This window comes from Pelobates fuscus, chromosome 3 (assembly GCF_036172605.1).
Source record: "Pelobates fuscus isolate aPelFus1 chromosome 3, aPelFus1.pri, whole genome shotgun sequence".
In the NCBI taxonomy this organism is placed as follows: domain Eukaryota; kingdom Metazoa; phylum Chordata; class Amphibia; order Anura; family Pelobatidae; genus Pelobates; species Pelobates fuscus.
The window spans coordinates 262,702,621-262,846,799 of record NC_086319.1 but is presented as its reverse complement, the minus strand read 5'-3'; the positions used below and the strand labels follow the sequence as shown (position 1 = coordinate 262,846,799).

At 46.6% G+C, this 144,179-nt stretch overlaps 1 protein-coding gene across 2 annotated transcripts; it reads right to left on the bottom strand.

Moving 5' to 3' along the window:
• Nucleotides 1-66,879: 66,879 nt before the first annotated feature.
• On the bottom strand, nt 66,880-116,022 carry LOC134602952 (tumor necrosis factor receptor superfamily member 10A-like). Of its 2 annotated transcripts, none has more exons than XM_063448459.1 (9): nt 115,790-116,022; nt 90,765-90,876; nt 78,964-79,092; nt 76,483-76,597; nt 74,238-74,326; nt 70,890-70,958; nt 68,257-68,276; nt 67,624-67,699; nt 66,880-67,287 (listed from the first exon to the last, which is right to left on the bottom strand). In XM_063448459.1, exons 1-9 carry the CDS (start codon nt 115,871-115,873, stop codon nt 66,995-66,997), a joined length of 987 nt encoding a protein of 328 aa, XP_063304529.1. In that variant the 5' UTR covers nt 115,874-116,022; the 3' UTR covers nt 66,880-66,994. The 2 variants fall into 2 exon arrangements, with proteins under 2 accessions (XP_063304529.1, XP_063304528.1); XM_063448458.1 differs by having other exon boundaries at nt 66,881-67,287; nt 67,624-67,732; nt 115,790-116,021.
• Between the last annotated feature and the right edge of the window lie 28,157 nt (nt 116,023-144,179).

Below are 144,179 nucleotides of genomic sequence, written 5' to 3'. Positions count from 1 at the left end.
TCTGTCCTTTAAAAAACAGTATATAATATGTGTCGGTGCAATAAATGAGAGAGATGCAAATTGCAGTTGAACGCAAACAGCAAGAAAATGCAAAAATTGCTTGTGTCATTAAGCGTAAGTCAAGCTTCTGAAGCTCTGTCCTTAAGGGGTTAAGGGGTTAATGGTGTCTTTCCTTTAGTCAAGACATAAATAATTTGCTCTCTGTCTGTTGGGAAAAAAAACAATACATAGGGGATGGTCGTCTGTATTGATTTACGGTAAGCAAAGCTATTAGAGTCACATTACTGTGAGTCACTCCATTCACATGACACACACACACCCACCTCCTCCCCCCTACACTCTGAGCCAAAAATGTCTCACTTCAGCTGATGCAATTTTCAACAGGTTTTGCAAAACACAGCTGTAATCAAAATGATTCTACCCTCATTGAAAATCAGTTTGTTGTAAAAATGTAAAGACTTTCAGCTGTTTGTATTGAACAAATCAAACAAAAGCAATTGAAATAGCTGAACACAATGAATTTGTAAAGTGGTTTCCCTAAATTCAAATGAAAATGCAACTTATAAGGACTTCTCCAGCCTCTATATTTTCCAACCCCTTCAGGGCAAGAATTTGTAATACTCCTGACCGGTGTATAGTCGCCATATGGGCAGTCGGATTCCAGGACAACCCTCCCACATACCTAACCCAATAACTCACTGACACGCAGGTATATGGGAAAATTTGTCCACAGCTTTATTTAAAACAATCCTGAATAATAACAATTTATTAATTTCCTTATTAATAACCATAACAATAATAATTTAACAATAAACATGGGTCATTGCCCCCCATACTCCGCCCTCGCATCCGAATCCTTCTGTTGATATAAAAGGCAATGACCCCCATATAAATAACACATATATATATATATATATATATATAACATACATACCAACATATTCCAACATACCAACTTAAAGTGCCAAACATAAATTAACCATGGCAGGGGTATACCCGGATACCCCTGCCCCACCAGATTCTGAGCCACCGACAGGACTCGGAACCTACCAACTACCAATGACCACAGTTTTACGTCTCCATGACGTTCATCCTAGGGAGCCTATTTCTTCTCCTTCAGCTCTCTATCCCTCCACAAGCTCAGACCTTGACTCTTTAAGCTGTCTGAGCTCCGCCACCCCGAAGAAAAAGTGCCTTGGTTATGCCATCCTGCCAGCCCAGGGTCAACAGATCCCAACCAACTGCCGAGAGATGGACTCCATCCGAGCGGTAGTACCCCGGCAACCCACGTTCCAACTCGCTGTGCCGTACCACCACACCCCCTAGCTTCCGCACGAAGCTTGCCATCAAGCTATTCACTTTCTTCCTACACCTGTCAATAGCCTCCGGGTCCCTAGCGTGCCGCCATCGCCTCCTCGGGACAATTCCGACCAGACCAACATCACCCCAGGAAGCAGGTCCCTTAAACTGTTAAGGTCCTGCTTCATCCACTTCACCAGCCGCCTCTGCGGTGTGAGGCCTTACCCCCCGCATGGAGTACCAGCAGGTCCGGCCTTTGCCCGCCTGCCAAGTCGTTACCCCCCGCATGGAGTACCAGCAGGTCCGGCCTTTGCCTGCCTGCCACCATCCGGAACACCATCCCGCAGACCTCCCCCCAACAAAAACCCCTGTACCCACACCATTGCACTGCCAACTGGTCCCTATGAAAGCCCAGCTGGTGGCCCTAAGCTCGAGCTGCAGCCCTCCTTTCGGCCCAGAAGACAAATGAATGGCCCACGATCCATGCGACACAGCCTGGGGGAGAGAAGAAAACAGATCGTAACAACCCTTTTCATATACAGCCCCCCTGGAATCCTCGAAGGCCCCCCACCATACTAGTCCAATAAACCCAAGCGCACATACGAACGGAACCGTACCGAATCCCATCTCCCAATTCGCTTCACTATGTCATCCCCCAGACCCAACCGTGTTGACTCCGTGGCCGCCCCAATGCGAAAGGAGTGTGTACCAAACTTATCCGCCCTCAATCCCAGCTTCCCCAGGCCTGACCGAAAAACCTTGAGAATTGGAACCGGGAGAGGGAAGACCCGTCCACGTGTACCGGCCGCGATCCCCCAACCCCCGGCCTCCGTGCCATGTACCCCGCCACCGCGGCCACCTGGCACAGAGCAGAGCCCGGCAGGGCCCGCAGCGTCACGTCCTGGCCCCGCCTATCATGTCCATCTTGGATTTTGACAGGTGTCCAACCACCTTCCCCTCCAGCACTCGGACCCCAAACACCTGTACCCCCCCGGCCGCAGCCCTCGTGGCACTTACCAACTCCCCTAACCGAAAAGCTCCAAAAAAGGCCAACAGAAACGCCGCCTGGAACAACGATGTTTTGAACCTGTTGAAACAAATATTAGGCGACAATCCGACCAGGTCCCTCAAGCAGGTCGCACCGAGCCGCCAAATCTCGTCTGGGCATGCCTGCCCCACCTCCTGTGCTTCCGGCTCCACCGTCCGGAATCGGGACTACTGAAAACGAGACAGAGCGTCGGCCACATCATTCATGAACACAGGCACATGGAGTGCGCGAAAAACAACATTTAGCGACATGCACAACAAAACAAAACGCCGTAGCAACCTGACCACGGGTTTCGACGCCGCCGATTGATTATTCACAGCGTGCACCACGGCCATGTTGTCCAAGAAAAAGACCACCTTCCGCTTCCGCAGCCTATCCCCCCACAGGGCCAACGCCACGACCAGCGGGAACAGCTCCAAGAAAGCCAAGTTACGCATGAGGGGGCTTGTTCGCCACTCCCCCGGCCATCGCTCCACACACCAACTTCCCCCAAAGTAGGCCCCGAAGCCTACGCTACCAGACGCGTCGGTGAACAGCTCCAGTTCCGCAGCCGACACGCCCTCCTGCCTAAAAATTACCGTCCCATTGAACTCCCGCAGGAAGGCCTCCCATATGGCCAAGTCGGCCCTCATGGCCGACGATACCCGAATGAAGTGACGCGGGGATCGCACCCCCGCCGTCGCAGCCGACAAACTATGGCTGATAAACCCTGCCCATTGGGATCACCCTGCACGCAAAATTCTGCATCCCAATCAACGACTGCAGCTGCCGCAGTGTAACCTTGCGGGCCTGTGCCACCGCTGCCATCTCCCCTCTCAGAGTCTGTAGCTTTTCCAACAGCAGCCGACACTCCCCTTGTACCGCGTCTATCTCCAGCCCAAGAAAACAAAGGCACGTGGCCGGCCCTTCCGTTTTGTCCGCCACCAGCGGGACCCCAAAATGGCCAGCCACCCACTCGACCGTTCTCAGCAAGTGTAGGCAGGTGGGGGAGTCCGCCGGCCCCACACCGAGAAAATCGTCCAGATAGTGCACCACTGCTCCACTCCCCGCTTCAACCCTAACCACCCATTCAAGAAGAACCCCCCTCGGTACCTCCAGACCGGCCCCTGACCCCGTTGCAGACCCATCACCCCTAACCTGCCCTGACCGCCCTGCGCACCTAGACCTCCTGCCCACACCCGACGGCAACCCACCCCCTACCCCGACCTGGCCCAAGGACCCCCCTAGCCCATCTACCCTCCAGGCTACAGGCCCATGCCCCTCGACTACTGTCCTTGTACTGCCTAGCGCACCCCCCCCAGGCCCCTCTGCACTCGATCCAGTAGGGGCCTGACCCCTCACCATCCCCCTCTCAGGCCTCTGGACCTCGGGCCCAGTACTCAGGTGCTGATCTGCGCCAAGGGGGCCCCTGCCGGAACCCCCTGCACTTGCCTGTTCCAGGGGCCGTCCATGCGCTCCTCCCAAACCGGCCCCGCCAGTCCCCAGCATGGGTGTAGGGTTCGCCCTCCCGGGCCGCAATCCAGCACCATCTCCAGTTCCAGGGGGCCGCCCGATGTCTTCCGCGGCCCCCGCTCCAGGCACAGCCCTCCCCGAACTGGGAGACGCGCCGTCCACCTCCCGGGTAGCCTCCCGCCGGCTACCGCTCCTCCGACATCCCGGTAGCGCGCCGGGAGGCGGGGCCTCAACCATGCGGCTACCGGGTCCTTTGCGGTCTGGTCCCGCTGCCACCCGGCTACTGTAATCGTCCCCACTGGACTCCGCACCCGGGCTCAGCCGTCTCGGTGGCCTCCGGGCCCGCACAGGCCGACCTACGCCGCCCTCAGGTTCCGCAGCTCCCGCCAGGGCCGGTCCAAGTTGGGCCCGCAGCCAGTCCACGCCACGTCCTCGAGCCGCTGACCGGATCCCCTCCAACAGTTTCTCCATGTTGTCCATCGACCCTGCAGAAGGAGAGAAAAACAAAAAGGCCCACCAAGCCGAATCTGTGGACACAGGAGTGCACACAAACTCGGCAAGGTAGTAATTAAAAGTGAAAAATTCAAAATGGCTGCCTATTTAAATAGCCAAGCCTACTTACCCATAACTCCATTCCTTCCTTACTTCCTCCTATGCCCGCCTCCTAACCCCTGTCAAGGCCTTTTTCCGCTTAGCTGCGCTTTGGCTACATGGGGCTACATTACTAAAGATTTTGCCCTTTGACCTGCTGCAAACAAGATACATAGCCAGACACCAGCTTTTAGCACCTTTCATGAGGAATCGTAGCCCATTGTTCATGAGCAACACCCTCCAGTTCAGTAATGTTCTTGGGTTTGTGTGTTGCAACCGCATTCTTCAAATCCCACCAGAGATTTTCCATGGGGTTTAAGTCAGGTACAATAATGAAGTGAATTAGCTAATATGGCTTATACAGCAACAAAAGCTAAAAAAGATGGGATAGCACATAAATAGAGGATACAACCTTAAAACAGGACGTGATCTTGAACAGATCTAAAACATAACAATAAATGATATATGGTGAAGTATGAATGGACAAGAAGGAAAATATCCAGGAGGTAGAGAACTTACAAAGGTATTGATGTTCTGCGCTTATCCTCCTTTTTAATGGGTATCTGTAGCAGATCAATGTGTGGTATAAACGGCAAAATTTCTCCGAATGTAAGATCCTCAAAATGTACAAAAAAGAGAAAAATACATAGAATAGTACTGTATAAAAATATCAAAGATTTATTGCACTGATTGCACTTACATTCAGGTCGCAATCAGCAGGCATATCTCCACTAACAAGTGGACCAAGATGGCAAAAATGGATTGATGGTGCGAATGGAGCCCAAGCTGATCGTACCAAATATAGTGCTAAAGAATATATATAAAATACAAATACACTAATAAAACAAAATGTGAAATAAAAGTGAATATAAATACTCAATCCAACGCGTTTCGTCTGTATGGACTTCTTCAGGGATGTGAGTACTGGCCCAAACGTTCCTTTTTATATTTGTAAATCCAGATGACTCTCATCAAGCTCCTTTAAAAAAAAACGCGGAATCGAGCACTTCCGGGGTTTGGCGTATATCGTTCCTCATTGGGCAACTCCAAGAGGACGTCATGCGTCTTGCGGCCGTTCTTTAGCTTCCGCGTTCCACAGTGGAACGCATGTCATTACTCATACTCTCGCGTTCCAACAGTGGAACGCATATCGCAAAGAGGAAAAAGATAGCAGTGGGTGTTTAAGTCAGGTGTCTCTGGTGGCCACTGTATAATTTTTCAGGACTACTAAGCCTTGGTGGAATTTGAGGTATGCTTGGCATCATTGTCTTCAGGCCCGGACTGGCCATCGGGCACACCGGGCAAATGCCCGTTGGGCCGCGGTGGCCATGGGCCGAGACCGGCAGGGGAGGGTCCCAGGATCTTCCCTGCCGGTCTATGCAGGGCCGGCACTATCCGAGCGCCTGCCCCGCTGTTTTCAATGCAGGGCCGGTGAGGAGATCTGTAATGCTTACATGAATATATGTGGAACACAACTGCAGATAACTCAGGATTTAGATTAATGACTAGGATAGTAGAGAATAGTACAGGTACTGTATCTTTAATTCAGTGGTGGTTTGTTTAAACGGAGTAAGCAGCTTATGATAGGTATGCAGTATAGCAGAAAGCAATTTACCAGTCCATGGAATCAAGCAATTAAGATTTGTAGGTTGCAGCAGGTAAGAATTAGTTTGGAGTGAGAGATAAGCAGACTTGAAAGCAGGCAGACTCCAATACGGTTGATATTATTACTTAGCTTTTAAAATGGAGGAAGTCCAGGTTTGCATAAGTTCTCCTCCGGGGAAGGAGAGAGTTTTTTTAGCAGTAAAGAGAAGGTCCTTTTATATTCCGTGGTCGAGGTGAGGAGAGAGTGGGGCAACAGTTTCCAGTCCGGGTTCGATATACAAAAGGGTTTGAAGATACTTGCTAGCCGGGTTTGATATTCGCGGTAAGGCTTTTCAATAATCCAGCGTTGTGAATCTGGCGCGGTCTCCCTATGTAGCGTGGGGAGACCGCGTCAGAGAAGGGGGTGTGGCCAAGCTCCATCTACCCGGAAGTGTCAGGGTAGCGGTAATGCCGGCAGTTAAGACATGACAAGATCAAAGATCTCCCTCACCGGCCCCCTTAGAGAGAGACCTGCGGCTGGGGAGGGAGAGGAGGACCCGGCGGAGCTCTAACTGGCAGCTCCGCTGGGTTCCTCTCGCAAGATCCAGCGCGTTGCCATGGCAACGACAGGATCTCGCGAGAGGGAACTCTAGCCCGCAGGCTAGAGTTCACTCACCCACTGGACAACCAGGGATGGTGTCGGAGTGCCGGTCCCCCCCTCCCACTCACCAGCATTCCGGTCCCCCGCTCTCACTCACCAGCGTGCCGGTCCCCCCCTCCCAGGCTAAAGGTAAGAAGGGAGGGGGGGACATAATGCCTACTTTTTTTTTATTTTACCCCCCAAACACTCAATCCCTTCTAACATTCACACCCATCACACACAGCACTCTCACACCCATCATACAGCACTCTCACACCCATCACACACAGCCCTCTCACACCCATCACACACAGCCCTCTCACACACATCACACACAGCCCTCTCACACACAGCCCTCTCACACACAGCACTTTCACACAACACAGCACTCTCACACACATCACACACAGCACTCTCACACACAGCACTTTCACACAACACGGCACTCTCACACCATCACACACAGCACTCTCACACACATCACACACATCACTCTCACACACAGCACTTTCACACAACACAGCTCTCTCACACCCATCACACACAGCACTCTCACACACATCACACACAGCCCTCTCCCACACATCACACACAGCCCTCTCACACACAGCACTCTCATACCCATCACACACAGCACTCTCACACCCATCACACACAGCACCCTCACACACAGCACACACAGCACCCTCACACACAGCACACACATCACACACAGCCTCCACACATCACACACAGCACCCCTCAAACACAGCATCCATCACACACACATACTGCACCCTTCACAGACACCACTGCACCCCTCACACATACACACTGCACCAAACACACACACACAATACTTCCGAACATATATATATATATATATATATATATATATATATATATACTACAGTACCCCTCACACACATACTGCACTCCTAAACACATTACGTTCCAGACACACACTAGATCCCTTACCCAACTCTGGATCATATACACACACTAGATCCCTTTATACACTCTGAATCCATTATATACACACACTCAGTAGATCTCACACACATTTTGGGTCCTTCAAACACACACTAGACTCCTGTATACACACACACTGCACCACCTACACACACACACTACATTCCTAAAATACACACTCTGGATCCCTTATAAACACACTAGATTCATTGTAAACAAACACATAATACACCCCTAAACACACACTCTCTACAACCCCTACAAACACTACATCACCTATACACACACACACACACACACACTATAGCCTGTATGCACACACTTACTACATCCCCTATACACACATTCTCTACAGCCCCTAGCCACATATGCATTACATTACACCAAAAATACAACACAACTAAAACCGACCTTATTACACAATACCACACCACAATCAGCTCACTCTACACACACGCAATCCCACAAGCAGGCTCCAAACACATGCACAATACTCTTTCCTGGCCCTTTTGTCTCCTGGTATCCATTTATAGAGACACCAGAGACAAATTTCAATGAAACACAGTGCAACATGTTATTAAATTTGCTTGCACTGTGCAGAACAAATACAGGGCTTTTTTTCTCATGCTAGAGCTCTTTAGCAGAGTTCTGCGCATGGTCTGCCCTGGAAGAGCATTGAACCAACATGCTCACTTTGAGAGGGGGTGTGTTTGTCATTGGTGATGACGAAACACACCCTCTCTGCCCCGCCCCCTTCTTAGTGGGCCGCTGTGATAAAAAAAAAATTTCACCCAGTCCGGCCCTGATTGTCTTGTTGGAAGGTCCAATAACGCCAAAAGCTCCAGCTTCTTCACAGATGGCTTCATGTTTTCTCCTAGGATTTCCTGATACTTCTATGAATCCATCTTGCCTTCCACACGCTGTAGGTTTCCAGAGCCAGAGGATGCAAAGCATCACCGAGCCACCACCATGCTTTACTGTAGGCAGAGTTTTCTTTTCAGCATATGGTTCATTCTTCTTCCTCCAGACATACTGCTGATCCATTGGGCCAAAAAGTTCCATTTATGTTTCATTGCTCCACGGAACAGAATCCCAAAACGTCCGTGGCTTATTTATATGATTTCGAGCATATTGAGCATATTGATTTTGACTTTCCTTATGCTTTTGAGTCAGTAGTGGTGAACGTCTTGTTAGTTCTGGCATGGAAACCTTCTGCGTTTAGTACATGCCTTACTGTGTTTACTGAAACCTCAGTGCCTGTTTCCACAAAGTCTTGCTGTAGGTCTTTTACAGTCAATCAAGGGTTTTTCTTGTTTGTATTATTTTTATTGTAATTCTAATTTAGACATTTATAAACTGTGTGTTAGCCCAATTTCAAACAACATATAAACATAGCATGGCTTGTAAAAGTTTTAGCGAATCATATTTGTATTATTTAAAGAACAAATGTAACACAAAACATCGACAGGGTTGGGGGGGGGGGGGGGAGAGGAAGGAAGGCAGTCATTTAAGCTAGAGAATACTTATTTTGTTCTCATGTCAAGGCAGAGTATTTATGAATGCTCCTAATTTCTCTGACCAGTAAGCCGATATCTTACAAGTTTCTGATAAATATCCATGAGATTTGCTTATAGCTTTCTCCATTTCTGTTTGAGAAGTGAGTTGTTTTAGTACAGTTGATAGAGATACTTCATGATTGGTTTTCCAGTTTTGTGCAATAACTATCTTTACTGCCAAAAAAAAATTGGGTAATTAGGTAGCTAATCTTTTTATTTACTTTTGGCCAGGTGACCCTTTCATATAAACTCCTGTGAGTGTTTTTATAAAGAAGATGATATTTTTCCAAATATTATTCATCAATAGGCAATTCCACCAGATGTAAATATGTACCATTAGAAAGGTTGCATCTCCAACAAGTTTTTGGATAATCCTCATATATTTTGGCCATTCTAGTAGGAACCATGTACCATCTATGGACCACTTTGAAATATGTTTCTTGCCCGTTTACGCAGTACATTACTTTCTGTACCTTTGACCAAGCCTCACACCATTTATTCATATTTATAATATAGTTGAAATCCTTTTGCCAGATCTGAAAGATTGGGAATTTTTCTGGTTTGTTTATTATGTGTATTAGTTCTTGTCCCTTTGAAACAACCTTATCTACTGGATCATATTGTAATATCTCCAGAAGTTTGTTAATTGGATCAGAGGTTTCTCTTAGTAGATTTAAATTTAGGAAACGTTTAATCCTTAGAAAATTAAAAATCTCAGATTCCTGCAGTTGGAAATCTTGTTGGATTACTGGAAATGCTTTCAGTTGCCCTGTTTCTAGAATTTGCCTTATATATAGGATACCCTTCTGTCTCCACTTCTCGAGTCTTATGTCTGGGACATAATATTCAAGGGCTGTGAGGTATGTATAATCTGGGATTTGATTTTTAATTCCGCATTTAATTTTAGTTTTTTTTTTTATGTCAATCTTTCTTTATTGAAGCAAGCATTGAAATGGGTACAGAATAAAGAAGAAGGGACATACAGTATGTTTACAGGCTGGGAACATGCTAACAAGTTGTCACAGCTCCTTTGAGCGATAGCTTCTTTTTTTTTTTTTTTTTGTGTCAATCATATTTTATCGGTAAGGTTTCACCGGTAACAAAAACAGCAGTTTCACATAAGTCACACGGAAATGTAGATTGATCCTTTTACAACATAATAACAGTTAAACTTTTGAGGTGCCGAAATAGGATGCCGATTTCTGGGAAGCTTAGGTAACAGAATTGGCTTTGGCCAGAACACTCGTTTGCTTCCCCCTGGGTTTGCTTGGGTTTATTCGGGCGACTCTGTGGTCGGCAGTTCCCATTCCCAGATCCCTACTTATTAACAACAGATTTCTAGTGTTTCCATTTCGGGGTTAACTCCTTACTACCCCAGAACCTACGTCGTGTCAGGGTATGTGTACTCTTTGTGTGCACGGGTGGTCCAAACGGGACCAGATTCCGTTGCTGTGTGTAGTTATTGGAACAGTGTGTCCCCTGGGCGTCTTACTTATGGTTTGAGCAGCCCCATGTGTTACCCTGCTCGGTGGAGTGTCCTTTCAGGGGTATCGGTCATGTCTGGTGGGCCATGGCTGTCCATGGGTTTGTGTCTAGGTGGTGGCCTACTATCACGTCTATGTCCGTCTGGCTAGCTTCCCTTGACTTCTAGGTCCCCTCAAAGAGGTTTTGTTCCGTATCATGTCGTGTGGTCCGGATCTCGGTTTTGAACACCTAAGTGCAAATAAAGTTACCTGTCCGTCAGAGTGAAGTACAGTCAGTTAGGGGGCCAGATTCCTCTGGCGTCTAGTAGTATGAAAGGTCCGTCAAGTTAAGGGTTGGTGGAGGGGAAGAGGGGGGAGGGGGCGAGCATAGTCGGTACAGGGGGGAGAAAAGAAGGGGGGGGGGGGAAGTCTAGAACCCGGGTGAGGTCTCCTCCGGCTATTTAGCTACTTTATTTCCTTAGCGCTGGGTATAGTCCGACCAAACTGCGCAGTTCGGGTAGCCATTCCGGCTCTCTGCCTATCCCGGGGATTTTACGCGATTCCCCTGGAGATGTAAAGTCGCCAGGGGTACCATTGCAATGCGCACTTATCAGAGCGTCCCTGCAGAGAGGCTGTCAGTATCTCCATATCATAGACGCTCTCCACCTTGTCCACCCATTGTCTAAACGAGGGTGTCGTTGTGCGTTTCCAATGTAGGGGAATCAATGCTTTCGCTGCATTCAACAGATGTATGGTGAGAGAGTGTTTATATTTCTGCGTGGGTATGGGAGTGTGATGTAGAAGCATTGTCATGGGTTGTAGAGGGATGGGATCGCCTGTGACTTCTCTAATTTTCGTGTTTATCATCTGCCAGTATGTTACTATGCGTGGACAAGACCACCAGATGTGCAGATTCGTTCCCAGGGCCGTGCCGCACCTCCAGCAGTCACCCGCACCAGCTCCACCGAAGTGCCTAAGGGTGTCCGGAGTCCGATACCAGTGCGATAATAGCTTATATCCAGTCTCTTGGATCTTTGAGCTGATCGAGCACTTGTGGGTTAAGCGGACTATTTTGTCCCATTCCTGGTCCGAGAGTTGTGTACCTGTCTCTCTTTCCCACTTGCTCTTGTATCCCAGTGGGTAGGAGTCTTGGGCCTCTCTCAGAGAGTCGCACATGCGCGACACCCCATGGTCTATGTGACCTCTTTTTGTGCATATTTTTTCAAAATCCGTCAGTTGCCTATGAAGGTGGTCTTTTCCAGCTAAGCTGGTGACATACGATTGCACCTGGTGGTACCGAAAGATGTCTAATTGTGTGGGCCGTGTGTCTCCGAGCAGGTCCTCGAGGGGACGGAGTCGCCCCCTCGAGCACCACTGATCTAGGTATATCCAGTTCGCCTGATGAAAGTTCCGCAGTGCCGTCGGGTGGAGTCCCCCTGCTAGATTTGGGTTGCATGCGATCGGGGTCAACGGGTTCGGTGATGTAGTGAGCCGATGGGTGTAACGAACCTTGCACCAGACATTGAGCGTCGCGTCTATCATGGGGTTGCCCGTCCGCAGTTCTGCGAACGTGGTGCCCCCCAACCACAGTCTCGAGGGGATTGTACCTCCTGTTTGCTGCAGTTCCATAGCCACCCAGCGCTTTGGGCTCTTGTCTACATGCCAGTCTGTGAGCCTGTGCAAGTGTGTGGCTTTATAGTAAGTGGACGCCGAGGGCAGTCCCAGTCCCCCGGATTGTTTAGGTCTCTCCATCGTCGACTTGCGGACCCGCGAGGGTCTATGATTCCAGATGAACCCACGGATCGCTGTATCCAGCGATTTAAAGAATGATTGTGGGATTAAAAGTGGCAGGGTGGCAAAGAGATACAGCAACCGTGGCAACACGTTCATCTTGATCGCGTTAATCCTCCCGAACCAGGTGATGTAGTAAGCCGTCCAGCGGTGGAGGTCTGATTGTATGTTCCGGAGGAGGGGCAGGAAATTCAGTTGGTACGTTTGTGAAAGGTCTTTCGGTAGCCAGGTACCGAGGTACCGTATCTTCTCCGTGCACCACGAGAAGGCAAACTGGTTGCCTAGTCTGTGGGCTTCGCCTTCGTCCTTCATTATCGGCATCGCCTCCGACTTGTCAAGGTTCAATTTCAGGTTTGAAACCTGGCGGTATTCGTCAAAGGCCTTCAGTAGGTTGGGCACGGAGACCAGAGGTTGTTCCAAAAAGAACAACATGTCGTCGGCGTATGCCGCTACCCGATGTTCCTCTGTGCCCATGCGAACCCCCGTTATACCCCCGTCCCGTCTGACCGCCTCCAGGAATGGTTCCAGGGTGAGGGCAAACAGGAGGGGGGACAGGGGACAGCCTTGTCGCGTTCCATTACATATCGGGAAAGACCGCGTGAGGGCTCCGTTTATCCGTATCCGGGCAGTCGGAGTGGTGTACAGGGCCGAGATCCACATGCGCATATATGGACCAAAGCCCATGTGATGCAGCGTTTCCTTCAGGTATGTCCAATCCACCCGATCAAACGCCTTTTCGGCGTCCGTCGAGAGGAGGACGACGTCTCGCTTTCCGGCCCGTGCGTTATGAATTATGTTTAGCGCTCGGATGGTGTCGTCTCGTGCTTCCCTGCCTGGAATGAAGCCGACCTGATCCGGGTGGATCAGGTCGGGCAGTAACCGGGATATCCTCAGGGAAAGGGCCTTCGTGAACAATTTTAGATCTGCGTTAAGCAGTGAGATCGGCCTATAGCTGGCACAATTGCTCGGGTCTTTCCCTTCCTTGGGGATCACCGTGACTACAGCCGCTAGGGTGTCCGTGGGGAACGCACCCCCTTCCCGCAGGGCGTTTAGGCCAGTCAGAAGTCTCGGTAGGAGCTCCTCTTGGAACGTCCGTAAGTAAGTCAGGGGGAGGCCGTCTGGACCCGGTGCTCGGTGTGGTTTCGAACGTTTCATTGCAGTCGCTAGTTCTTCAAGGGTGAGGGGGTTGTCCAGCTCCTCCGCGAGTGCCGGTGTGAGTTTACGTGTTACATGGTGAGCTAGATAGTCCGTTACTCGTCGGTAATGGGTCTGTGCAGCAGCTCCCTGTTGGGTCTGGGATTGGTTGTACAGGTCCGCATAATAGGACCTGAAAGCGTCCAGAATGCCCTCAGGCATCCCCGTAGTTCGCCCATTTGGTGTATGGATTTTGTGTATGTGTTGGGATCTACGCTTTGCCTGGAGCATCTTCGCCAGGAGTTTGCCGCTTTTGTTGGAGTGCTCATAGAAGAACCTGGCGGATTTTCGCATGGTGTGCAGCAGGCCCTGGGAAAGGTGGTTCGTGAGTGCTCTGCGGGCTTCTGTGAGCCGTAAATGTATGTTGTCGTCTAGTGTGTGCTTATGTGAGTTTTCTAAGTCTGCTATCTGTTTCGTGAGGTCTGTAAGCTCGCGTGCCCTGTCTTTCCTGCGCTGTGTGCACACGGAAATGAAGTGCCCTCGGACTACGCATTTATGGGCCTCCCACAGTGTCAGGGGGGACATGTCTACTGTGTCATTTTCCTCAAAGTAGTTCCTGATAGTCTGACGGGCTATGGTACAGGTCCCTAGGTCGTCCAGCAGGGACTCATTGAGCCTCCATTGGCGTTCCATGGGTTTGAGCAGTGGAGATTTTATTTCCACCGCGACTGGTGCGTGGTCTGACTGATAGATAAGTCCTATATTAGCCTCCCGGAGAAGAGGCAGGCTACCCTGGGGCATGAATATGTAATCTATCCTGCTGTATTGTTTGTGCATCGGGGAATAGTAAGAAAAATCTTTGTCCTCCGGGTGCGCCGCCCTCCAGCAGTCCACTAACCCAGCTTTGGTCAGGGAACGTCTGATCGATCTAAGGCAGTGTTCCGGGACCGTACTAGCTCCCCGAGAGGAGTCCATGCGCGGGTCAAGAGGGACATTAAGGTCCCCTGCCAGCACCACGAGGCCTTCCTTGAACCTGTCCAGTTTAATCAGTGTCTTGGCTATGAATGTGTGTTGTTGCCTGTTGGGGCTATAGATGCACGCGAACGTGTGGGGAACGTCTCCAATGGAGCCTTTAAGGAAGATGTATCGACCCCCCGGATCAATGAGAGTAGCCTTGTGTTGGAAATGTACCGAGTGGGCGAATAAAATCGCCACACCCACCTTCTTCATGTCTGGGTGGTTGGCAAAGTAACCCTGTGGAAAGCGTCTATTTTCCAGTTTTGGCGCGGAAGAACCGCGGAAATGCGTCTCCTGCAGGAACGCTATGGACACCTTGTCGGCCCATAACCTGCGCAGCAATTGAGCTCGTTTCTCAGGGAGGTTAAGACCCCTAACATTGTGGGACCAGAGCTTAAGCAGCGCCGGTTTAAAGGACTCCATAGTCTCTTCGCGAGAGTCCCCCGCCCGGGCTCAGCGGGGTATCGTAAGGGAAAGCTTCGTCGGTCTAGTCGAGTCTATTCGGGGAGAGGGAAAGGTGGGTGGGGAGGTATGTGGTGAAGGTGTGGTCAACCGTCTAGGTAAGTAGGTCAGTCGGGGAACAAAAGGCAACAATGAACCTTGGTCGGGTGTAGATTGTCGGGGGTACTAAGGTGAAGCCCCTTCTAGTCCCGGACCAGTATGTACAGTATAGGTCAGTTGCGTGGGGTGCGTGGGAGGCTACCTATGGTGTCGGTCGCCCTCTCTGGTAGGTGAAGTCAGTAGTGGACTCCCTCAGCTCCCAACCCGCCGAGTGTGTCTTCCGTCGGGTCAGTGCCCGGCGAGTCTCCCTATCTAAGCTATCGCGGGGTACCCATGGCGGCCCTAATCCCCCCCTCGGGACCCCCGTGTCGGCCATGTAATATGCTGAGAACGGGTGGGGACCCTTGGTGTCCCGAGCCTAGCCTGTGTGGGAATTGCCGGGATCCCTGCATCCCCCAATTTCGTGATTGTGAGGGCTAAAGCACTTCCGGGCCCACCTCCCTGTGTCCTGGAGTGGATATATAACATACAGAGTCGGGGGGGGTCTCCCTGCCCTACTGGATAGCTAACGTACAGGACTAATGAACAAAAACATCAACTTAGGCTAAAACCAAGTAAAACATGTACATAACATTCAGTTGCATGGGCTAAAAATCTCCTCCGCCCGCCAAATCAACATGGTCCCCCCGGAGACGCAATCGTTCCGCACCGCGTCTGGCTCCGCGCCCGCCAGGGTATGACCCCCAGCTGGAGCCCGGTCGGCCGCGGGCGCGTCACGGGTGCGTGGCCAGGCCTCCCCCTCCACCCGCCCGCACCCCCCCCTCCCACCCCCGGCCCCAACAGCGGCTCGAGGCCTGATCACATCTGTCAATTTATAGGCATAGTCTGGGTGATATTCGGCCCTCTTTCCCTTATCTCATGGCCGGTGGTGGTGCAATGTCCAGCAAACATCCCATCCCCCCGTCGGGGTGGGGCCCCTTGGCCGGCATGGCTATCCCCCCATTGATCGTCTCACACCCCCCACCCCACCTGATAATGTATCCCCTGTTGTGGGTTTGCAAGACCCCTTGCTAGCCACCCGCTAAAACATGTCGGAACGCTTATCTTACCCATCCCATACCCCTCCCCAAAACATCGGCCCCCCCCGGGTTAGGAAGATCCCGGGGAATCTCAGGGTCCCAGTGAGGGAGGGGGGGGAAGGGGGGGGGGGGGCACAAAGACAGTACATACCCCTGGCATACAGTCCTGGTGTCTCTGGGCCTCTGCATTTCACTCTATGCGGTGGGAGGTCAGGGGCTGTCCACTGCTCAGGCCTGGCCGGTAGGAAAAAAGAAAACGGTGTGCAGGTCCTTCGTCGATGCGGGTTCTGCGTCCCCGGGGGCCCAATCGCAGCTTATTCCTCCGGCGCGTCCGGGCCACCTCTACGTTGGGGGGGTGTACTCGGCATGGGTCCCCTTCTGAGCATGTCGGCTGGTGTAGTCGGACCCGTAGGCCTTGCGGGCGGATAGTCCAAAATCCAGTTAGGTACAGGCAAGTCCGGTAGGCCAAGCGCGTGCAGGAAGCGTGGGACTTCTGTGGGCCACCTCAAGACGTGCCATATATTTCCAATCCTCGCTTGTAAGCTGAACGGGTATCCCCATTTATAGTGAATCCTCTTCTCTTGTAGCGCATTTGTAATTGGCTTTAGGGCTCGTCTCGCATCCAGGGTGATGTTGGATAGGTCTTGGTACAGTGCAATAGGTGAGTCCATGTATCGGAGTGAGCGTTGTGAGCGGGCCGACCTCATAATGGCCTCCTTTAGCTGAAATGACCGGAGACAGCAGATCAGGTCTCTCGGCTGACCATCCCTGCGCGGTGCCCTAAGCGCCCTGTGAGCTCTCTCAAGTCCAAAGTCTGGCGGTGCGGCCTCGCCCAGGATCTGGGTAAATAGGCCTTCGAGCAGCTCACGTGGCGATTCACCTTCAGATTCCGGCATGCCCCTGATGCGGATATTATTACGTCTGCCTCGGTTATCAAGGTCCTCTACTTGGCGTCTCAACTCTAGTAGGATATTGCCTTGCCTTGTGGCTGCCAGCTCTGATGCCCGGTGGTGTTGGGTGGCCTGCAGGCTGTGTACCTCCAAATCGTCCACTCTCTGTTCCAGCACCGCCAGGTCCCGCCTCACTGCCGTGATTTCCTCACGTACCGCTGCTCGAAGCTCCGCAATGAGTTCAGCCTTGTCTCCCCTCGTGAGCATGTTCGCCGCAATAGCCGCCATGTCCGCGGACAGCTGGGTGAGAGTATCTGTTTGTGTGTCTCTTGCGGGGGATTCCCGCGGGGAGGGATCGTGGCTGCTCATACCCGGGGACGCAGGCGCCATATTGTTTGGGCCTCGTGCGCCGGCCAGCGGTTGCGGTGTAGCAAGAAAATCGTCCATAGGTCCCGTCGGGTGTCCCGAGGAGGGCAACGCCGGGCCGGGAGTGGCCCCCTTCTTAGTTCTCACCATCAGCGTGGTTGTATGGGAGTTTAACGCTTTGTTATAGGGGCTTTAGCGGGTTAGGGCCTGGGAGCTCCGAAAGCGTGCGTCCTACTCCATCAGCAGCCAGGCCACGCCCCCTTAATTTTAGTTTTTGTCCAAGTGTCTAGGGTATGATCTAAAATAATGCTAGACTTTCTAGCATCTTTTAATGTTTTTGCATTATTGAGTTGCCACAAAACTCATATCTGTTACTTGGCATGCATCACTTCCTAATTAGTACCATCCCTCTTCTTTTATTGTGCTCAGTTGAATATTATATATATGTTATATCATGTTAGCTGCGTATATATTCTTAATTGAGGGAAAATTCACCCCTCCGGCAGAGGAATGCTGAGTAAGTATTTTCTGATTTAACCTAGGTTTCTTCCCTCTCCATATAAAATTCAGAAAACATTTTTGAGCTAGGCTTAACTACCAGTCAGAGAATTTGAGTGGTATCATCTTAAACATGTATGACCATTTAGGGATGATATATGCATTGATGATATTAATGCGTCCTTGCCATGATAAATACAAATTTCTCCAGTTTTTAAAAAGATGATTAGTCTGCCGTAGAAATGTAAGAAAATGTTTTTCTTTCACTTTGTTTAAATCTTTTGAAACTTTAATTCGCAGATGTTCCATATGTTTCTTTATCCAAGTGAAATTATATTTAGCCCTAATATGGTCTTTTATTCTAACATCTATATTTAGGTCCATGATTGTGGATTTGTCGATATTTATCTTATAGTTTGTTACTGAACTTCAATTTCAGCCACAAGGTGATCTAACGAAGTAGATGGATCTGCAATTGTTATGAATATATCAGCTGCGTAAAGGTTTGTTTTTAGTTCCTTTTTTCTGCAGGTATATCCTTTGATATTAAAGGAACACTATAGTCACCTAAATTACTTTAGCTAAATAAAGCAGTTTTAGTTTATAGATCATTCCCCTGCAAGTTCACTGCTCAATTCACTGTCATTTAGGAGTTAAATCACTTTGTTTCTGTTTATGCAGCCCTAGCCACACCTTCCCTGGCTATGATTGACAGAGCCTGCATGAAAAAAAAAACTGGTTTCACTTTCAAACAGATGTAATTTACCTTAAATAATTGTATCTCAATCTCTAAATTTAATCACATACAGGAGGCTCTTGCATGGTCTAGCAAGCTATTAACATAGCAGGGGATAAGAAAATCTTAATTAAACAGAACTTGCAATAAAGAAAGCCTAAATAGGGCTCTCTTTACAGGAAGTGTTTATGGAAGGCTGTGCAAGTCACATGCAGGGAGGTGTGACTAAGGTTCATAAGCAAAGGGATTTAACTCCTAAATGGCAGTGAAGCTGCAGGGGCATGTTCTATACACCAAAACTGCTTCATTAAGCTAAAGTTGTTCAGGTGACTATAGTGTCTCTTTAATGTTATTCCTTATCTTGTTGGCAAGAGGTTCAATGAAAAGGATATAGAGAAGTGGAGACTGAGGACACCCTTTACTTAACTTAAACTATTCTGAGCATACATTTTCTAAACCTGCCTTTTCATAAATCTAGTTGCAGCCATTGATACCTTCCCTTTTCTGCCTGATCTAGGTAGTTTAACCACTGTTCCTTCAACTTTGAACTTGTAAACTATGCTTCCAACGGTGCCTCTAGAAACATTTAGTGACTTTGCTATCTTTTTGTATCCTGTTCCTTGTTTGTGAAGTGCGATGATCTATTCTCTTAACTTTTTGGGCCATTTTTTTATTTGGCCAACATGCAGTCAAATGTGACAGTCAACAAACCTCTAGCCAGTTCAGGTATTTTAAATGTTCCCACTCAAGCAGCACTGCTACAACTAATGAAGCCCTTGAGACAGCACCTGTTTTGCATATTTATGCTGTTGTGTGGGATTCTGGAGAAGTCATTAGTCATTAAAAGTTGCATCTTCAGATGAACGTGGGAAAACCACTTGAAGCATTCATTGTGTTGAGCTATTTCAATTGCTTTTGTTTGATTTGTTTATTGCAAACAGCTGAAAGTCTGTAAATCTTGACAAGAAACCTGATTTTCAATGGGGGTTGAAAAATTTTGATCACAATTGTTAGGCCCTGCCCGAGATTGGTACATAGAGTGATGACTGGAATCATCATTAAGTACCCATTTTTAAGATATCATCAGAAACGTTTGATGATTTTATTTTCCCCATAATATATGCTTCAACATAATGAAACTCTCTGGTTTTTAATTTAGTACACTGGGTTCAAGTCTACTACAATTCACTATTTATGAATTAACCCTATAATGAGCAGGGGACTTGACTTGGATCATATTTATGTTACAGATAGTAGCAAGTTCATCCATTGATGCAGTAGAACAGGTCCTGGAGAGGGATGGCAAATTTTGTTGTGAGTGGCAAATATGAACAGAGGACATTTTTTGCACAAATCTGTGTGAATGGTCTTTCTCACACTGTGCAAACAAAGTATGTGTTTGACAGATGAAGGCTGCTGGGCTATGAGGTGTGACATCATGTATCTCTGTAACTGTCCCATTTCTGGGCCTCAGCCCTGCCGTCTCAGGTTATTTCCAGGTAACTGGAACAGAAAACTGTTCACAGATAATGCCATTAGACATTCTTGCACTGTGAGAAGGGTACTATGATCATGCTGGGATTATATCTAAAACAAGTCGTTGAGGAACCAACTTGTAAGGCAGCCATACTAGATTTGGTGTTAACAAATGGAGATTTAGTATCAGATATTACTGCAGGTGAAGGTTTAGGATTTTGTGATCACCAGTCAGTGTGGTTTAATATAAGAAAAGTGACTGAGTCACACCACACAAAAACAAAAGTTTTAGATTTTAGGAAAACAGACTTTTCTAAAATTAGAATATGCAAAAAGGTGTCCTTATCAGACTGGAGCAGTTCAAATGAAGTCCAGGAGAAATTGCATTATTTAAAAGTTGTACTACTGAAAGCAACAGAAAATTCAATTAGGCTTGTCAGGAAGAGCAGAAAAATTAAGAAACTACTGTAGTGCTTCACAGAAGTGGCAAAAATTGTAAAAAACTAAAAGTTAGCATTAAGTAATTAAAAATAAAAAAACAGAGTGAGGAAGACAGACAGATATATAAGATTAGACAGAAAGAGGCTAAGCAAGTTATAAGAGCCTCCAAAGCACACACAGAAGAGAGAATAATAGCACAGTCAGTAAAACATGGGGATAAAACGTTTTTAAGATACATAAATGAGAAAAAGGAAGTAAAACAAGGCTTAGTTAGTAGTGATGTCGCGAACATAACATTTTCCGTTCGCGAACAGCGAGCGCAAACTTCCGCAAATGTTCGCGAACGGGCGAAACCGGCGAACCGCCATAGACTTCAATAGGCAGGCGAATTTTAAAACCCACAGGGACTCTTTCTGGCCACAATAGTGATGGAAAAGTTGTTTCAAGGGGACTAACACCTGGACGGTGGCAAGCCGGAGGGGGATCCATGGCAAAACTCCCATGTAAAATTACATAGTTGATGCAGAGTCTGGTTTTAATCCATAAAGGGCATAAATCACCAAACATTCCTAAATTGTTTGGAATAACGTGCTTTAAAACATCAGGTATGATGTTGTATCGATCAGGTAGTGTAAGGGTTACGCCCGCTTCACAGTGACAGACCAAACTCCCCGTTTAACGCACCGCAAACAACCGCAAACAGTCCATTTGCACAACCGCAAACTCCCCATTTCCACAAGGTTGGATACCAAGCTAGCCATGTCCCGTTCCTTGTCCTCACTGATGTCATTGAAGGTCTCTTCCTCCACCCAGCCACGTACAACACCAAGGGTCCCCGAAAGGTGACAACAAGCCCCCTGTATTTTTTTTTAAATGTACACTACTGTTACACCAGATATGAGTTGCACTGGTGTGACACTGTGCCCTGGCAGGCCCTGAAACGCACACGTGTGAAGGAAACTGACTGCTATTATTTCACAGTCAAATCTTTAGGTTTTTTTTTAATGTACACTACTGTTTCACCAGATATGAGTTGCACTGGTGTGACACTGTGCCCTGGCAGGCCCTGAAACGCACACGTGTGAAGGAAACTGACTGCTATTATATTACAGTCAAAAAAGGTTTTGTTTTTTTTAAATGCAAGCTATTGTGACACCAGATATGAGTGGTGGCACTGGGACCACCTTTAAAATATTGGATATCGCTAAAAATCATGATCACTATATACTTTCTCTACAAACTTCTAAAACGAACCAAACTACTCATCCATCCGCTATACCACTTTATCCCACCTAGAACTAGTGCCCAGTTAAAATACTTGACTCTTACTTACCCACACTCAGTCATGCCACACACATTTCACCACTACTCTCACTGAATCCCTCTGACTATGGCTAAATTCATCTTCTGCATCAGAACACTACTCCTAAGATTGGGTTGTATCCATGTCTCGGGTCTTTCATTTAGAATAGGGGCAGCTTCGGTCTCCTTCAACACTGACACTTCAGTGCATATTATTAAAAGATTGGGCAGATGGAAATCCTCAGTCTACAACCGATATATTCCTCATCCCGAGAAAGAAATGAGGAAAGCTTTTAAAAGTTTGGCTTTGTAAATTTGATGCAATAAGTGTGTTTTTCTTTTATTATACATTATCCTCCCATAGCCAGTAACCTGTGTTTATTATACATTATCCTCCCATAGCCAGTAACCTGTGTTTATTATACATTATCCTCCCATGGCTATGGGGGGCGGAGCCGAGCAAGCAAGCTGGCTGGTTGCACTTCGCATGGGCTCCAGCTTTCTGGGCTCAATAGCATTGCCAAATCGAGACACAGCGACCAGAGAGGCGAACAACCAAGCCTATCGGACTCACACAATGCCTGTGCATTCAGCGATACCCATATCGAACCCCGGCATGCCAGGGAAAAGCTACAGATGGCTTGGGCCTACCGGAGGAGGTGAGGGGGAAGGACGGCCGCCTTCCCGCCCGACTCAACGGCCCACAAGCGTACGAAAATCGCTTCCCCCCCCCCCATGGACCGGTGGGGGTCATCCCGGTCCCTGCCTGAAGGGAGACCCCACACGCCGCACCAAACATCGGTACCCGCCAGCCTTCCAAGCAACGCGGTGGTGAGGGCCCCCAAGATGGCGGCACTGCTAGAACCAGATACTCGAGACCAACAACGACCAGATCCCACCCCAGGCACCAATGTCACTGCTGGTGACCCCATCAATGCGCTATTTGACTGCTTCTGGGCGAAGTGGTTGAAGCGACTGCAGGCAGGGACAGCCCAACCCACACTGACCTCACAGGCGAAAGTCTATGGCGGGAGGAAAACGGGGCCTCCACCTCAGGGCACAAAGAAAGAGACAAAAGCGATCTCTCACAAAAGAGACCCTCCCGGGCTGGGAGCAACCAGGGGCATACCCCGCAAGCGCCGACCACACCGGCGGAAAGATGCCACCCGAAGACCCATGCAACGTTATGCAAATCCCCGCCATTTCCCGACAGGGACGACCATGGGCCCCAACGAATCCCAGGTCAGTGGCAAGAGGGCGCTAGCTCCAACACAGTCCCGGGGCAGAGGGGACCACCCACCACCACGACGCCATACGACCCCCAGCAAGCATCGACACCCATACTGGATAAGAGGCTCAGGGGTCCACCACGAACACAGAATGCACGCAAACAAAACGCCGGGGCCACAACAGGAGGGGAGCAGCACTGCTGCTTCAAATTGCCCCAAGGATCGAGCTCACCTACTGAGCCTGTACCCAAGCAGTGGAAACGAGGCAGAGGCTCCTAAAAGGGACTGTAACATATATGAAGGCACATCGCCTAGAGTCTCCAAGAAGACACTGGGCATCGGCTTACAAGCCCACCTCTGTGCCTCTCAAGTGCACATGCCACACTTGCTTCTAGAGGGCACACTCACAGCCGGCAACAACCATCGAAACATGGACTACCCATACCTCGTAAATACAAATCTCACTACTTGGACTAAGTTTTTTTTTTTAGTTGACAATGCTAGCCAACATATAGCATAGCTACCCAGAGATGCTGCAAAATATGCCATAGACTACCTCTCGTTATTATTTGTTTAGCTCAGAGCCAGATAGTTTAAGCTTTCCTCTGCAATTTATAATCTCCATTATGTCCACCTATAGTTAAGGTGCAGCAGACTAGCATGTTACCCAGCAGCCAAATAGTCTACCCGCAATAGCCTGCGCCAATTAATAGCTTTCTGGTACAACATTTATATCACTGTTCCAAGTAATGTCTCAAATTTGTTCTAATGATGTTAGCAAACCACCCGCACGCACACGCGTGTAGTCCCTTAATTCAATTGTTGTGTTCTGTACTCATAAAACATCTAAGCCATACATGTATACCACTACCACCAGTCAATATAAGCATAAAACATGTAAAGCCTGTACCTAACGGAACCAAAACGCGCTGTAGTTTGCATAGTTATCCTATAGTTATCCATAGTGATGACGCATCAGCGCGCCACACGAGTGTACTCTGTAAAATTTACGTTGAATAACCCAATGTTTAAGATACTTAAAATCCTAGACTGTCACAACTTTGTTCTCTCTAACCTCAGTTAGCATAGTGTCATTTCCTGCAATTCTCTACCACATAAAAAATGTGCAATGTGTTATCAAAAAAATAAAATTTTTTTGACTGTAATATAATAGCAGTCAGTTTCCTTCGCACGTGTGCGTTTCAGGGCCTGCCAGGGCACAGTGTCACACCAGTGCAACTCATATCTGGTGTAACAGTAGTGTACATTTAAAAAAAAAATACAGGGGGCTTGTTGTCACCTTTCGGGGACCCTTGGTGTTGTACGTGGCTGGGTGGAGGAAGAGACCTTCAATGACATCAGTGAGGACAAGGAACGGGACATGGCTAGCTTGGTATCCAACCTTGTGCAAATGGGGAGTTTGCGGTTGTGCAAATGGACTGCTTGCGGTTGTTTGCGGTGCGTTAAATGGGGAGTTTGGTCTGTCACTGTGAAGCGGGCATAACCCTTACACTACCTGATCGATACAACATCATACCTGATGTTTTAAAGCACGCTATTCCAAACAATTTAGGAATGTTTGGTGATTTATGCCCTTTATGGATTAAAACCAGACTCTGCATCAACTACCGTATATACTCGAGTATAAGCCGAGTTTTTCAGCACATTTTTTGTGTTGAAAAACCCCAACTCGGCTTATACTCGAGTCAGTGTCTGTATTATGGCAATTTGCATTGCCATAATACAGACAGGGGCTTGTGGGGGCTGCAGAGTGGTTACTTACCTCTCCTGCAGCTCCTGTCAGCTCTCTCCTCCTCCGCGCCGGTCCGTTCAGCACCTCGGTCAGCTCCCACTGTAAGTCTCGCGAGAGCCGCGGGGTCATAGTGCGGCCGCGAGACTTACAGTGTGAGCTGACAGAAGAGCTGCACGGACCGGCGCGGAGGAGGAGAGAGCTGACAGGAGCTGCAGGAGAGGTAAGTAACCACTCTGCAGCCCCCACAGCCCCCCACTGAACCACCAGGGAAGCAGAGCCCCCCTCCCTGGCCAGCTAGCAAGCAGGGAGGGGGGACGAAAAAAAATGAATAAAAATAAAAATAATAATAATTAAAAAAAAATAATAATATAACAAAAACAAATAGAAGCAGGCTGGAAATAGCTCTATTTATGATTTCAATGAAAATAGGAAATTGTGTTCTACTCTGCTCATGCTTCATGTAACCTTTGTGCTTCTGAGGGAAAAGACTTAACTAGGTAACATTGCACCTGACTCACAAATGTATGTTGGCACCCCGACAACCCCAAATCTAGATTTTATTATGTATTTATTAATTCATTGTTTTTGTTGATAATATACTTTGATAATTTCAACAATTTGATATAATAAAATTGGCATTTGTGCTCTTATGTCTAATCTAAATGAGATACTTTCTGGGACCCAATAGAGAATAGAAGCACTTTAAGTTAGCTGTATCTTATTCCATTAAATGCTGAATATGTGCCCTCCTTAATTGGTTTACCTACATCTATATGTAATGACATCATGAGCTGTTGTGCTGTTATGGGCAATACAATATACTGAAAATAGGAAGGTTTTATCCATCAAAATGAACAAAATATATAAGAAAAAAACATGTTAACCTACAAATGAGAATGTATTTGTGTCTGGAGTGACCTTTTAATTATTAAATATTAAAAAAAAATAATAAAAATGCCCACCCCCCCACCAAGGCTCTGCAACACAAAACACACACTGCATCACACACACACACACTGCACTCATACACACACTGCGCACTCATACACACACTGCGCACTCATACACACACTGCATTCATACACACACACACTGCACTCATACACACACACTGCACTCATACACACACACACACTGCATTCATTATATACACACACTGTAAATAAATATTCAATTAATATAATTTTTTTAGAATCTAATTTTATTTAGAAATTTACCAGTAGCTGCTGCATTTCCCACCCTAGTCTTATACTCGAGTCAATAAGTTTGCCCAGTTTTTTTGGGTAAAATTAGGGGCCTCGGCTTATATTCGGGTCGGCTTATACTCGAGTATATACGGTATGTGGGGGGATAATGTATAATAAACACAGGTTACTGGTTGTGGGGGGATAATGTATAATAAACACAGGTTACTGGCTATGGGGGAGATAATGTATAATAAGCACAGGTTACTGGCTATGGGAGGATAATGTATAATAAACACAGGTTACTGGCTATGGGGGATAATGTATAATAAACACAGGTTACTGGCTATGGGGGATAATGTATAATAAACACAGGTTACTGGCTATGGAGGATAATGTATAATAAACACAAACACACAAAAAAAAATAATAATAATTTATAAAAATAATAATAAAAAAAAAGAATGCAGCTTCAGAATTAATCTAAATTGTATGCTGTCTAGGAGGGTCTGCTGCTGATTGGCTGGAATGTGTCTGCTGACTGTGAGGTACAGGGTCAAAGTTTACTCAATGATGACGAATAGGGGGCGGACCGAACATCGCATATGTTCGCCGTCCGTTGCGAACGCGAACATGCGATGTTCGCCAGGAACTATTCGCCAGCGAACTATTCAGGACATCACTATTAGTTAGATTAAAATAAAAATAAAAGAAGGAAGGTATTTAGAAGAGGATAAAGGTCTAGCTGACTTCCTCAACGAATATTTTTGTTCAATATTTACAAATGAAAATGAAGATGAAGGACTTCAGTTAAGGAAAAGGACAAGTGGATCATTTGTTACATGTGAGTTTACAGAAGAAGAGGTTACATAGAAACATAGAAACATAGAATGTGACGGCAGATAAGAACCCATCTAGTCTGCCCAATTTTCTAAATACTTTCATTAGTCCCTGGCCTTATCTTATAGTTAGGATAGCCTTATGCTATCTATTTCAACTGTCAAAAGTAAAGACAAATAAGTCGATGGGCCTGATGCGATACACCCAAAGTTATTAAAAGAGCTTAGTGGTGTACAAGCAAAACCATTAACAGATTTATTTAACCAATCATTGTTAACAGGAGTAGTCCCAGAAAATTGTTAATTAGCGAATTTTGTACCCATTCACAAGAAAGGTAGTAGGGAGGAGTCGGGCAAATATAGGCCAGTAAGCTTTACTTAAGTAGTGGATAAAGTGATGGAAACCATGTTAAAGGATAGGATTGTTGAACACCTAAAATCACATGGATTTCAAGATCAGAGACATCATGGATTTACTTCAGGGAGATCGTGCCAAACTAAACTTATTGATTTTTATGATTGGGTAACTAAAACAATAGATCAGGGTGGTGCAGTAGACATTGCTTACCTAGATTTCAGTATGGCTTTTGACACTGTTCCACATAGAAGGCTATCGTTGAATGGGTAAGGCAGTGGCTGAGTGACAGGCAACAGAGGGTTGTAGTCAATGGAGTATATTCGAAGCTTGGGCTTGTCACCAGTGGGGTACCTCAGGGATCTCTTTAATATCCATTCTCTTTAATATTTCTATTAGTGATATTGCAGAAGGTCTTGATGGTAAGGTATGTCTTTTTGCTGATGATACTAAAATTTGCAATAGGGTTGATGTTTCACTAGGGATAAGCCAAATGGCAAATGTTTTAGATAAATTAGAAAAATGGTCAGAGTTGTGGCAACTGACATTTAATGTGGATAAGTGTAAGATAATGTACCTTGGACTTAAAAAACCAAGGGCAGAGTATAGAATATCTGATAGTCCTAACCTCAACATCTGAGGAAAGGGATTTAGGGGTGATTATTTCAGATGACTTAAAGGTTGGAAGACAATGTAATAGAGCAGCAGGAAATGCTAGCAGAATGCTTGGTTATATAGGGAGAAGCATTAGCAGTAGAAAGAGAGAAGTGCTCATCCCATTGTACAGAACACTGGTGAGACCTCACTTGGAGTATTGTACGCAGTTCTGGAGACCGTATCTTCAGAAGGATATTGATACTTTAGAAAGAGTTCAGAGAAGGGCTACTAAACTGATTCATGGATTGCAGGATAAAACTTACCAGGAAAGGTTAAAGGATCTTAACATGTATAGCTTGGAGGAAAGACGAGGCAGGGGGGATATGATAGAAACATTTAAATACATAAAGGGAATCAACACCATAAAGGAGGAGACTATATTTAAAAGAAGAAAAACTACCACAACAAGAGGACATAGTCTTAAATTAGAGGGGCAAAGGTTTAAAAATAATTTCCGGAAGTATTACTTTACAGAGAGGGTAGTGGACACATGGAATAGCCTTCCAACTGAAGTGGTAGGGGTTAACACAGTGAGGGAGTTTAAGCATAGTGGCATAGGCATAAGGCTATACTAGACTTAAGATAAGGTCAGGGACTAATTAATAGTATTTAGAAAATTGGGCAGACTATATGGGCCGAATAGTTATTATCTGCCGTCACATTCTATGTTTTTATGTTTAAAATAAATATTAAGGCACATAAACGGCAATGGAGATGCCCAGTCTCCTGGGCACTAGATAAGTAATCCCAGGCCCAAACTGGCCACCAGAAAAACTGGACAAATGCCTGTGGTGGCCAGGAGCCAACTCATGTTGGACAGCAACAGCGCCAAAGATGGCTCTTTGTGCTTTCATGGGATGGTGGGGGGGATCTAGATTTCCTTCATCATCTCTGTAAACCCTAACAACTGGGAGGAGGGGTACAGGTAAGCTTTGGTCTGCACCTCCACAGGGTGCAGAAATTTGTATCTCTCTAACAAACTGAGGCCATTCAAAGTGTTGCTGCAGGTTAGCATAGTAACGCTCTGACACTATCTGTAAGCCAACACATTATAACTCCTATACCTGGGTTTTAAAATTTTCACAAACCTTAACTCTGGCATGTAGAAATTCATCTCCAGGCTTCGAGTTGCGAGTACCTTTTAGCATAGCACACATCTATATACACACAATCAATGGCGTCGCTAGGGGGGGGCCAAGGAGGGCCATGCCCCCCCCCCCCACATCATGCTGTGCCTCCCCAATACAGTACTGACCTGTGTGAGTAGAGGCGCATCGCGGTGAAAGGCTCTGCCCCTTGCACTATGCCACGCCTTCTTTGTAAGCCCCACGCCTGGCCCTCAGAGCTCCTGGAAGGCTTGCTGTGTAGATAAGTGAGCAGTCACAGGGGAGGGGGCTACATAAGGGCACAGGAGAGGAGAGGGGCGAAAGAGGGCACAGGAGAGGTGAATGGCTAAAGAGGGCACAGGAAGGGGAGGGGACAAACAAATGGCACAGGAAGAGGCAAAATAGGGCACAGGAGGTGAGGGGGGCTAAAGAGGGCACAGGAGGGGAGGGGGCTACAAAAGGGCACAGGAGGGGAGGGGACAAAAAAGAGCACAGGTGGGGAGGGGGGCTACATACGAGTACAGGAGGGGATGGGGCTACATAAGAGCACAGGAGGGAAGGGGTATACATAAGTGCACAGGAGGGGATAGGGCTACAGAAGAGCGCATTAGGGAAAGGGGCTACATAAGGGCACAGGAGGGGATAGGGCTATAGAAGAGCACAGGAGGGGATAGGGCTACAGAAGAGCACAGGAGGGAAGGGGGCTACATAAGGGCACAGGAGAGGAGAGGGGCGAAAGAGGGCACAGGAGGGGTGAATGGCTAAAGAGGGCACAGGAAGGGGAGGGGACAAACAAATGGCACAGGAAGAGGCAAAATAGGGCACAGGAGGTGAGGGGGGCTAAAGAGGGCACAGGAGGGGAGGGGGCTACAAAAGGGCACAGGAGGGGAGGGGACAAAAAAAGAGCACAGGTGGGGAGGGGGGCTACATACGAGTACAGGAGGGAATGGGGCTACATAAGAGCACAGGAGGGAAATGGGAAAAATAAGTGCACAGGAGGGGATAGAGCTACAGAAGAGCGCATTAGGGAAAGGGGCTACATAAGGGCACAGGAGGGGATAGGGCTACAGAAGAGCACAGGAGGGGATAGGGCTACAGAAGAGCACAGGAGGGAAGGAGCTACATAAGGGCACAGGAGGGGAGTTGGGCTAAAAATGGCACAGGAGGGGAAAGGGCTAAAGAAGGCACAGGAGAGAACGGGGCTACATAAGGGCGCATGAGGGAAGGGGGAGCTAAAGTATGCACAGTAAAGGACGGGGGCTATAGAGGCCACAGGAGGGGGGAACACAAAGGTGCTGGGGGAAAAAGGCACACCGAGGGTCTGGGGGCACAGAGCGACACACATATGGGCTGGGAACACAAAGATACACAGGGGCTTAGGTGGGACAAAGACACACTCAGAGGGACTGTTGGGAGACAAACACATACAGAGAGGCTGGGGGCACATAGACACACAGAGATGCTGGGAGCACAAAGAGACACACAGATGGGCTGGGGAAGGGGGAAAAGAGGCATACAAAGGAGTTGAGGAGAAACAGATGCACAAAAGACTGGGGGAAGAAAGACCCACACAAAGGGATTGGGAGTAGAAACAGACACCTGCTGGTGAAAGAAAGAGGCCTGCCAGGCAGCCACATCTAGCCACAGCAGCCAGCCTGCCTGCCAACCAGCCACAGCAGCATGCCAGCTGGCCACAGCATTCATCAAAAACACAGTAATGAAACAAAGCTTTGCTTTAAACACAATGCACATTGGCCACAGAGACCCCCATATACACAACACACTGCAAGCAACTAGCCCACACACATTCCCTGACACAAACATACACATTCTCACAGAGACATACATTTACACACAAGGATACTCTATGTTAGACGCACACTCTCAGGCACATACACAGTTAGACAGTGCCAGATACACTGTATCGGTTTGTCATTTGTCAATGTGTGTGTCTCTGTGTATCAGTGTGTTTTGTGTGTGTGTGTGTGTGTGCAGGTGCGTGTTTCAGAGTGTGTATATGTGTGCATATTTTAGTGTTTTATGTCTGACTGCAATTTGAGGGTGGTATGGTATGCAAAGGTAAAGTGGCAATATATATAATATACAAAAATAAACAATACATGGGAAAACACATGTACATTATATAGGATAATATATATGTGAACAGGATTATAGAATATGTGGGGAAATGTCTATGGCACTGTTTATCTGTAACTTTACTATTTAGTAAATAATTTTTTAAGATTAAGATTTTTTGCTCAAACAAAATTTTCGTATTTGTTTTCAATAATCCCTTTCAGGGCTGGATTGGGAATTAACCCTTTAAGACCGGAGGGCGTACTATTACGCCCTATTTTAAGCAGCTCTAGACGCTGCCGGGCGTAATAGTACGCCCTCCAGTTTTTTTATTATATATTATATATTTATTATATATCATTTTATTCAGGGGAAACAGGGCTTTCATTTAATATCAAAGCTATCAAAGATATTTAGCTATGAAACATAATTTAATATGAAAAAAATGGGAGAAAATAAGATTTTTTTTATTTTCTTAGTTCTACATGACATTTTAACTGTCAATGTCATAATACTGTTTGCTTTTACTGCAATAAAATACACATATTTGTATTCAGCAAAGTCTCACGTGTAAAACAGTACCCCCTATGTACAGGTTTTATGGTGTTTTGGGAAGTTACAGGGTCAAATTTAGCACGTTACATTTGAAATTGAAATTCGCCAGATTGGTTACGTTGCCTTTGGTGGTCCTTATACCCCCCACCCCCCCTTTAGTGGTCCTTATACCCCCCACCCCCCCCTTTAGTGGTCCTTATACCCCCCCCTCCCTTAGTGGTCCTTATACCCCCTCCCTTCCTTAGTGGTCCTTATACCCCCTCCCTTCCTTAGTGGTCCTTATACCCCCCCACCCCCCCTTTAGTGGTCCTTATACCCCCCCTCCCTTAGTGGTCCTTATACCCCCCCCTCCTCCCTTAGTGGTCCTTATAACCCCCCCCTCTCCCTTAGTGGTCCTTAATCCCCCCCTCCTTAGTGGTCCTTAAACCCCCCCTCCCCCCCCCTTAGTGGTCCTTATACCCCCTCCCTCCCTTAGTGGTCCTTATACCCCCCCACCCCCCCTTTAGTGGTCCTTATACCCCCCAACCCCCTTTAGTGGTCCTTATACCCCCCACCCCCCCTTTAGTGGTCCTTATACCCCCCCTCCCTTAGTGGTCCTTATACCCCCCTCCTCCCTTAGTGGTCCTTATAACCCCCCCCCCTCTCCCTTAGTGGTCCTTAATCCCCCCTCCTTAGTGGTCCTTTAACCCCCCCCTTAGTGGTCCTTACCCTCCCCTCCTGCCCATGTAGCGTGGCCGGGCGGCGCGGAACGTGGGACAGGAACCTTTGTTTCCTGTACCCGGCCGCCGGCGGAATGACAGGAAATGCTCGTGTGTATGTGTGTAGTGTAAAAGAGAGGGTTTGTGGGGTAGGATAGGGACTGAGATGGGAACAGCTTTCTTTTTTTTTTTAAAAAAAATCATAGTGCTCTCCCCTCAATTATTGATTTCCCCTTCCCTTCTGTCCCTCCGTGTTCTCCCCTTCTGTCACTTAGTGCTCTCCCTTGGCCCCCTGTCCCTCTGCAGTCCCCTTGGTGGTCTTCTCACTCCCCCCTTAGTGGTCCTCCCTCTCCCAAACCCCTTAGTGGTCCTCCCTCTCCCAAACCGCTTAGTAGACCTTCCCCTACTCCCCCACCCCCTTAGTGGTAATCACCCTCCTCCCCTCTCCTTAGTAGTCCTCCCTCCTTACCCCCCTTTGGTGGTCCTTCCCCCCTTAGTGGTCCTTATCCCCCCCTCCCCTAGTGGTCCTTATCCCCCCTCCCCTAGTGGTCCTTATCCCCCCCCCACCTCCCATAGTGGTCCTTACCCCCCCCCCCTCCCTCCCATAGTGGTCCTTACCCCCCCCCTCCCTCCCATAGTGGTCCTTATCCCCCCCTCCCTCCCATAGTGGTCCTTACCCCCCCCCCTCCCATAGTGGTCCTTATCCCTCCCCTCCCATAGTGGTCCTTATCCCCCCCTCCCTCCCATAGTGCTCCTTATCCCCCCTCCCATAGTGCTCCTTATCCCCCCCCTCCCATAGTGCTCCTTATCCCCCCCCTCCCATAGTGGTCCTTATTCCCCCCATCCCTCCCCTAGTGGTCCTTATACCCCCCCATCCCTCCCCTAGTGGTCCTTATACCCCCCCTCCCCTAGTGGTCCTTATACCCCCCCTCCCCTAGTGGTCCTTATACCCCCCCCCTCCCTTAGTGGTCCTTATACCCCCCCTCACTTAGTGGTCCTTATACCCGCCTCCCTTAGTGGTCCTTATACCCCCCCTTAGTGGTCCTTATACCCTCCCCTCCCTTAGTGGTCCTTAAACCCCCCCTCCCTTAGTGGTCCTTATACCCCCCCTTAATGGTCCTTATACCCCCCCCTCCCTTAGTGGTCCTTATACCCCCTCCCTCCCTTAGTGGTCCTTATACCCCCCTCCCTTAGTGGTCCTTATACCCCCCCTCCCCTAGTGGTCCTTATACCCCCCCCCCTCCCTTAGTGGTCCTTATACCCCCCCTCACTTAGTGGTCCTTATACCCGCCTCCCTTAGTGGTCCTTATACCCCCCTTAGTGGTCCTTATACCCCCCCTCCCTTAGTGGTCCTTAAACCCCCCCTCCCTTAGTGGTACTTATACCCCCCCTTAATGGTCCTTATACCCCCCCCCCCTCCCTTAGTGGTCCTTATACCCCCTCCCTCCCTTAGTGGTCCTTATACCCCCCTCCCTTAGTGGTCCTTATACCCCCCTCCCTTAGTGGTCCTTATACCCCCCCTCCCTTAGTGGTCCTTATACCCCCCTCCCTTAGTGGTCCTTAAACCCCCCTCCCTTAGTGGTCCTTATACCCCCTCCCTTCCTTAGTGGTCCTTATACCCCCCCACCCCCCCCTTTAGTGGTCCTTATACCCCCCCTCCCTTAGTGGTCCTTATACCCCCCTCCTCCCTTAGTGGTCCTTATAACCCCCCCTTCTCCCTTAGTGGTCCTTAATCCCCCCCTCCTTAGTGGTCCTTAAACCCCCCCTCCCCCCCCCTTAGTGGTCCTTATACCCCCTCCCTCCCTTAGTGGTCCTTATACCCCCCCACCCCCCCTTTAGTGGTCCTTATACCCCCCACCCCCCCTTTAGTGGTCCTTATACCCCCCACCCCCCCCCTTTAGTGGTCCTTATACCCCCCCCTCCCTTAGTGGTCCTTATACCCCCTCCCTTCCTTAGTGGTCCTTATACCCCCTCCCTTCCTTAGTGGTCCTTATACCCCCCCACCCCCCCTTTAGTGGTCCTTATACCCCCCCTCCCTTAGTGGTCCTTATACCCCCCTCCTCCCTTAGTGGTCCTTATAACCCCCCCCCTCTCCCTTAGTGGTCCTTAATCCCCCCCTCCTTAGTGGTCCTTATACCCGCCTCCCTTAGTGGTCCTTATACCCCCCTTAGTGGTCCTTATACCCCCCCTCCCTTAGTGGTCCTTAAACCCCCCCTCCCTTAGTGGTACTTATACCCCCCCTTAATGGTCCTTATACCCCCCCCCTCCCTTAGTGGTCCTTATACCCCCTCCCTCCCTTAGTGGTCCTTATACCCCCCTCCCTTAGTGGTCCTTATACCCCCCTCCCTTAGTGGTCCTTATACCCCCCTCCCTTAGTGGTCCTTATACCCCCCTCCCTTAGTGGTCCTTAAACCCCCCTCCCTTAGTGGTCCTTATACCCCCTCCCTTCCTTAGTGGTCCTTATACCCCCCACCCCCCCCTTTAGTGGTCCTTATACCCCCCCTCCCTTAGTGGTCCTTATACCCCCCTCCTCCCTTAGTGGTCCTTATAACCCCCCCTTCTCCCTTAGTGGTCCTTAATCCCCCCCTCCTTAGTGGTCCTTAAACCCCCCCTCCCCCCCCTTAGTGGTCCTTATACCCCCTCCCTCCCTTAGTGGTCCTTATACCCCCCCACCCCCCCTTTAGTGGTCCTTATACCCCCCACCCCCCCTTTAGTGGTCCTTATACCCCCCACCCCCCCCCCTTTAGTGGTCCTTATACCCCCCCTCCCTTAGTGGTCCTTATACCCCCTCCCTTCCTTAGTGGTCCTTATACCCCCTCCCTTCCTTAGTGGTCCTTATACCCCCCCACCCCCCCTTTAGTGGTCCTTATACCCCCCCTCCCTTAGTGGTCCTTATACCCCCCCTCCTCCCTTAGTGGTCCTTATAACCCCCCCCTCTCCCTTAGTGGTCCTTAATCCCCCCCTCCTTAGTGGTCCTTAAACCCCCCCTCCCCCCCCCTTAGTGGTCCTTATACCCCCTCCCTCCCTTAGTGGTCCTTATACCCCCCCACCCCCCCTTTAGTGGTCCTTATACCCCCCAACCCCCTTTAGTGGTCCTTATACCCCCCACCCCCCCTTTAGTGGTCCTTATACCCCCCCTCCCTTAGTGGTCCTTATACCCCCTCCCTTCCTTAGTGGTCCTTATACCCCCTCCCTTCCTTAGTGGTCCTTATACCCCCCCACCCCCCCTTTAGTGGTCCTTATACCCCCCCTCCCTTAGTGGTCCTTATACCCCCCTCCTCCCTTAGTGGTCCTTATAACCCCCCCCCTCTCCCTTAGTGGTCCTTAATCCCCCCCTCCTTAGTGGTCCTTAAACCCCCCCTCCCCCCCCCTTAGTGGTCCTTATACCCCCTCCCTCCCTTAGTGGTCCTTATACCCCCCACCCCCCCTTTAGTGGTCCTTATACCCCCCACCCCCCCTTTAGTGGTCCTTATACCCCCCACCCCCCCTTTAGTGGTCCTTATACCCCCCACCCCCCCTTTAGTGGTCCTTATACCCCCCCCCTCCCTTAGTGGTCCTTATACCCCCCTCCTCCCTTAGTGGTCCTTAATCCCCCACTCCTTAGTGGTCCTTTAACCCCCCCCTTAGTGGTCCTTACCCTCCCCTCCTGCCCATGTAGCGTGGCCGGGCGGCGCGGAACGTGGGACAGGAACCTTTGTTTCCTGTACCCGGCCGCCGGCGGAATGACAGGAAATGCTCGTGAGCATTTCCTGTCATTCCGCCGGCGGCCGGGTACAGGAAACAAAGGTTCCTGTCCCGCGTTCCGCACCGCCCGGCCACGCTACATGGAGAGACCGGCAGGAGGGAGCGCTCTGCGCTTCCCTCCTGCCGGTCACTGAAACCCGGCCGCCCTCCATGCAGCAGTGCTGCGCCGCCTGGGGCTTGCTAAAGCGCTCAGGCGGCGCAGCATGAGGAGGCGCAGCGGGGACAGGGATCCGGCGCCCCCTGGTAAGTTGCGCCCTAGGCGGCTGCCTAGGTCGCCTTACAGGTGGCGCCGGCCCTGCTAATAGCCATATAAGAAAACAAAATTGGCACACAAAAGTATATATTTATATAAAGTAGACATCACAGGCTATTTACCTAAGGTTGTTTTGACACTTTCTACGTAGCCATTTTACCGCCAACCTCTGCTAAATATTGAAGTAAAATTGTGTTTTTTGGGGGTTTTCGCACACAAACGTATAACAAAGAACTTCTCATGTGTATTTTGTAAAGTTGGTGTGTGCTATTCCTGTACAAAGTTTTATTATGTGTTCAGTTACTTCTGCTGAGTACAACGGTACCCCCATTGTATGTCTTTGGCACTATTTTGTGAAGCTACAGTGCCATATAGGAGACCTGTCCTTTTCAGTATTCACAGTAGAATTTTGAGAGACGGATTTAATGAGCCTATGCTTCCATTTGGGGTATTATAACAGTTTGACTGTTCAAAAAAAACCCACAAAGGCCTACCATTTGTAAAAGTAGACACTCCAGGGTATATCATAAGGTGCATATTGTGCCTTAGCATGCCCCCATTTTTTCACCAATATATGCCAAAGTATGTGGTAAAAAATAATTTTGTGCAGTTTTTGTTTTGAATATATCTTTATTGTTTTCACAATATAAACGCATATATCAAACTGATTTATGGTAATGCAGGTAGTCGCCCACGCAGGGGCATAAACAACAGTAGATAAAGGTGCAAACATTTTGTCGGTTACGCAGAGGTAGATTTGTCATAGCTTGTATAGTATAACGTAGTCAGTGAAGGCAATTATGTGCACCAAGAATAATATGTAGCTTTACAGTTCCATGGTGTAGCGTATTATTGAACTACATAACAGGAATTAACATAAGCCTAACTTTAAAGCTTTTGTGGCTGAAGCGGTGTATGTGTCTGGCATTGTGATGCTGTATTATATCATAGCTATTAGCATTATGCCAATGTCCCATTAATTGCACTATAAGCATGCTATGGATTAGGTGGACAAATATTAAAAATAATGTAGCCCCATGTAGCTAGAGCGCAGCTAAGCGGAAAAAGGCCTTGACAGGGGTTAGGAGGCGGGCTTAGGAGGAAGTAAGCAAGGGTTGGATTATGGGTAAGTAGGATTGGCTATTTAAATGAGCAGCCATTTTAGGTGAGTCATTCTAACTTTCTACCTGGTTGAGTTTGTGTTCACCTCGGTGTGCGCGGACTTTGCTTGGTTGGATTTTCTTTGTCTCCTCTGCAGGGCCAATGGACGACGTGGAGCGATTGCTGGAGGGGATCAGGTCGGCGGCACGGCATCAGGGTGTGGACTGGCTACGGGCACAGCTCGGCCCTGCCCTGGCGGAGGCGGCAGATCGGGACGGCGATGGCGGGAGACCGGTCAGGGCCCGGAGGCCCCCGAGGAGGCTAAGCCCGGGCACGGGGCCCGGTGAAGTTGTCCCCGGAAGCAGTGGGGTTTCGGTTGCGACCGGCAGCAGGCCCGGGAGCCGCGTGGTCGAGGCCTTGCCTCCCCGCGTGCGGACGGAGCCTCGGACGAGCACTCGGAGGCAAAAGGATGTTGTGAACAGGGGCGCTGCTGCTGTCGGGTCGGAAGTGGCCGGGCGGCCCCCTGGCGTTGCAAGACCCACGGAGGGGAGGTCTGGGCGGGCTTCCCCCCCATCGGAGAGTACCGAGGATGACGAGGCTGGATCCGGGAGACCGCATGGCCGGCCTGGGAGGCAGCAGGCAAGTGCAGGGGGCTCCGGCCGGGGCCCTCTTGGCGGGAAGGTTATTAGGGGGAGCTCTGCCACGGAGAGAGGCGGGAGTGGGCCAGTGGGGGGTGCCCAGGCCATAGTCCTAAGGGGGGAGGGTCCCGGGGCCCCTAAGCGTAAGCGTAGATCAAAAGGTGTGAGTTCCAGGGGTGGGGGGGGGTCTCGAGAGGTGGCCAGGTCAGAGAGCGGGTCCCCCGTAGGGGGGGTGGGTAGGTCCGGGCTGTTGGGGTCTAGTCAGAAGGGGGGTAAGGGTAAAGGGGCGGTGGTGGTAGGCGCAGGAAGAGGGGTTCCGGAGGCGGTCAGTCGGGAGAACAGAGGAGGTCGGGGACCGGGATCCTCGGTAGTGGTCGGGCGGCGGGGGGGCCCGGATTCTGGGAGTGGTAGCGACAGTCCATCACCCGTTAGATCGCAGGGGTCCCGGGGGGCGCGGGGGAGGTCGGGTCGGCACTGCTCCCCCTCGGATAGCTCGGCAGGGGAATGTGCGGCAGCCCCTAGGTATGGTCGGCAGGGGCGGCCTACTAGTAGAGACGGGAGGAGTCGTAGCCCCAGGGGTTCCAGGGTGCCACGTGGTGGTAGAGGTCAGCGGGAGGCTTCGGTACAGAGCAGGCGCTCCCGGGGTCGTGACGGGAGGGGTATTGATGTCCGTTACACCCTACCCAGGACTTCTTCTCCTTGTCCTAGGTCTCGGAGCCGTTCCGCCTCCTCGCAGGCTGGTCACCGGGTGGGCTCCCCGGTCGGCGAGACAGCAGCGGAAGTTCCTCTTCCTGGATGTCGGGCGATCTGCACTGCAGCCCCCACCGTCCCGGTTTCGGGGGGCTTGGCCGGTGAGTCCAGTGGGTCATTACACTCTAACGCTTTAATTACCACACTTCAGGCACTACTCCACTCATTGGGGGCGGGGGGTGACACTAGCGGCATTGGTCAGGTGTGGGCTCCAGGCGTTGTGGCTACGGGCTCTCGGGTTGGGAACTCCACTGGGCCTAGTTCGGGCGGGGACATGGTGTTGCCGCAGGAAGTAGGGGAGATTGGGAGCGAGAGGGCTGAGCTGTCCGGGGGCATTCCCGACGCGGCTAGACAGCACGCGTATGTGTCCTTTGCGGGCCCGTTGGGGGTCCATTTGAAGCAGGAAGTGAAGGATAAGATATGGAAGGGGGAGTTTTGTGAGATCTTCTCCCTCCTCCCCTTGGAGGACTTTATAGACCTCAAGGAGGAGGATAAGAAGGACGAGAAGAAGGAGGAGGAGGAGAAGAGGAAGCGGTATCGCAAGATTCCGAAATCCTTTGGGAATTGGCTGAGGGCCTTTTGTGTGCTGGCTAGCGTGCTCGGCGAGAAATCGCCGGGGTTATGCTCCTCGCTGTTTTGTTATTTGGATGGCATTTGGGAAGCGTACCGGACTTACGGGGGGTTGGCGTGGTGGCGGTATGATGAGCAGTTTAGGCAGCGGCTGGCGGCTAACCCGGGTATGCGGTGGGACCAAATGGACCTACCGCTCTGGATGAAGTTAATGATGGCGCAAAAGGCGCAGCCCTTTCAGAACTCGGCCGGCGCTAGGGGGCAGTCCGCCTCGTCGGCCGCCTTACCAAAGGGCTTATGTTGGCTCTATAATGAGGGCCAATGCAAATGGGGGACCACCTGTCGCTTCAAGCACGAGTGCTCCGGCTGCGGAGGCGCTCATGGGCTCAACCGCTGCTTCAAGAAAGGGAAGTCCGGTGGCGCCGGTGCTGCGGCCGCAGCCGGGGGAGGGGGAGCATCCGCTTCCCCTGGGCTTAACCCCGGTGAGGCTAAGCGCGATGGAGCCATGGCTAAGCCGCTACGATAACAGGGCGGATGCCGCGGTGCTCCGGGCGGGTTTTGCGAAGGGGTTTTTCATTCCGTTTCAGGAGCGGGAGGGGGGATCGGGGAGGCTGCGTAACCTGAAGTCTGTGGCTGACTTCCCGGACGTGGTTAGGGAGAAGCTGGGAAAGGAAGTCGGGCTGGGCCGCATGGCGGGCCCATTCGCAGTGCCTCCGCTGGAAGGCCTGCGGATTTCCCCACTCGGGGTGGTTCCCAAGAAGGAGCCGGGTAAATTTAGGCTCATTCACCATCTCTCGTACCCAAAAGGAGAGTCGGTGAATGACGGTATTCATAAGGACTTGTGCTCGGTGTCTTATGCGTCTTTCGACCGGGCGGTCGATTTGGTCCGGCGGGCCGGGCGTGGGGCTCTGATGGCGAAGGTGGATATTGAGGCCGCGTTTCGGCTGCTGCCGGTCCACCGGGACTGTCATCACCTGCTGGGGTGTTTCTTCGAAGGGGACTACTTCGTGGATTTGTGCCTGCCCATGGGTTGTTCCATTTCGTGCTCCTATTTTGAGAAATTTAGCACTTTTCTCGAATGGGTGGTACGGGTGGAAGCAGGGAATCGTTTTATTGTACATTATCTAGATGATTTTCTGTGCGTGGGGCCGGCTGATTCCTTGGACTGCCTGCGCCTGCTGCGGACGGTTGAGTGGGTGGCGGGCCACTTCGGGGTTCCGCTGGCGGCGGATAAAACTGAAGGCCCGACCACGTGTCTGAGTTTCCTGGGTCTGGAGATTGACTCTGGGTTGGGTGAATGTCGGCTGCCTCGAGATAAGCTGGATAGGCTTCGAGGGGCGGTGGCTGCTGTGGCGGGGGCGCGCAAGGTTACTCTGCGGCAGCTCCAGTCTTTGATTGGGCTGCTCAATTTTGCGTGTCGGGTAATCCCGATGGGAAGGGTCTTCAGTCGCAGCCTGTCGGCTGCTACTGCGGGGGTTCGGTCTCCGCACCATTTCATCCGGGTGTCGGCGGCCATGAAGGCGGATTTGGGCATTTGGGATGCCTTCTTGCGGGATTTTAATGGGACAGTGTTGTTCAGGCAGGAGGGCCAGTCATCGGCCGAGCTTGAGCTTTTCACGGATGCATCGGGCAGCGTGGGTTTTGGGGCATACTTTGGTGGCTGCTGGTGTGCGGAGAGGTGGCCGGACTCTTGGGGTTCGAGCCCTCTTATGCGCAACTTGGCTTTCCTTGAGTTATTCCCGTTAGTGGTTGCGATGGCACTATGGGGCGACAGGCTGCGTGATCGGAAAGTGGTCTTTTTCTCGGATAACATGGCGGTGGTTCACGCGGTGAATCGTCAGTCTGCGGCCTCAAGGCCAGTGGTTAGGCTGCTTAGGCGACTGGTATTGCTATGTATGTCTCGGAATGTTGTTTTTCGCGCGCGGCATGTTCCCGGTTATTTGAATGAGGTGGCTGATGCTCTGTCTCGTTTTCAGTGGTCCCGATTCTGGCTGGTGGCGCCGGGGGCTTCGAAGGACGGGCAGGCTTGCCCGGACGAGATTTGGCAGCTGGGAACATCCTGCTTGGAGGACTTGTGAAGGCTTCCCTGGCGCCGGCTACTTGGGCCTCGTACAGTAAGGTTTGGGGCCTGTGGGAGCGGTCGCTGGACGGGCTGGCCATGGACAACGGGGAGGCCCTGCGGGATGCTTTCCTGTGGTACACTTGTCAGTTGCTGGCAAAAGGGGCGTCGCCTGCCATGGTGGACAGGTCCATGGCGGCGATGGCGTTTTGGTTCAGATGGCATGGGAACGAGGACTTTACTAAGACCTTCATTATCAGGCAGGCCCTGAAGGGCTATCGCAAGGGACGCAGGTCGCCGGATACCAGGCGCCCGGTGTCGGTTCGACTACTGGGGGATTTGGTGGGTTTGTTGCCCGAAATCTGTTTCGATGGGTTCGAGGCTTCACTGTTCAAGGTGGCGTTTATTTTGGCGTTTTTTGGGGCATTCCGTATTGGGGAACTGGTGAGCGCTAATAAGAGGGTACAAGGGGGCCTGCAATTTTCGGGGGTTCGTGTCTTGGATGGGAAGGTGGTAGTGCACCTCGGCAGATCCAAAACGGACGTCCGCGGCGTGGGCCGGGACGTGGCACTGGGGGCCTTGCCGGGCTCGGCTTTGTGCCCGTTGGCTGCTACGGCAGAGTACCTGGCGCGGAGGCCAGCGATGGGGGGTTCCTTGTTGGTGCATGCCGACGGATCCTCCCTCTCTCGGTTTCAGTTCACGAAAGTTTTTCGGTTGGGCTTGGGCAAGTTGGGGCTTCGTGCTGAACGATTTGGAACGCACTCGTTCCGTATTGGGGCTGCCACGGAGGCGGCTCGGTTGGGATTGGGGGACGAGGTGGTGAAGCGGATCGGGAGGTGGGAATCAGTAAGATTCCGTTCCTATGTCCGATTGGGTCTGTTGGAATAATGAGTTTGGGGACCGTTTTATGCACAAAAAAAAAATATATATATATGTTGGGGATGAGAGACTTGTAACTGGCTATACTGAAATGGTTCACTGTGTTAATTGGGCTGGGGTGGGGGTCTCTGTCGGACTTCCCTCATCATTTGTTTTTTCCCCCCAGGGCGTGAGGCATGGATCGTGGGACATTCTTTTGTCTTCTGGGCCGAGAGGAGGGCCGCAGCTCGAGCGCAAGGCCAGCAGCTGGGTTTTCCGAGAGGCCAGTTGGCAATTCGCTGGTTTGGGTATCGGGGTTTCTGCTGGGGGGATGTTTGTGGTAAACTGTTTGGGATGCTGGCGGCGGGATACACGCCAGACTTACTGGTCCTGCATATTGGGGGTAATGACCTGGGCCTTACGCCGCAACGACAGCTGGTGAAGTGGATGAAGCAGGACATCAATAAGTTGAGGGGCCTGCTCCCGGGGGTCATGTTGGTTTGGTCGGAGATTGTCCCGAGGCGCCGGTGGCGGCACGCTCGGGATCCGTTAGCTATGGATAGATGCAGGAAGAAGGTGAATAGCTTGATGGCAAGCTTTGTGCGGAAGGTAGGGGGTGTGGTAGTGAGGCACCTTGAGCTGGAGGAAGGGTTGCCAGGATACTACCGCTCGGATGGTGTTCACCTCTCGGAGGTGGGTTTGGACCTGCTCAACTTGGGTTGGCAGGATGGTATCCGGATGGCTCTGTTTCTTCGGGGTGGCGGAGCTCAGACAGCTTAAGGGGTCAAGGTCTGAGCTTGTGGCGGGACGGGGAGCCGAAGGAGAGGAAATAGGCTCCCCTGGATGAACGTGAGGTGGAATAACAGATTGTGGTCATCGGTGGTTGAGAGGTTTCGAGTCCTGGAGGTGACTCAGAACCTGGTGGGGCAGGGGTATCCGGGTATACCCCTGCCGTGGTTAATGGTTGGTTGGCACTTTGGAATGTTGGTGTATGTTATAAATATGTTATAAATATGTATAGGTGTTATTATATGGGGGTCATTGCCTTTTGTATGGTAGCCGAAGGAACAGGATGCGAGGGGGCGGAGTATGGGGGGCAATGACCCATGTTAAAATATGTAAATTTATTATTGTTATTATTATTATTATTATTATTATTATTATAATTATTGGTTAATAAAGCTGTGGACAAATTTCCCCATAATACTTAGTGTCCGTGTGTTATTGGGTTAGGTTATGGGGGTGGTTTGTCCTGGATTCCGACTGCCCAAATGGCGACTATACACCTGTCATGTAGCCCCATGTAGCTAGAGCGCAGTTAAGCGGAAAAAGGCCTTGACAGGGGTTAGGAGGCGGGCTTAGGAGGAAGTAAGCAAGGGTTGGATTATGGGTAAGTAGGATTGGCTATTTAAATGAGCAGCCATTTTAGGTGAGTCATTCTAACTTTCTACCTGGTTGAGTTTGTCCCACCCACCCTCCCTTTGTTTGTTATGTGTTTCTTTAACCCGTTTCTTTCACAGCGGCGGGACGGGGAGCCGAAGGAGAGGAAATAGGCTCCCCTGGATGAACGTGAGGTGGAATAACAGATTGTGGTCATCGGTGGTTGAGAGGTTTCGAGTCCTGGAGGTGACTCAGAACCTGGTGGGGCAGGGGTATCCGGGTATACCCCTGCCGTGGTTAATGGTTGGTTGGCACTTTGGAATGTTGGTGTATGTTATAAATATGTTATAAATATGAATAGGTGTTATTATATGGGGGTCATTGCCTTTTGTATGGTAGCCGAAGGAACAGGATGCGAGGGGGCGGAGTATGGGGGGCAATGACCCATGTTAAAATATGTAAATTTATTATTGTTATTATTATTATTATTATTATTATTATTATTATTATAATTATTGGTTAATAAAGCTGTGGACAAATTTCCCCATAATACTTAGTGTCCGTGTGTTATTGGGTTAGGTTATGGGGGTGGTTTGTCCTGGATTCCGACTGCCCAAATGGCGACTATACACCTGTCATGGCTTTCAGGCTTTTAGCACAAGGAGTACATTTGTTGTTAAGCTGCTGTGCAAGAATATATAATGGAGCTATCTGATTAGCAAGTATGCAGTGGTAAGCGCTGTACTGCAGTTTTAATATGATAACACTTCAATCAGGTGCAAAATATGGGCAGCATAAATGTGTGTTAGCGAGACAGCTCATATGCATTACAATCTTATTTCAGAGGCATGTATCACTAAGCAAATAGGTATCACTTGAAAACAGACAATGCCTGGTAGGGCGGCATCTAATGCGTCATGGAGGAGGCATGCAATATAACTAAATCTGTAAGCAACAATATAGGAAACGTCTAGAACTAGAGTGCATGTGGGCTCCCTTACAGAGGAGAGGCGACTTAGTTAGCTAAAACAAAACTGATGAGGGTCACCCATGGCCTGGTTTTGGTGCGTCTCCCGGGCCGCCGAGACTCCGTCAGTCTCCCCCGGGACGTCCTCGGCCCAGCACCTGAGTAATTTTGTGCAGTTTTTGACATACGGATTGCATTTTTGCTGGGCATTTTGTATATTTCATATGTGCCACTAAGTTCAAAACCTCCAAATTATGCTCAGCTAAGTCTTCTGAGTAAAAAGACATCCCCAATGAATGTCTTTGGCACTATTTTGTGAAGCTACAGTGCCATATAGGAGACCAAGCCATATCAGTTTTTACAGAACTTTGAATTTTGACGCTGGGCCTATGTGCAATTTCCAAGCATCTTCGCAGGTTTTAAATTCAAACTACCCCACAAAGGCCTACCATTTCTTAAAGTAGACACCCCATGGTATTTCAAAAGGCATATTTTGAACCTTAGCGTGGGATCATTTTTCCGCTAGCTTGTACCAGGTGTAGTGGTCATAAGCATTTTTTCTGCCTTTTTGACACACAAAGTGAGTTTGCACAGTATATTTTGCAAACCTTATGTGTGCTACGACTGTATAATACTTCATATGTTGCTCAGCTATGTCAGCTGAGTACAAAAATACCCCCGTATGTACCTTTGCCAGGTATATGTGGACATCAGAGGGGCACATTTGGGACATAGTCATTCCAGTTTTTTTCAAACTTTAAATTTTTACGCTGTGCCCATGTCCCATTTTAGAGTATTTTACCAGGCTATATAATTCAAACTACCCCACAAAGGCATACCATTTCTTAAAGAAGACATCCCAGGGTATTTCAAAAGGCATATTTTGAACCTTAGCGTGGGATCATTTATCCGCTAGCTTGTACCAGGTGTAGTGGTAATAAGCGTTTTTTCTGCCTTTTTGACACACAAAGTGAGTTTGCACAGTATATTTTGCAAACCTTATGTGTACCACCACTCTATAATACTTTATATGTTGCTCAGCTATGTCGGCTGAGTACAAAAATACCCCCGTATGTACCTTTGCCAGGTATATGTGGACATCGGAGGGGCACATTTGGGACACAGCCATTCCATTTTTTTTCAAACTTTACATTTTTACGCTGTGCCCATGTCCCATTTTAGAGTATTTTACCAGGCTATATAATCCAAATACCCCATAAAGCCATACCATTTCTTAAAGAAGACATCCCAGGGTATTTCAAAAGGCATATTTTTTTTTTTTTTATTCTTTATTTTTACTGTGCAAGCAAGATACAGGCATATATAATGTGCCACAACAGCACGTATTGAACATGCAACAAGCATTCGATTTGGCACTTGGATTCTGCACATTTTAGTAATTGTGGTAAAACAAGCCAGACATAAATTTAGGCATGTAGCAAAGAAATGACACGGTAAACACATGGCAGTAGTCAGTAGTGAGATAACAGATTAAACGTTCACTGTTCTAACTGACAGTATAACGGTATGCATTTTAGATTAAGACGTGTATCTGGTTTCTTCAATATAGGTATACTGCTATCACACACATATCTAAGTAAGTAGTTATGTTGCAGGCTATTCATGTATGTCTGCTTATATGTAATAATAGAGCCCACTGACAGTGTGAGTGATCTAGACATAAGAATGTTTAAGTGAACACAGGGTTAACATGCTTTGAGGATGTGAGGTGGGTGCAGATAGTGGGAGACATAAGGTCACACGATTATAGCTTACTATGTAGAGTGACCGCTGGAGTGCAGTTTAAACATTGTGGTATGGTATACTACCAGGGGAAAATAGTGGCCATCAGTATCATGGGGGATTCAGAGTTAGGCAACAAAGTCCACTGTCCTGAACGAGTTTCTGGATCAGCCGATCCCCTTATTCGGAAAGCTCTTGGGGCACGCAAAGAGGTGGGTGGCTTCTCTATTCTCCTCCGTGGGGGATCCCAGCACTTGACGGGTGGCCCGGTGGCGGGAGTGGCTGCTCAAGTCTCTCTGCTTGGCCTCCGCTTGGACTGTATGGTCAGAGGTACGTTTATGGTGTACTCTCCTGTGCCCGCTGCGTTCGGCTGTTCTCCGCCGCTTCTTAATTGCCCGCTGCTTCGTAGGATGTCGCCTGGGTGGTTTGAGTACGGCGGATAGTAGCCCAGTGTGAGCCTTTTCCCCTGGATTCATCAGTTTACGACCTGCCTTCCGGCTGGAGGGGTGACAGGGTGGGTGCACACCCGCTTGGGTCCGTCGCCCAGGGTGGGTCGGGCGGGTCTCTGCTGGCGCACTCTCCTGTTTCACGTGTGAGACAAGGGGAGGAGGCCTGTGCTGTAGATTTCTCCAAAACGCTTTGCAGATCCGATTAAATCTGTTCTCAAAGCGCCGTCTCCATTGCTGGAGTTCCAGGTCCTCCTCGGTGTGCTCGGAGCATGGCACAGCGGCCATCTTGGGCGCCTTGCGTGGCATGTCGTCGGGCCGCGATTCTCCCCCTATGGGGCGAGTATGCATCTCCAGCGGGGACCGGGATATCCCCCACCGGTCCATAGGGGGGGGTAGCAGGGGAACACAAGAGCTGCCATGCGATGCTAGCCCTGTGTCGAGAGATCGGCCGCCTCCCCCGGCAATCAGGTGGCTTGGCATGCTAGGCCTCAGATGCGGTTGTCTGTCAGACGGCTGCGATTGCCTCGTGTGTGGTATCAAAACATTCAGCGTCGCTTCGCCTGTCTGCCGGTAGCCCGGTTTGTGATTTTTCAGGTCTGTAATCCGTCGTTTGTCCGGTTTAAGTGCAGTGTAGAGCGGGAGCTGTGCCTGCATGCTTCTGCTCCGCTCCATGCTCAAACCCCTCAAAAGGCATATTTTGAACCTTAGCGTGGGATCATTTTTCCGCTAGCTTGTACCAGGTTTAGTGGTAATAAGCGTTTTTTTCTGCCTTTTTGACACACAAAGTGAGTTTGCACAGTATATTTTGCAAACCTTATGTGTACCACCACTCTATAATACCTTATATGTTGCTCAGCTATGTTGGCTGAGTACAAAAATACCCCCGTATGTACCTTTGCCAGGTATATGTGGACATCGGAGGGGCACATTTGGGACACAGCCATTCCATTTTTTTTCAAACTTTACATTTTTACGCTGTGCCCATGTCCCATTTTAGAGTATTTTACCAGGCTATATAATCCAAATACCCCATAAAGCCATACCATTTCTTAAAGAAGACATCCCAGGGTATTTCAAAAGGCATATTTTGAACCTTAGCGTGGGATCATTTTTCCGCTAGCTTGTACCAGGTGTAGTGGTAATGAGCGTTATTAAATTAATTTTTTAACTTTTTAAAACTTTTTTTACTTTTTAAAACAATTTTTTAAACTTTTGTTTTGCTTATTAATTTTTTTAAAGTTTCCTAAACTTTCGTAAAACTTTTTTTTACAGATTTAACATTTTTCTAAGCTTTTTCTTTTACCGTTAACCCCTAACTAGCAGTAAGCAGCACTAACAGTAAATTCCCCATTTTCCCGTAACTCCCACCAACCCCAGCTAGCAAAATATTTAATTATACAATATTTAAATTAGTTAATTAAATAAATTTAACCCCTGAGGGTTAACAAATAAATAAAAGTTAATCGTCAGGGGTTAAAAAAAAATTAGATCACAGTATAATACTGTGATCTGTATTTTGATCACTGTAGGCAGTGATAGACTGGCAGGGAAGGGGTTAATTTTTATTTGGACTGGGTAAAGGGTTTATTTTTTTAAATTTTTTACTTAAACGTTATTAAAACTTTTTTAACTTAATTTTTTAACTTTTTAAAGCTTATTTTAAAACTTTTTTAACGTTAACCGCTAGTTAGCCTAACACTAATTCCCCCAATTCCCCACTAACTTCCACCCTCCCCAGCTAGCTAAATTTATAATTTTAAAATATTTAAATTAATTAATAAAATAAATTTAACCCCTGAGGGTTAAAAAAAAAAAGAATTAACCCTCAGGGGTTAAAAAAAAATCAGATCATATTAAAATGTAATCCCTGCCAATTGATCACTGTAGTCAGTGATCAATTGGCAGGGAAGGGGTTAATTTTTTATTAATATGGGTAAAGGGGGGTGGGATTTTAATTTTACTTTTTTTTTTTTTACACCAGGGGGCAGGATCACCGAAGATCCGTCTCTCTGCACTTCACACTGAACCCGGAAGTGCAGGGAGGCGGAGGTGAGTATGCAGAGCACATGTGCCCGCTCAGACATGCTGTCAGAGCGGGCACATGTACTGGGGCAGCCGGATCCGGTGCTCCCGGTCTGCCTCTAATGCAGAGGCAGACCGGAGCACCATTAACCCCACGATATCTGGGGTTAATTTTACCACGTGACGGACGAGGTCCGTCATCCGTCGTTAAGGGTATCCCCTGGATGACGGACCTCGTCCGTCACCCATCCTGAAGGGGTTAAGGGGTTAAAAGCAGCCCTGGAAAAAAATATTTACCAGACCCATAATGCGTTGCACCAGCATAGTGTGCAGATACAGAGTTAGAAAAGAGAACTTAAAATTAAAAATTATCCCCAGACGGAGAAGACGCACTGCGTTATACCAGACAGTGGGAAACCGACCTGGGGGAGACACTAGAGGGCACGGAGTGGCAGGAGATATGGGAAGCATGCACCAAAACCACAATCTGTATAACACTTCAAGAGCAATCCTATAAAACACTATTTAGGTGGTACATGACACCGGTAAAACAGAAGCACATGGGATTGAACCCCACAGATGACTGCTGGCATGGATGTGGGGGGAAAGGAACATATATACATATGTGGTGGGAATGCCCAGAGGTAGCAAACTACTGGCGCAATATAGTAGAACTTAGCTCCCAAATCCTACAACGACGACTGGAAATGGACCCTTGGGCGTGCCTACTCTCGAGACCCACTGAAGGCCTCCCCAGGCACGAACAAAGGCTACTCAATATGCTCTACCTGGCGGCCCGCAGGGCCTTGGCACAAAAATGGTCTTGTCCAGACCTCCCGAGTATATCCCTGGTCAAAACTAAAATGCGAGATAACTATATAATGGATAAATTAACCGCCCAGGTACGAAACTCAATGCCTAAGTTCCAAAAAGTATGGGACCTATGGGAACAATACGACACCTAAGGGAGCAACCCGGGGAGCGGGGCAGCATCCACGCAGCTCAAAAAGCGGAAACCTAAAAACACGATTACTACCAATTATCACCCCATCACCCGGACGGGTGGCAGCGGCACCACCACCGGACGTGTGAGGGATCAAACTCGAAAAACACAAAGAAAACGCAACCTCAGCAACAACGGATATCTATGTACTTGTCTCTTACTACTTACCTTTTACTTTCCTTTTACTTTTCTTTTATTGAATGCAAGCTCTAGTAACTCATTAACTGACAAATGAGGGAATAAAACACGTCACCTACTAGCAGCAGCAACTAATGGGAAGCAGGTGAACGGTCACACACCCTCCGGGGCCAGGGACCGAAACACTATTTCCCAACCCTACCCTCTAGCTACATGCTATTGTACATAGTTGATTTTGCTTGCCAACAAAATAGAAAATAACAGACGAAAATGTATAAAGGAAAAGCAACGTATAAAAAATGTATAATGTAACTTATACCGCTGACTCTCTGTAAAACTATACCAGCAAATGTGATATCAAATGCATAAATGTAAAAGCTTATACGGTAAATTTCAAAATCGTCTGCTCAAAAATAAAGAATTTAAAAAAAAAAATTAAAAATTATTACTCCAACGTAAAAAAAAAGCACTCATAGGCTTCAAAATAAACAAAAGTGCTGATTTATTTTAACCCCTTCAGGACGGAGTCAATAGTGCACGTTCTGATCAAAACAAAACGTAAACAAAAACTGGAATTTGCGCTATATGTCTGTTCACCCGTAGTTCCCCTCTTTCATATTATGTGTACCCACACTTATTATATATAATTTTGTTCAGGAGAAACAGGGCTTTAATTTATCATTAACTATTCATATATGGAACATAATTCATTATGAATAAAATTTAAAAAAAATGTGAGAAAATAAGATTTTTTTTTTAATTTGTATTTCCGTCTGACATTTTAGCTGTGAATGTCATAATACTGTTAGGTTTTACTGCACAAAAATGCACATATTTGTAATCAGCGATGTCTCGCGAGTACAACAGTATCCCCCATTAACAGGTTTTATGGTGTTTTGGAAAGTTACAGGGTCAAATATAGAACGTTCCATTTTCAAATAGAAATTTGCCAGATTAGTAATGTTACCTTTGAGACGGTGTGGTAGCCCAGCAATGAGAATTACCCCCATAATGGCATACCATTTGAAAAAGTAGACAACCAAAGGTATTGAAAGTGGGGTATGTTTAGTCTTTTTTAGTAGCCACTTAGTCACAAACACTGGCCAAAGTTAGCGTTCATATTTGTTTTTGTGTTAAAAAAGCAAAAAACGAATATTTGGCCAGTGTTTGTGACTAAGTGGCTACTAAGAAAGACTGGACATACCCCACTTGCAATACCTTGGGTTGTCTACTTTTGCAAATGGTATGACATCATGGGGGTAATTCTCATTCCTGGGCTACCATACGCTCTCAAAGGCAACATAACCAATCTGGCAAATTTCAATGTCAAAAAAATGAAATGCAAGCCTTATATGTGACTCTCTAACTTTCCAAATCACCATGAAACCTGTACATGGGGGGTACTGTTATTCTCGGGAGACTTCACTAAACACAAATATTAGTGTTTTAAAACAGTAAAACATATTACAACAATAATATAGTCCATAAAAGTGCTGTTCGTTTGTAAAAAATGCAAAAAAAGTCACTTTTTCTTAAAATATAATCGTTGTAATACAATTTACCAATTTGAAACACTAATATGTGAGTTCAGCGAAGTCTCCCGAGTAAAACAGTACCCCCCATGTACAGGTTTTATGTTGTCTTGGAGAGTTACAGGGTCAACTATAGTGCTTGCAAATTAAATTCTCTGCACGTTCTCCATGTGTTGTCAGGTATGTCAATCAAATTTTAATTAATCAAATCACCTAATTATGTTAAAAGATTACTTAAATATACACGTAGAATTTTAATATATATGCATTTATAGGTATTTAAATTCTACGTGTATACTAATGTAATCTTTTATGTAATTATATGTATATATCTATATATATATTTGCGGTTATTTGCATTTTATATATAGATAGATATATATAGAATGTCATTCTAAGTGTATTTTGTTACTAATATATATATATTAATAACAAAATACAGTTAGAATGAAATTACATATGTATATATAATTTATATTAAATTTTGTTTCAATATTTTATTTATTAATTTTATTATTTTATTTATTTATTATTGTAATTATACGTATTTATATATATAATATATGTGTATATATCTATTATATATATAATATATGTATATTATATATATGTAACGTCATTCTAAGTGTATTTTAATACTAATATATGTACTTAAATTAGTATTAAAATACACTATGTATGACGTTAAATATATATAATATACATATATATTATTTGTGCTCGGAATTTAAATACGTAATGAATAGTAACTGTGAGCAAAGTTGGTTGTGGTGTGCCGAAAAACCAACGTACGAGTGGGCCTGTAAATAAAAGAGGGCCCACCAAGGAGAATGTAATTATAACAGGGTGCAGGTGGGTGGGAACAATCAGCTGAACGGCAGAGGTGAGTAGGGGCTGGGAGTTTAAGTAGGGGACTTACTCCTCCCACAAATTCAGGCCTCCACAAGTTCAGGCCTTTTAACTTGTGCTCGGAATTTAAATACGTAATGAATAGTAACTGTGAGCAAAGTTGGTTGTGGTGTGCCGAAAAACCAACGTACGAGTGGGCCTGTAAATAAAAGAGGGCAAAAGATAAATTTGAGAAATACACACTTTATTGCATTTTTTTACAAAACCAAGTTCCTAAAAGCTTGGCGAAGCTCTTTCTCTGGCTGTGGAATATATGCCGTATATATGGAGGATTTCCACCGTCCCAGTCTCTTGATGATATGGACCGGTGTGTTAGTGCTAGAGGCTGCAGAGGCGGCTCCTATACGGAAGGAGTGCCCAGAGAATGTCGTCGGGTTGTGTCCGAGCTTAGCTAACAAAATTCTGATATGAACCATCAATTTAGCGGTGGTTAACGGGTGCCCTTGTAGTGTTAAGAGCGGAGAGTCCTGTGGGTGATCGTGCAGAGATGACCGTAGGTGATCTAATACTTTTACCGGACACCAGGCATTATCAGTAGGGAAGAGAGGAATTATAGTAGGATGTAGTGATTGGTTGGTTTTAGTTGTAGGGATCGAAAGTTGGTAGTGATCCTCTATCTTAGTGAGGTGTGATATTTTAAGACTTAGCTTTATATCTCCTTGGCAAATTACGGTGAACTCTCTAGGTCTGAGAAAACAGTAGAAAGCGAGATATATAGCAGATTTAATCACCGTATTAGTGCCGATGTCGAATGGGGCTGTGTCAAGGAGATTGCTAAGTGACCTGAAGATAGGCCCATCTATAGGTAATCTAATGGTAGAGAGTGGAGGTGAAACCTTAGTTATACCTTTCAAAACCTTTTTGATGGGATATGAAGAAAGGAAAGGCGTGAGATAGAGTTTAATGGTGTTGTGGGATAGTTTTAGGTGTAGGTGGCAAAAGGAGGCAAAAGCCACCATGGTTTGAATAGAGAAGTCACCTTGTAGACCGAACTCTGCAGTGAATTTATTAAATATATTAAGTGCCCTATTGTAAGTGATAGCCGTGTTTGGTGATAATGCTTGGTGAGTGAGTGCTCTAGCGTGGTTCAAGAGTGTGCTTAATCCAGGATTAGCTCGTGGAACCGTGGTGTCCTGGATGGTTGTAGGTGAGCCGTTGGGAGTGCCTGAGAAAATGCCTGAAATTGAGAACGAGAAAGAGCGTCAGCGGCCGTGTTGTGAATCCCCGGGATGTGAAAACAAACTAAGTGAAACTGGCCGGATGCTGCCAACCAGGTCAGCTTGCGAATCAGCCGCATGATGGTTAGGGAAGATGATCGCCCTTTGTTCACGATTTCGCAAGCTGCCGAGTTATCAGAGTAGCATTTGACTGCCTTGCCAGACCAGAGATGACCCCAGGTGTGTGCGGCCGCCACAATGGGATAGATTTCAAATAAAGCTGAGGTCTCTCTGAATCCTGGCAAGGCATCCGTCTCAGTGGGCCAATGGCCCCTGAACCAGTGGTTCCCGAAAATGGCTGCAAAACCGGTATTGGCTGCTGCGTCTGTGTGGATGATGGGTGAAGAGGTGGAGAGAGGGGGAATAAACATGGAGATTCCATTCCAGTCTTTCAAAAACTTCCCCCACATAGCTAGGTCAGCCTTGGCGTGGGGGTCCAAAGAAACTGTGCCAGAGTCCGGAACTCCGTGCATCAGGCAAAGAAGTCTAGATATGAAAGATCTTCCCTGCGGAATGATGCGCATGGCAAAGTTCAGGGATCCGAGAAGGGACTGAAGTTCCTTCCTAGTGCAAACATCATTCCGCAGGAACAAGTCTATTTCCCCTCTCAAACGTGTCAGTTTGTCGTGAGGGAGGCTAGCTTTGAGGTTAATCGAGTCCAGTTCTATCCCCAGAAAGGTCAATTTGGTAGTGGGGCCTATAGTTTTGGCTGGGGACAAAGGGACTCCAAGTGTGGCAAATAGTGCAGTAGTGCTTTTGATTCATGTGGGTGATGTTGACCCTGGCTCTATAAGTAAAAAGTCGTCGAGGTAGTGGATAACGGAGTGACACCTGGTGATGTTCAGGAGCAGCCAGCACAACGACTCTGCGAAAATGTCGAACAGTTTGGGGCTGCTACGAGAACCGAAAGTGAGTCGTGTAGAGAAGTAGTATAGATCACGCCATTTAATACCGTGTAAGTGCCAGAGTGAGGGGTGCATGGGTAGTAATTTAAAAGCGTTAGTAATGTCCGTTTTGCTAAGCCAGGGTCGGTTACCAGATTAAATTATGGAATGTATGGCGTCGTCGATGGTTACGTATTGAAGTGAAAATTCGTCTGCTGGAATGAGTGCGTTTATGCTAGGAACAAAAGAGGAGTGCGGTGCCGATAAATCAATAATTAAACGTTTTTTATTAGAATATTTGTGAGAAGCGATGCCAATGGGGTTAGTGCGCCAGGAGGAAAATGGTGAAGAGGTGAAGGGGCCTATCATAAACCCGTTGGTGATTTCTGAGGCAATGAGGGAGTCTGTGGAGATTGGGTCTAAACGTGCAGACTGTAGATTAGGGCATTCTAATGTACCTGGGGGAATGGCAACTATACCCGTGAGAAACCCTTTAGTGAACCCTGTGGTGAGATAATCTACCAGATGCCTGCTAGGGTGAGACCTTAGATAAAAAACCAGGTTGTCGATGTTTGTCGGTTAGTCATTTGTTTGGTGACAACCTGGCTGGACACATGGTCTTAGTATGTGCCCTGAAACATATGGAGCAGATGTGCAATAATCTACAGGCGCTGAAACTGCAGGAGCCTGCGTTAAAGTTATTGCACACCTGCGCCTTCCCTAGAAAGGAGATGGGCCTACCTAGCTTATCCCGAAGACCACCTGATGACTTGCTGTAGGGGGTGAAAGTAGAGTGAGGTGTGAAAGAGTGAGAGGTGGGTGTGGAGGTGGTGGGATCTGCTTCGACTGGACATAAGTCCGCCATGTGGGATGTCGAGTTGCATATGGCACAAGCCGGGGGCCTGAGTCCAGCGAAGTGGCGACAGAACAATTCAGTGTCCATCTGACCCCAGTTCATTTTGATATTGAACTGTTTTAGATGGGTCGCCGCCTTCGCTGACACTGACTTGTGGTAGTCATAGAACGAGGAGCACCCGTACTTGATGCCTAGATCCACCACCTTGTGCAGATAAAGGTCTAACTCCTCTCTCCTGTGGGGGTACACTGTGCAAATAACATCTCTATATATCCCGAAGGCTATCACAAACTGTGGGATTGATAATTTTTTATTAAGCCTGGGATCCCTCGTCTTGAGTACCACAGAAATGTCGCCATAGTTGAAGGCCTTGTTCTCAAGAACATCCTGGGAGGCTATGAGCAGAGACACCAGACACACGTCCTTCCCGTCTAAGATAACTTTCTTGATAGAGTCAGGGACGGTGTGTGCTGGTGACTCAAATGGTGTAATGGTTGTGCCTGGTGCTAGGGGGGGGGGGTATGGGAGGGCATGTAGGTATGATGGGTACAGCCGTGATAGGAGCTGGGATTATCGTGATAGGGGCTGGGACTATCGTGATAGGAGCTGGGACTACTGCAGTAGTACCTGGGGAGGAGATGGCGCTCTCCACCTTGGATAGTCTGTTATTGAGGGCCTGAAGATTGGCCAAGATCTCTGCCAGGGTATCCTGGTTGGACGTGCTGTAACTTGGTGGTAGTCCTTGAGAGCTAGTGCCTGGCCTAGGCTTGGGGGCTTGGTGGGTCAGTAGCCTATAAAGTTCAGCCTTTCTGGCTGTGGCCGGGAAGGGGATTCCCCTGAGCCTAAGTTCGGCCGTAATTTTGGGAATAGTCCATGCTCTCAAGGACGTGGGGGTTGAAAGGGTGAGAGAATCGCTTGGAGACTCGGGTCTGGTTGGCGTGAATGGTATATCTTCAGTCAGTTCTTCGGTTGGCATGGGTTTTTGGGACATTCTAAAAAGGAAATGATTATGCGAAGATACATTAGTGAGGGAGTACGGAAGTTTGGGGTGTGTGGGGGGTGAGGTAAATGGAAGAACTGGACTGTAATGCTAGATGCCGAAGCGAAGAGTTTAACTGTTGAATGTTTTGGTAGGTGAGGCCCTGCTAATGCCAAGTGGCGGTGAGAGGCTCTACCTATGATTTGGCTTATGACGTGATTGCCACAGACGTGGTGGCGGGGTGTTGGCCTCTCGGTGACAGTAAAGAAAGATCAAAACGTGTGGCCGTGACGGGTGAGGCCCTGACTAGAGCCCTATAGTAGGGCATGCGAGGCTTCTAACTATGATTTGGGCGTGGGGCCGTACCTCCGTGTTGAGGTGGGGCGGGGATGGATGGCCTTGCAGGATAGGATTAGGACTAATAGGGTGAGCTTAAGGCGTAAGGCCTAGACCCTGTAGCCAGTTCGATTGTATACTAAGGGTATAATGCGTGGCCTGGAGTGGTGTGTGGATACCAACCTTAACTGGACGCAAATGGTTTCTGGAACCTTTTAGGCAGATTAAGTGTAGTGAGTCTTGTCGTCTAGCTGTCCTCGTTGAAGAATCCTGTGAATTTAAGAAAGATGTTGATGTATTTATACGTATCGTGGTGGCGTATGATTTGTTTTCTTTTTGATAGGGGCGGCATGCGTGATCCTGCGTTGAGGGATCTGGAATGTTTATGGAGTTTGATTGGGATGATTTTTCCTATTTTTTGAGAAGGCTGAATGAGGCCTAGGGTTGGAAAATGGACGTATTTGGGAAGGGCGTAAGTACCTGAAGGTATGGCTGAGTACCGGGTCAGGATTTGGTGTATGATCCAGAGCCTGGAGGCCGTATGACCGTATGTCTGGATAGAAAAAATAAAGTAACGAGATTAACGTATCGTGGGCGTAAGCTTCTGAAAAAGCAGAAAGGAGATGATGAGACTACGTGAGGTCTTGTAAGAAGATTTGTAAGTAGAAATTAGAGGACTATACCTTGGTAGGACGTACAGAAATTTCGTATGGACGTAGTAGGTTACCAGTGTAGACCGGTGGAAGCCTAGGTTAAATTCAGGAGCTTAAGGATTGACTGAACAAAATATACATAGTTAACAACAGGTGCAATGGTATGTAATGAATTTTGTATTTTAATTTTATATATTCAAATGAATTTTACTTAGACCGTGAAGACAAAGAGTGATAAAATACCGTACCTGTTCCTGTAAAGAAAAAGGCCTTGAAACTATCAACTTTAGCTCAGAAAGTGAGAAACCGAAGTATTCTGTAAAGTCAAAAATATGTGGCGGCGTGATTATATGAGAAATGCTTTAGCACATGTGTTTAATGTTCCGGGTGTATTTACTGTTTAGACAAAGTATTTATTAGTATATGTGTCGTTTTACAGAAAATTTAGGGTAGCGAGCCGTATATTTTATAATAGTAGTGGGAGTATTAAGGTTAGTAAAATTAATATTGCTGTCTAACATTGATAGAAAATCGAAAAGGCTGGTATTAAAATGAGTAAAATATATAACACTAAACAGACGAGTAGGTATTAAATAGTAACCTGATGTAGATTTATTTAAAATAGACCTAAATGCATACGGTAGCCTATTTAAATAAGATCTAATCGCATATGTGTAGGAGCGTCGTGTTAGTACTTAACATAAATGACATAAGGTGGTCCTGGGTGACCGCATGTAAAGAGGGGTATACCGGTAAAATTATTGTGTACATGGAATCATAAGCTAAGTCGTGAATAACGTATGAATATGTAAACGATATGTAAACGATATGTAAACGATATGTAAACGATGAGAAAAAGTACCGGTGCGAGCGTAGAGTAGTTTAAACAAGCATGTAATAGTGTGATTAAGTTTAAAGGGAGCCTACCCCCACGTTTTTAGGCCCGAACGGCGGGAAAATAGCGGAACGCTATTTCCTTCGCCTAACTCACGAGTACGTGCCGGTGTTGAGACCGGAAGCCGGGTACCTCGACCGGAAAAACGGCTTGGAGGCTACGAACGGACGGAGGGCTTGTTCTGAACGTCTGTCTGCTGGAAATCATTTGCATGTAATCAATGTTTCAGTCCAACTACCTTGACATATTAAGGAAAGCTTAAGTAATGGGACTGAAATGTGGAATGTATGTAGGGCACAACTGTAAAAAATGGATGTTATCTTGTTTATTTTGAAGTCCTGTGGGTGCGCTCTTCACTTTAAATATGTTATTGTGCTGGAGAATGCACCTAGCAAGAAGACTCGGCCAATATCTGCTCATTACATATGGTACATATTAATGACATTTCTCTGTGTATTATGCATATATAAATGTACATTAATATATGTGTAAATATAATAGGCATAATTATATATATATATAACTAATACACACATTAATATACATGTCATATACCAGTGGAGGATCCAGAGCCTGATCCCGGGAGGGGCACTTGTAGATTATTTAAAGAAAAAATCCATGCACAATAACCACTACTGCTCTGTGTAGTGGTTATGGTGCAAGGAGTACCGGGACCCCCTCACAGAGTATGTAGTCAAACCGTTTAAGAACAGTTTGACAACTTACCTGGGGTATGCTGGGATATGGGGCTGTAGTAGGGTATAGGAGCAGTGGTGCAATGTGTGAGGGGTGCAGTGTGTGTGAAAGGTTCAGTGTATGTGTGTGGGGGGTGTAGTGTGTGAATGCGTAGGGTGTGTGGGTAAATGTGTGTATGGGGGGCTGTGAATGTGTGTGTGGGGGACTGTGTATGTGTGTGGGGGGACTGTGTGCATGGGGGCAGTGTGTGAATGTGCATGGGGGCAGTGTGTGAATGTGTATGGTGTGTGTGTGGGGGCAGTGTGTCTATGGGGCTAGAGTTCACTCTCAACACTGCGACCACCAGTAATTCATGGTGGTCGCAGTGGTGAGAGTGAACTCTAGCCCATGACTCCAGGTCACTCTAACCTTTTAAAAGCCTATGAAATCTTGACTCCTCATCGAAAGAGTCCAAACATCAATATACCAGTGCTAAGTGTCTCATGCACCCTCTCCTTTTGGGGGACATTGGATCTTTACTATGGTTTCTTTTCTGAGGTAAGCCAGTGTTAAAGAAACCATAGTAAAGATCCTTGTATTACCTTCATTACAAATTTAACTATCCATGTACTCCGAAAATAACAATATTGTGCATTGTGCCCTATATCCATAAAACCCACTCCAAACGTATCCATATAGTACTGGCTGTGGCTAGGAAATCAATTTTACACAAAAGCACTTTGACCCCCTCCGTGAAGCCGTACCTCGTGGCACCGGCGGACCTAGACCAGGCCTCAAACGAATCCACGGCCTCCGGTTTTTCCCGCCCGCGATCCCCACAAGGTGACCATCCACTACCGACCTCCCAAGCCTCCCTACCTGAAATAATGTCTATACTGCAACAACTGCCCACGAAAGCGGATTTGAAGACCGCAAACGCGGAACTCCACGCGTCCATTACTGCTGAGCTACATGCAATGCGAGAGGAAATACAAGGCCTCAGCCAAAAGGTGACTCAGCTAGAAGCGGACAGCGACCACATGTCTGCGGTTCAGGCAGCTACCACAGACAGACTGCAATCCCATACTAAGGTACTGCAACAAATGGCACTTCACATTGAGGACTTGGACAACAGGGGTAGGAGACAAAATATCAGAATCAGAGGGGTGCCAGAGGCGCTGGACAGGAAAAGCCCAATCCAAGACACCTTGCTGGACTTATTTAACAAATTGCTGATGCGACCACTCCAGACACCCATTAGCTTTGTACGAGCGCACCACGCCCTGAGGCCTCCGGGCCCCCCAGATGGACCACCCCGTGACATTATTTGCTGTCTGGACAGCTTTCCACTGAAGGAGGAAATCCTCCGCAAAGCAAGGGGCACGGATAAAATATTACTGGAAAACTCTGAAGTCCACCTGTTCCCTGACCTGTCCCCAGCCACGTCATTCAGGAGAGCTCTGAAACCCCTTACAAGGCAGCTACAAGCGGCTCAAATAAGGTACCGCTGGTGCTTTCCCACGGGCCTACAGGTTGCAACCCCCAAAAGCCCCTTCATGATCCTAGGGGAAGAAGACGCCCAGGCGCTGCAAAGAGAGCTGCACCTTTCGCCGGAAACTCTGACATGGCCGAACCCGCTTAATTTCTACGCCTTTGCCCCCAGATCACAGGACACGGGCCCTCGCCCTCAGAGACTTCGTCCCCCCCGTACTCAAACGACCAGACCAGTGGGGACACCCAACTGAAACCCGCTCCATCCCTGAGAAGTTACCCCCCCCGAAACCGCCATTTTGACATCACTAGCGGACTGTGAACTGTAACACTCTCAGCAGAACACCCTCGGCACCTCGCCGCCATTGTGAACTTTGACTATCATTTTGCCACAGCAAGTATCATGGGAGCTGAGGCTCCACTTTGGGCATGAGGGAAATTTAGGCCTAGATAGGATCACCCTGGGGGGAGGAAAGGGTACTATACCCACACTATCATAGAGAGGAAGGGGACCCACGAAGGGCCTAGGCCCGAGAGGTAAACAATAGGAGCAATACACCTCACAGCCCCATTGTCAGGCCCCCCACACTCTAACACTCAGGGGCCCACTGCATTAATTGAGATTGGTACATTAGGCTGGGGAAGGAGGGGGTATCTAGCTTTGGGAGTGGGAGAGGGGGAGGTGATGGGGACTTGGGAGGGGGGAGGGAAGCGGCACAGTAGGCCAGAAGACCTGCCAGGTTCTGCCGTACAGGGGGGGGGGGGGAGGGAGGGTAATATTGAAATGTTGATATGTTTTGTGTTATGGCTATTACAATTGCTACTGTTTTTACTGTAATTATATGGTGAGGTTGACATATATGCTGAATTTTATATAGATTGTGCCGTAAGTCGGGGAGACGATGGATCCTAACTGGGTGGTGCCCCGAGAGGTCACAGTGGTCTGTGACGACCTTTTTGAGAGCGCACTTGGCCCCCTGGGCCCTACTCACTTGGGACTCCCGGAACTCCTTCGACTGCCCTACTGGAGTGAGCGACAAGAATCAGGTGAGCGGTCCCCCTCCGCCCTCTAGCGGACGGCGGGGTTCCAGCCCCCCTACGCTCTTTTCCGATACCGCTGGTTATAGCGATTTCATACAGACTTGACGACTGTGACACTTGACTCCTGACTTTTTCCCTCCCCGTCTGACCTAAGCCTTCCTGTACCCCCCCCCCCCCTCTCCCTATCCCACCTTCCAGCTTGCCCGCCGGACGGACGAGCCTACGCTGCTACACGACTGCTAGAAGAGCCCCGGTCATGTCCATTGCCCCGGCCCCCATCACGATACTATCCCTGAACGCCAGAGGCCTTAATCAACCCGAGAAACGGTCGGGAGCGGTGAGGGAATTTCTCTCCCGTAAAGCATCGATAGTGTTTGTACAAGAAACACACTTCAGGGAGGGGTCACGTCCCACACTGACTAACCACCACTATCCTGTAGGATACTATAGCGACTTTCAGGGAGGAAAATCCAGAGGAACTGCGATCCTCATCCACAGACACATCCCGTTCACAAAAAAGGCGTACAAACCGACCCGGAGGGTTGATATACCTTTTTAAAGGGGGAGATAGCGGGCACGCTCTACACCTTCGCTAACGTCTACGCCCCAAATCGCAGACAATACCGTTTCCTGGCCCGGACACTCCGCTCACTGCGGCACTTCGCAGAGGGGGTGTTGGTCCTAGGGGGCGACCTAAACGTAGCTCTAGACCCTAAATGGGACTCCTCCTCAGGACGCTCACCCGTCCCTACCCAACACATCGCGGCAATCAGGGCCTTACTGGCGAGGGAGAGACTAGTGGACTGCTGGAGAGCACTGCACCCTGACGAAAGGGACTATACCTTCTACTCTCACCCGCACAATTCCTACACTCGCATTGACTACCTCTTCCTTTCACAATACCACCTACCACTGGCACTCCGGGCCGACCAAGGCACCGCAACGTGGTCGGACCATGCACCGGTGTCGGTCACCCTGGAGTCTCCCCTATTTAGACCTAAGGTCTCTAAGTGGAGGCTGAACGAAGCCCTACTTGCCATACCAGAACTGACTGCAGACATAGACGCCACACTACGGGACTATTTTACACACAATGGCGACCAGACGTCCCCCACCGTACGATGGGAAGCACACAAAAGTGTTATCAGGGGGCATTTCATACAAAAGGGCGCTCTCCTGAAAAGACAGAGGGAGGCACGCATGACTACACTATTGGCAGACATACACCACCTAGATACCCTCAACAAACACCTCCAACTCCCTACACACCAGGCAACGCTGTTAGGACTGAGGAGGGAACTGACCACACTCATACAGTCCCAACACCATAGGGCAGTCCTAAGACATAAGGCATTCTTTCATGTTAACGGTAACAAGAGTGGGAAGCTCCTAGCACGCATGCTCAACAAAAGAAGGCGGGACACATACATAGACCGCATTCGGGACAAGGAAGGGAACCTCCACAGACACCCTACTAAGATACAGGAGATCATCCGATCATATTATGCAGACTTATACTCCCTACCACAGCCGCACACAGACATGCACACCCTCAGACTCCGCGACTCTATAGATGAATACCTCTCGGCCCATACACTCCCCACCCTAGCGACAGGCGTGACAGACTGACTAGAAGAACCCATCACCTTGGAGGAACTTGCGCTAGCGATTAAAAGCTCCAAATCAGGGAGGAGCCCGGGCCCCGACGGGCTCCCACTAAAATATTACAGGACATACGCTGACATACTATACTCCCCATTGACAGACATGTTTAACGCGATCAGAGAAGGACACGAACTCCCCGGACAGGCACTAATGGCGCACATTACTATCATCCCCAAAGAGGGGAAGGATCGGGAGCACTGTGGCGGCTACCGACCCATATCCCTCATCAATACAGACATTAAACTCCTGGCAAAGGTCCTGGCGACTAGACTCCAGACGCACGTACCCGGCCTGGTCCACGCAGACCAGGTTGGGTTTGTGCTGGGTCGGGAGGCTAGGGACAACACTATCAGGGCCCTGACGCTTATGCATAGGAAAACCGAGACAGACACGGGCCTTCTCCTACTCTCCACGGACGCGGAGAAGGCCTTTGATAGGGTCAATTGGGAATACATGTTCCGGACACTGACACACTTGGGAATGGGACCACATCTTCTGGGCTGGATCAAAGCCCTGTACTCCAAACCGTCAGCACACGTACTGGTCAACGGGGCCCTAACAGACCCGTTCCCTATACATAATGGTACGCGTCAGGGATGTCCCCTCTCCCCGCTGCTTTTCGTCCTAGCGTTTCAGCCATTCCTGAGCACCATCAGACATCACCCCGACATCACCGGCATTCATACAGGAGACACGCACCACAAAATTGCCGCCTATGCGGATGACCTACTTTTTTTCCTCACACATCCAGAGGTCTCCCTGCCCAACCTAGTGCAGGCCTTCCATACATTCGGACTCCTCTCAGGACTGAAAATTAACTTCTCGAAATCATATATCCTAAACATTAGTGTACCCGCACCTCGCGCAGACCAGCTGCGCAGGAGCTACAAATTTCAATGGGCCTCGGACAAGATACGCTACCTGGGTACCTGGTTGACAGTGAGCGTAACCAACCTGTATGCGACAAACTTTACCCCATTACTGACCCAATTTCGGAAAGAGATGAGGGAATGGACCTTCCCCCACATATCCTGGTTGGGTAGGGTGCAAGTGGTGAAGATGAATTTTTTGCCACGACTGCTCTACCTCTTCCAGGCCCTGCCTATCCTGATCCCAACATCCTTCTTCACGACACTCCGGGGAGCACTGGGGTCCTATGTATGGAACGGGAGGAGACCCAGACTGAAACACTCACTGCTCACACGGCCCAAAGACAAAGGAGGACTAGCCCTCCCAGACTTTCTACTATACTACAAAGCGTGTCACATACGACGAGTAGTGGAATGGTCCAAACTAGGGGTACACAAGTTGTGGAAGTCCTTGGAGGAACACGCAGCGGGTGTCCCCACCGCCTTACTCCCGTGGCTCCCAGTAGGAGGATCAGGGAGGGAAGCCCGTTACACACCCTACACAAGAGCGACTCTGACGGTATGGAGGAGGAGTATGGGGCGTCATGCTCTTAGTACGTACCCTTCCCCCTTACTACCTCTCACCCATAATCCGGACTTCCAACCGGGCCTTGACCCGAAAGCCTTACAAACTTTGGTAGACGACCCCCTACCCCGACTAAGACATGTCTGCTCCAGCTGGGGACTGAAAGACCTGACAGAGTTACGTGGGATGACCCCTCAGCCCTTCCTGACGCGCTTTCACTATGCACAGGTACGCAACTACATAAAACTTCTCCCACAGGGACAGGCCTTGGGCAGAGATCTCACAACCTTTGAGAGACTGTGCTCAGCCCCTGACCCACTACCGCATGGAATTTCGCACCTCTACTCCCTTCTCCAAACGCAAACCCCAGTAGAGACAACTAACTTTATGGGGAAATGGGAGGAATCCCTAAATAAGACGTTTAGCACCACAGAATGGGAGAAGATTTGTAACAATGTCCACCACTGCTCAACATTTAGCAAAAGTCAGGAGACAGCTTATAAACTACTCACGAGATGGTACCACACACCAGCTACAGCGCACCACATAAACACTCAAGACTCCCCCGCCTATGCTGGTGGTGTGAGAAGGAGATAGGCACACTCTTACACATTTGGTGGAACTGTGAACTGATACAACCGTTCTGGCACACTATCCATCAAGTCATAGCCCGCTTCTCAGATAATCCCCCACCTCTTGAACCAGCAGCTATGCTGCTCCACCACACACCCACTCCCACATCCAAATATAAAAAGACACTCACGATCCGGATCATTAATGTAGCAAAACAATTAATCCCACAGTTTTGGAAGAAAAAAACGGCCCCACCCATATCCCAGTGGTTTGCCCAAATGGAGGACCTCAGAGCAGTTGAGGAACTTATCATGTACGCGGCTGGCCCGCAAAAACAACAGCAGACTTACCTAGACATATGGACGCAGTGGATACTGATGACAACGAAACCGGAATTCCAGTCCATGCTAACGGACCACACGACTGATATCCCAAGACCAACAAATGCAGAGACAGTAGACTAACCCTATCCCCCCTTCCCTACCTGAACCCTACCCCCCTTTTCCCTGACTCACTTACTTCGCACCGACTAGAGAGACGAAGACCCGTAACCCAGAGCAAGCAGACACACTAGGCTGAATGATCATGAGCACTGGGCACTGACGGCTAATGTACACAACTCTGCCCATCGGCCTAACCGACCTACACATCTGAAGACCTGGTCGGTAGCCGAACTCGCAGTGCCCATTACGATCCTATATATCACCAGACCAAACTCATGATAGCTACAGATCTAGTCAGACAAAATGTTGCTTGTAGACTACTGACGAGGACCTGCGAGCTCTGAGATTCATAGGGCCTGCGCGCCCACAAGAATGTGTTTTTGTTCTTTTGTTTTCTCCCAAAGGGACACACGTCATGTCCTGAATCCTAGTCGTGATTGAATATACAGTGCCTATTACGATTTTATGTAACACCAGATTCAATTTACCACGAGACAGCTATCACCTGATAATATGGTTATGTGAAGCATAGCGGAGAAGTTTTGATCACTGACGAGGACCTGCGAGTCCACTGCTCCATGGGGCCTGCGCGCCCACAAGTTTATATTTGTGCTCTATTGTTTCTCTATGGTTGGACACACGTTGTGTTCTGAATATTGCTAATAACTGTACATGGAGACTTGCACGTCTCGGAATGACTCTTATCTTTGAAATAAAAATCATATTTACAAAAAAAAAAAAAAGAAAATGGAGGCTCGTGAAATGGAGACATCGCACCAGATACAGGTGAAGGGGCATGGCACCGATCTGCAGGGGATGAGCGGGTCCCCTCAGGGCGCACACCCCCCCGTCAAGCATGGAAATACTCCATCAGGCCCTCCTGGGCGTAAGACCAACAGGGATAGAATACCCTTGCATTTGCCACAGAGGCTGAATGACACTCGACTGTTTCAAACCTTGTACATCACTATTCTGTCATATCTTGTCTTACTCATGTTCATATCTTATCACAAAAAAAAAAGTGCAGCGTCTCTTGACTACCTATGCCAATTGTTTACTATAATATATTGTACTGAATAAGTCACTGCTTACGCCTGTTATTTACTCTGCACTCAAAAAAAAAAAAAAAAAGATGCTGCCTCAATAAAAACTATTGAACATAATAAGTGGCATGTATAATTGCCCAACCATATAATGGTTTTTCAACCCCCCCCTCCCCCCCACCTTTCTCACAGAAGAAAGTGTGTGTTCAAGGGACTTCCTTCATTTTGAACCATGCCATGCATTCACAAAATACAGGCAGCTATACCAGATAGTGTGTCCCAATCATGTTACCAGAGCCATCATGTGGTATACGGTTTATTTTTTTTATTATTATTTTTTTTTTTGGTATTTAAAAAATATATTTAACATTAATTTATAGAAACACTGCTATTTACAAATATACATTATATACAATATCTACATAGTTATACAGTTTGCGCAACCACAAAGAGCTTGTCTTTCAAAAGTTCATCTATGATGTCTAGAGCTTGTTGATGCATTTTGAGATCAGAGAGCGCTTTCAGTAAATCATTCACACTACCCGATGAGCTCTGATACCAAAAGTCCAACATGTTGTAGTGCTGTTCTTTGGCATTCCCAGGGTCTTTGGATTCTGCTTCTCGAATCTTATTTTCTTCTAAATGCAATCTCCTCATGAAATTCTTCCAGTTATCAAAGGGGACTTTTTCATGAAAGATGTAAAATGAGTTGCTCATGGCTGTAGAGAAAGGAAAAGTCAGGTTTTAGAAACAGACTCATGAAAACAAGAGACAAGTCTAAATCACTGATGGAAATGTCACCACAGAGTAGAAGAAAATATCAAGGGACACATTGCACCACAAATCTGTGTGTAAGCCATTACTCTCTGGGGGTGATTCGCTGACCCTCTAGTTATAATTCACAGCTTAAGGATAACAAAATGGTCTGGAGATGGGTGCACGTTGACTTCAATGAGAATTCAGCTCAGGACCTGAAGTGTGGGAAATCCTGGGAAACACCAATCCACCAGTTTCATCTGCTATAATTATCTTACTACAGGGAGCAGTTCACTTACCATAAGATTTATCCCCATCTTGATTGAAATCCAATGTGACAAGTGAACGTTGATTGAATGGGGAATCTGTGCCTCCCTTGCAAGGAAGCAGACGACTGAGTTTACGTGTCTATAAAACAGTGTGTAACATATACAGTAGATGTGATTGTAAAAAAAGGCAATGCACTAAAAGCTAGAACACATAAATGTAGGAAATGTTCTTGTTTATGTTAGTAAACAGTTTGCATTTCTGCCACTTTTAGCATATATAACAAGTCATACATATTATAAAAATGTACATCTCCCTTTTTTTGGTTGCTCAAGTACCAGCTATGATAAGTGCAATTGGCAGCTCCCAAATGTTGCAGATACTCAATGGATAATGCTTCTATTGTTAAAATATATTTGTTTTAAAAATCATTGCTGGATAGTCCCACAAAGGGGCCTTATATGAAACATAATACATAGCTAAGAAAAACATATGGCAGTTATTTTAGACAAGGGAAGCCCATAACCAATCCAGTGGTACGGGATTTAGAGATTACTGAATAATTTATAGATGTTAATTGTATTACAACTCAGAACATTGATGGCATTGACTATTCTCTGCAACTGAACCCATGGAGACATAAGAGCATAGATGTTTTTACTTACCGTTCTACTCCATCGTTTTTCTATAAAAGAAAAAAAAAAAATAGTTAAATAGAAACATTCCATATCTTGGTTCCACTGGCATTGTCCATTACATAAACAATGTTTTTACATGCTATAGAAGATTCAAGCTCATTTGATGCTTTAAATAATATAGTGTATTTTGAATGCTTTGATCCTCCAAAATAGGTGAACAGAATTGAATGTAATGTTAAATTGCTACAAGTTTAATATATCACAATATTAACTCAGAAGAATGTGAATCATTATAGGTTACTCCAACAAAAAAAAAAAAACCATTGGGTTTGGTTGTAGTAAGCCCTTTTGTGCTGGTCTCTGCCCCAAACAAAATAAAAGTTTAAACGTGCCTCTTTTTTTCCTCACCAAGGCCAAGTTCTCCCTCAGCCCGATCCTCCTTGCCTGATGTCACTCACCATCCCCAGTGGGCGAGGGAGGACTGACTGAGTGTAGAACAAGGGGGGGCGGGGGGGGTAGGCAGGCTGCCAGTTCATGGCATCTGATGCCAGTTTTACACAGAATTGACCTGAACCTGCCAGGAACATTGTTTTCAGTTTACAGAGAATAATCTCCAGTATTTCACCTTTTCATATTTTAATGAATTGCATAAACCAACACACTATACAGCTTACTTTTTAAGTAACATAGCTTCTAAAAAGGAACTGGGGTATACAGTCAGGTCCATAAATATTGGGACATCGACACAATTCTAATATTTTTGGCTCTATCCACCACCACAATGGATTTGAAATGAAATGAACAAGATGTGCTTTAACTGCAGACTTTCAGCTTTAATTTGAAGGTATTCACATCCAAATCAGGTGAACGGTGTAGGAATTACAACAGTTTGTATATGTGCCTCCCACTTTTCAAAGGACCAAAAGTAATGGGACAATTGGCTGCTCAGCTGTTCCTTGGCCAGGTGTGTGTTATTCCCTCATTATCCCATTTACAAGGAGCAGATAAAAGGTCCAGAGTTCATTTCAAGTGTGCTATTTGCATTTGGAATCAGTTGCTGTCAACTCTCAATATGATCTCCAAAGAGCTGTCACTATCAGTGAAGCAAGCCATCATTAGGTTGAAAAAAACAAAACAAACCCATCAGAGAGATAGCAAAAACATTAGGTGTGGCCAAACTGTTTGGAACATCCTTAAAAAGAAAGAACGCATCGGTGAGCTCAGCAACACCAAAAGACCCGGAAGACCACGGAAAACAACTGTGGTGGATGACCGAAGAATTCTTTCCCTGGTGAAGAAAACACCCTTCACAACAGTTGGCCAGATCAAAAACACTCTCCAGGAGGTAAGTGTATGTGTGTCAAAGTCAACAATCAAGAGAAGATTTCACCAGAGTGAATACAGAGGGTTCACCACAACATGTAAACCATTGGTGAGCCTCAAAAACAGGAAGGCCAGATTAGAGTTTGCCAAACAACATCTAAAAAAGCCTTCACAGTTGTGGAACAACATCCTATGGACAGATGAGACCAAGACAACTTGTACCAGAGTGATGGGAAGAGAAGAGTATGGAGAAGGAAAGGAACTGCTCATGATTCAAAGCATAAGCATACCACCTCATCAGTGAAGCATGGTGGTGGTAGTGTCATGGCGTGGGCATGTATGGCTGCCAATGGAACTGGTTCTCTTGTATTTATTGATGATGTGACTGCTGACAGAAGCAGCAGGATGAATTCTGAAGTGTTTCGGGCAATATTATCTGCTCATATTCAGCCAAATGCTTCAGAACTCATTGGACGGCGCTTCACAGTGCAGATGGACAATGACCCGAAGCATACTGCAAAAGCAACCAAAGAGTTTAAGGGAAAGAAGTGGAATGTTATGCAATGGCCAAGTCAATCACCTGACCTGAATCCGATTGAGAATGCATTTCACTTGATGAAGACAAAACTGAAGGGAAAATGCCCCAAGAACAAGCAGGAACTGAAGACCGTTGCAGTAGAGGCCTGGCAGAGCATCACCAGGGATGAAACCCAGCGTCTGGTGATGTCTATGCGTTCCAGACTTCAGGCTGTAATTGACTGCAAAGGATTTGCAACCATGTATTAAAAAGTGAAAGTTTGATTTATGACTGTTAATCTGTCCCATTACTTTTAGTCCCTTAAAAAGTGGGAGGCACATATACAAACTGTTGTAATTCCTACACCGTTCACCTGATTTGAATGTAAATACCCTCAAATTAAAGCTGAAAGCTTGCAGTTAAAGCACATATTGTTCATTTCATTTCAAATCCATTGTGGTGGTGTATAGAGCCAAAAAGATTAAAATTGTGTCGATGCCCCAATATTTTTGGACCTGACTGTATATTTAGAATAGCAAAGGATCATGGAATTTGTAGTTCAGTCATATATGGAGAACAAATAACATGCTGCATATTTTTCTACTAGTAAAACATCAGCATGGAAAAAAACATGTAATGGGTGAGGTCTGCTAGCCTTGCGCCGACATGACCACTTAAATACTTAATACATTTAGTGTATCCCTGTGAAATCCCAGCTAATTATTATTACTATCATCATTATTATCATCTATCACTACTCACTGTATTAATATCTAGATAACAACCCAATCCAGAAGTCTGCTAAGTATTAATTTCTCACCTAAAACCCGGTAGCCAGCAATAACGCCAACGCTAACGAACAGGATGGCGGAGACTATATTGATACATCCTGAAAAAAAGAAAAACACAATACAAGAAAATCACTCCAGTTGACATGAATTAAAGGAACCCTCCAATGCTAAAATCCAATATTTAGTTTAACATTTGGATTGTACTTTTAACCCTTTACATGCCACACACTTGAAATAAAAAAAATAAAAACAAAAATAAAACGTATTCACCTTTTTCTCCAGTAGCGAGACCTCTATTGCTCCACCCATGTTACACTGTTAGTAGCAACATTTTCCCTTGCTGTCCAGACAAAATGGGCGCAAGTCCCGAAATTGCTGTTAGTGAAATCATGGCAATGACCAAATAGTATGCTCCACATTGGGAAACTTTAGACAAACAATCTCAAGCGGATTGAATCAGGAAGCTTTCCTGGTTGTCTGCATTACAGCCAGATGGATGTTTCTCAATTGATTCATTCATAAAGAATCTATATGAAATACTCACTAGTCTATGACTGTGTTGGAATTTCTTGAAATAGAGACAAAATAGGAACTACTTTGTATTTCTCCTCCACATGACAATTCCTGACACTGTGTCAAGACCTGCAGCCATCATCAGTGATGGCTGCAGGAAATTGGCTGGGTCTATGGAGGATCCTGCAGTCCATAGACCTCAACACTGTAGAGTACAGCAATGACATCAGCTCCCGGCGCTGAAGCGCTAGGAGTTGAAGAGGAGCAGCACAATGAAAATGGCTGAACCCATGAGGAACAGGATCAGGTAAGTAATTTTAGCATTAACTGCCCCCCTGCCCCACCCTCAGGCCACCGGACCTTCAGCGGCGGTGTTACAGTCTGGGCCTTTGCTAATGAAGGAGCCTTTGCACGCCATGGGATGCAGACTCTGATTTTTACTGACTCCAATGTTACCAATGACGACTGTGATATTTAATGAATGTCATGATGACTGTCTCACCTCATACTCTTAGTCAGGGCCATATCTAGGGGTTGGTTAAGCTGGCTCTTGGTGACTATGGTCCCAGCTGCCTTGAGATCATTAACAAGATCCTCTCGTGTAGTTCTGGGCTGATTCCTCACCGTTCTCATTATCATTGAAACTCCACAAGGGAGACTGACAGTTATTTTTTAATTTATAACTTTTTTGACATGTGTTTTTCTGGATTTTTTTGTTATTCTGTCTCTCATTGTTAAAATACACCTGCCATCATTTCTTTCTCAGTGGGCCAACATTCAAAATCAGCAGGGGCTCGAATACTGTTTTCCCTCACTGTATGTATCTGTTCGTCTGCATGTGTATCACTGTTTGCATCTATATGAGTGTCAGTGTTTGTATCTGAATGTGTATCATTCTGTGTATTAGCATGTGTGTCCATGTATGTATCTGTATGTGTTATATTATACAAATATAGGGGTAAGGGGGGGGGGAGGAGAGGAGAGGGAAGATGCAGGGGGGGGCCAGGGCAATTTTCGCACTGGAGCCCTGTGGTTTTTAGTTGCGCCTTTGGGTAGGGAGGTATGGATGGAAGGAGTAAGGAGATATTGGCGTATCTAAGGGGTATGGATGGAAGTAGAGAGATATGGCTGGAAGGGGTAGGAAGGTATGGAAGGAGGGAGGGAAACATGGGGGGAGGTATGGATGGAATGGGTAAGGAGGTATGGGTGAAAGGGGGTAGGGAGACATGGGGACAAAGGTATAGAAGGAATGGTAGGTAGGTATTGATGATGGGTTAAGATATATGAATAAAAGGGGTAGGGAGACAAGGGTATGGCTGGAAGGGGTAGGAAGGTATGGGTGGAAGGGGGTAGGGAGACATGGGGAAGTGCTATGGACGGCAGTGGTAGAGAGGTATAAATGGAAGGGGTAGGGTGGTATGGATGGAATAGGGAGAATACATGAGGGAGAGATATTGATAGGCAAGTTAGGGAAATATGTGGAAGGGGAAGGGAGACATGAGGGAAGAGATATGGATGGACACATGGGGGAAGGAGACATGGGGGAAGAGATATGGATGGAAGGTGTAGGGAGACATGGGGGAAGAGATATGGATGGAAGGTGTAGGGAGACATGGGGGAAGAGATATGGATGGAAGGTGTAGGGAGACATGGGGGAAGAGATATGGATGGAAGGTGTAGGGAGACATGGGGGAAGAGATATGGATGGAAGGTGTAGGGAGACATGGGGGAAGAGATATGGATGGAAGGTGTAGGGAGACATGGGGGAAGAGATATGGATGGAAGGTGTAGGGAGACATGGGGGAAGAGATATGGATGGAAGGTGTAGGGAGACATGGGGGAAGAGATATGAATGGAAGGTGTAGGGAGACATGGGGGAAGAGATATGAATGGAAGGTGTAGGGAGACATGGGGGAAGAGAGATGGATGGAAGGTGTAGGGAGACATGGGGAAGAGAGATGGATGGAAGGGGAGAGGGAGACATGGGGGAAAAGAAGGATGGAAGAGGAGAGGGAGACATGGAGAGAGACAGATGAATGGATGGAAGGGGAGAGGGAGACATGGGGGTAGAGACATGGATGATTGGTAGGGAGGTATGAATGGAAGGAGGGAGGAGACATGGGGTTTGAGAAATATAGATGGAAGGGTTAGGAAGGTATGCATGAAAGGGGCCAGGGAGACATGGGGTTGGAAAGATATGAATAAATGTATGAGGGAGATGAATCGAAAGGTGGAGAGACATGGAAGAGAGGGGAACAGGGACATGGAAGGGAGGGGAACAGATACATGGAAGGGAGGGGAGAAGATACATGGATGGAAGGGGGAACAAGACAATAAAGGGTGGGAGAGAGACATGGATGGAAGAGGAGTAGCAGCAAGTGGAGTGTGCAGCTATACCTTACCCTGCCTGGAAAAGGCAGAGGGACAAACGAGTGGGAAGTGGAGGGGGGGGGGGGTGGGTGGGTCGCCAAGGGCGCTAGAGACCACATGTTTCAAATATTGCAACTCACCAAGAAATATCCTGTGGACCAATCCAGGCCTGGAGAGCACAGGCCACAATCCCATGCACAAAAACCCCACACAGTGCTGGATTACCACAGGCCCTGCACAATTCCTGTCAGCTGCCTTATACCTGCACATCCGTGCAAACAGACATGCCAACACACCTCCTGCTATTTTACATATAAAGAAGAATGGTTTTAAGCTGCAGCTCACAACTCCTTTGCCAGCTCTCCCTTATTAGTGGCCTGGGATGGAAGGGGTAGGGAGGTGTCCCTTGCTCCTCTTGCCCTGCTTCATGTCTGACAGGCTAATCCTCGGGTTAATTTAATGAAGTAATACAGTTGTAACTATGAAATACGTACTCCATAATCTGTTACTAATGGAAGGTTGACTGCATTGGATGTCAGCTGTTGCATTACAAGGATGCTTCACAACTTCTCCCTCTGGGCAACTGAAAGAGAAAATAATTTTAGTAAAACATATTGTAATACAGAATAAGTGTCGTAAATGTAATATATATATATATATATATATATATATATATAGCAGCGTCCTGAACTCTCACACCAATTTTAGTATAGTGCTGTGTATAGCAACAAAAACAGAGAACTTTGAGAAACAATAGATTGCCCTTTGCTAAACTTGCTGAAGTTTCAAAATGGTTTTTGCTCACTTGTGCCATTACAGATTCCATATCAGACTGATCTCACCCATAACAGCAGTCCAGATCTGAAATGCCAACAAGTTCTCTCTGCACGAGAGATACATCAATCCCAGACGATTATAATTTCGGCCTTCTGTGGGGCTCGTCAGCGAGGTGTAGCTGATACTCCTCTAGGAATAGTGAGCATGGGGTCTATGTCTGGATTATTAATTTAACTTATGGAGAGTCAAGTTAATGCATTGCAACAAAACAGAGCATAATAGTCATATGTATATCATGGATTTCATTATTAGGCACGTGGCCTTTACATATCTGTTTGACTACGTCATTGGTGACATACCTCAGGTTACTTTTATTCAGAAGAAAGGGGTTCTCTGAGGCTGCTGCTAACATACCCTGTTGTTTTGTATACAAAATGCCTAGGGGGCAATTGACCTTCTGTCCACCTTCCCAGGTTTAATAAGTGTGGCTCCCTTTTACAGAATTATCAACAGAGACAGTGACCATCTAGAAGAGAGATCTATATACACTATTCTTTACTTTCCTACTAGTATATCCAGAGGAGGCTGGTGAAGTTTTAAGATGGCGGGGCAGTGCCCCCGTGACTTGTTGGTCTCTACTCATTTAACCTAATGAGATGCCATGCCCTTTTCAAAACCAACTGCATCTCCAGTCGTCAATAAAGGGGAGAATGAAACATGTAGTTATAATCATGACAGATACATTCGCTTATCAGTAGTCCTTATAATGCCAATAGATTTGATTATTTTTTTCTCACAAATTATTTTTTTTTAAATGGATCAGCGATGCCCCACTTGCACCTGTGAATCAGCCTCCACTGACAATCCACAACAATTCATTACCATTTGATGTCTTCTTTCTTCTAAAATCTTTTTTCAGCCCCCAAAAAGGGCAAATAAAAAATCCATAATAACCGTCGCACTTTAAAAAAAAAAAAAAAAAAAGACTGCAAAAACTTAATCCATCTTCACCCATGGAGGGCTCTGCACAGACTAAGTTCTGCAGGGTGGGGAAAGCTTATAAAGCCTTGCCCCACCCTGCAATTAGGCTCAGAGCACTCTGGTTGGTTGGTTTAAACCGTTCAGAGTGTTCTGACAGGTAAATTAAGAGAATGACAGGTAAGTCTCTACATTTACCTGTCACAGCACTCTGATTGGTTGGCTTGAAATCCACCAATCAGAGTGCTCTGTGTCATTTTACACGGCGTGGGAAAGTTCTTTGGAATTTTCCCACGCTGTGTAATTTGACTCATAACAACACTCTGATTGGTGGATTGAAAGTAACCAATCAGAGTGTTGTTATGAGTCAAATTACACAGCATGGGAGCCCTCCATGGGTGAAGATTGATTTTTTTTTGCGCTCAGGTTTTTTTGTTGTTTTTCAAAGTGCGACGGTTATTATGGATTTTTTATTTGGCCTTTTTGGGGCTGAAAAAAGAAGACGTTAGATGAAAGAAGACATCAAATGGTAAGTTTTTATTTTGTTTACAGGTATCTAGTTATTGGTCCCCCCTCACTATTTTTAGGGTGAGGGGGGTAGGTAGGGGTTCATTTTTTTTGGAAGGGGGGGTGACTATGGGTTTGGGGACCCCTAGTCACCTGGGGGAGGTTACATTTTTATTTAGGGCCCCCACCCGCCGCTCAGGGGTGGGGGCTGGGGGGGGAGGACAATAGGATCCCCCTTATTTTACTTTAGGGCCCCCACTACCGCTCAGGGGTGGGGGTCGGGGGGAGGACAATAGCCCCCCCCCCGCCCTTATTCTTCTTTAGGTCACCCCTAGTGTATGCCATGAATTCTCCAGGGTTGCAGTGGCAAGTAAATTTGAGGTCAGTCTAGTAGTGCAGGTCTTGTTTATAGTATTGTGTTTTACTACTTACAGAGATGTCTGTCCACCAGTTATTCTTCTAAACTGACATCCTTACCTGGTAGAACATTTGTGGCAGATTTCACATGGGTTATCAGGTAGACAGTATGTTCCACTTCTACACTGACAAACCGTGTTCTTCTTATTAGTGCATGCAGACACCTCCTCTTGATCTGAAAGTATGAGGGAATATTGAGTGATTATATAAATGTACAGTGTCAGCTCGTCGCTTTCTAGTCTTTCAACACAAGCTCTCACTGGTCTCTATCACTCACTTCTGCATTTCATCTGAATAGCACTGCCAGCTTTACCATTCTTTTATTCTCTTAACCCTATTCCACGTTCATGTTTTATACTACGGTAACAGTTTCCTCACTTTGTTTTCATTCAATATTCCAACCTCATCACTTGTAGTGATACCACCTGCAGGGCCGCCACCAGAAATTTTGGGGCCCCTAACTCAGCTTTGGGTCTGGGCCCCCGCCTCCAAGCCCGCCCACAGGGACCGCCTTTAAATCCCGCCCACAGGAATACACACACACACACACACACACACATCGATACAAAAGGACACAGATACATTCTAACAGACACACATACATGCATATAGGCATACATACTGACACACACATACTGAGACATGCACACACATACAGACACACCGGCATACATAGTGACAGACAGACACATACCAACATACATACAGACACACATGCATAAGGACATACAGACACCGACACATGCATAAGGACATACAGACACCGACACATTCATAATGACATACAGACACCGACACATTCATAATGACATACAGACACCGACACATTCATAATGACAGACAGACAGACAGACAGACAGACACTGACATCCATACACACATTCATAATGACATACAGACATACATTGATACTTGCATACATACATACATACATACAGACACTTACAACCATACACACACAGACATACATTCATACTGACACACAGACATGCATGCAGACATACATACACTGACATACAGACATACATATTTACATACATACATACATTCATAATGGCAGACATACATTTATACATACACACACACACACAGAGCCCATTTTCCAGCCACCCTCCTGTTTCTTACCTTTTCTTTGCAGTAGGGTGGCTGGGGCCGCTCTCCCTCTTTACTGCCTGGTTGTCACTCCTCCCGCGCGGAGTGAGCTGGGAGGAAGTGACCACTTCCTCCCAGCAGCACTTGCGTTGCGGCTACAATTTTTTTAATTAAAGGGGCCCGGTCGCGCTATTACACGGCCACAGCGCTGACTGGGCCCCTGAAGATATATGACCCATCCGGTGGCCCTAAATGCCTGGGCCACCTGATATGCCCCATCAGTGTGCGGGCCCCGTTGCAACTTAACCGGCGGCAGTTCCGCCGCTACATGTGGGGCCCGGGCGGCCGGGCCCCCCAGGGCCGCCGGGCCCAGTCACCCCCTGATGGTGGCCCTGACCACCTGTACCCTTACATTGTGCAAAGATTATAAATGTATCACTTTTTCCTGTCACCCTTTTCAACAACTGTGCGCTTGAGTGTTCTCTGTCACCTTGTGTGGGGTGATGGATGTGCAGTATCATGGTATTATGTGTGTCATTAACTGTCTGCTAGGACCAAAAAAAATACATATTTATTATTTTACTCTCTTATCTCAGGGTACTTTAATATTTAAAAAATCACTGTTTAGTAAATATACCCCCAATGAAAACATGCATGATTAAATTAAATTTAATCATGCATTTTTTCCATTGTTGGTATATCTAAAACAGTTTTTGCAAACCCCGTAGTTCCTTTGTCTGTGGCTTTTGCAAGCTCTCCTCTTCTAACCCTGCCCAGACGTTCTGTGGCTGTCCAATCACAGACTTCCCAGTGCAGCTCAATGACAAACCTTTGCAAGGAAGGTGCTCTGGGAAATTGCTGCCTTTTGAGTGTTTCTCCACTGAGCTAACCAAACCACAAAGTAACAGGACCTGTTGTCTGCTTGAAAACCAGGAGAGTGTAACCAGGTTAATTTATAAAAGTGGCAATTTCTATTAAAATCTGCACTATTTCTAAAATACAAAAAAGAAGACAAGCTTCACACAAAGTATTTCAGCAAGCTAAAGTGCTTTAGGGGTGTGAAATGTTCCTTTAAAGTAGCCCTCTAAACCCCTAAAGCATTACAGGTTTTATGTGTTGGGCGAGAAGATGGTCTCACCGCTGAATTAAATGCGAGTAGCTTTTGTTTTCCCCACTTGAAATCAGCACTTTAATACAATAATCCAGAGGGGACATTCTACACATCTAATAATACAATATTCCCATTGTACAGCACTATGGAAAGAGCTGGCAGTCTATACGAACATTAAATTACACAGACAGAGTTATTCACTAAAATGAGAATAGTTCAAAGTGAATTTCCAATTTAAGAGAAATTTTCCAGTTTGGCTATTTTAGCCTTAAATCTGACATTCTTATCTGAAAATCTTTAAATTCTTACTATATGAATAATCCTGAGAAAGTATTTACCTGTCCGGCAATGTGTGCAGGTGTGGCAATTCATCAAGCCAGTTGGCCCCTCACTGTAGGAGTCTTCGTCACATGGCTCACAGGTACTGTTGGTGTTTGGGATAGTACAGTGCTCTTCCACGTGGAAACCTGCAAAGCAAAATTTACAAGGGTGGCAGTTTTTTGTTTTTTTTTACCTCCATCAGAAGCAGGAGAATTAAAAAAAAAATAGATTAACTTGACTGTACAGAGGTATTGGAAAGAGAACGGGCAGGTTCATGGAGACGGGCACACTGCTGACTCTACTGAAGTATGGGAATAACAATAGGCAGTTGTATGATTTGGGAACAGGCACATACTGACTGTGCTACGGAATGGAAGTAAAAACAGGAAGATGTTTGGGTATAATACACACAGAACACTGCTGCTGGGCACACGTGGAATGCCATTCCATGGAAACCACAAGTCCACAGGCATTGACCACCAGACAGCAGGAGTATTGTATGACCATATAAAATATCTCAGCCATTTATGACAGTCATATATAGGGTTCATCAGTGGAGGCTCATCCATAGTGACAGCTGATTACAGCTTAAACTTCCTATTTTATATGTCAGCTGGTCTTCTAATAAGTCCTCGTCGGTTGTGATAGCATGTTCTTCATCCTATTTGAATGTGCATGTGAGTAGACACACTAATAACTGTACAGACATACAAGAATAAGAACATGAAGGTGTATGGGGACTGATGAGCTAGTGACTGTACTGAAGTATGCAAATAAGAATAGACCGGTGCATGTGACTGGGGGATTAGCCTGTAGACAGTAGATAGAAATTGTGTCAGCACATTGGAATTCCACAAATTACATATGACGGATTTTAAATGTTTCCATCTCCCCTCAAATCCATTGTTCTTATACACAATTAAAGCAGCAGCATAGATATTTGAACTTCCTTCCTGCACTAGAACAATGATATCTTGGTAATTGCCATTTGTTGTCTTTCTCTGCTATCTTTACTTAAAGCGGCACTGTCATGCCGAACTTGCCTTTCTTTAATCGATTCCTCTTCTCTCCCTCTCTCAGTATCTGTTCTTCATTTATTTCTGTCTGCTCTAGTTTCCTTTAAAGCATAAGACAAATTAGAGACTATTTGTCTTATGGAGGTTTCCTACGCCTGACCATCTCTGACCAGTGGAGGAGCAAAGTGTGCTTCATTTCCTGCGGTCAGAGCAATTTTCCCACAATTTTCACCTTTCCTCCGTGTTCCCGCGAATCCTCCTTTCACTTTTCCCCGAACGTCCTGTCATTTAGACAGAACGCCGGCAAAACTACCGAATTGCATCCTAACAAAATGAGAATAGTTTCTCCATTTGTGTTAGGATCCAATTCGGGACTTTGTTTGGATCGGAATTTCATTTGAATGAATGAAACTCTGATCCTATTCGTGCCGCGACTGCATCTTGCAGTCGCTTAGTAGATAACACCCTAATTACCACAGTATTAGGGAGCCATATATGGTCTTCCAGCCAAATTGACTAATACTAAGTAAAGATTACTTAGTATTAGTAAATTCTGCCCCTACTCGCTATACCGCGAATAGGGGAATGTCTATTAAAGTACCACTATAGTGCCAGGGAAACAAACTCGTTTTCCTGGCACTATAGTGTTAATATGCCCCCCCCCCACCCTCATGGCCCCCCTCCCGCTGGGCTCTAGGGGGAGGAAGGGGTTAAAATCTTACCTTTCTCCAGCGCCGGGCTCCCTCCTCCTCCTTTTGACGTCATCGGCTGAATGCGCATGCGCGGCAAGAGCCGCACACACATTCAGTCAGTCCATAGGAAAGCATTTCTCAATTCTTTCATTCTTTCCTATGGACGCTGGCGTCTTCCCACTGTAAAAAAATAAATAAAAAAATCACAGTGGGGGCGTGGCCTGGCAGCGGAACGGAATGGCCGCATAAATCTCGAGCTCCTCCGACCAAGCCCGAAAACAGCCTACTATCCGCCGCCTCACCCCGTTATGGGAAAACACTCTAAACCAGGGAGTACCCCCAGACCCTCGGGGACCCGCCAAGCTCAGATGCATGCCTCCATGCGGCAGTTCCTGACCGCGACACCGGACCCGACCTCCCGGGCGGACTCGGAGGCCTACTCACAGTCTGAAGCCTCTACTCCCACCTCGCAATCCCCAGAGAGAGGAGACCGCATGGCAGCCCCACCACCGGACTGGCTAAGCCTCCTGAAAGAATTACCCACCCGGGCAGACCTGGCGACCGCCAACACGGCCCTTCAGGCATCCATCAGGGCAGACCTTCAACTAATGAGGGAAGACATACAAGGTATGGCGGACCGCATGGCCCAAATAGAGGCAGACCATGATAAACTGACAGAAGCACAAACCTCCCAGACAAAGACCCAAGCTATACAATTGACCCAAATGCAGGCCATGGCACGACATATAGAGGACCTAGACAATAGGGGCCGCAGAAATAATATACGGATAAGGGGCCTACAAGAAGGGGAAGAGACCCCCGCGCAGCTAACGGGCCTGCTCACGACTATATTTAATGGCCTCCTGGACCGCCCTGAAGGGACCCCCATAACATTTGTTAGGACACATAGGGCGCTTAGACCCAGAGGCCCACCAGAGGCCCCGCCAAGAGATGTGATCTGCTGCCTGGAAGTCTATGCCCTGAAAGAAGAGATCCTGCACGAGGCCCGCAACCGAAAGGAAGTCACACACAACGGACAACAGCTTCAATTGTTTCCAGACCTCTGCCCTGCCACCTTGGGATATCGCAGAGCTCTGAAACCGCTGACCAGAGCTCTGGCCAACCAGAACGTCAGATACAGATGGACATTCCCGACAGGCCTTATTGCCAGTACTACCGGCGGCCCTCGACAGATCCGTACTGCACAAGATCTGAAAGATCTCACAGACGAACTCCATCTGCCCCCGCTACAGATGAACTGGCCGGACCCACTCGACTACTATAACGGCCCTCCGCCACCACCACGGGGGCAGCCACAATCACAGCGCCGACAGAGGACCCGGACGGAAACTGCGAGACCGACCGGAACAATCCACTAGCCGCATCAAGAGACCACGAAGACGATGAGGGGCCGGCGGAACACGTAACTATAACCGCATCCAACTAGGCCCTTGGCCACACAAACACACAGACAATACATAGGGACACTGTTCTTTGTGTTTTTTGCTGCATTACTGGGGTGGGGGGGGGGGGTGGGGGAACGGGCAGGGGACTTGATATGCACCAGGGACTCTTCTTGAAGTGGGACTACCGGGGCCTGGACTGACCAATGGACACCTTGGCTGTTTGGGGAGGGGGATTTGGAGGGTGGACATGGAAGGAAGTGATGGTTCCCCCCCCCCCCCCCCCCTGAATTCGTAAACCAGAGAGGCCACCTCCATTACCTGAGCTACTGGGCCCCATTTCCCTATTCCTGCTTTTGCCCTCTCCCCCTCCCCCCCCCCCCCCCCCCCCGGGCCCCCACTACCCGGACCCATACCACGGTATACCTAGGGGATCCCCACCCGAACCCCTAGACCAAAACCGCACAGTTTCCAGACCCCTGGGCCAGAGTGGGGACGTGCGATGAGGGACATTCGAAATACACAGACTATCCGAGACCGCCATGGCCACGCAGACTAGGCCGGTCACCCTAGTAGTAACGGGATATCCGAGGGAGGGGTCTCCCACATGATACTGACCGCTGAGGCTGGCAAGACAATCTCCTAGAGGGGCGAGGAAGGAGGACATAGGACGGACAGAGGTTTCCCACACATAGTCCTCTGGAAGGACACACTCAAATACCACCTAGACTTCCGACCCCCAGACAGAGACCGACCAGTGGGGAAAGGGAAGAGATAAGCCACGCTCCCATCGGACAGGGGTGCACAGTTCACGGCAGGGGGACCCGACTGGACCGACTGGTTCGGCCGAGTCGGCTCCCACCTAGCCCACACCTTTACCTTAGTAGGTTGTATAGTTAGTTAAACAGTTAATTGTTCACGGTTTTATTTTGTTGCCTTTGTGAGTGCGCAGCTCTCGTCCCGGGGACCCGAGAGGGAGAGGGGCAGCTACAGGCTAACGCTGGTAGCGTACCCTTCCCGCCACCCACGCCCCCTCATTCCCAACCACACCGACCCACCCCTTCCCACGTACAGACAATCCGGAGACGACATGACCTCGCACTCACATACCACTCACAAGAGAGCGGAGATTAACCTCCTATCCATAAACGCAAAAGGCCTGAATGTGCCGGAAAAGCGCTCCACAGCGCTCCGACACTTTCACAGCCAAAGGGCACAGGTTGTCCTAATCCAGGAGACACATTTTAAGGAGGGTCAAGCCCCTAAACTCACAGACCATAGATACACACAATGTTTCCTCAGTAACAACCCGGAAGGGAAAACTAAAGGCACGGCGATTTTGATACACAAATCCCTACATTTCGACCCCACCGACGTCCTCAGTGACACACAGGGGCGCTACGTCTGTGTCAAAGGAATGGTGGCAGACCGACCCTACACGTTCGCATGCCTCTACGCCCCCAACAGACGCCAACACCGTTTCTTAGGCTCCGTGACCAGAACTATAACAAACTTCGCCACGGGTTGTCTGGTTATAGGGGGAGACTTAAACGTAGCCCTGAACCCACACCTCGACACATCAACAGGCACCTCCTCAATACCCCGACACATACTGAAGGACATTGACAAAACCCTACACGTCCACCGACTAGTAGACTGCTGGAGAGCGACTCATCCAGGCGACCGTGACTACAGTTTCTACTCGACCCCTAATGGTACGTACTCAAGAATAGATTACTTTTTAATACCACACTACTATCTGACAGAAATCCGACGATCCGCAATAGGCACGGCTACCTGGTCGGACCATGCCCCAATCCAACTGACACTGACATCCCCGCTATTCAGACCCACATGCAATAACTGGAGACTAAACGACTACCTCCTAAACGACCCAGTAGCCCAGACAGAAGCTAAAACACGACTGACACAATACTTCACAGAGAACGACACCCCTGACACCACTCCCTTCTGCCTGTGGGAAGCCCACAAATGCGTGATGAGGGGACATTTTATAGCTAAAGGTGCTGCCCTCAAACGAGCAAAAACCGCCAGACTCACCACCCTACTGAATGACATTCGCAAGTTAGAGGACACCCACAAGCAATCCCACCTTCCATCAGACGGGGCGCAACTGACAGCCCTACGCAGGGAACTTTCCTCCCTCCTCAACACCAATTACCATAGAGCATACATTCACTCCAAGGCGTTCTTCCATACTAACGCCAACAAATGCGGAGCCCTCCTTGCCCGCATGATTGCCAAGAAGAGATCGACAGCATACATCCCCAAAATCAGGGACAAACAGGGTCACCTCCAGAACATGCCACGAGACATGGCCGACACCATACGGACCTATTACGCAGACTTATACTCACTAGAATCACACCTGACAGAGAGGGAACTAACAGAGAAGAAAGCCCGCATAACACACTACCTACAATCACGTATAGGCACCAGTCTGACACAAGAGGCGAGCACGGAACTAGACGAACCTATCACACTTCAAGAACTAACAGGGGCCCTTAAACAAACCAAACAGGGCAAGAGCCCAGGTCCGGACGGACTCCCGATTAGGTACTATAAATCTTTCCCTGAACTCCTTCTCCCACGCCTTCTGGTAGCCCTCAACGCGATTCGCGACGGGACCCACATTCCGCCGCAGTCCCTGGCGGCGAACATTAGTTTAATCCCTAAGGAGGGGAAAGACCCTGAATCATGTGCCAGCTACCGGCCTATATCTCTGCTCAACTGCGATATTAAACTCTTCACCAAGGTACTATCGCAGAGACTACAGGCCTACCTCCCGGACCTGATCCACGATGATCAAGTGGGTTTCACCCCACATCGGGAAGCGAGGGACAATACGACCAGGACACTTGCCCTGATCCACGCCGCTACAATCAGTGACACGGGCCTTCTTCTGCTCTCAACAGATGCAGAGAAGGCCTTTGACAGAATATCATGGGACTTTATGTTCCAAGTGCTAGAGCGGCTGGGGATGGGCCCATCCATGATGTCCTGGATTAGAGCCATCTACTCCACACCAACGGCGCGAGTATGCGTCAACGGAGCCTTCACCGACCCCTTCTCGATAATGAACGGGACTAGACAGGGCTGCCCCCTCTCACCCCTCCTGTTTATACTAGCCCTGGAACCATTCTTGACCTCAATCCGCAACAACCCTCTAATACCAGGTCTAGTAATAGGGAGGAAGCGACACTCAGTAGCAGCATACGCTGATGACTTACTATTCTTTGCCACCGAACCAGAAACCACAATGCCAGCAATACTACAGGAATTCGACACGTACGGGGTACTGTCGAATTTCAAGATAAATTACTCTAAATCTACAATACTCAATATTTCAATACCATCACGCACAGCCACAACCCTGAAGCGGGAACTCCCGTTCCAGTGGTCAGGCACCTCCCTGCGATACTTAGGGACGAACATCACAAGAGACCTCACCCAGCTCTACACAGCTAATTTTCAACCGCTACTCGACATCTTCCGAAAGGACTTTCGGGACTGGGAGCAGGTGCGGCTCTCGTGGTTCGGGAGAATAGGGGTACTCAAGATGAACATCCTGCCACGGGTGCTGTACCTGTTCCAGGCGGTCCCATGCGCCATCCCGGAGGCCTTTTTTAATTCCCTCAGGTCCATGGCCCTTAGATTCGCCTGGCACAAACTAAAGGCAAGGATAAAACAAGACACACTTACGCTACCGAAAGAGAAGGGGGGGCTAGCCTTCCCTGACTTTAAAAGATACTTTTATGCCTCGCATATTCAACGAGTAGTGGAATGGACCAAAACAGGTGTGCCCAAACCCTGGAAAGACATAGAATCGGCACAGATAGGCAAACCCATCTCGATCCTCCCCTGGCTAGACCACCCACAGGGCAGACGACTGGCGGCTCCACACCCCCTAATCAAAGCCACAATGCAAGTTTGGCACAGAATAGCCATACCACTAACACTCACCACCACACCATCCCCACTACTTCCACTGACCCACAATGAGAACTTCCCTCCGGGGATGGAACCGAAGACGCTAACTAGACTCTTGACACAGGAAACACCGAGACTCCACCACGCGACCACCAGTGGACAACTTAAAACCCTCGAAGCAATGACAGGGAACGCACACAACTCATTTATGCTACAGTTTAGGTACCGCCAACTACACATGTTCACGCACACACTATTCCATACACATAACGCCGCCAGACCATTGACGGAATTCGAAGGTATCTGCATGGACCCCGATCCCCTAGCGAAGGGCATCTCCATTCTCTATGGTATGCTTATGCAACTGAGGAGAAGGCCACCCCCAAGTTTCATGGGAAAATGGGAAGCAGCACTTAACACCACCTTCACAACAGCCCAATGGGACAAGATGTGCACACTCACACTCCACTGCGCTCCGTCGAGTGGGACACAGGAGACAGCCTACAAAACACTGAGCCTATGGTACCGCACCCCGCTCCAAACACACACATACGACCCCACAACAGACGATACATGCTGGAGGTGCACAAGTCACACAGGGACCTACATCCACATCTGGTGGGAATGCCCAATTATCCAACCCTATTGGGAACACATACACAAAATCATTCAGAGATTTACAGACACCCCACCACCGAAGGACCCTGCAGCACTCCTCCTACACCACACCAAAACCAAAGCATCCGTATACAAGAAATCCCTTACGGTTAGAATCCTCAATGTGGCTAAAAGCCTGATTCCAGTATTCTGGAAAAAACAACACGCTCCCCCGATGGCAACCTGGTTCCAACGTATGGAGGAACTCAGAACGCTTGAGGAGCTCACCCTACAGGCAGAGGGGAAATCACAGACATACCAGACGATCTGGACCCATTGGATCCTAACGACCGGTAAACCAGACTTCCAAGACTTGATACGCTAACAGTCACAGACACGGACGACACTTCTGACACACACCCGGAGACACGACCCCCCCCTCCCTCCTCCAACATACCTGACCCCCTGCTCCCCTCCTCCCCCCCCCCCCCCCTCCCCCTCCCGGGAACCGGGGGACGAAGACGCGTGCACTAACTAAGTAAAAGAAATATGCTAGATTGCAGGGTTAGACAGGGGCGAGCATAAGAAACCAGGCTCTCCAGGCAGAGGTTGACTACCAAGTGGGGAAAAGTGTTACGTACCAAATCGGTTTAGGGGGAGGCGGATACACTGAGGAGATACACTGAGCCCACATAGCAGAGAGATAATGGGGAAGGGGGACTGACTGAAGACGTGAGACAGGGACGACATCCCGAGATACCTTTAGTCATCAGCCGATCCCGACAAACAGAACCCCCCTCGACCCCCTCTCCCCCATATCACGAAGAGAGGGGCTCCCACCCATGAAACGGGAGGCCCCGGCTGCACATCCCTGAAATCCCCGAGTCGGCCAATACCATAATCACGGCACACGCAAGGGGAAGCCGGAGACATGCTCGGCCCTGTACCCATGCAAGCTAAAGGGACCTGCGAGTCCATTAATGTAGAGATAAGTACAGTTGACAGGGGTAATGTGTACCCCCAGTATATATACGTTGCATATTTTTTACTGACTGGACCTGCGAGTCCAACAATGTTGAATCTTGACATCTCGGAAGGGGCCCATTATACCCCGGAATATATATACATGCAAATGATACCCTGATACCGGGACCTGCGTGTCCACACTGTTATTTATGTTTCATGAAACTACATGCAATTCCAATATACAAATAAAAAGATATTTACAAAAAAAAAAAAAAAAAAATCACAGTGAGAATCGCGGAAGCGCCTCTAGCGGCTGTCAATGAGACAGCCACTAGAGGCTGGATTAACCCATAGGTAAACATAGCAGTTTCTCTGAAACTGCTATGTTTACAGCAGGCAGGGTTAACCCTAGATGGACCTGGCACCCAGACCACTTCATTAAGCTGTGGCTGGTCACTGCTGAAAAAAAAAAAAAGTAACCCCCCTCTCTAGCCCCCACCCATGCCGCGCGAGTGGGGGCTTATAAACTGAAGGGGGGACCTAGCGTCCCATCCCCAGCCCCCATCACTGAATGGTAAGAATGGCAAGTTTTATTTTATTTACAGACACTTATTCTTTTGTTCCCCTCTCACTATTTTTAGGGTGAGGGGGGTAGGTAGGGGTTTATTATTTTTTTTTTGGGTGGGCGGGTGACTAGGGACTTGGGGACCACTAGTCACCTTGGGGGGGGGGGTAATTGTTTCATTTAGGGCCCCCATCCGCCGCTCATGGGTGGGGGAAGACAATAGGTTCCCCCCCCCTTATTGTTATTTAGGGCCCTCACCTCAGGGGGGAGGATAATAGGTCCCCCCCCATTATTGTTATTTATGGCTACCAACCACCGCTCATGGGTTGGGGCCGGGAGGGGACGCTAGGTCCCCCTTTCAGTTTATTAGTCCCCACTTGCACTGCACGGGTGGGCGTCCGGGAGGGGAGATACTAGTGTTTGTTTTGTTTTTCACTGTTTAATAGACATGCCCTTACTCACAGTATAGCGAGTAGGGGCAGAATTTACCAATACTAAGTAATCTTTACTCCAGTGTAGGTCTTTCAGCCTTTTGGTAGATAACTCCGCAATACCGTGGTAATTAGGGAGTTCTCTACTAAGCGGCTGCAAGATGCAGCTGCGGCACGAGTAGGATCGGAGTTTCATTCATTCGAATGAAATTCCGATCCAAACAAAGTCCCGAATTGCATCCTAACACGAATGGAGAAACTATTCTCATTCTGTTAGGACGCAATTTGGTTGTTTCGCCGGCGTTCTGTCTAAATTACAGGACGTTCAGGAAAAGTGAAAGGAGGCTTCGCGGGAACACTGAGGATAGGTGAGAATTATGGGAAAATTGCTCTGACCACCGGAAATGAAGCACATTTTGCTCCTCCGCTGGTCAGAGGTGGTCAGGCGTAGGAAACCTCCATACTGCAAGTAGTCCCTACTTTGTCTCAAGTTTTAAAGAAAAACTAGAGTAGACAGGAAGAAATGAAGAACAGATCCTGACAGAAGGAGAGAAGAGGAATCAATCAATAAAAAAAAAAAAAAAAAAAGTGTAAATTCGGCATGATAGTGCCGCTTTAATCAATATATAGTTATGTGTATATTTGTGTGTAACTACATATTATGTATTTCAGCGGCAGTTCATGTATTCAAACCCTGTACGGCATGTCATTATTCTGTGTAATAAATTTAAAGCGTGTCTGCACTAAAAAAATATTATAAAAGTTTTATTATATAAACAATCTAAGCAGGAACAATAAAAATTAAAGGGACACTCCAGGCACACAGACCACTTCTGCTCATTGGAGTGGTCTGGGTGCCAACTCCCACTACCCTTAACCCTGCAAGTGTAATTATTGCAGTTTTTCATAAACTGCAATAATTACATCGCAGGGTTAACTCCACCTCTAGTGGCTGTCTACTAGACAGCCACTAGAGGTCACTTCCTGGTCCATAGCACAGCGTCGCTCAAAACCCCATAGGAAAGCATTGAAATTATTTTTTAATGCTTTCCTATAGGGAGACGTAATGTGCATGCGTGGCATTTCCGTGCATGCGGTCTCCTCGGCCGGTGGGCGGGATCAGTCTCGCCCACCGGCCGACGCAATGGACGGGAGGAGCGTCGCGGAGGAGGAGACAGCGGCGAGGGACATCGCCGCCGCCGCTGCCTCAGGTAAGTGACTGAAGGAGTTTTCACCCCTTCAGTAACCGGGGATTGGGGGGTGAGAGGGAGAGGGACCCTCCAGTGCCAGGAAAACGGATCGTTTTCCTGGCACTGGAGTTTCCCTTTAAGTCTCAAATGCATTGCCAATATAGATTTAGGTAATCTCCCACAGTTATGGGAGGGTGTAAACTATAATAAAGTAGCAAATCACAGAAGATAACAATGTATCAGTCCGAGCACAATAAACCCACTATAAACTGTAACATAAACCCCTGCATAATATCAATCAATGCCGAGAAGGGCAGATATACTAAATAATAAATAGCAGGGACAATAAAAACCATATACCATCTATGAATGCTATCGAAAAATGTGGACCAATAACTGTTCACTAAATCCCAAAGTCTATGCGATAGCCACAGGAGATCTTACTCATGGAACCCTCCGTGGGCACGAATCCGGATAAATGCTTTAGGATTGGACTACTGATCCTGCGATATCAAGTTTTTCCAGGAGGATCAAGTAAACAGAGAGCTCAACCCACAGCCCCCAGTACCGGACTGCCAGGGAGGATGCCACTACCTCCTATGCTGCAAGGGGCTCATTGATCAAAGCAGCCTTACCCTGCTAGTGCAGCGAGATGCCGGACGCAGGGGGCACACCAATCTGTGCACTGAGATCTGTGCACCATCAAGAGACGAAACGCGTAGACATTAGGTCCCCATTATACAGGAACTTTTGATTTCCGGTACTGTCTCTTTAATAGCGCTGCAGCCATTTTTTAGGTTATCGGCCGCGGCTCCGTTACGTTGTGCATTTTCGTGATTTGTACCGATCACAACATTTATAGGAATAGATGTACTGAGAATTTTACATGTGCTGCTCATGCATTGCCCAGATCTACAGGGTCACTATTCTTGTCTCCTGCTTCACCTCTCCCATCTATACACTGGCCACTGCCTTCTGACATTAATAACCATGTTGCCATAATTTACCTGCAGGACATACTCGGCATTTGATTTTCCCATGGGTGTAGAAATAATCATTGTCTTGTTGTTCCAAGTTTCTCGACAATCTTTGTGGCAAGCCATCAGTGACCGGAGCAATCTGTGGAAAGAAAACACCACTGTAACTATATAATGAAATGTTTTGATTAATACTTTAAATCTGTCATTTACATGGCATTAACCCTCCCATGGTATCATCTTTACTCCTGAAATTAATATTATTTTCTCTTTTGGAAAGATTGCAACTTCTTTAGCTTGTAAGCTTGTTTAGGCTGGGCCCTCTTCACCTACGGTTCTTGCATGATATACATGAGGTCTTGTTAGCATTACATATTTGTTTTGCACAGTAATTTGATGACATGATCATGGTTATTCTGCAAATTGTCTCCAAACGGACTAGACAATGCCATTATTTTTTTTTTGTAACGGTTTTTATTTTGCATTTTTAAACAAATAAATGGGAACATAAAGGGAGATGGGAGGGAGAGTTAGATACATTTTCATAGAATGGATTGCATACGCAGTCACACATATAATCATATATGTTCAATGTACAACGAAAATAAAACCTTATATGAGCAACGTTAGTAGGAGGATTTCATATTTTAGGCCAATATACCCAAACTGGACACATGATATAAGCCAAACCTGGGCAGATATAGTCCTACTGACAGCTCAATTTACAGTAATGTACATAGCATTCATTTTCAGACCATAAACAATGATAACAAATACAATGTGTGTGCAAACTGTCAAACTGCTATATAAATAATAATGGTCATTTGTTTATGCAGAAAAGCTGTTGATAATTTAAAATTCACATGTTCAGACAATTAAGCTCTGTAGGATTGTGTTTCTGAATAAGTAAGAGTTGCCCGTTTTTGCAATATGAGTAAACTCTAATCAGGAACGGTTTGGTAACTTTTGACCCAAGGAGCAAGTACAACCCAGAGGCCCATTGTTCAACAACTACTAGGGCCTCATATTTAAAAAAAAAAAAAAAAAAAAATAAAACAAGAACATGGAAGGAATTTAAATAACATTTAAACACTGAAAAAATATGCTGCATGAGGCAGTTTGGGTCTACAAAACATATTTAAAATCAGCAACTGGACAACTTTGTTTGCAAAGGGGGAGGGAGGGGTTGGAGGGGAGAACTATGTCCCTCCCCTTATTTTACAGGCCCCACCCCCTTTCTAGCATCTAGACATCAATGGCTGCCCAGTCACTAGTTTTAAATGTGTAGTAGATATGCCCCAACTGCAGCCTTTTCAACACAACTTGTATTGATACCGGAGAAACTGACGGAAGCCAAGCACAGAGAGATGGACACAGGTTTCTTCAGGAAGGAAGAGATTCTTTATTGGATCACCGATCGGGACTCAGAGGGACTAGCGTCACCAAAATACAGCAAAGTCTGAGTACTGAATACATAGAGTACATTCCTTATATAGCACTGTAGCTCCTCCCACAATTAACTACACCCACACATACCCTTAACCTATTTAATAAATAGAGTCTAAACTCATCCATCCGGTCTAACCACGTGGCTCATCTGATACAAAGGAGAGGGACGCGTAATTCCAGTTCTTACATTCCTGCACCTGGTCAGTACAGTGATAACAGTATCTTAGCTACGTGTAATTAACTAACTGATACTACAAACACATATACATACATATGCCTTGTGGCAATCTTAGCCTGCTAAACTTGTATTTTACTGGAATTACATCACATTCCCCCCTTTGATGCCTCTGATATTTCACAATTACTTGAGGCATCACTTAACCTTGGTTTGCATATACCTCAGGTTACCATGAACCAGACCAGACTTATCTTATGATGTGAATCTTTTAACACTCATCTTCCTGCATTGGTTCTCCTTGATCTAGAGCCTTATACTTATATATCGCCATTATCTGTGCAGCAGCCTTCCTCTCTGCTATACTTCCTATCAGGCTTTGCACAGACCTAACTACTAAGGGTATAAGACACGGTAGGAGTAGACACAACAGTAAAATCAGTAGGACTCCACCTACCACTGCCTTAAGCCCTCCAAACCACTCATACCAGCTACCAAACCAACTACTTGGATTGTACCCTTTCCATACCTGAGTAGGCACATGCACTAGTTTAACCATATGGCTAGTAAGCTCAGCTATTGCTTGCCCTTCGTCATCTATTTGAAGACAGCAATTGCTCAGGTTAAACTTCCCACATACACCTCCCTCTACTGCCAAAAGGTAATCCAAGGCTAATCTATTTTGGTACACTGCTGTCCTCATCCTGGTATTATGCTTCGCTAGAAGATTGAGTGCTTGTGAGGTCTCATTAGTAATAATCTCAACCACCGCCTGTAATCTTATAATACGGTTGAGCATATAAATTGGGGTTCTATAACCAAAGGTACCATCTTCTGCCCACGTGGCTGGCCCATAATAATCTATGATACGCTGGGGAGGCCATTCATTATCTTCCCAGGTGCCTATCTCTAAGGGTCCCCTTTTCTTCCTATGATTCACATCATACACTTTAACACCTAAAGTCTCACCTGTTTCAATCGGTAACAAGAAGAAGGATGGTTTGAGCATACCCAACACACATGCCCCTTCCCAGTCCTGTGGCAACTCCGAATAGGCTTTCTTACCACAGATCCAGTACAAATTTGCTGGGGCTCTCCAGGTAGATGTGATGGATAAATCAAACCACACATCCTTTAAACTGGCATATCTAGCAAACGGGTTAGATGGTTCTGAGACATTTGAAGCCGACCACCAAGTTGTATTTTTAGTATCATCATCATAAGCTTTTTGCCCTAGACAAGTTAATTCTCCTACAGAAGTATTATACATTATTCCTTTCCTTGCTATGCAAACATAACCTATGATGGAGGTCTTTAATCTCCACTCAGATTTACCTCTAACACTCAAATGATAATCAGCTTGTGTAGATATTAGTTGGTCAACTGCCTCAGAACCGGACATTACCTCCTTTGCTTCCCAAGGCCATTGGTCTCCCATGTTAGTACCTCCACACACATAGCAGTTGGTAACATTAAGACTACCGGCAATACTTTCAGCTAGGTCAATGAACAGGTTTTTAGCGTTATGGGGGATCTTATTATCTATACTCATCTCTTCATAAAAGGAATGGTATACTTGATGAGTCTGGGAGGATACCGTATCAGTCTCTATTCCTATAAACAATAATGTCCCAGGATCTAAACCCGTCCCGTATATCTGAAACCCAAATAAATTTCCATACTTATCTAGGAACTTGTCGGGGTTATTAATAAGTATATGGACTGGGTTGCATTCCATAGACTTACAATAAGGGCTAGTCGGCAACTTAGTCACTATCATGTCTTTATCTACTGTCTGTCCCCAAGTCGCCCACCCCACACAAGACCAATATGGACAAAAGTTATAGTCTTTATTTGGGCATCTAGGACTCACATATTTATTTTTACTACTGGGACAAATATATTTATCATTAGACCCATACGTCCTCTCCCATCTAAGATCCCCACATACATTCCACGGTTTTCTACCACTTGATATCGCCTTACATGCATCAAATAGCAGAACACCCGAAGAATGTACGGATTCTAACACCGTCTTATTAATTAGGGTCCCCTGAGGATCTCCATTCCTGAGAGTCAACCAAATTGTACGAGGTTGATACTCTGGACTGAAGCACTTAGGTTCTCCTACTCCTAAATGGCACACACTATAGTCTATATTTAGGTATCTACATCTTGATACCTCTCCTTTACATTCGTATTGTGAATGCCAAATTAGGGTTTGGGAAATATGGTTACCTGTTCTCGTAGTCTTAATGCATACCTCACAGCTAGGAGTGTCGGTACCTCTACCTTCCTGAATATAAAAACACATATAAATAAACACTATCAAAAGCACATCTTTCGCCGTCATCCTCAGTCTTCGTCCGTGCGATGGAACCTCAGCTTCCAGGATGTGAGGGGCTGCAGGGAATGGAGTTCTGCTCGTCTTCACAGGTGTCCCTTCGAGACTTTCCTGGCTTATACACTATGTGTTGGTAAGCGGACAGGCTTTATTATGGCCTTCTCACTCACACCTGTAACAATAAAATTTGTAATCCACAATAATTCCTCGTTACTCCGACTGAGTAGTGCGTTTCAACCGGATCTTGCAGGGATTCTCTGGATCTGCTGTAATTTGCCAAGAATCGACTGCTGCTGGTTTAACCCTGGAGTGATGTATCCACGGAGTTACTTCGGCTACTTTTATCGCTGTAGGGGTAGACAAAAGAACAACATAAGGACCTCTCCACTTGGGCCCTAACGGTACATTATTCCACTCTTTAATCCACACTTGGTCTCCTGGATGATAACTATGAACAGGGGGATAAATATTCACAGGTAATCTATCTTGTACCCATTTCTGTACCTCCTCCATAGTCTTACCCAACTCTACAACCTGCTGCCGGGTAATTCCTTCTCCCAACTGACTCAAGTCCCCCCTTAAGTTACCAAGTACGGGAGGTGGTCGCCCATACATGATTTCAAAAGGAGAGAGGCCCATCCTTCTGGTAGGGGTACTGCGGATTCGCAATAAAGCTATGGGTAAGAGAACGTTCCACTTAAGTTGGGTTTCCTGACACATTTTAGCCAACTGGTTCTTTATAGTTCTATTCATTCTCTCTACCTTACCAGAACTCTGGGGTCTATATGCAGTATGAAGCCTCCACTTTATACCAAGCATATGAGTCAGTTGTTGTAGGCACTGATGAACAAAAGCTGGACCATTGTCCGATCCTATAGAACAGGGTAGTCCATATCGGGGTATTATTTCTCGTAGCAGGAATCTTACAACTTCTCCTGCTTTCTCTGTACGAGTAGGACATGCTTCTACCCAGCCTGAATAGGTGCACACAATTACCAACAGGTAACGATGTCCACCCGATTTAGGCATTACTGTAAAGTCTATTTGTAGATCGGACATGGGGAGTCCCCCCATAAACTGAACTCCTGGTGGCTTTACTGGTCCTTGTCTTGCATTATTCTTAGCACACGTTACACATCTGCGTACAATGGCCTGAGTCAAGTTGGACAATCTTGGTATGTAGAAATGTTTTCTAAGAGATTCTTCAGTACTGTCTCTCCCAGAATGTGTCCCGTTGTGATAATTTTGGACAATTTCTACCGCTAGTGATGCTGGTATGACTATTCTTCCATCTTCTAGCTGATACCACTTGTTCTCCAAATACTTTCCCGGTTCAGTCTTTAACCACTCCTCTTCTTGAGCTGTATAAACTGGAGTCCATTGGGACAGTGGAGTTGGTATAAGAGCAGCTATATGCCCCACATACTCCTGTCTTCCTGATTCAGCAGCACGCTTAGCTGCACTATCTGCCATCCGATTTCCCTTGGTTACATCACCATCTCCTCTCAGATGCGCTCGACAATGTATGATACCGACTTCTTTCGGCTCCCACACTGCTTCCAATAGTTGTAGGATTTCAGCTGCGTACTTGATTTCTTTGCCTTCTGAATTCAGTAGTCCTCTTTCTTTATACAAAGCTCCGTGGGCATGAGTGGTTAAAAACGCATACTTAGAGTCCGTATAGATATTTACTCTTAAACCTTCAGCCAATTGTAACGCTCGTGTTAGTGCTATTAATTCTGCCTTTTGTGCTGATGTTCCTTTCGCCAATGGCCGAGCTTCTATCACCTTGTCTATTGTTGTCACTGCATATCCTGCATAGCGGATCCCTTCTTTCACATAACTACTGCCGTCTGTATAATATTGAACATCGGGGTTCTGGATGGGAAAATCACGAAGATCTGGTCTACTTGAAAATACTTCATCCATTACTTCCAAACAATCATGTTGACTTTCAGTAGGTTGCGGCAAAAGGGTAGCTGGATTTAAGGTGTTTACAGTCTCTAAATGCACTCTTGGGTTTTCACACAACATTGCTTGATACTTGGTCATACGGCTGTTACTAAACCAATGATTTCCTTTGTAATCCAACAACGTCTGTACTGCATGTGGGACTCGTACATAAAGTTCTTGACCCAGAGTGAGTTTATCGGCTTCAGCTACTAGCAGGGCGGCTGCAGCTACGGCTCTTAGACAAGGTGGAAGTCCGCTGGCCACTGCATCCAGTTGCTTAGACATGTAGGCAACAGGTCTTTGCCATGATCCCAAGTACTGTGTCAATACTCCCACAGCCATTCTTCTTTGCTCGTGTACATATAAGTAGAATGGTCGTGTGTGATCAGGTAGACCTAATGCTGGGGCACTCATCAAAGCCTTCTTCACATCTTCAAATGCCGTTTGCTGTTCTTGGGTCCATAAGAAGGGGTCGTGCTCTGTACCTTTGATGGCTGCGTACAGAGGTTTTGCCAGTATCGCATAGCTGGGAATCCATATCCTACAGAAGCCTGCTGCCCCCAAGAATTCTCGCACTTGTCTTCTATTCTTGGGTATTGGTATTTGGCAGACAGCTTCTTTTCTCTCTGGCCCCATAATCCTTTGACCTTCAGAGATATGGAATCCCAGATACTTGACAGTTGGCAAACACAACTGAGCCTTCTTCCTGGACACCTTGTATCCTGCCTTCCAGAGAATATGTAGTAGATCGTGCGTTGCTTGCTGACATTTTTCTTTTGTAACTGCTGCTATCAACAAGTCATCTACATATTGTAACAATACACATTCTCCTGGGATAGACTCGAAATCCAGTAGATCTTGACTTAGAGCTGAACCAAATAGGGTAGGTGAATTTTTAAACCCTTGGGGCAGTCTTGTCCAAGTCATTTGGCGTTTTGAGCCCGTTACAGCGTTCTCCCATTGGAAAGCGAAAATACATTGGCTTTCTGCGGCAATTCGGAGGCAAAAGAAGGCATCTTTGAGATCTAAGACTGTGAAGTAAGTAGCCCCGCCCGGAATTAAAGCAAGCAGGTTATATGGATTGGGTACAACTGGATGTATGCTAACAACCGCATCATTGACTGCTCTTAAGTCCTGTACAGGTCGATACTCATCTGTACCGGGCTTTTGAACAGGCAGCAATGGGGTGTTCCAGGGGGAAGTACAGAATTTTAGGATACCATACCGTATGAACTTATCCAGATAGGATTGGATGTTCTTCTTAGCCTTCTGCGGAATGTGATATTGTCTTAGGCTCACTGGATAAACCCCATGTTTCAGTTCAATTTTTATTGGTGGAATATTGCGGGCCAGTCCTGGTGGGTTGTTCTCTGCCCAAACTCCTGGTATGTTAAACAATGTCTCATCACTCCTAGGGTTTTGGCTAGTCAACACTGTATAAAGTCGCCACTCTTCTTCCTTTGGTACGGATAAAGTCATAATACCTGAAGGTCCATTAAACTTTAAGGATGTTGTTCCATTTGGTAGGAACGTAATCTGCGCTTGTAATTTTGATAGCATATCACGTCCCAGCAATTGGACTGGACATTCAGGCATATAAAGGAATTGGTGTTTTACTACGTGGCCTCCCAATGTACAGAGTCGACTTTTAAGAACCGGTTTTTCAGCACTTCTTCCAGTTGCTCCTATCACAGTAATAGTCCTTCCAGATGGAGGAGCAACTAGATTAGTCACCACTGAATGTTCAGCACCAGTGTCGATCATGAACGCACTCCTTTTCCCCCCTATTGATACATCGACCATAGGCTCCGCTCGACCAAGGGGGATGGAGCCCGGTCGGTATCAATAGTCCTCCATGACAGTGTCAGCCAATCCTACAAAGTCCCTACCTTCTCTATCGCGGGACCTTTGCGCTGCTGGAATATACCTGTCTTCCCTAACACTTCCTCTGTTCCCATTACTCCCTCTATAACCATTACTCCCTCCGGGGCCTCCTCTACCTCTCGCTCTACCTCTAAAGTTTCCGTAGCCTGCCCTGGGTTGGTCTCTCTCGTACTGCTCTCTTTGCGGACATTCGTTCCTCCAATGCCCTTCTTCCTTGCAATACGCGCATTGATCCCTACTCAAAGGCTCCCTACTCCATCTATTATTGCCTCTATCTGGGCCCCGTTTATCTACGCCTGCGATCGCTACCGCTAGCATATCAGCCTTTTTACGCATCTTGCGCTCCTCCTCTTTCTTGCTTTCTGTTTCCCTATTCATATAGACCTTATTAGCTACCTCCATTAGTTGGGAGATTGACATACCTGCAAACCCTTCTAACTTTTGTAGCTTGCGCTTAATATCTCCGTAAGCTTGGCTGACAAAGGCGGAGTTCACCATTCGGGAATTGTCTGCGTCTTCCGGATTAAAGGGGGTATACAAGCGGTATGCCTCCAATAATCGGTCATAAAAGACACTGGGCGCTTCATCGCTTTTCTGGATCACCTCAACTGTCTTCGACATGTTAATGGCTTTCTTTCCTCCGGCTTTCATGCCAGCAATTATAGCGTCTCTATAGGCTCTGAGTTGAACCATATCAGCACCATTTACGTTCCAATCGGGATCGGTGTTGGGATAGTGTGTCGCGGCCCATGCTGCTGGATTGGCTTGGTTCAAAGCACGGGCTCTATCCTCTAATGCTTTAATGGCTGCTTGATTTATTCTTGTCCTTTCCTCATTGTTAAATAAAGTCATTAGTAACTGCTGGCAATCAGCCCATGTCGGATTATGCGTCTGTACTATTGAGGTGAACAGATCAGTCATAGCTTGTGGTTTCTCAGTATACGAGGAATTATGGGTCTTCCAGTTTAAAAGATCGGTTGTGGTAAATGGGACATATACGAAGACTGGGTCAGCGTGTGCCATTTGACCTGCGGCATCGATATAAGCTGACCCGGGATTCAGACGAAGAGGCATCTGATAGTGCTTTAATTGTTGGGCACCAGTCAACTGTCGGGTTTGGATGGGGCTACGTAGAGAGGCGTCAGTCATGGGTTCCGGTCGGGGAGAGATAGGGTATGGGGATGTGGGAGGTCGGTTTTGGGAAAAGGTCGTAAATAAAACACTTCGAGCCGAGCTAGATGAAGCTTGACCGGAAGTCTGAAGTGGCGCCAAATCAGGATATTCGTTTCTAATGGGGGTGGATTCTGGTTCCGGAAGGGGAGATTTAGTACGAGGGGGGGTGGATCCTGTACTGGAGGAGGAAGCGGAAGTGGATGAGGGTAATGAGGGGAGGGGTGCAGGACTTCCTGCGTTTGCGTCACTTCTTCTTAACGGAAAGTAAGGGGGCGGCAAAGGGATCTCGGACTCAGGGGGCGTGTCCAAAATGGGCCTAACACCAGTCCTAGTGGACGAGCAAGTCCTAGCTACCATGAGGCGACACTGCTCCTCGTGGCATGTCTGGAGCCATTTTGGCGAGTCATTTACGGCCTGTCTCCAACAGTCAATATAAGGAAACTGGCCGTAAAGTTCAGGCCTACCTGATACAGCCACGTGTAAGCGCTGTACCAGAGTTGGATCCAAACTGCCACGTGGCGGCCATGCCGCAACCAAAGTAGGCCACTCCCTAGTACACAAAGTGACCAAACGTACAGGAGACATCTTTACCCCAAAATCACAAACTTTGAATCCCTTTTTAAAATTCTTAACCATACATCCTAAGGGATCCGGAATCGTTGACTGCGACGCACCCATACTTAACAATGGAACGTCGTCGACAACGAATACTATACACGCGTACTATTCAACAGTCACACCCGTTTCCTCTGGCAACAGCACCACGTGGTACGGTTACCAAGTGAAACGTACACAATAACAATAAACACTCAGGGAATTCCCGTACACACACAGCTGTTACACCAGTCACTATATAATCAATATTATGCCCTTTGGCGTAACTATACAGTCACCCACGCTATAATTCTCTATATACGAATTACCCGTCTATAACACACCCCAGTAACATCGTCTTTTACAAATAGCGGTTACAGTACGGTTAGCATAGGTCAAAGCACAAGTTAAGGTCACAATACAATTATTAGTGGTTATGGTGTTAAACATGCAATGGACGACAATGATTAGTACTTATTATATAATGTCAGTAAATATACAGGGTTATGGTACCGTGCACTATAATACAGCAACACACTATTAACACTCTCGCTAGACGGCTGAGCTCGCGCTATCTAACAAGATATACACTTTACTAAAACAATCGTTAACACATTTACAATTCCCAACTAAACTATTGGCCAGTACCTTGAATGGACTACCTAAAACTATATACACCCGTTTTGGTTAGCCACACTGCCCAATCACCACATATATAGCGAGCTAGAGAACCGAATTTACACAGGCGCCTCTTAGTCGCACTATCAAAAGTCTAGTGGGTTCCAAATTTACACGCCTTCCCACTTAGCCCAGATAGGATGAGAACTAGCGAACCGAATTTACACAGGCGCCGCTTAGTCTCCCGGTCCCTCCGACCTAGCGAACGTAATATACACCCTAGAACGCTAGTCTAGACAAGACACCGGTGTCCGGCTAGGGCTATTTACACCAGGACCCCGCCTGACTAACCAAATCAAACGGTCTGACTAAAGAGCGTTCGATCGAGCGGTGCGCCTTCGCTCCTTCCCTCCGACAGAGGGGGCAGATACACAGATTCAAAACCCCTTTGGGCCTACCGCACAATCGGTATACCCCTAGTGGGTCCTGCCGTCTAAAACAGCAGTTGTCTTACCTCCTCGTTCCTGAACCTGAGTTCACACTCATCGACGGGGACACCCCAGCACTTCTCACGTAGAGGCCGATGATCTCCTGGACAACAGACCAGTGGCGCCGAGACGAAGGGAGGTCCACGCAGAAGTTCAGGGGTGCAGCCGTAGAGAACGTGGGCAAAGATAGACCGTCTCACGCCTCTGCCTCTCAGCTACCGTTGAACGATGAGCTTCCCGGCCAATGCACCAAATGATACCGGAGAAACTGACGGAAGCCAAGCACAGAGAGATGGACACAGGTTTCTTCAGGAAGGAAGAGATTCTTTATTGGATCACCGATCGGGACTCAGAGGGACTAGCGTCACCAAAATACAGCAAAGTCTGAGTACTGAATACATAGAGTACATTCCTTATATAGCACTGTAGCTCCTCCCACAATTAACTACACCCACACATACCCTTAACCTATTTAATAAATAGAGTCTAAACTCATCCATCCGGTCTAACCACGTGGCTCATCTGATACAAAGGAGAGGGACGCGTAATTCCAGTTCTTACATTCCTGCACCTGGTCAGTACAGTGATAACAGTATCTTAGCTACGTGTAATTAACTAACTGATACTACAAACACATATACATACATATGCCTTGTGGCAATCTTAGCCTGCTAAACTTGTATTTTACTGGAATTACATCACAGTATAATTATTTAGAGCATCCCCTGCAGCTAATGGGTGTAGGCTGGGGTAGGGACATTAGGTGCCCCCATAAACTAAGTTTAGTAGGTCTCTCTCATTCTTATAATAGCCCCCACCATGGGTAGGGGGTGGGGACATTAGGTCCCAACCATTTAGTAAGTTGTCCCCACCTGCTGGCCATGGGTGGAGACAGGGGGGTAGAGACAGTGATCTATCCACCCTCATTATTTAATCTAAAGTTCCCCACCTAATACAACCTTTCTAGCTACTGGGCAGCAATGGCTACCTAATTGCTAGTTGTAAATATTTGGTAGATATGCACCAACCTTTCAGCCTCTTGTGGTGTTCAGTCCAGCTAAAATGCAGACCTAATTGAAGCTCATTTGGAGCCTGGATTGAAAATCCAGACATTGTTTTGGTGTGATTGTTCCGGTATGCAGCAGGATGGTTTTGCCCCAGTCCGATAGGGGGGTCATCAGAATTTTTGTGCATAACCCTATGTGTGGCTCTCATTTTCATTTGCAGTAGATGTTACTAACATGAAGACATGAGGCAAGGGGTACAGGTTGAAAACTTGTCGATAATAATGGCTGCTAATTCTTACCAACTGTGGTTATTAAAATTAGTAGTAGCTAAAAGCAAAAATCTGTCTTCAGGCTAGTATTTTTCACTGCATATGTACAGTTTGTATAAGCACTAAATAGTCGCAGTTTTAGATCCAAGCTTAGATAACGGTGTGAGCAACTATAAAAACACTAATTATCGTTCACCAGAAATAGGCAGATTATCAATTTTCCTTATTTCCTGCTAGTCTTTTTCATTATCTGTCCAATGCTGTGTGTTTGTGTACCAGGAAGGGAGTGTCAGCAAGTGCAATACTGTAGAATGAAGAACGGCTTACAACTGAAGTGTTACGAAACTGTGACCTTTGACAAAAATGTGATGGTTCTACTTTCTTCATTTAACACAATAGATAAGTAATGGAAATTCCCAATGACGTAGCTAGGTTGTTTACTCAATTTATGTCCAGATATGGACAGAGTAAGTGAAAGGTTAAAATATGGTGGATTAGGCCTGCATGCACAAATGCCAGCATCTGCAGCAAATGCTTATAAATTGCATGAAACTGAGCATGTGAGTTTTTACCATAGAGTCAAATAGTTACATATCCAAAACAGCAAAGAAAACTGTTTCTTGGGCAGCATTTTTATTAATACTGTTTAAATAAGAAAAACCTGGACTGGCATGTCCGGGAAACCCCTGCTAGGTACAGTCTTTGATTAATATGCCCAGTATCGGCCGAGTCACTTCCTGGTTTGGTGAGAGCTCTTTGCAGATGCTAGAAACCTTGAGATTTGAAGCAAATATTTGAGGTTTAGCATAGGGCCAGATGGAACCACTGACCAGTAGTGGACACTTTGTATTGGGATAGGTTACAGCTGGTATTTGCATTCGATAGTGGAGTGCACAGTCATATTTTGTATTTTTATCTTGTAGAATTAAAGTGTATGACAATTGAGAGATGGAGTGTAGAATGCTATTTTAGATGTTTAATATGTATGTATGTATGCATTCATTAATGTATGTTGCCATATGGAATTACTGGGTAACTAGAGGAAAAAGGAAGAACAATGCACCATTTCGGTGAGTTGAACCATGACTGCCTTGCATGCCTATATAAAACAGTCGAGCAAGGCGACAGGGGATTGGATAATATAAATCTTTTTTAAAAAAGTTATAAAATGTTGCAATTGACTGCTCCTCTTCTCTTCGGTTCTGGGCAGCAGAGAAGCCAGATTGAAAAACAAACCTGCCTGGAGGCAAATGCCCTCTAGCCGACAGTTGTTTTACTTTAAAATGGTTTATGTTTACAGTTGATTTAATTAATAAAGCTGGGGCCAAGCCCTTTCCTCCTTATTCTGTGGTCCTGTGTCATTTGCGGCAGAAGGATTTGGGGTAGATGGTTTTTTTTAGTGATGTTTTTGTAGGCATGTCTTTGGCGGTCATGTTTAAACAGACAACAAACCAGCTGTGAAGCAAAATACATTTTGAACACAATCAGTGTCTCCCTACAATACTGATTAATATATATATCACTATTGGTTGTTATTATTTCATATAGTGGGATCTGCTAATGTCAACAAACACGCTGTAAGAGAGTACACATCCTGATAATCTCAGGTATTCCATAAGGATATAAGGATAACTGGAAAAAACAGTAAGGAATAAGTTTGTTTAGATAATACGAGAACACAAAGACACAGAATGCAAATATATATTATAAGCCAGCAACCCCTGAATGCTGCTTTTGTTTGTGTTAATTTAATTTATTAATTGTATATATTTTTTAAAGCATTATGTCAAAAAAATGGGGGTTTATTCCAGCCTGGAATGTTATTTTAAAGGGGAAAAACTTGTTCTTATTAAAGGCTAGCAGCGCTGCATACCTCCAATGATTGATGTTAGTCATGTGTTTTATGTGAGATATTTAAAATATTTGTCATATAGTCACCTAACATTTTCTGTAATATCTCCATACCCTCCCTCCACCACCACCACACCCTGTACGAGTAATTTGTCCTTCTTTGGTCATGTTGTGAGGAATGGCACTGAATGACTGATCATAAAGTGCTCCTATTGTCTAGCACAGGGATAGGCAACCTTCGGCTCTCCAGATGTTGTGGACTACATCCCCCATAATGCTCTTACACACATAATGCTGGCAAAGCATCATGGGAGGTGTAGTCCAAAACATCTGCAGAGCCGAAGGTTGCCTATGCCTGGTCTAGCAGAAAATATAAATATCTTTAATGTCAGAATTTTACATCATTAATTTTTCTAAAGCCACCACCCCATGTTTTGCTCTTACACTCTTCTGCATGGCAGCAAGATAACATGTTACAAGTAAGCAAGTTACAGTAAGGCTTGCTGACTGCTGATATTATTTACCCTGGTAAGTCCATGTTATCTCACAACATGTGTGCTGGTCTGACACTGCAGGCCGCTGATACCATGTATATTGTTACTTCTCTCTACATGTAAAACTTTCTGTAAATGTTTTCTGGTTTTTACCTGCAAACTCTTTTTTCTAGTAGTTTTTTTGAGTATATTTGTTTTCAGCTGTATAGTCCCCTTACTGTGGACCCCTTAGTAGATCTTTTGTTGCTTTCATCTATCTGGCCTTCTTCCACCGCCTACCTTTTTCCCCCTCAGTTTGGAGTAATTTTAGAGTAGTAAAATAAAACAAGGTATGTTGTAATGCTTGCTGATGTACACTATATTTAGCATTTTTTTTGTCTATTGATATTCATCTGCCTTTCTTAAAGGATTTATCCAACCACCATGACCACTTCTGCTATTAGAAGTTGTCATGGTTGTAGAAGCCTGAATGTGCAGTATTTCAGTTTGAAACGCTGTACATGTGCAAAGAAATCTAGAGTTTTGTGCTTGTGGCTATTTGCACCTCCCGGCACACATGGCCTGACCTTTACTGATACTTGTTCAAATGACCTAACAGTTGTTACTAAGCCATGGGTGTAATGTATAAAAAATTCTATAAATTCATTTTTTAAATATAGAATTTGTTGAAAATCAGCAGCATGTGAAAGAATCAAGAAATGGCTGACTATATATATATATATATATATATATCATAATAATAATAATAATAATAATAATAATTCCCATCCCTCCAGTTCTTGGTAAAAGCACTGACCCTATACCATACAACCCTAAGGTTATTAAACACGCTACAGTAGCCTAAAGTGAACCCGACACTCCAGACTTACCTAATGCTATAACTGTTCCCAAAGCACTAAATATATAAATTTATCATAAATTTAAAGGTATACGTTTAGTTGGGAGCTGTAGGACATTACTTACCTGCAGTAAGTCGCTCAATTGCTGCCATTCTAATAGGTCCTGTGTGTATTGGCAGTAGTTCCCAAACCAGTGCTCATGGCCCACCAATAATCCAAGATTTATGTATTTCCCTTTTTTTATTCCAATGGAGATACTGACAAAACCTGGTCTGTTGGTGAGCCATGAGGACTGGTTTGTGAACCACTGTGTTAGAGTGCTGTAATACCCGTTGCTTCCCTCAGCCTGCTGTTATTAGTCTTGCCTGGGACATTTTGTCAAACAGGAACATCCCCCCCATACTGATATGCTGACTTAATTGTTAGTACATATCCATCAGTGCTTCTCATATTACCCCAGCAGGTGCTTCTCACTGAGTAACACTGTGATAGGTAGTAAGAAAACTGCATGGGGGAGGGTTCTCCTGCTTCTCCTATTATTTAGTAGTCGGCATGAGACTCTGCGTCTCACTAATACACAGGTCTGAATTCGGAGATAATTGACAGGTTGTCAAACATTAAAGAGCCTTAAATGAAAATCTATAGATTTTCTAGCATTTCGCCATTTGCCAGCACAATGTAGAGATGACATTTAATGCTCTTTTGCATGAAAGGGACACTATAGGCACTATAACCATTTAATCTCATTGATTTGGTTAGAGTGCATGAAGTCTCCTGGTACTTTCCTTCTATTCAGTTTTAAAGGCATTTTTCTATCAGTTTGAAACTAAATAAGGGTTCATGGCTGCCCACAGCCTTGCCATACCAATTCATACCAGCGACAGATGCTGTGATGGGCTGAAAGCAATCAGCTGACACTCCCAGCCAATAACAGCTGCCCATTAATGTTCAGGCTAATGCTTCCTCATAATTCTAAGCATAGGGTTGCCACCTTTTTGAAAAAAAATAAAAATACCAGCTATGCTAATTATATATGTACAATGTTACAGGACACAACGTCAATTAATGTTATCTAATGTCTCAGGGAGTTACACAAGAGAAAAACCATGTGGAAAGGGAATTTTTTTCTAAATCACTAATAAACTTTCACTGTATTTGTTGCATTATATATGTGTAGCAGTGTATGTCTATACTGTCTGAATTAGTGTGAGTGTGTGTATAGCATTGTGTTCTCTAAATGTATTTATGACAGTGTGTGAATATTGTTGTCTGAGTGCGCACGTGTGTGTGATTGTATGTATACTTTGTCTAAGTGTATGTATAACAGTATGTACTTACTGTGTTTGAGTGGGTGTCAGTGTATTTATACTGGGAGTGTGTTTGTGGCAGTGTGTGTCTACTATACCATGCACATGCTATGTATAATAAAGGTGAATATTCCGGCTCTATTTCTGTAACCAGAGTCTCATCAAAGAAAAATAACAGCTGCTGGGGACTCTTGTTTATCATTAAAACATTACAAATGGTTTAACACTGAACAGAAGGACAATACGAGGGAACTCTAGACAATATAACTACTTCAATGAAATGAAGCGGTGACAATGTCTACAGTGTCCCTTTAAGACCAATCTGTGTGTACCGTGACAAGCATACTTAGTCGTGAAAGGTCTTGCAAGTTCATGGTATGTGCAGCATTTTCATATACTTTTGAAATTCCTCCTCGCGTATTTTTTTGTGTTTGAGTTGTAGAAACATAGAATGTGACGGCAGATAAGAACCATTCGGCCCATCTAGTCTGCCCAGTTTTCTAAATACTTTTATTAGTCCCTGGCCTTATCTTATAGTTAATTTTTGCATGCATACAGAGACATACCGCCATACAGACACATACATATATGCAGGCATACAGAGACATACAGGCATACATAAACATACATACAAAGACATACAGGCATACATAAACATACATACAAACACATACAAACATACATACAGAGGCAAACCGTCATACAGACACATACATACAGAAACATGCATACAGAGACACATACATACATCCGTACATACAGAGACATAAAGGCACAGAGTTACACACATGCATACAGATACATACATGCATGGATACAGAGACATACATACATACATACACACAGAGTCATACATACATACAGAGAGAGACATACATACAGACAGAGACATACATACAGACAGAGACATACATACTTACATCAGTTCAATCTTGTCCCCTGGGTGCATTCTGTCCGGCTCTGTGGAGTCCTGTCCTGCAGCCCAGCCTCATCACTGGGCGCCAGCCGCGCTGTGTGGTACACAGGGAGCAGGGATATGATGTCATTCATATCCCCGCCCCCTCCACCCAGCCTGCAGCAGACACCAGGGTAGGAGGTGGGCAGGCAGAGGCTGGGCTCCGCGGGCGGGAATCTCTGGGCTGCGCTCGGCTACGCTACAAATTGTAACCGGCTGGAGGGGAGCGCAGTGCGCTTCCCTCCTTCCGGTCAGCCTGACATTGTGCCCCCAGGGCTGGTGCGCCCTAAGGCGGCCGCCTGGGCCTCCTTATGGTAGCGCCGGCCCTGACTGGGATATTACAGAGCCCCCAGTAATGTGCAGTGAGTACTGGGATAATACAGAGCCCCCAGTAATGTGCAGTGAGTACTGGGATATTACAGAGCCCCCAGTAATGTGCAGTGAGTACTGGGATATTACAGAGCCCCCAGTAATGTGCAGTGTGTACTGGGATATTACAGAGCCCCCAGTAATGTGCAGTGTGTACTGGGATATTACAGAGCCCCCAGTAATGTGCAGTGTGTACTGGGATATTACAGAGCCCCCAATAATGTGCAGTGTGTACTGGGATATTACAGAGCCCCCAGTAATGTGCAGTGTGTACTGGGATATTACAGAGCCCCCAGTAATGTGCAGTGAGTACTGGGATATTACAGAGCTCCCAGTAATGTGCAGTGTGTACTGGGATATTACAGAGCCCCCAGTAATGTGCAGTGTGTACTGGGATATTACAGAGCCCCAGTAATGTGCAGTGTGTACTGGGATATTACAGAGCCCCCAGTAATGTGCAGGGTATACTGGGATATTACAGATTCCCCAGTAATGTGCAGTGTGTACTGGGATATTACAGAGCTCCCAGTAATGTGCAGTGTGTACTGGGATATTACAGAGCCCCCAGTAATGTGCAGTGTGTACTGGGATATTACAGATTCCCCAGTAATGTGCAGTGAGTACTGGGATATTACAGAGCCCCCAGTAATGTGCAGTGAGTACTGGAATATTACAGAGCCCCCAGTAATGTGCAGTGAGTACTGGGATAATACAGAGCCCCCAGTAATGTGGAGTACTGGGATATTACAGAGCCCCAGTAATGTGCAGGGTATACTGGGATAATACAGAGCCCCCAGTAATGTGCAGTGTGTACTGGGATATTACAGAGCCCCCAGTAATGTGCAGGTTATACTGGGATATTACAGAGCCCCCAGTAATGTGCAGTGAGTACTGGGATAATAGAGCCCCCAGTAATGTGGAGTACTGGGATATTACAGAGCCCCAGTAATGTGGAGTACTGGGATATTACAGAGCCCCAGTAATGTGCAGTGAGTACTGGGATATTACAGATTCCCCAGTAATGTGCAGGTTATACTGGGATATTACAGAGCCCCCAGTAATGTGCAGGGTGTACTGGGATATTACAGATTCCCCAGTAATGTGCAGGTTATACTGGGATATTACAGAGCCCCCAGTAATGTGCAGGGTATACTGGGATATTACAGATTCCCCAGTAATGTGCAGTGTGTACTGGGATATTACAGAGCCCCCAGTAATGTGCAGTGTGTACTGGGATATTACAGAGCCCCCAGTAATGTGCAGTGAGTACTGGGATATTACAGAGCCCCCAGTAATGTGCAGGTTATACTGGGATATTACAGAGCCCCCAGTAATGTGCAGGTTATACTGGGATATTACAGAGCCCCCAGTAATGTGCAGTGAGTACTGGGATATTACAGAGCCCCCAGTAATGTGCAGTGAGTACTGGGATATTACAGAGCCCCCAGTAATGTGCAGTGTGTACTGGGATATTACAGAGCCCCCGGTAATGTGCAGTGTGTATTGGGATATTACAGAGCCCCCGGTAATGTGCAGTGTGTACTGGGATATTACAGAGCCCCCGGTAATGTGCAGTGTGTACTGGGATATTACAGAGACCCCAGTAATGTGCAGTGTGTACTGGGATATTACAGAACCCCCAGTAATGTGCAATGTCACATGGCTTAGCCGAAGAGAGCTAACAAATCTACTAGGCAAGAGCTTCTGGCTCTCTGGCTGATATAGTGGAGTCAAGGAGCTGCAACTGGCAGATCTCACTTAAGTAGTCAATTCTTTCTAACTACCATCATACTACTTATAATGGAGGGAGCCAGATCACTGATGGCCCCATAACCACTATAGTGCACCGTAGTGGTTATGGTGCTTGGAGTATTCCTTTAACATACTCATGTAACTAGGCCCATAAAAACATTCAGCTCCAGGCCCACGAGACCCTTAATTAGCCCTGGATTTAGGATTGTAGAAGTCGGTGAAATGTAACAGAACTAAATGCCGAGCTAGGTAGCATGGATTGAGGAATATATGAGTCTTTGCCAGGGATTGTTTTTCTAAAAAAGAGAGAATTTTCTAATTCAGGTTTCATGCTTTCACCCTATTGTTATTTCCCCTACATCCTGTACATCTGCATTTTTCTTCCTTTCTCCGGCACTGCTTGTCAATGTTACTGTATAATTTAAACCTTTTGATTGAAAGGCATACTTAGGGGATTGGTAATAAAGTAATATGCTTTTATTCAGCTTACATGTGTAAATGTCAAGGTCAGCGTTTAAGTCTCCATGAGAGACCATTATCAAGAAATTGTTAAAACACTACCGCCAAAATATATACACGAAGATCATGGACAGTGAGGTTGACGTGAGAAAGTGGCTGTGTGACAACACCATGATATCATTTCCCAGACAGTTCCACCCACTAAACAAAACCTTAATAGAAATGAATATTTGTGGCATAGTATCACTCCTTAGGTGATAGGTGCATACAATGTTTGTAGTGAGAGGGAATGGTCAGGTGAATCATGTCATGGTGTAACTTCTAATTCACAAACCTGACTCTTGGTTACTATTCCCCCTTCCTATTGTGTTTAATACTCGTCCCCTAGATTGTAAAATCATTTAAGCAGGGTCCTCATCAACCTATTGTTCCTGTAACATTTTCTAATTGTCTCATTTTTTGTTATTTTTTGTATAATTCTTTATTTTTGTAGTGCATGGTAATTGGTACAGAAGATCAAGAACATTGTACATGGTACCATTAGAAAGAGGGAACATGAAGGTTATAATACATGTCTGAATTACTGCATATTTTTTGTTTTGAAGGTTCTGTGTCAAAGAACAAACTAATTAAAAATGTCTAGGAGAGTATATGCTAGCTAGAAAAAAAGATGGTCTAAACACTCAAAATGCAAAGCATAATTGTGCAGGAGTGTAAACATGGTATAATATTAACTGGAATACTGAGATTAACATTATAGTGCCACTGGGTACTTAAAAAGAGATACAGACTGGCTTGTCTGTGAATAAGCAGGATCCTGCCGTCAGAGATTCATCCCACCCCACACATGGGCCACTTCAGGCAGTCCACCAATTTTACAGGAATGTTGTCGGTGCTCATCTCCATGCTGTATGGTAGGGAGAGACAAGCCCTATGTGTGTGAGCTGTAGGTAAGTCGCTGCGCCATGGTTCCACACCTCCCTAAGTCTAGGCCAAAAGGGGAGCCCACTTTGCTTGTCCAGGGATATTCCTTTGCCCCTCTGCAGGATTTGCAAGTCTGGGGGGGATCACCAGAGGTTGAGAAGTTTATTGTGTCAGTGTGTCAGGCCTTCCTCCTGGAGTGAGATCAGTGATCTGACACCGCAGCTCGGGTTTCAGGCTGAATAGTGGGTTGAGGTCTGGCATATATGCGCTCCCAGAACTTCTGACAGAGCCTGTCGGGAGATCTGACGCCTCTCCCAGGCACCCAGGCATGGTAGGCCTCATAACCGTATGATGTGAGATCTTGGTGTCTTGGGTCCACTAGAGTATCCCCAAGCTACTACACAATGCTAGACAGTGCACAATTCTTGTTGGTCTGTTTTCAGTGCAGTTTGGGCATGAGAAGTATGTTGCCTGATTGTGCCAGAGCTATTGCAGAGCATGTCTGGCCATCGTGGCTGTCAGGCCCTGCCCCCGTAATTGACTCATTTATTGTTAAATTTCCCCATTTATAATATTGTAAAGTGCTGTGGAATAAGTTACCGCTTTATAAATGGCAACAATAATAATAATAATAATGGTGTTTTTACACAGCTGTTTTCTCATGGCAAACCTCACTTTAATTTATCTTTGTGTGTGTGTGTGTGTATATATATATATATATATATATATATATATATATATATATATATATATATTTTTTTTTTTTTTATTATCTTTGGATCAAACATGACAAAACTCCCCACATTGCAAATAGAAAGATGACTGCTATGCATAACCTGCATATCTCAAGCTGGACTTTCAGAAGTCCTCCTTGGGCACAAAAACTCGAGAAATATCGTATCTACAACAGTCCCAGAGTTCATAGCTTCACATGCAAATGACCACTTTGTGGGTCTCATCAGACAGTATTACGCTGGTTCAGGTCTGGAAGTTGAACTCTCTGAGAGAATATAGCGAAATACCAAGAAGTTTTATGGTGAAATCAAACACGATCAAACTCCCTGCAGTGCAAATAGAAAAATTGCTGTTATGCATGACAATGCAAATCTCAAGTTGGAATTTACCTGTAGAAATGCATGTCTGTGCTAATTTGCATGTCAAGCTGGGAACTCTGGGATCATTGTGGAAGCTTGATGTTTCTATGCATGAGGAGGACTCTCACAATCCAACAAGAGACATGCAGGTGACGCATAACCATTTTTTTTTTGTATGTTTATCTATATATTATTGCATCTAAGAAAAGAAACAGTTTAGATGCATGCTGTCGACTTAATTTACACCAGCAGCAATAAATGTTAAAAAAACAAACAGAAAACGAACACCGTTGTCAGATCGTTTGGTGTTCCCATTTTACATTGTATCTGTGGCTTATATATTTGGAGTTAATAAATGCAAAGTGCGTGTGTACACCATGCTAACTTTCTATCTCCCATGCTCCATCCCATTCACAATTCATGCATACTAAACATACTGACATGACAACAAACCACAGTGACCAAATGTGATATTGTTTTACTAATAAAGCTACTTGTTGTGAGTGACAAATGGTTAAGGAAATATCTATGCAAAATATTATGTTGTGTGTATTCAATAAACTCCAAATAGCAGTGAGTTCTAATAAGAAAAGTAAAATTTAGCTAAACACTTGAATTGTCACAAAACTCCAATTCAGCTATATAAGTTACTTACGGCTTTTATTTCGGCCTAAATGTTGCCGTTTAGATTTCAATTCACGGCAATGCACTGCTTAGTGTTGTTTTGCCCATGTTATGTAATTAGAACCAAAGAATTACTCATAGAATGTTAATTGTATTAGTTTCATACCAGGAGACAGTTTCTGTATGTCACAATTAAGTTGTTGTTTTTTCTTAAAATTCATGCCTCATCACTAAAGTGTTTCCTGATAATGAGGTAACTTTTATGGTTAATTTCTATAGTGAGAACGGTCAGGAATTTAAAGTTAATTTCAAATTTAAGGCCAGGGTAGTCAAACTGGAAACATTCTCCAAATCAGCGATGCTTCTAGTTTGGCTACTTTGGCCTTTAATTTGCTATTCACGTTGAATTCCTGACAATTCTTTATTTAGTGAATAAGCCTGTTTGTGCTGCTCTGTACACCATGAGTCTGCTGCCATCTGAAGCACCGAAAGGACTTATTGAAGCTCTAGCTAGCTGATCTTTGCCAAACAGAGATAAAACCTGTCTATTCTTCTTTGGATTTAGCACTTACCCAGACCTGCAGCTGATAATATTTTAAAGGAGGGATACATTGAAATGATAGCTGGGTCAATATGTAATATTAAGATTAATTAACCACAGTATAAAAAAGAAAAACAAAAGGGTGAACCGTTTAGTAGGTGAGCCCCTTTGTAAAGCGAGTAACCCAAATAAAACGTAACTTTTAATAAGTATTGTATACAATATACGTGAAAAAAAACTAAGTCAAATATATAAAAGTTGTCAGCAGAATAAATATAACTTCTGCCTATATAAGGAGAAATCAATTCCCCCCCCAAAAATGCATAAAGCACTTCGAGTAAGAATATATAGGTCCTAAGTAATACTGTTTAAATAAATATTCAAAATAAATAGATAGAAAAATAAATGACAATTAAAGTAGGAAATAACATTTTAAAAAAAAAAAAAAGAAAAGAAAAAGTGTTTGAAAATAAGTCCAATAATATCTCACTGTTCAATCAGTGGTAATTAGAAGCTTAGATTGAGTACTGCAATGAGTTAATACTAGCAACAAGTGTAACTACATGCTGGGAGTCACATATGTTGCCAGTCTAATAACCCAGAGGGGGAAGATAACATTAATTGTAGCAAAACTATTGGTCCTGCCAGAGGTAGCGAGAATTATCAAGGAGATAAAGTTATAAATTGGAAAGGCTAGCTTCCCTACTCTGCTGTGCCTTTGAGGGCACCCCTTAAGGACCAAACCTCTGGAATAAAAAGGGAATCATGACATGTCACGTGTCCTTAAGGGGTTAAAAAGGTGCAAGTTGCCCCCTCCCCCTTATCCAAGTTAAATAAATGCAGTGTGTCAAACAAGACCAAAGCAAAACAACTAAAGAAATGAATTAAGAAATAGTGAAAAAAACAAAACAAAAAAAAAGATAAAATAAATCTTGCATGGGTGGTATAATCTAATGGTGTCGAGGCATTTCCCCTTATCAACTGAACCAACACCATGCAAAGTAACGTCTCGACACACGTTTCGCCGTTAAGGCTCTTCTAGGGGGGGGGGGGGGGGGGGGGGGGGGTTGAGGGTTGATTTATCCTTATATAGGCAGAAGTTATATTTATTCTGCTGACAACTTTTATATATTTGACTTAGTTTTTTTCACGTATATTTTATACAATACTTATTCAAAGTTTTATTTGGGTTACTCGCTTTACAATGGGGCTCACCTACTAAACGGTTTACCCTTTTGTTTTACTTTTCTATACTGTGGTTTATTCGTACTGGGGGTTATCCCCCCTAACCTTAGAGTAACCTGACACCTTCTCCCTGATAGGTTTCCTTTTCTTTATATTTCATTAAGATTAATCATGCTCATATTATCAACCTAAGAAATATTAATTGGTTGAATTGGACCTGCTGCCAATATAGCTAGAGGATCCACGCTTTTTAACAGGTTCTACAGTTGGCTAAATAAGGAAAGTACTACCAATTTCTTGATAAATATCCCCCATATGTAACACATTGAATTCAAATGAATGTGTCTGACTCCTCAACATATCATCATCATTCTCCAAACTGTCAAGGTAAATTCATCTCTTAGCATCTTTAAGATGATCTAGGGTGCTTACTTTCCAAATTCAGCAAATTTTAATTAAATTAACAGAGTTTAGGAATTTATAATGCTGGATTATAGCAACAGTAAATTTACTAACACGCAAAAAATAAAGTAAAATATTTGGTAGTCCTGTCCTACCATTAGTACTCTAAAAAGGTATTCAGCACACAAAAATAAAGAGAAAAAAAAAACCATTCAATACTTTGAATACTTTGTCATATTTATACTATAAATGTAACACTTTTGAAGCACACAAGAATCACAATAGTCACACTATAGCTTACTCACCAGAAGAATTGTCAGGAAAATAAAAGTCTTTAGAGGGAGCCACCAGGACATGCCTTGACTGGAGATCACCCCAGTGGGGCCCATTTGCCACGGGTACGGTCAGTACTGCATAAATTTGAAGTTAATTAAAAGAGTACAGAGTCCTCTCCTCACAATACGAAAGCAAAATAGAGTCTGCTCTAGAACAGTAGCTCCACACCATCTGAGTAAAGGATAACATTTGGCAATAGGATAGTCAAGTGGTTGAGCTTTAAGCTTCCTATACCCCGCCTCTCTGTTCTGTATGACTCATTTTAAAGCTATGCTGGCAAACAAGTGCAGCGTTTATTTTGCATGGTGGATGTAAAACACATTAGAATCTCCAGGACTAAATTAACAACTACAGTTTATTTCATTCCAAAATTAAAAACATAGAAATATATTTCAAGCTGCTAGTGCTTTAGCATTAGCAGCACTGCAAAATCCAAACACCATGTAATACAAAATGTACATAAACACCACTTGAACCCCTCCCACCATGTTTCCTGCTATTATTAGCACTCATTCCAAAGGATATGGGAAGTACCCTTGCCCTCGTCATTCACATTTCTGTATCCTGTCATCCCACGTAAAACATAAAGATAATAAAAAAAGGTTAGAGGGTGCTTTTCATATGTATGATACCGGAGAAACTGACGGAAGCCAAGCACAGAGAGATGGACACAGGTTTCTTCAGGAAGGAAGAGATTCTTTATTGGATCACCGATCGGGACTCAGAGGGACTAACGTCACCAAAATACAACAAGTTCTGAGCCCCGGACAATAGTGCAGGCTCCTTATATAGGCACATAACTCCTCCCATATTAAGCTCCACCCGCACATTCTCTTAACCAATCAACACAAATAAGAATTAACTTCCTGTTTGACCGCATGGCCTGTCCAGCACAATGGAGGAGGGGAATACTACATCCTGTATTCTTGCACATGCTCCGTACACTACTGATCGTATCTTGCCTCGTGCAACCAACTGATCGATACGTCAGCATATGCACGTACACATGCCACGTGGTAATCTCGGCCTACTAAATTTATTTTTACCGAGATTCCACCACATTCCCCCCTTTGATGCCTCTTGATATTTTACAATTACTTGAGGCATCACTTAACCTTAGTTTGCATACACCGCAAGTTACCTTGAACCAGACCAGACTTATCTTATGATGTGAATCTTCAACATTCATCTTCCTGCATTGGTTCTCCCTGATCTAGAGCCTCATATTTATAGATTGCCATTATCTGTGCAGCAGCCTTCCTCTCTGCTATATTTTCTATCAGGCTTTGCACAGACCTAACTACTAAGGGTATAAGACACGGCAGGAGTAGACACAACATTAAAATCAGTAGGACTCCACCTACCACTGCCTTAAGCCCTCCAAACCACTCATACCAGCTACCAAACCAACTACTTGGATTGTACCCTTTCCATACCTGAGTAGGCACATGCGCTAGTTTAACCATATGGCTAGTAAGCTCAGCTATTGCTTGCCCTTCGTCATCTATTTGAAGACAGCAATTGCTCAGGTTAAACTTCCCACATACACCTCCCTCTACTGCCAAAAGGTAATCCAAGGCTAATCTATTTTGGTAGACTGCTGTCCTCATCCTGGTATTATGCTTCGCTAGAAGATTGAGCGCTTGTGATGTCTCGTTAGTAATGATCTCAACCACCGCCTGTAATCTTATAATACGGTTGAGCATATAAATAGGGGTTCTATAACCAAAGGTACCATCTTCTGCCCACGTGGCTGGCCCATAATAATCTATAATACGCTGGGGAGGCCATTCATTATCTTCCCAGGCGCCTATCTCTATGGGCCCCCTTTTCTTCCTATGATTCACATCATACACTTTAACACCTAAAGTCTCACCTGTTTCAATAGGTAACAAGAAGAAGGATGGTTTAAGCATACCCAACACACATGCCCCTTCCCAGTCCTGTGGCAACTCCGAATAGGCTTTCTTACCACAGATCCAGTACAAATTTGCTGGGGCTCTCCAGGTAGATGTGATGGATAGGTCAAACCACACATCCTTTAAATTGGCGTATCTAGCAAACGGGTTAGATGGTTCTGAGACATTTGAAGCCGACCACCAAGTTGTATTCTTTGTATCATCATCATAAGCTTTTTGCCATAGACAAGTTAATTCTCCTACAGAAGTATTATACATTATTCCTTTCCTTGCTATGCAAACATAACCTATGATGGAGGTCTTTAATCTCCACTCAGATTTACCTCTAACACTCGTATGATAATCGGCTAGTGTAGATATTAATTGGTCAACTGCCTCAGAACCGGACATTACCTCCTTTGCTTCCCAAGGCCATTGGTCTCCCATGTTAGTACCTCCACACACATAGCAGTTGGTAACATTAAGACTACCGGCAATACTTTCAGCTAAATCAATGAACAGGTTTTTAGCATTATGGGGGATCTTATTATCTATACTCATCTCTTCATAAAAGGAATGGTATACTTGATGAGTCTGGGAGGATACCGTATCAGTCTCTATCCCTATAAACAATACTGTCCCAGGATCTAAACCCGTCCCATATATTTGAAACCCAAATAAATTACCATACTTGTCTAAGAACTTGTCGGGGTTATTTATAAGTATATGGACTGGATTGCATTCCATAGACTTACAATATGGGCTAGTAGGCAACTTAGTCACTATCATGTCCTTGTCTACTGTCTGTCCCCAAGTTGCCCACCCCACACAAGACCAATATGGGCAAAAGTTATAATCTCTATTTGGGCATCTAGGACTCACATATTTATTTTTACTACTGGGACAAATATATTTATCATTAGACCCATACGTCCTCTCCCATCTAAGATCCCCACATACATTCCACGGCTTTCTACCACTTGATATCGCCTTACATGCATCAAATAGCAGAACACCCGAAGAATGTACGGATTCTAACACCGTCTTATTAATTAGGGTCCCCTGAGGATCTCCATTCCTGAGAGTCAACCAAATTGTACGAGGTTGATACTCCGGACTGAAGCACTTAGGTTCTCCTACTCCTAAATGGCACACACTATATTCTATATTAAGGTATCTACATCTGGATACATCTCCTTTACACTCGTATTGTGAATGCCAAATTAGGGTTTGGGAAATATGGTTACCTGTTCTTGTAGTCTTAATGCATACCTCACAGCTAGGAGTGTCGGTACCTCTACCTTCCTGAATATAAAAACACATATAAATAAACACTATCAAAAACACATCTTTCGTCGTCATCCTCAGTCTTCGTCCGTGCGAAGGCACCTCAGCTTCCAGGATGTAAGGGCTGCAGGGAATGGAGTTCTGCTCGTCTTCACAGGAGTCCCTTCGAGACTTTCCCTGGCTTATACACTATATGTCGGTGAGCGGACAGGCTTTATTATGGCCGTCTAAACACTCACTTCACCAAATCTCTGTAACAATAAAATTTATAATCCACAAAGTTCCTCGTTACTCCGACTGAGTCGTGCGTTTTAACCGGATCTTGCAGGGATTCTCTGGATCTGCTGTAACTTGCCAAGAATCGACTGCTGCTGGTTTAACCCTGGAGTGATGTATCCACGGAGTCACTTCGGCTACTTTTATCGCTGTAGGGGTAGACAAAAGAACAACATAAGGACCTCTCCACTTGGGCCCTAACGGTACATTATTCCACTCTTTAATCCACACTTGGTCTCCTGGGTGGTAACTATGAACTGGGGGATAAATATTCACAGGTAATCTATCTTGTACCCATTTCTGTACCTCCTCCATAGTCCTACCCAACTCTACAACCTGCTGCCGGGTAATTCCTTCTCCCAACTGACTCAAATCCCCCCTTAAGTTACCAAGTACGGGAGGTGGTCGCCCATACATGATTTCAAAAGGAGAGAGGCCCATCCTTCTGGTAGGGGTACTGCGGATTCGCAATAGAGCTATGGGTAAGAGAACGTTCCACTTAAGTTGGGTTTCCTGACACATTTTAGCCAACTGATTCTTAATAGTTCTATTCATTCTCTCTACCTTACCAGAACTCTGGGGTCTATATGCAGTATGAAGTCTCCACTTTATACCAAGCATATGAGTCAGTTGCTGTAGGCAATGGTGAACAAAAGCTGGACCATTGTCCGATCCTATAGAGCAGGGTAGTCCATATCGGGGTATTATTTCTCGTAACAGGAATCTCACAACTTCTCCTGCTTTCTCTGTACGAGTAGGACATGCTTCTACCCAGCCTGAATAGGTGCACACAATTACCAACAGGTAACGATGTCCACCCGACTTAGGCATCACTGTGAAGTCAATTTGTAAATCGGACATGGGGAGTCCCCCCATAAACTGGACTCCTGGTGGCTTTACTGGTCCTTGTCTTGCATTATTTTTAGCACACGTTACACATCTTCGTACAATGGCCTGAGTCAAGTTGGACAATCTTGGTATGTAGAAATGTTTTCTGAGAGATTCTTCTGTGCTGTCTCTCCCAGAATGTGTCCCGTTGTGATAATTTTGGACAATTTCTACCGCTAGTGATGCTGGAATGACTATTCTTCCATCTTCTAACTGATACCATTTGTTCTCCAAATACTTTCCAGGTTCAGTCTTTAACCACTCCTCTTCTTGAGCTGTATAAACTGGAGTCCATTGAGACAGTGGAGTTGGTATTAGAGCAGCTATATGCCCCACATATTCCTGTCTTCCCGATTCAGCGGCACGCTTAGCTGTACTGTCTGCCATCCGATTTCCCTTGGTTACATCACCATCTCCTCTCAGATGCGCTCGACAATGTATGATACCGACTTCTTTCGGCTCCCACACTGCTTCCAATAGTTGTAGGATTTCAGCTGCATACTTGATTTCTTTGCCTTCTGAATTCAATAGTCCTCTTTCTTTATACAAAGCTCCGTGGGCATGAGTGGTTAAAAACGCATACTTGGAGTCCGTGTAGATGTTCACTCTTAAACCTTCAGCCAATTGTAACGCTCGTGTCAGTGCTATCAATTCTGCCTTTTGTGCTGATGTTCCTTTTGCTAGTGGCCGAGCTTCTATCACCTTGTCTATTGTTGTTACTGCATATCCTGCATAGCGGATCCCTTCTTTCACATAACTACTGCCGTCGGTGTAATATTGAACATCGGGGTTCTGGATGGGAAAATCACGAAGATCTGGTCTACTTGAAAATACTTCATCCATTACTTCCAAACAATCATGTTGACTTTCAGTAGGTTGTGGCAAAAGGGTAGCTGGATTTAAGGTGTTTACAGTCTCTAAATGCACTCTTGGGTTTTCACACAACATTGCTTGATACTTGGTCATACGGCTGTTACTAAACCAATGATTTCCTTTGTAATCCAACAACGTCTGTACTGCATGTGGGACTCGTACATAAAGTTCTTGACCTAGAGTGAGTTTATCGGCTTCAGCTACTAGCAGGGCGGCTGCAGCTACTGCTCTTAGACAAGGTGGAAGTCCGCTGGCCACTGCATCCAGTTGCTTAGACATGTAGGCAACAGGTCTTTGCCATGATCCCAAGTACTGTGTCAATACTCCCACAGCCATTCTTCTTTGCTCATGTACATACAGGTAGAATGGTCGTGTGTGATCAGGTAGACCTAATGCTGGGGCACTCATCAAAGCCTTCTTCACATCTTCAAATGCCGTTTGCTGTTCTTGAGTCCATAAGAAGGGGTCGTGCTCTGTACCTTTGATAGCTGCATACAGAGGTTTTGACAGTATCGCGTAGCTGGGAATCCATATCCTACAGAAGCCTGCTGCCCCCAAGAATTCTCGCACTTGTCTTCTATTCTTGGGTATCGGTATTTGGCACACAGCTTCTTTTCTCTCTGGCCCCATAATTCTTTGACCTTCAGAGATATGGAATCCCAGATATTTGACAGTTGGCAAACACAACTGAGCCTTCTTTCTAAACACCTTGTATCCTGCCTTCCAGAGAATGTGTAGTAGATCGTGCGTTGCTTGCTGACATATTTCCTTTGTAACTGCTGCTATCAACAAGTCATCTACATATTGTAACAATACACACTCTCCTGGGATGGACTCGAAATCCAGTAGATCTTGGCTTAGAGCTGAACCAAATAGGGTAGGTGAATTTTTAAACCCTTGGGGCAGTCTTGTCCAGGTCATTTGGCGTTTTGAGCCCGTTACAGCGTTTTCCCATTGGAAAGCGAAAATACATTGACTTTCTGCGGCAATTCGGAGGCAAAAGAAGGCATCTTTGAGGTCTAAGACTGTAAAGTAAGTAGCCCCGCCCGGAATTAAAGCAAGCAGGTTATATGGATTGGGTACAACTGGATGTATACTAACAACCGCATCATTGACTGCTCTCAAGTCCTGCACAGGTCGATACTCATCTGTACCGGGCTTTTGAACAGGCAGCAATGGGGTGTTCCAGGGGGAAGTACAGAATTTTAGGATACCATACCGTATGAACTTATCCAGATAAGATTGGATGTTCTTCTTAGCCTTCTGCGGGATGTGGTATTGTCTTAGGCTCACTGGATAAACCCCAAGTTTTAGTTCAATTTTAATAGGTGGAATATTGCGGGCCAGTCCTGGTGGGTTGTTCTCTGCCCAAACTCCTGGTATGTTGAATAAGGACTCATCACTCCTAGGGTTTTGGCTAGTCAACGCTGTATAAAGTCGCCACTCTTCTTCCTTTGGTACAGATAATGTCATAATACCTGAAGGTCCATTAAACTTTAAGGATGTTGTTCCATTTGGTAGGAACGTAATCTGCGCTTGTAATTTAGATAGCATATCACGTCCCAGCAATTGGACTGGACATTCAGGCACATAAAGGAATTGATGTTTTACTACGTGGCCTCCCAATGTACAGAGTCGACTTTTAAGAACCGTTTTTTCAGCACTTCTTCCAGTTGCTCCTATCACAGTAATAGTCCTTCCAGATGGAGGAGCAACTAGATTAGTCACCACCGAATGTTCAGCACCAGTGTCGATCATGAACGCACTCCTTTTTCCCCCTATTGATACATCGACCATAGGCTCCGCTCGACCAAGGGGGATGGAGCCCGGTCGGTATCAATAGTTCTCCATGACCGTGTCAGCCAATCCTACAAAGTCCCTACCTTCTCTATCGCGGGACCTTTGCGCTGCTGGGAAATACCTATCTTCCCTAACACTTCCTCTGTTCCCATTGCTCCCTCTATTACCATTACTCCCTCCGGGGCCTCCTCTACCTCTCGCTCTGCCTCTAAAGTTTCCATAACCTGTCCTAGGTCTGTCTCTCTCAGACTGTTCTCTTCGCGGACACTCATTTCTCCAATGCCCTTCTTCTCTACAGTATGCGCACTGATTTCTACTTAGAGGTTCCTCATTCCACTTACTATCGCCTCTATCTGGGCCCCGTCTATCTACGCCCTCGATTGCTACCGCTAGCATATCTGCCTTTCTACGCATCTTGCGCTCTTCCTCTTTCTTACTTTCTGTTTCCCTGTTCATATATACTTTATTCACTACCTCCATTAGTTGGGTGATGGACATTCCTGCAAACCCTTCTAACTTTTGTAGCTTGCGCTTAATATCTCCGTAAGCTTGGCTGACAAAGGCGGAGTTCACCATTCGGGAATTATCTGCGTCTTCCGGATTAAAGGGGATATACAAGCGGTATGCCTCCAATAATCGGTCATAAAAGACACTGGGCGCTTCATCACTTTTCTGAATCACCTCAACTGTCTTCGACATATTAATGGCTTTCTTTCCTCCGGCTTTCATGCCAGCAATTATAGCGTCTCTATAGGCTCTGAGTTGAACCATATCAGCACCATTTACATTCCAATCGGGATCTGTGTTAGGATAATGTGTTGCGGCCCATGCTGCTGGATTAGCTTGATTCAAAGTACGGGCTTTATCCTCTAACGCTTTAATGGCCGCTTGATTAATTCTTGTCCTTTCCTCATTGTTAAACAAAGTCATTAATAACTGCTGGCAATCAGCCCATATCGGGTTATGTGTCTGAACTATTGAGGTGAACAGATCAGTCATAGCTTGTGGTTATACGAGGAATTGTGGGTCTTCCAGTTTAAGAGATCGGTTGTCGTGAATGGGACATATACGAAGACTGGGTCAGCATGTGCCATTTGACCTGCGGCATCGATATAGGCTGACCCGGGATTCAGACGAAGAGGCATCTGATAGTGTTTTAATTGTTGGGTACCGGTCAGTTGTCGGGTTTGTATGGGGCTACGTGGAGGGGCGTCAGTTATGGGTTCCAGTCGGGGAGAAATAGGGTATGAGGATGTGGGAGCTTGGTTTTGGGAAAAGGTAGTAAATAAAACACTTCGGGTCGAGCTAGAAGAAGCTTGACCGGAAGTCTGAAGTGGCGCCAAATCAGGATATTCAGACCTAATGGGGGTTGGCTCTGATTCCGGAAGGGGAGATTTAGTACGAGAGGGGGTGGATTCTGTACTGGAGGAGGAAGCGGAAGTGGATGAGGGCAATGAGGGGAGGGTTGCAGGACTTCCTGCATTTGCGTCACTTCCTCTTAAAGGAAAGTAAGGGGGCGGCAAAGGGATCTCGGACTCAGGGGGCGTGTCCAAAATGGGCCTAACCACAGTCCTAGTGGACAAACAAGTCCTGGCCACCATGAGGCGACATTGCTCCTCGTGGCATGTCTGGATCCATTTTGGCGAGTCATTTACGGCCTGTCTCCAACAATCAATATATGGAAACTGCCCGTAAAGTTCAGGCCTACCTGATACAGCCACGTGTAAGCGCTGTACCAGAGTTGGATCCAAACTGCCACGTGGCGGCCATGCCGCAACCAAAGTAGGCCACTCCCTAGTACACAAAGTGACCAAACGTACAGAAGACATTTTAACCCCAAAATCACATTTTGTAAATCCCTTTTTAAAATTCTTCACCATACAACCTAAGGGATCCGGAATCGTTGACTGCGACGCGCCCATACTTAACAATGGAACGTCGTCGACAACGAATACTATACACGCGTACTATTCAACAGTCACACCCGTTTCCTCTGGCAACAGCACCACGTGGTACGGTTACCAAGTGAAACGTATACAATAACACAATAAACACTCAGGGAATTCCCGTACACACACAGCTGTTACACCAGTCACTATATAATCAATATTATGCCCTTTGGCGAAACTATACAGTCACCCACGCTATAATTCTCTATATATGAATTACCCGTCTATAACACACCCCAGTAACATCGTCTTTTACAAATAGCGGTTACAGTACGGTTAGCATAGGTCAAAGCACAATTTAAGGTCACAATACAATTATTAGTGGTTATGGTGTTAAACATGCAATGGACGACAATGATTAGTACTTATATACAGTGTCAGTAAATATACAGGGTTATGGTACCGTGCACTATGATACAGCAACAACTATTAACACTCTCGCTAGACGGCTGAGCTCGCGCTATCTAACAAGATATACACTTTACTAACAATCTTTAACACATTTACAATTCCCAACTAAACTATTGGCCAGTACCTTGAATGGACTACCTAAAAACCATCTACATACGTTTTGGTTAGCCACACTGCCCAAGCACCACATATAGCGAGCTAGAGGACCGAATTTACACAGACGCCTCTTAGTCGATAACTATCAAAAATCTAGTGGGTTCCAAATTTACACGCCTTCCCACTTAGCCAAGATAGGTTGAGAGCTAGCGAACCGAATTTACACAGACGCCGCTTAGTCTCCCGGTCCCTCCGACCTAGCGAACAAAATATACACCCTAGAACGCTAGTCTAGACAAGACACCGGTGTCCGGCTAGGGCTATTTACACCAGAACCCCGCCTGACTAACAAAATCAAACGGTCTGACTAAAGAGCGTTCGATCGAGCGGTGCGCCTTCGCTCCTTCCCTCCGACAGAGGGGGCAGATTCCATACACAGATTTAAACCCCTTTTGGGCCTACCGCACAATCGGTATACCCCTAGTGGGTCTGCCGTCTAAAACAGCAGTTGTCTTACCTCCTCGTTCCTGAACCTGAGTTCACACTCATCGACGGGGACACCCCAGCACTTCTTACGTAGAGGCCGATGATCTCCTGGACAACAGACCAGTGGCGCCGAGACGAAGGAGGTCCACGCAGAAGTTCAGGGGTGCAGCCGTAGAGAATGTGGGCAAAGATAGACCGTCTCACGCCTCTGCCTCTCAGCTACCGTTGAACGATGAGCTTCCCGGCCAATGCACCAAATGATACCGGAGAAACTGACGGAAGCCAAGCACAGAGAGATGGACACAGGTTTCTTCAGGAAGGAAGAGATTCTTTATTGGATCACCGATCGGGACTCAGAGGGACTAACGTCACCAAAATACAACAAGTTCTGAGCCCCGGACAATAGTGCAGGCTCCTTATATAGGCACATAACTCCTCCCATATTAAGCTCCACCTGCACATTCTCTTAACCAATCAACACAAATAAGAATTAACTTCCTGTTTGACCGCATGGCCTGTCCAGCACAATGGAGGAGGGGAATACTACATCCTGTATTCTTGCACATGCTCCGTACACTACTGATCGTATCTTGCCTCGTGCAACCAACTGATCGATACGTCAGCATATGCACGTACACATGCCACGTGGTAATCTCGGCCTACTAAATTTATTTTTACCGAGATTCCACCACATGCCTACTGTTTGCTATTTATTATATACATGGAATTATATACTTCCGTCTCTGGTTTATATATCTGGGCTCTTGGGATGGGAATATAAAATAAAGTAATACTATACCGTCACTGGTATAGGGTAACTTGGGACAGACAGGTTCTGAGACTGTGGATAAGTGATTGAATATAGTCTGGCTTGTTTGAGAAAGCCCTCCTTTAGAGAAAAGGACTGGATACACCAATTGTGTTTGTGGGGGCAGGGTGCTACCTGTAAGGCTTGACGGCCTAGTGTGCTCAGACTAATTCAATGTCACTTGGTAAAAAAAAGCTGAATCCCCATATTTGTTTGCTGAGATAGGTGATTGTAAGTAGCAGGGGTCAAGTCCTGGGGGAAAAAGTGTGGGAACGAACTCACCCAAGATTCATCTACCTCTCCTCCCGGAAGTCTGAAGTGGCGCCAAATCAGGATATTCAGACCTAATGGGGGTTGGCTCTGATTCCGGAAGGGGAGATTTAGTACGAGAGGGGGTGGATTCTGTACTGGAGGAGGAAGCGGAAGTGGATGAGGGCAATGAGGGGAGGGTTGCAGGACTTCCTGCATTTGCGTCACTTCCTCTTAAAGGAAAGTAAGGGGGCGGCAAAGGGATCTCGGACTCAGGGGGCGTGTCCAAAATGGGCCTAACCACAGTCCTAGTGGACAAACAAGTCCTGGCCACCATGAGGCGACATTGCTCCTCGTGGCATGTCTGGATCCATTTTGGCGAGTCATTTACGGCCTGTCTCCAACAATCAATATATGGAAACTGCCCGTAAAGTTCAGGCCTACCTGATACAGCCACGTGTAAGCGTTGTACCAGAGTTGGATCCAAACTGCCACGTGGCGGCCATGCCGCAACCAAAGTAGGCCACTCCCTAGTACACAAAGTGACCAAACGTACAGAAGACATTTTAACCCCAAAATCACATTTTGTAAATCCCTTTTTAAAATTCTTCACCATACAACCTAAGGGATCCGGAATCGTTGACTGCGACGCGCCCATACTTAACAATGGAACGTCGTTGACAACGAATACTATACACGCGTACTATTCAACAGTCACACCCGTTTCCTCTGGCAACAGCACCACGTGGTACGGTTACCAAGTGAAACGTATACAATAACACAATAAACACTCAGGGAATTCCCGTACACACACAGCTGTTACACCAGTCACTATATAATCAATATTATGCCCTTTGGCGAAACTATACAGTCACCCACGCTATAATTCTCTATATATGAATTACCCGTCTATAACACACCCCAGTAACATCGTCTTTTACAAATAGCGGTTACAGTACGGTTAGCATAGGTCAAAGCACAATTTAAGGTCACAATACAATTATTAGTGGTTATGGTGTTAAACATGCAATGGACGACAATGATTAGTACTTATATACAGTGTCAGTAAATATACAGGGTTATGGTACCGTGCACTATGATACAGCAACAACTATTAACACTCTCGCTAGACGGCTGAGCTCGCGCTATCTAACAAGATATACACTTTACTAACAATCTTTAACACATTTACAATTCCCAACTAAACTATTGGCCAGTACCTTGAATGGACTACCTAAAAACAATCTACATACGTTTTGGTTAGCCACACTGCCCAAGCACCACATATAGCGAGCTAGAGGACCGAATTTACACAGACGCCTCTTAGTCGATAACTATCAAAAATCTAGTGGGTTCCAAATTTACACGCCTTCCCACTTAGCCAAGATAGGTTGAGAGCTAGCGAACCGAATTTACACAGACGCCGCTTAGTCTCCCGGTCCCTCCGACCTAGCGAACAAAATATACACCCTAGAACGCTAGTCTAGACAAGACACCGGTGTCCGGCTAGGGCTATTTACACCAGAACCCCGCCTGACTAACAAAATCAAACGGTCTGACTAAAGAGCGTTCGATCGAGCGGTGCGCCTTCGCTCCTTCCCTCCGACAGAGGGGGCAGATTCCATACACAGATTTAAACCCCTTTTGGGCCTACCGCACACTCGGTATACCCCTAGTGGGTCTGCCGTCTAAAACAGCAGTTGTCTTACCTCCTCGTTCCTGAACCTGAGTTCACACTCATCGACGGGGACACCCCAGCACTTCTTACGTAGAGGCCGATGATCTCCTGGACAACAGACCAGTGGCGCCGAGACGAAGGGAGGTCCACGCAGAAGTTCAGGGGTGCAGCCGTAGAGAATGTGGGCAAAGATAGACCGTCTCACGCCTCTGCCTCTCAGCTACCGTTGAACGATGAGCTTCCCGGCCAATGCACCAAATGATACCGGAGAAACTGACGGAAGCCAAGCACAGAGAGATGGACACAGGTTTCTTCAGGAAGGAAGAGATTCTTTATTGGATCACCGATCGGGACTCAGAGGGACTAACGTCACCAAAATACAACAAGTTCTGAGCCCCGGACAATAGTGCAGGCTCCTTATATAGGCACATAACTCCTCCCATATTAAGCTCCACCCGCACATTCTCTTAACCAATCAACACAAATAAGAATTAACTTCCTGTTTGACCGCATGGCCTGTCCAGCACAATGGAGGAGGGGAATACTACATCCTGTATTTTTGCACATGCTCCGTACACTACTGATCGTATCTTGCCTCGTGCAACCAACTGATCGATACGTCAGCATATGCACGTACACATGCCACGTGGTAATCTCGGCCTACTAAATTTATTTTTACCGAGATTCCACCACATGCCTACTGTTTGCTATTTATTATATACATAGAATTATATACTTCCGTCTCTGGTTTATATATCTGGGCTCTTGGGATGGGAATATAAAATAAAGTAATACTATACCGTCACTGGTATAGGGTAACTTGGGACAGACAGGTTCTGAGACTGTGGATAAGTGATTGAATATAGTCTGGCTTGTTTGAGAAAGCCCTCCTTTAGAGAAAAGGACTGGATACACCAATTGTGTTTGTGGGGGCAGGGTGCTACCTGTAAGGCTTGACGGCCTAGTGTGCTCAGACTAATTCAATGTCACTTGGTAAAAAAAAGCTGAATCCCCATATTTGTTTGCTGAGATAGGTGATTGTAAGTAGCAGGGGTCAAGTCCTGGGGGGAAAAGTGTGGGAACGAACTCACCCAAGATTCATCTACCTCTCCTCCCGCCCCCCCCCCCCCCCCAAAATATATTTTTTGGGGAATGCATTTATATATATTGCAGAAAATTCAGTGCAACATTTACTGTAAAGTGCCAGTTTACACAAACAACTGCAAAATTCACATGCAATAAACAAACCTTAGGGTGCTGGCTGGCCTCAGGGAGGGTGCTGGCTGGCCTCAGGGTGCTGACAAGGCCTCAGGGACTCAGGGAGGGTGCTGGCTGGCCTCAGGGTTCTGACAAGGCCTCAGGGAGGGCCTCAGGGTGCTGACAAGGCCTCAGGGAGGGTGCTGGCTGGCCTTAGGGTGCTGACCTGGCATCAGGGTGCTGGCTTGCCATAGGGTTCTGACTGGCCTCAGGGAGGGTGCTGTATTAGGGTGCTGACCTGGCTTAGGGAGGGTGCTGACCTGGTTAGGGAGGGTGCTGGCTGGCCATAGGGTACTGACCTGGCCTCAGGGTGCTGGCTGGCCTCAGGGATCGTGCTGGCTTGATTTAGGGTGCTTACCTGGCGTAGGGAGGGTGCTGAGCTGGCCTCATGGTGCTGATCTGGCCTCGGGGTCCTGCCTGGCCTCAGGGTGCTGGCTGGGCTGGCCTCAGGGGTGCTGACAAAGCCTCAGGGAGGGTGCTGGCTGGCCTCAGGGAGGGTGCTGACAAGGCCTCAGGGAGGGTGCTGGCTGGCCTCAGGGTGCTGGCTGGCCTTAGGGTGCTGACCTGGCATCAGGGAGGGTGCTGGCTGGCCATAGGGTTGTGACTGACCTCAGGGAGGGTGCTGTATTAGGGTGCTGACCTGGCCTTAGGTTGCTGACCTGGCTTAGGGAGGGTGCTGGCTGACCTCATGGTGCTGGCTGGGCTGGGCTGGCCTGGCCTCAGGGGTGCTGTGGTCTCAGGCAGTGTGCTGGCTGGCCGGGCAGAAGGAGTGTGGGTGAACAGCGCTAGAGATCAGAAATTGTACATACGTTTAGTAGAAATACTGGCCAGCGGAGTAACTTAAAAAAAAGGAGAAACAAAGATACAAATAATGGTACAGTATGTATGAACGATATAATTCCACAAGAACAAATGGGTTATATTCACACTCACACTTTGAGGAGCTATATCAGCTCGGTGTTAAGAGCTTGGACGGAATAATCCCCGTCTATGGATTTCTTGAGGTTCCAGATCGTTGGTGAGTTTATAGGTGTAAGTATTATATACTAGAGCAACGACCTGCTCTAGTTTGGAGAATTTCAGGTGGAATAATCCCCACCTCGGGATATAGTGGACCCAGGTATAGCAGCAAAGCAGTATTAAATAGGAAGGAGGACAAAAAAAATGACTGGATAGTTTAAAAATTATATATACTTTAATACAATAAGTAAAAAGTGAATAATACACTGTAGCGGAGAGCTGATATCCCACAGCTATTCTCCACTGACGATCCCAGGAAGGCTCAGGAACAAGGCAATAGTAGATCCATAGGCAGAGTTTCCAGCAGGCAAAGTAACACAGCGATATCCCCACAGCAATCCCAATAACTGGACGACACACAGTTTCAGGAACAGAACTGCTGGCTGGTACATCCAGCCTGCCTTTTATTACAACTGTACACAGACAAGCCACACCCAGGGGGAGGCATAAAACAACCAATGGTATCTTGGGTACAACCCACACATCCCCTCCCCTTAGTGTGACACATAATCCCATTATTGTACAGTTTCAAACATAACTTTTACACCATATTCATAACTTCTATAATATTCATTACATTCGCATAAAAATACATATTCACAATCAATCCATTCAGGGGAATAACATATAAAAAAATGGCATGAATCAGACCAGGGGTTTAAAAGTTAGTAAAAGTATCTTTTGTTCCCCCTGGCTGATTGTATTTTAATCTGGCTCAAACAGTAAAAGTAAAACCATCCCCACAATGCATCCTGGCTTCCTCCCTTCTGCCCTGGAGATAATTGGAGAAGGAATCCAATTATCTCCAAAGACAGAGCCAAACTCCATTACCCACATGGCAGACAAAAAGACAGTAAAAGACATAAAATTACATACTGATACATTTAGTACATAAAACACACATTTCTACATATCCCCAGATAGCTTTGATCTGACTGCACATTATTAGATGAATGGCACTCAGATCACACGAATAAGCCTTTCTGCAGGGAAAATAAACAGTTTAACCTGCAGGGCCATAGTCCAAAGGCAAGAGGCGGGCAAGCAGCCCCCTCCAAGGACACGTGGCGAGGTCGGTTTCGCCACACTTCTCCCCTTTGCCCCCAGACTAACAGGGTAGATGAGGGCAATCCATAATACAGGGAGGACAGCCACAATAGGGTTCCGCTACACTGCTCCCCCTTGCCCACAAGCCGGCATACACAGTCTGATCCAACACGGATCGGCTTGGGGATGTCCGGGGCTCACGGATCATTTTTCTAGGTCAGTTTGTCTGGACAACCCGTCAGCATTTCCATTCTGCTTACCCGGTCGGTACTGGATATTAAAGTCAAAGGGCTGCAGCGCCAAACTCCAGCGCAGCAGCCTGGCATTGTCCCCAGCCACCCGGTTCAGCCATACTAACGGGTTGTGATCCGTGAGCAAGGACAAGGGCTGTCCGTACAGATAGGGCTGCAGTTTCTTTAGGGCCCACACCACAGCCAGGCATTCTTTTTCGATGGCGGCGTAGCTTACTTCTCTAGGTAACAGCTTACGACTGATGTAAGCCACGGGATGTTCTCCGCCATCGGCCCCGACTTGGCTCAGTACTGCTCCCAATCCAAACATAGAAGCGTCTGTGTGAACAAGAAATTGTTTAGTTGGATTGGGAGCTGCCAAGACAGGGGCATTTATCAGTGCATTTTTCAGTTGTTGGAATGCCTGCTCACACTCCGGGGTCCAGTTTACTTGGCGGGGAAGGTTCTTACGGGTCAGGTCTGTGAGGGGTTTGGCCAGGGCGCTATAATTGGGGACAAACTTCCTGTAATACCCCGCGGTCCCTAGAAATGCTAACACCTGGGTCTTAGTCCTAGGGGTGGGCCACTGAGCTACGGCCTCTACTTTGGCAGGTTCGGGCTTCTGTTTACCGCACCCTACTCTATGTCCCAGGTACTGCACCTCAGCCATTCCGATACTACACTTAGCCGGCTTCAGGGTCAAACCAGCTTCCCTTATCCTGTCTAGTACAGCTCCTATATGAGCCAAGTGTTCTTGCCACGTATTGCTAAAAATAGCAATATCGTCCAGGTAGGCACAGGTATAGTCCTGGAATCCATCCAGAAGTCGATCTACCATCCTCTGGAAGGTAGCTGGGGCGTTTTTCATCCCAAATGGCATGACCTTAAACTGATACAAGCCAAATGGGGTGACAAAGGCCGACTTCGGGATGGCGTCTGGGGCCAGGGGGATTTGCCAATATCCTTTACACAAGTCAATAGTGGTGAGGTATTGGCCCCTGGCCATTCTGTCTAGTAACTCGTCTATCCGGGGCATAGGATAGGCGTCTGACACGGTTTTCTCATTTAATCTCCTATAGTCCACGCAGAAGCGAGTCGTACCGTCTCGCTTCGGCACGAGGACTACCGGAGAGGCCCATGGACTATCTGAGGGCTCTATCACCCCCAGTTGGAGCATCTCATCGATCTCCTTGCGCATGTTTTCTCTCACCGCTTCTGGGATGCGGTAGGGGGTCTGGCGCATGGGTAGTTGCCCTGGGGTCTCGACCCGGTGAGTTGCCAGAGGAGTGTACCCAGGTACATTAGAGAAAGTTTCTTGCTTCTCTCGCAACAGCTGCTGTACCTCGATACGCTCCTGTGGACTCAGCCGGTCTCCCAGTACAACTTCTCCTAAATCTCCAGACAGCTTCCCATCTTCCAGCAGATCTGGAAGGGGAAGGCTGTCACACTCGTCGGAGGTGGGTGCACAAATCGCTGTCACCTCCTCTGAACGTTCCCGGTAGGGCTTTAGCATGTTCACATGGAGCATGCGTCGCCCTCCAGTTCCTGTGCAGGGGCCAATTATGTAAGTGGTGTCACATCTCTGTTCCACGACTCTATAAGGGCCTTGCCATGCGGCCTGCAGCTTATCATGTCGTACAGGTTTTAAAATTAAAACTTTCTGTCCCACCTGGAAGCTACGGTCCCTGGCGCCCCGATCATACCATGTACGCTGACGCGTCTGGGCCGCCTGGAGGTTCTCTCCTACTGTCTTAGTTAGGGCCTCCAGTCGGTCCCGAAGTGCCAACACATAGGGTATGATGGGGGTACCGTCTGCACTCCGGTCTCCCTCCCAATGTTCTCGGATGAGATCTAGGGGTCCTCTTACCCTCCTCCCAAATAATAACTCAAATGGGGAAAATCCCGTTGATTCCTGAGGCACTTCCCTGTAAGCAAAGAGGAGGTGCGGCAGGAATCGCTCCCAGTCCTTATGGGTCTCAGCAAAGGTTCGGAGCATTTGCTTTAAGGTGCCATTGAACCTTTCACAGAGCCCGTTGGTCTGGGGGTGGTATGGGGCACTAATAATGGACTTAACATTGCACAGCCTCCAGAGTTGTTGGGTGATCTCGGCAGTAAACTGAGTACCCTGATCCGAGATGATCTCCCTAGGTAACCCTACCCGGGAGAAGATCTGCATCAGGGCCTCGGCCACTGTCTCAGCGTGGATATTTGTCAGGGCCACTGCCTCGGGGTATCGGGTAGCGTAGTCTACCACCGTGAGGATGTACCTCTTGCCGGAAGGGCTAGGTTTCTGGAGGGGGCCTATGATATCCACCGCTATTCGGTGGAAGGGTTCCTCAATTATCGGTAGCGGATGCAGTTTTGCTTTCCGCCGGTCTCCCCTCTTCCCCACCCTCTGGCACGTGTCACAGGTATTACAATACTTCCGTACTTCCTGGCTAACTCCCGGCCAAAAGAAATTTTGCGTCAGTCGGTACCTGGTCCGACTAACCCCTAAATGCCCGGATAGCGGAATGTCGTGTGCTATCCGCAGCAATTCGGCTCGGTACCTCTGTGGTACCACTAATTGCCTTAACACAATCGGGTCTGACCCCTCTACTTTCTTGTCGGACTCCCGGTATAACAGCTGTCCCTCCCATACAAATCTTTCCCCCTCTGCCCCAGGGTGATCAGAGGTGACTTTATCTCTATATACTTGCAAGGTAGGGTCAGTTATCACCTCTGCTGCAAATTCGTTAGGGGGGGACCAGGGGACCCAGTCTAGGGAAGGGGAAGGTTCTCTTACCTGGACCTCCGGCAGTGTGTTGTAGTCCTGGGTGCGGGCCTGTTGTCGGGTGACCACTGGGTGTGCTTCCTCAGTGATGGTGGGTTGTGGCTCAAAAGCAGATGTGAGCTTTCCCAAATCATTTCCCAGTACCACCTCTGTGGGTAACTGGGGCATCAACCCCACCTCCACCCTCCCTACCCCCGCTCCCCAATGCAAATGGACGTTGGCAGTGTCCAGCCGGTAGACGGCTCCCCCAGCAACTCTGACGGCTATAGTCCGGTTAGTCTTGGCCTTGTCAGCGACCAAGTGGCTTTTGACCAGGGTTATAGTGGCACCAGAGTCTCGGAGCCCCTGTACTGCTTTTCCCTCCAGGTATACCGTCTGTCTGTGGTGCTGGCAGTTATCGGCTTGTAGTGGGTTAGCTTCGTGTAGTACCTCCCACTGTTCTATGGTGGTGACAGGAACCGCGGAGCCATAAGCAACTGGTGGCTCCTCCTGGTAGTGATGGGCAGTGGCTCTCGGGGGTGGTGGGGGCCCTGGTCGGATCCATGAGGATCGGTCTCGGAGTTGTGGGCACTCTCTTTTGTAATGCCCCCACTTCTGGCAGTGATGACAGGGCCCAGAGCTAGGTTGGCGGAAACGTGGTTGCACAGCCGGTGGTGGTGGTGGTAGCTGTCGGGGTGGTACAGGGGGGTAGTTTGTTCCCCCAAAGGTTTTCATTGTGACTTTTGGGGCTATCGGTTTCTGTGACCTGCGTGCATCTAGGTACTCATCCGCCTTCCTAGCCGCCTCTGTGAGGGATACAGGGTTGCGGTCTCTTACCCACTCCTGTACATCCGTTGTTACCCCATCATAGAATTGTTCCATGAGCAACATTTGTATCACATCTTCCATGGATCGTGCCTTGCTGGCTTGCACCCAGCCAAGGGCCGCCCGCTGCAACCTACAAGCCCACTCGGCATGTGAGTCTTTATCTGCCTTTTTCAACTCTCGAAACCGCCTTCGGTATGCCTCTGGTGTTATGGCATACCGGGCCAATATAATCTCTTTTACTCGGCTGTAGTTCCGGATCTCCTCATCTGGTACAGTTCTATAAGCTTCTGCTGCCCTCCCAGACAACCGCCCAGCCAAAATAGGTACCCAATCCTCAGTATTGATTTTATGCAAGGCACACAGTCTTTCAAAATCTTGGAGGAAAGCATCTATGTCTTCCTCCGCCTCCACATAGTTTTTAAACGCTTGGTAAGGAATTTTTATCTTACCCTCTGTATTGTTGGTATTTGCAGTGTCCCGTACTGTGGATGGTTGTGGCCTTTGGCGCCACATAAATTCTTGCACCTCGGTCATAGTCCTGGAAATAATGTCAAGCGTTTCTTTTCCTCCATAAAAGGCCAGTCTACATTTCACTTGTCTTTGAAATTCTTCTTGTTCTGACCCATCCGATGTGTTTTGCTGTTCAGGGATTGCCCTGTCCTCGGTTTGGTATTCTGCCATGACTTCTGCAATGAGAGTTGCTTTCTTTTTGTTGCTTGCTGCAATCCCTCTTGCTTCCAGTAAGTCCTTTAGCGTGGATCTTTTAAGCTTAGCATAGTCACTCTCCATCCGTATTCCATTAATCCTTGTTCCCTTGTGAGTCTGGATCCCAGCGCTGCCAACCAATGTAGCGGAGAGCTGATATCCCACAGCTATTCTCCACTGACGATCCCAGGAAGGCTCAGGAACAAGGCAATAGTAGATCCATAGGCAGAGTTTCCAGCAGGCAAAGTAACACAGCGATATCCCCACAGCAATCCCAATAACTGGACGACACACAGTTTCAGGAACAGAACTGCTGGCTGGTACATCCAGCCTGCCTTTTATTACAACTGTACACAGACAAGCCACACCCAGGGGGAGGCATAAAACAACCAATGGTATCTTGGGTACAACCCACACATCCCCTCCCCTTAGTGTGACACATAATCCCATTATTGTACAGTTTCAAACATAACTTTTACACCATATTCATAACTTCTATAATATTCATCACATTCGCATAAAAATACATATTCACAATCAATCCATTCAGGGGAATAACATATAAAAAAATGGCATGAATCAGACCAGGGGTTTAAAAGTTAGTAAAAGTATCTTTTGTTCCCCCTGGCTGATTGTATTTTAATCTGGCTCAAACAGTAAAAGTAAAACCATCCCCACAATGCATCCTGGCTTCCTCCCTTCTGCCCTGGAGATAATTGGAGAAGGAATCCAATTATCTCCAAAGACAGAGCCAAACTCCATTACCCACATGGCAGACAAAAAGACAGTAAAAGACATAAAATTACATACTGATACATTTAGTACATAAAACACACATTTCTACATATCCCCAGATAGCTTTGATCTGACTGCACATTATTAGATGAATGGCACTCAGATCACACGAATAAGCCTTTCTGCAGGGAAAATAAACAGTTTAACCTGCAGGGCCATAGTCCAAAGGCAAGAGGCGGGCAAGCAGCCCCCTCCAAGGACACGTGGCGAGGTCGGTTTCGCCACACTTCTCCCCTTTGCCCCCAGACTAACAGGGTAGATGAGGGCAATCCATAATACAGGGAGGACAGCCACAATAGGGTTCCGCTACATACACTATAAAACCAGTCCTGTATAAAAGTCCAAAATTCTTCCTCACTTGACGCGTTTCGCCGAAGCTTTCTCAAAAGTGAAAGCTTCGGCGAAACGCGTCAAGTGAGGAAGAATTTTGGACTTTTATACAGGACTGGTTTTATAGTGTATTATTCACTTTTTACTTATTGTATTAAAGTATATATAATTTTTAAACTATCCAGTCATTTTTTTTGTCCTCCTTCCTATTTAATACTGCTTTGCTGCTATACCTGGGTCCACTATATCCCGAGGTGGGGATTATTCCACCTGAAATTCTCCAAACTAGAGCAGGTCGTTGCTCTAGTATATAATACTTACACCTATAAACTCACCAACGATCTGGAACCTCAAGAAATCCATAGACGGGGATTATTCCGTCCAAGCTCTTAACACCGAGCTGATATAGCTCCTCAAAGTGTGAGTGTGAATATAACCCATTTGTTCTTGTGGAATTATATCGTTCATACATACTGTACCATTATTTGTATCTTTGTTTCTCCTTTTTTTTAAGTTACTCCGCTGGCCAGTATTTCTACTAAACGTATGTACAATTTCTGATCTCTAGCGCTGTTCACCTTTCTATTTTATCTGTCCATTTATCACAAGGTAGAGGGAACACCTTGTTGGTGAACTGCTGCTCACCCTTGAGAAGAGAGCGCTTATTACCCTTTTGCAGAAGGAGTGTGGGGACCGTGTGTGAGACTGAGGCCTTTTTTCTTCATTCTATCTTCAGTCTCACCGTCACGGTCTCACCCTAGCGTTGCAGACGCGACGCTGTGACTCCGCCTCCGCGTGATGTCACGGCACTCGCGTAGCCGCTTACACAAAGGGCAGGGAAGGTCGGAGGAGGAGCAACCAGAGAGGTCGGAGCAGGAGCAACTCAGATCAAGTAAGTCCTCCTGAGTCCTGACTCCTTCACTATGCGGCGATGCCGCTTGCATAGTGAACGATCGGCTCAGGAGGAGCACCAGCCGGGCTCAAGAGGCAGCTGCCCTGGTCCTGCAGGAGCAAAGGAAACGGCGTTCCTGCTATGAAAAAAGTGCAGGAACGCCGTTCCCACGCGTTCCTGCAGGACTCGAGCCCTGGTAAGTAGTCTTAAAAAATCTAAAAAATTATTCTTATGTGTGCGCTGTTCCTTAATCTGTAATTTGTATGAATTTTGGTCCTGTGAAATGCATGTATTGGGTGTGCCCCCAATTCCTTTTTGTGTTTACTATGTCACTAGGTCTTCGTCCAGCAGAAAGGCTATATTGAACATATCCTTCAGATGGTCCACTTAGTACTCTTGTCTCTCTTATCCCCTGCAGCTCCTCCATGTGTCCGCGCCCCTCCCTGCAGCCCATCCATGTGTCACCCCACCTTCCCTCCAGCCCCTCCATGTATCTCTCTCCCCTGCAGCTCCTCCAGGTGTCTCCACATCTACCTTACAGCCCCTTCATGTGTCTCCTCCCCCTTTCTTCTGTACATGTTCTTCGCGGTCACGGTACCCATCTGACAGGAAGTGTCAGGCTGCCCAGCCACGCTACTCACAAGCAGAAGGGCAGCAGCACAGCTCCTTTTCTGCAGGTCAGCCTGTAATCACAGGCCCCGGGGCGGTGCAGCAGTGCACTGGCCCTAAAGGTATGCTGGCGGGCCAAGGCTTCAGGGATCGCAGTGTTGGCCAGGCCCCCTGGAGTGACGGGCCCAGTCGCCACTGCGACCTCTGCAACCGTGGTAGTTACGCCACTGGCAGTGTATCATTGTCTAAGTGTGTACATACTGTATGTGTGTCACTGTGTATCTACTGTATCTGTGTGGGTGTCATTGTACGTGTGTAAATAGCAATGTGTGCACATGTCATGTATACTAGAGGTGGATATTGTGGCTGCATTTCGCTCACCACAGTCCCAGAGTCCTATCAGAAAAAAATACTGGCTTTTTAATTGATGGAATTTTTGCATTGCCGGCACTGCTCATCAGCCACAAATACCAGCTGTGCCAGTAAAATACCGGTTAGATAGCAACCCTATCTGATGAAATGAGCTGTGTGAAATTAATGAGTAAAGAAATGTGTCTTCATCTGTGTGTCCCTTTTGAATTTCTTACCCTCTTCACCCTTTTTGTTCCTTATCCCCTCTTTTGGATCTATTACCCATTTTAATGTACTTTTTATGTCTTACACTCCCTTTAGTGTGTATTCCCCCTTTGCCCCTTTCGTGTGTCTTATACCCCCTTTATGTGCCTCTTTATTCACCCTTTGTGTGTTTATTAATCCCCACAGCCCATTTGGTTTGTGTTGATACCCCCAGCCACTTTGTGTGTGTCATACTTCCACCCAGTCCTTTTGTGTGTCACTTTCTCCCCCGCTCCTTTGTGTGTCCTTGCTCCCAGCCTCTTTGTGTGTCTCTTACTCCCCCAGCCCACTTTGTGTGTCTGTTACTCCCCCAATCCTTCATTCCACCAATCCCTTTGTGTATCTCTTACTCCTTCTCCAGCTCCTTTATGTGTCTCTTACTTTCTCCCCCCTAGCCCTTTTGTCTGTCTATTTCTCCCTCAACCCCTTTGTGTGTCTCTTTCTTCCCCCAGGCTCTTTGTGTATCTTCTTCTGCCCCCTCAGCCCCTTTGTGTGTCTCATTCTCATCCCAGCCCCTTTGTGTCTCTTTCTCCAACTCAGTCCATGTAGCCTGTCAGACCGGAAGCTACTCATTGTTGCCTGTGAGCATCTTCCTGTCAGATCAGGTAGAGGATAAATAAGACTCTCTATTGCAGTCTGCAAGGCCACACTACATGGAGTGACTTTGTGCCCCCTCCTGTCAGTCACCCAGACATTGTACCCCCAGGCCAATGTGCCCACAGGTGCTCCTGAGCCAACTTATAATAGCGCCAGCTCTGTATATGACATTACAAGACATGATGTCGCCAGACGTTACGTAACATCACAGGGATGACACACAAAAAATCATTTGGAGTTGTTGGAAAATTCCCTAAATCACAAAAACTATTTACAATGTGTGTTCTACATCTTATATTTGTATTATGTGTCTCAATTGTGTGTCTGGGGGCTAGGGGGGGGGGAGGGGGGAAAGGGGGGGAGTATAGCAGTGACTCATTGTTTATATACTTTGTCTAAGTTTGTATGTAGTAGTGTGTACATACTGTTTCTGAATGTGTCTATGTGTCAGTGTTTGTATAATATTAGTGTGTGCGGCACAGTGTGTTTCATTTATCTGTATAATGTGTCTGAGTGGGTATGTGTCTTATAATCATTGTGTATACATAGCAATGTGTTTACATGCCACATATAATAGAAGTGGACATTCTTGATCCATTTCTCTCTCCCAGAAGTCGTACCAGAGAAAAATACTGGTGTTTTATGGCATTTGTGAAATGGCCAGACAGCCTCAAAAGCAGCTGTGCCGGTAAATAATGGCTTGATTGAAACCCTAATTGATTAATAAAAATAAGAAAAGCCACATTGCCAGACTAAACATAGCTGGGTGCACGCTCATGAGGCTTTCTGTCTTTGGCACCTCAGGAAACATAAAAATAAAAGCTATAGCACCATAATTATGTAGATAGGAGATATTTATTCCATGAAGAGTGGATCCGGCAAAGTTTTGACCTATAAAGGTCTTTGTCAAATGTTCATTCTTGGTGGAATAAATATCTCCTATCTACATAAGTCTTTTATTTTTATGTTTCCTGAGGTGCCAAAGAAAGAAAGCCTTATGAGCGTGCACCCAGCTATGTTTGGTGTGCCTATTCCCTCCTTATGATCTTTACATTGGAAACCGTAATTGAGGCGAGTTCAACTCCTGACATCTTAGAGCCCACATCTCTCGCTTGAAATTGTGGGGTGACATCAGGTCACACTTACTAGGCATCTCTGCTTTGAGCATTGAGCTTGGCAACTAAATCTCTACAATCATCCATGATGGCAACTTGGGTTGATCTGCAGGGACTCAAAGATAATGTATGCTATATTGAAACTGACAGTGCTGGCCTCTAGGTAGTAAAGAAGGCAATCACTGACACTAGACATATCCAAAAACTACACAGTATGGCCTTACATGTAGCCGATAACAGATTATTGTAATAACTTGCACCTCTGAGGCCTTCCTTAAGTGGACCATCTGAAGGATATGTTCAAGATAGCATTCAACTTTCTGCTGGACCAAGACCTAGTGACATAGTAAACACAAAAAGGAATGGGGGCACACCCAATAGATGCATTTCACAGGACCAAAATTCATACAAATTACAGATTAAGGAACAGCGCACACATAAAAATGTTTTTACATTTTTTAAGGCTACTTACAATCACCTATCTCTGCAAACAAATATGGGGATTCAGCTTTTTTTACCAAGTGACATTGAATTAGTTGGAGCACACTAGGCCCTCAGGCCTTACAGGTAGCACCCTGCCCCCACAAACACAATTGGTGTATACAGTCCTTTTCTCTAAAGGAGGGCTTTCTCAAAGCCAGAAGACTATATTCAATCACTTATCCACAGTCTCAGAACCTTCGTTAAGCACACCTGTCTGTCTCAAGTTACCCTATACCAGTGACGGAGAAACTATGGCACGCGTGCCACAGATGGCACGCTGGGCCCTCTCTGTGGGCACGCGGCCATAGGTCGTCGGGGAAGGGGGTCGTTGGCGCCGGTCGACAGCAATGCAGAGTAGGCACCTGCCTGCCCAAAACAGCAGACGCCTACTCTGCTTTCGTGTCGGGAGGACCCAGAAGCAGGGGGAGGGATCTGGGAAGCAGCTCTCCTGCCCTCCCACGAGCAGGCTGTGTGGAGCGTTACCATGCATTACCATGGCAACACTCCACACAGCATTTTGCACACGGGAGGACAGGAGAGCTGCAGCCAGAACCTGACCTACATACCACCACCAGAGCTGGCTGTGTCCCCTGCTCCTTCACCAAAGGTAAGAAGAATGGAGGGGTGTACATGGATTTTATTAATACATTTGCTACCTGCAGCACCCACACACACAGCAACCCCCCCCCCCACACACAGCACCCCTCTCACACACATAGCAACCCCACACACACACAGCACCCCCCCACACACACACACAGCACCCCTCTCACACATACAGCACCCCTTTGACACACACACACAAACCCTCCCCACCCACACACAGCACCCCTCTCACACACACAGCACCCCCCCACACACAGCACCCCCCACACACACACAGCACCCCCCCCACACACACAGCACCCCTCTCACACATACAGCACCCCTTTGACACACACACAAACCCTCCCCACCCACACACAGCACCCCTCTCACACACACAGCACCCCCCCCACACACAGCACCCCTCACACACACAGCACCCCTCCCACACACACAACACCTCTCTCACACATACAGCACGCCTCCCACACACACAGCACCCCTCCCACACACACAGCACCCCTCCCACACACACAGCACCCCTCCCACACACACAGCACCCCACTCACACAGACAGAACCCCTCTCACACACAGGGCCGCCATCAGGGGGTGACAACCATAACGGTTGTCACGGGCCCGGCGGCCCTGGGGGGCCCGACCGCCCAGGCCCCACGTGTAGCACATGCTGATGGGGCCCATCGGGTGGCCCACTCACTTAGGGCCACCCGATGGGCCCTGTATCTTCAGGGGCCTGGTCAGCGCTGCGGCCGTGCAATAGCGCGACCGGGCCCCTTTAAAAAAAATCCCAAACGCAAAGTACTGCTGGGAGGAAGTGGCCGTCACTTCCTCCCAGCTCCCTCCCCTCCGCGCCGCGCGGGAGGCAAGAAAGAAAGGCCGCAGCCCGCAGGAGCCATGCCGACTCCCATCAGCCACAGCCTTCCACCTGCAACAAAAGGTAAGAAAAATTAGCTGTATTTGTGTATGTATGTCTGTGTGTATGTCAGAATGTATGTATGTCTGTATGTATGTCAGTATGTATGTTAGAATGTGTGTGTATGTCAGTATGTCTGTGTGTATGTCAGTATGTCTGTGTGTATGTTAGAATGTCTGTGTGTATGTTAGAATGTCTGTGTGTATGTCAGTATGTCTGTGTGTATGTTAGAATGTCTGTGTGTATGTTAGAATGTCTGTGTGTATGTTAGAATGTCTGTGTGTATGTCAGTATGTCTGTGTGTATATGTTAGAATGTCTGTGTGTATGTCCGAATGTCTGTATGTATGTCAGAATGTCTGTATGTAGGTCAGAATGTCTGTATCATGTATGTCCGTATGTCTGTATGTATGTATGTATGTGTGTATGTCAGAATGTCTGTATGTATGTCAGAATGTCTGTATGTATGTCAGAATGTCTGTATCATGTATGTCTGTATGTATGTCAGAATGTATGTGTGTATGTTAGAATGTCTGTGTGTATGTTAGAATGTCTGTATGTATGTCATAATGTCTGTGTGTATGTCAGTATGTCTGTGTGTATGTCAGTATGTCTGTGTGTATGTTAGAATGTCTGTGAGTATGTCAGTATGTCTGTACGTATGTCAGTATGTCTGTGTGTATGTCAGAATGTCTGTACGTATGTCAGTATGTCTGTGTGTATGTTAGTATGTCTGTATGTATGTCAGTATGTCTGTGTGTATGTTAGAATGTCTGTGTGTATGTCAGAATGTCTGTGTGTATGTCAGAATGTCTGTGACTGTCTGTGTGTGTATGTCAGTATGTCTGTATGTATGTATGTATGTATAT

Coding starts and splice junctions, on each gene's coding strand:
- LOC134602952 (XM_063448458.1), bottom strand. CDS start 115,873: ATGGGCCCCACTGGGGTGATCTCCAGTCAAGGCATGTCCTGGTGGCTC. Junction 68,277..70,889: donor TGCTGGCTACCGGGTTTTAG/GTGAGAAATTAA, acceptor TTTCTTTTATAG/AAAAACGATGGAGTAGAACG. Junction 67,733..68,256: donor AAAAACGATGGAGTAGAACG/GTAAGTAAAAAC, acceptor ACTGTTTTATAG/ACACGTAAACTCAGTCGTCT.